The sequence below is a fragment of the Ranitomeya variabilis genome, chromosome 3, assembly GCF_051348905.1.
Source record: "Ranitomeya variabilis isolate aRanVar5 chromosome 3, aRanVar5.hap1, whole genome shotgun sequence".
In the NCBI taxonomy this organism is placed as follows: Eukaryota; Metazoa; Chordata; class Amphibia; order Anura; family Dendrobatidae; genus Ranitomeya; species Ranitomeya variabilis.
The window spans coordinates 684,990,460-685,134,638 of record NC_135234.1 but is presented as its reverse complement, the minus strand read 5'-3'; positions in this window follow the sequence as shown (position 1 = coordinate 685,134,638).

Below are 144,179 nucleotides of genomic sequence, written 5' to 3'. Positions count from 1 at the left end.
AGAAAGCCTATTTTTTTTTTTTTTTAAATATTATTGGGTTTCTAAAGTCTCCCTGAAAAAACAAAAAATACATAAAAAAACAGTGGGAGAGTAATATTGCCCTTTCAGCTTGTGTGCCAGTCTTGACTCCTGGGTGTGCCACCTCTCTCCCTTTCATTCAGTGGGCCATAGAAAGCCTATTTATTTTTTCCGTGATTTGTGTTCTAAATTCTACCTCAACACAAAAACACTACATCAATCAGTGGGAGAAAAATATTGGCCTCAGTCAGGGCTTGTGTGCCACTGCTGTGTGTGCTATCTCTCATTCAGTGGGCTATAGCAAGCCTATTTTTTTTTTTTTTTTTTTTTTTAATATTATTTGGTTTCTAAAGTCTCCCTGAAAAAAAAAAAAAAACCTAAAAAAACAGTGGGAGAGTAATATTGCCCTTTCAGCTTGTGTGCCAGTCTTGACTCCTGGGTGTGCCACCTCTCTCCCTCTCATTCAGTGGGCCATAGAAAGCCTATTTATTTTTTTTTTTTAATATTATTTGGTTTCTAATTCTCCCTGAAAAAAAAAAAAAAAACCTAAAAAAACAGTGGGAGAATAATATTGCCCTTTCAGCTTGTGTGCCAGTCTTGACTCCTGGGTGTGCCACCTCTCTCCCTCTCATTCAGTGGGCCATAGAAAGCCTATTTATTTTTTTTTTTAAATATTATTGGGTTTCTAAAGTCTCCCTGAAAAAACAAAAAATACATAAAAAAACAGTGGGAGAGTAATATTGCCCTTTCAGCTTGTGTGCCAGTCTTGACTCCTGGGTGTGCCACCTCTCTCCCTTTCATTCAGTGGGCCATAGAAAGCCTATTTATTTTTTCCGTGATTTGTGTTCTAAATTCTACCTCAACACAAAAACACTACATCAATCAGTGGGAGAAAAATATTGGCCTCAGTCAGGGCTTGTGTGCCACTGCTGTGTGTGCTATCTCTCATTCAGTGGGCTATAGCAAGCCTATTTTTTTTTTTTTTTTTTTTTTTTTTTAATATTATTTGGTTTCTAAAGTCTCCCTGAAAAAAAAAAAAACACCTAAAAAAACAGTGGGAGAGTAATATTGCCCTTTCAGCTTGTGTGCCAGTCTTGACTCCTGGGTGTGCCACCTCTCTCCCTCTCATTCAGTGGGCCATAGAAAGCCTTTTTTTTTTTTGGTTTTTTTAATATTATTTGGTTTCTAAAGTCTCCCTGAAAAAAACAAAAAAAACATAAAAAACAGTGGGAGAGTAATATTGCCCTTTCAGCTTGTGCGCCAGTCTTGACTCCTGGTTGTGCCACCTCTCTCTCTCTAATTGTGGGCCATAGAAAGCCTTTTTTTTTTTTTTTTTTAATATTATTTGGTTTCTAAAGTCTCCCTGAAAAAAAAAAAAAAACCTAAAAAAACAGTGGGAGAGTAATATTGCCCTTTCAGCTTGTGTGCCAGTCTTGACTCCTGGGTGTGCCACCTCTCTCCCTCTCATTCAGTGGGCCATAGAAAGCCTATTTATTTTTTTTTTTTAATATTATTTGGTTTCTAATTCTCCCTGAAAAAAAAAAAAAAACCTAAAAAAACAGTGGGAGAATAATATTGCCCTTTCAGCTTGTGTGCCAGTCTTGACTCCTGGGTGTGCCACCTCTCTCCCTCTCATTCAGTGGGCCATAGAAAGCCTATTTATTTTTTTTTTAAAATATTATTGGGTTTCTAAAGTCTCCCTGAAAAAACAAAAAATACATAAAAAAACAGTGGGAGAGTAATATTGCCCTTTCAGCTTGTGTGCCAGTCTTGACTCCTGGGTGTGCCACCTCTCTCCCTTTCATTCAGTGGGCCATAGAAAGCCTATTTATTTTTTCCGTGATTTGTGTTCTAAATTCTACCTCAACACAAAAACACTACATCAATCAGTGGGAGAAAAATATTGGCCTCAGTCAGGGCTTGTGTGCCACTGCTGTGTGTGCTATCTCTCATTCAGTGGGCTATAGCAAGCCTATTTTTTTTTTTTTTTTTTTTTTTAATATTATTTGGTTTCTAAAGTCTCCCTGAAAAAAAAAAAAAAACCTAAAAAAACAGTGGGAGAGTAATATTGCCCTTTCAGCTTGTGTGCCAGTCTTGACTCCTGGGTGTGCCACCTCTCTCCCTCTCATTCAGTGGGCCATAGAAAGCCTTTTTTTTTTTTGGTTTTTTTAATATTATTTGGTTTCTAAAGTCTCCCTGAAAAAAACAAAAAAAACATAAAAAACAGTGGGAGAGTAATATTGCCCTTTCAGCTTGTGCGCCAGTCTTGACTCCTGGGTGTGCCACCTCTCTCTCTCTAATTGTGGGCCATAGAAAGCCTTTTTTTTTTTTTTTTTTTAATATTATTTGGTTTCTAAAGTCTCCCTGAGAAAAAAAAATAAATAAATTAGGTGGGAGATTAATATTGACATTAGTGCTTGAGTGACAGTCCTGCGTGTGTGTCATCTCTGTGATTTTGTGCCACAGAAAACAGAGTGTGTAACATTGTGCCTGATTTTCCTTGTGGTCTCACCAACCTGTTAAGGGATATTGAAATCATACTGAAGTTATAGCTCACCGTGTAAGTTGTTTGACAGCAACAAATAAAGTTACTTTGGTTAAGATTTTAAAACAATGAGGAAGTCTGGTGCAAGAGGTCGTCGTGGGCGTTCATTGTCAGCTGGTAATGATGGTAGTGGTAGTGGAGCATCAGGTGGTCGTGGGGATAAAAATATTCCACCTAAGTCTGGAGCTGTGGAGCCAGTTTCGTCGTCAGGCTACACAAGGCCTCGAACGCTCTCTTTTCTGGGAGTAGGAAAACCGCTTTTAAAGGCGGAGCAGCAACAGCAAGTTTTGGCTTACATTGCAGACTCAGCCTCTAGCTCTTTTGCCTCCTCTTCCGAAACTGGTAAATGTAAAAGCAGCGCGTCGCTTGTGGATGTTCACGGTCAGGGACAAGTCGCTTCCTTGTCCTCCTCAGCAAAAACTACAACAAGAGAGAAGGATGCAGCAGGCGACACAACGGGTCACTCCATGGAGCTCTTTACACATACCGTCCCTGGCTTAGAAAGTGAAACATTTAACAGGCCATGCCCATTACAAGTATATTCTGACATGGAGTGCACTGATGCACAGCCACAGCCAGAGTACTATGCTGCTCCTTTGACTCAGACCACCACATTGCCCTCTCAGGGTACAGATCCACAATCAGACCCTGATGAGACTATGTTGCCCCGCCACGAACGCTATACCACCGACCGACACAGTGACACAGACGAAGTTGCACACGAGCTCGAAGAGGAGGTAATAGATGACCCAGTTATTGACCCCGATTGGCAGCCATTGGGGGAACAGGGTGCAGGCGGCAGTAGTTCAGAAGCGGAGGTGGAGGAGGGGCCGCAGCAGGCATCAACATCGCAACAGGTTCCATCTGCCGGGCCCGTATCTGGACCAAAACGCGTGTCAAAGCCAAAACCTGTTGGAGCACAGCGTTGCCATCCGGTTAAAGCTCAGTCTGCAATCCCTGAAAAGGGATCCGAGTCTAGGAAGAGTGCAGTCTGGCATTTTTTTAAACAACATCCAACTGATCAGCGCAAAGTCATCTGTCAAAAATGTTCAACTAGCTTAAGCAGAGGTCAGAATCTGAAAAGTCTAAATACTAGTTGCATGCATAGACACTTAACCACCATGCATTTTCAAGCCTGGACTAACTACCAAACGTCCCTCAAGGTTGTAGCACCCTCGGCCAATGAAGCTAGTCAGCAACGCAACATCCCTTCCGTCACTGTAAGGCCACCATTTTCCGCACCACCGGCAGTATCTGTGCAGGTTTCTTTGCCAGCCAAAAGCAGTCAGGGTCAGGGAATCACCAGTTTTGTAGGAGGAAATATTGCATCTAGGGCACCGGCGGAAACAATACCGTCTCCAACCGTCTCTCAGTCTGCCATGTACACCGGCACACCCGAAAGTTCCACGATCTCCAGCTCTCCAGTCCAGCTCACCCTACATGAGACTCTGGTTAGAAAAAGGAAGTACTTATCCTCGCATCCGCGTACACAGGGTTTTAACGCCCACATAGCTAGACTAATCTCGTTAGAGATGATGCCCTACCGGTTAGTTGAAAGCGAAGCTTTCAAAGCCCTGATGGAGTACGCTGAACCACGATACGAGCTACCCAGTCGACACTTTTTTTCCAGAAAAGCCATCCCAGCCCTGCACCAGCATGTTAAACAGCGCATCGTCCATGCACTCAGGCAATCTGTGAGTACAAAGGTGCACCTGACTACAGATGCATGGACCAGTAGGCATGGCCAGGGACGTTATGTGTCCATCACGGCACACTGGGTGAATGTGGTGGATGCAGGGTCCACAGGCGACATCAATTTAGGGACAGTTGTGCCTAGCCCACGGTCTAGGAAACAGTTGGCTGTAGGCGTTCGCACCCCCTCCTCCTCCTCCTCCTCGTCCTCCTGCAGAAGCTACAGCTCTTCCACAGAACGCAGTCTGCCAACCACTCCATCGGCAGATGACACTGTTGCACACCAGTTGTCCCATTATGGGCCAGCTACTGCCAAGCGTCAGCAGGCTGTATTGGCTATGAAGTGCTTGGGCGACAATAGACACACCGCGGAAGTTCTGTCCGAGTTCTTGCAACAAGAAACGCAGTCGTGGCTGGGCACAGTAGATCTTGAGGCAGGCAAGGTAGTGAGTGATAACGGAAGGAATTTCATGGCTGCCATCTCCCTTTCCCAACTGAAACACATTCCTTGCCTGGCTCACACCTTAAACCTGGTGGTGCAGTGCTTATTGAAAACTTATCCTGGGTTCTCCGACCTGCTCCTCAAAGTGCGTGCACTTTGCTCACATATCCGACGTTCGCCTGTACACGCCAGCCGTATGCAGACCTATCAGCGGTCTTTGAACCTTCCCCAGCATCGCCTAATCATAGACGTTGCAACAAGGTGGAACTCAACACTGCACATGCTTCAGAGACTGTGCGAACAGAGGCGTGCTGTTATTTATTTGTGGGAGGATACACGGGCAGGCAGTAGGATGGCAGACATGGAGTTGTCAGGTGTGCAGTGGTCTAAGATACAAGACATGTGTCAAATCCTTCAGTGCTTTGAGGAATGCACACGGCTGGTTAGTGCAGACAACGCCGTAATAAGCATGAGCATCCCCCTAATGCGTCTGCTGATGCAAAGTTTGACGCACATAAAGGAGCAGGCGTCTGCACCAGAGGAAGAGGAAAGCCTTGATGACAGTCAGCCATTGTCTGGTCAGGGCAGTGTACAGGACGAGGTAGCGGGCGAAGAGGAGGTGGAGGACGAGGAGGATGATGGGGATGAGTATATTTTTAATGCCGAACCTTTCCCGGGGGCACAGGAATTTGGTTGCGTGTCACGGCCGGGTTCTGGTTTTTTGAGGGACACAAGTGACGTAGATTTGCCTGCAACTGCCCCTCAACCAATCACAACCGGAGATTTGACAACTGGAACTTTGGCCCACATGGCGGATTATGCCTTACGTATCCTAAAAAGGGACACACGCATTACGAAAATGATGAACGATGACGATTACTGGTTGGCCTGCCTCCTTGATCCACGCTATAAAGGCAAATTGCAAAATATTATGCCACATGAGAACTTGGAACTAATATTAGCAACCAAACAATCAACTCTTGTTGACCGTTTGCTTCAGGCATTCCCAGCACACAGCGCACGTGATCGTTCTCACACGAGCTCCAGGGGGCAGCAGACTAGGAGTGTTAGGGGTGCACACATCAGAAGTGGCGTTGGACAGAGGGGTTTTCTGACCAGGTTGTGGAGTGATTTTGCTATGACCGCAGACAGGACAGGTACTGCTGCATCAATTGAAAGTGACAGGAGACAACATTTGTCCAGTATGGTTACTAACTATTTTTCATCCCTTATCGATGTTCTCCCTCAACCGTCATTCCCATTTGATTACTGGGCCTCCAAATTAGACACCTGGCCAGAATTGGCAGAATATGCATTGCAGGAGCTTGCTTGCCCGGCAGCAAGTGTCCTATCAGAAAGAGTATTCAGTGCTGCAGGTTCAATATTAACCGAAAAAAGGACTCGTCTGGCTACCCAAAATGTTGACGATCTAACATTCATTAAAATGAACCACAACTGGATTTCGAAATCTTTTGCCCCACCTTGCCCGGCCGACACCTAGCTTTCCTATGAAAAGCTCTTGCCTGTGAATTACTTTTCTAATGTCTAATTTGCTGCAGCTGATTGTACAGCATACGACATGTTTACACCTCCCTAAATGGCAAAACTCCCCACACGGGGCCGTGGTATCGCGACTTGGCGCAAGCACCCGTGAGACTGCTGTTTGTCTGAAGAGGTGGGTGTGCTCGCTTTTGGTTGACGGCATTGCTACTGGGTCCCTCATAGTACAATGTAGTGTCTCTGGCGGTGGTGGTGCGCACCCAACGTCAGACACACCGTTGTAACATGAGGGGCCCTGGGGCGGTCCCGCCGGCCTCAAGAGAGTTCCCCCCTACCCCAGCTCAAAATGTGCTCTACCACGTGCAAAATTATGTCGCACAGCTCCACCAATCTTTAGTCTATTCGCTGACATCATTCAATGTCTGGCACTGACAATACAAATTTGTAGACATCTATGATGCAACTTAAAGTAGTCTGTGTCTGTGTCCTATATTGGCACCATTAAATAGTTACTGCCAAATTACTATGTCAGAAACTCAGTAGATGAGCCCACCCCTGTACCTAAGTATGCCACCTTTTTTTTTTGTTTTGGTTGTTTTGCGAGACATTAACATCTATTTATATTTTGGGAGTACTGGGACAGACACTCCTTGCACTACTCCTCCACTCACCACCAAGCTGCCTGTGTATCCATGTAACCGCTGTAAAACTGCCATGAGCCTATTGTTTGTTATTTTAGGCCTTTGATAGCCTGTCTGCGGCCCCTACTTGCAATACTCCTCCACTGACCACCAAGCTGCCTGCCCGTGTATCCATGTAACCGCTGTAAAACTGCCATGAGCCTATTGTTTGTTATTTTAGGCCTTTGATAGCCTGTCTGCGGTCCCTACTTTAAATACTCCTCCACTGACCACCAAGCTGCCTGCCCGTGTATCCATGTAACCGCTGTGAAACTGCCATGAGCCTATTGTTTGTTATGTTAGGCCTTTGATAGCCTGTCTGCGGTCCCTACTTTAAATACTCCTCCACTGACCAGACCACTGCTGCCCGTGTACCCCTGGAACCAATTATAAAGTGCCTACAGCCAGCCCATTTTCTTATGTTAGGCCTTTGAAGCCTGTCTGCGGTCCCTACTTTAAATACTCCTCCACTGACCAGACCACTGCTGCCCGTGTACCCCTGGAACCAATTATAAAGTGCCTACAGCCAGCCCATTTTCTTATGTTAGGCCTTTGAAGCCTGTCTGCGGTCCCTACTTTAAATACTCCTCCACTCACCACCACCAAGCTGCCTGCCCGTGTATCCATGTAACCGCTGTGAAACTGCCATGAGCCTATTGTTTGTTATGTTAGGCCTTTGATAGCCTGTCTGCGGTCCCTACTTTAAATACTCCTCCACTGACCAGACCACTGCTGCCCGTGTACCCCTGGAACCAATTATAAAGTGCCTACAGCCAGCCCATTTTCTTATGTTAGGCCTTTGAAGCCTGTCTGCGGTCCCTACTTTAAATACTCCTCCACTGACCAGACCACTGCTGCCCGTGTACCCCTGGAACCAATTATAAAGTGCCTACAGCCAGCCCATTTTCTTATGTTAGGCCTTTGAAGCCTGTCTGCGGTCCCTACTTTAAATACTCCTCCACTCACCACCACCAAGCTGCCTGCCCGTGTATCCATGTAACCGCTGTGAAACTGCCATGAGCCTATTGTTTGTTATGTTAGGCCTTTGATAGCCTGTCTGCGGTCCCTACTTTAAATACTCCTCCACTGACCAGACCACTGCTGCCCGTGTACCCCTGGAACCAATTATAAAGTGCCTACAGCCAGCCCATTTTCTTATGTTAGGCCTTTGAAGCCTGTCTGCGGTCCCTACTTTAAATACTCCTCCACTGACCAGACCACTGCTGCCCGTGTACCCCTGGAACCAATTATAAAGTGCCTACAGCCAGCCCATTTTCTTATGTTAGGCCTTTGAAGCCTGTCTGCGGTCCCTACTTTAAATACTCCTCCACTCACCACCACCAAGCTGCCTGCCCGTGTATCCATGTAACCGCTGTGAAACTGCCATGAGCCTATTGTTTGTTATGTTAGGCCTTTGATAGCCTGTCTGCGGTCCCTACTTTAAATACTCCTCCACTGACCAGACCACTGCTGCCCGTGTACCCCTGGAACCAATTATAAAGTGCCTACAGCCAGCCCATTTTCTTATGTTAGGCCTTTGAAGCCTGTCTGCGGTCCCTACTTTAAATACTCCTCCACTCACCACCACCAAGCTGCCTGCCCGTGTATCCATGTAACCGCTGTGAAACTGCCATGAGCCTATTGTTTGTTATGTTAGGCCTTTGATAGCCTGTCTGCGGTCCCTACTTTAAATACTCCTCCACTGACCAGACCACTGCTGCCCGTGTACCCCTGGAACCAATTATAAAGTGCCTACAGCCAGCCCATTTTCTTATGTTAGGCCTTTGAAGCCTGTCTGCGGTCCCTACTTTAAATACTCCTCCACTGACCAGACCACTGCTGCCCGTGTACCCCTGGAACCAATTATAAAGTGCCTACAGCCAGCCCATTTTCTTATGTTAGGCCTTTGAAGCCTGTCTGCGGTCCCTACTTTAAATACTCCTCCACTCACCACCACCAAGCTGCCTGCCCGTGTATCCATGTAACCGCTGTGAAACTGCCATGAGCCTATTGTTTGTTATGTTAGGCCTTTGATAGCCTGTCTGCGGTCCCTACTTTAAATACTCCTCCACTGACCAGACCACTGCTGCCCGTGTACCCCTGGAACCAATTATAAAGTGCCTACAGCCAGCCCATTTTCTTATGTTAGGCCTTTGAAGCCTGTCTGCGGTCCCTACTTTAAATACTCCTCCACTCACCACCACCAAGCTGCCTGCCCGTGTATCCATGTAACCGCTGTGAAACTGCCATGAGCCTATTGTTTGTTATTTTAGGCCTTTGATAGCCTGTCTGCGGTCCCTACTTTAAATACTCCTCCACTGACCACCAAGCTGCCTGCCCGTGTATCCATGTAACCGCTGTAAAACTGCCATGAGCCTATTGTTTGTTATTTTAGGCCTTTGATAGCCTGTCTGCGGCCCCTACTTGCAATACTCCTCCACTGACCACAATGCTGCCTGGAGTGCCTGCCTGTGTATCCATGTAACCGATGTAAAACTGCCATGACTGCCTACTGTTTGTTATTTTAGGCCTTTGATAGCCTGTCTGCAGCCCCTACTTGCAATACTCCTCCACTGACCACACCAATGCTGCCCGTGTACCCCTGGAACCTATTTAAAAGTTCATAGAGCCTAGTTATATATTTTATTTACTATTAATAAGGCCATGATGGACTACGCTGTACCACGCTACAAGCTAACCAGTCGACACTTCTTTTGCGAGAAAAGCCATCCCAACCCTCCACCAGCATGTAGAAGACCGCATTGTCCATGCACTCTGGCAATCTGTGAGTACAAAGGTGCACCTGACAACAGACGCATGGACCTGTAGGCATGGCCACGGAAGATTACGTGTCCATTACGGCGCAATGGGTTAATGTGGTGGATGCATGGTCCACAGGGGACAGCCTACTAAGTCTGTCTGCAGTCCCTAATTCAAATTGTCCTCCACTGTCTAAATCGGAACTTCCACCTTCTGGCTTTCGGCCTATAGTATCAGAAATTAAACTGCATTTGGCCTTCAACTTTGGTTAGGGCCTACTAACGGCTTCTGCCCCTCCCTGGTGTTGCCCTCAACTAAATAAAGCTGAGCTTCAACCTTCTGCTCCAAATTACCATTTTGAAAAATGCAATAGGCTTTTCAGGCCTACTAAAGGTGTCTGTCTGTGTGCCCCTGCCTGGTGTTGTCCTCAACTAAATAAAGCTGAGCTTCAACCTTCCGGCTCTCATTATGTGGTTTTAAAAAAAAAAATGGTGGTTAGGGCCTACTAACGGCTTCTGCCCCTCCCTGGTGTTGCCCTCAACTAAATAAAGCTGAGCTTCAACCTTCTGCTCCAAATTACCATTTTGAAAAATGCAATAGGCTTTTCCGGCCTACTAAAGGTGTCTGTCTGTGTGCCCCTGCCTGGTGTTGTCCTCAACTAAATAAAGCTGAGCTTCAACCTTCCGGCTCTCATTATGTGGTTTTAAAAAAAAAAATGGTGGTTAGGGCCTACTAACGGCTTCTGCCCCTCCCTGGTGTTGCCCTCAACTAAATAAAGCTGAGCTTCAACCTTCTGCTCCAAATTACCATTTTGAAAAATGCAATAGGCTTTTCCGGCCTACTAAAGGTGTCTGTCTGTGTGCCCCTCCCTGGTGTTGCCCTCAACTAAATAAAGCTGAGCTTCAACCTTCTGCTCCAAATTACCTTTTTGAAAAATGCAATAGGCTTTTCCGGCCTACTAAAGGTGTCTGTCTGTGTGCCCCTCCCTGGTGTTGTCCTCAACTAAATAAAGCTGAGCTTCAACCTTCCGGCTCTCATTATGTGGTTTTAAAAAAAAAAATGGTGGTTAGGGCCTACTAACGGCTTCTGCCCCTCCCTGGTGTTGTCCTCAACTAAATAAAGCTGAGCTTCAACCTTCCGGCTCTCATTATGTGGTTTTAAAAAAAAAAATGGTGGTTAGGGCCTACTAACGGCTTCTGCCCCTCCCTGGTGTTGCCCTCAACTAAATAAAGCTGAGCTTCAACCTTCTGCTCCAAATTACCATTTTGAAAAATGCAATAGGCTTTTCAGGCCTACAAAAGGTGTCTGTCTGTGTGCCCCTCCCTGGTGTTGTCCTCAACTAAATAAAGCTGAGCTTCAACCTTCCGGCTCTCATTATGTGGTTTTAAAAAAAAAAATGGTGGTTAGGGCCTACTAACGGCTTCTGCCCCTCCCTGGTGTTGTCCTCAACTAAATAAAGCTGAGCTTCAACCTTCCGGCTCTCATTATGTGGTTTTAAAAAAAAAAATGGTGGTTAGGGCCTACTAACGGCTTCTGCCCCTCCCTGGTGTTGCCCTCAACTAAATAAAGCTGAGCTTCAACCTTCTGCTCCAAATTACCATTTTGAAAAATGCAATAGGCTTTTCAGGCCTACTAAAGGTGTCTGTCTGTGTGCCCCTGCCTGGTGTTGTCCTCAACTAAATAAAGCTGAGCTTCAACCTTCCGTATCTCATTAAGTGGTTTTAAAAAAAAAAAATGGTGGTTAGGGCCTACTAACGGCTTCTGCCCCTCCCTGGTGTTGCCCTCAACTAAATAAAGCTGAGCTTCAACCTTCTGCTCCAAATTACCATTTTGAAAAATGCAATAGGCTTTTCAGGCCTACTAAAGGTGTCTGTCTGTGTGCCCCTCCCTGGTGTTGTCCTCAACTAAATAAAGCTGAGCTTCAACCTTCCGGCTCTCATTATGTGGTTTTAAAAAAAAAAATGGTGGTTAGGGCCTACTAACGGCTTCTGCCCCTCCCTGGTGTTGCCCTCAACTAAATAAAGCTGAGCTTCAACCTTCTGCTCCAAATTACCATTTTGAAAAATGCAATAGGCTTTTCCGGCCTACTAAAGGTGTCTGTCTGTGTGCCCCTCCCTGGTGTTGCCCTCAACTAAATAAAGCTGAGCTTCAACCTTCTGCTCCAAATTACCATTTTGAAAAATGCAATAGGCTTTTCCGGCCTACTAAAGGTGTCTGTCTGTGTGCCCCTCCCTGGTGTTGTCCTCAACTAAATAAAGCTGAGCTTCAACCTTCCGGCTCTCATTATGTGGTTTTAAAAAAAAAAATGGTGGTTAGGGCCTACTAACGGCTTCTGCCCCTCCCTGGTGTTGTCCTCAACTAAATAAAGCTGAGCTTCAACCTTCCGGCTCTCATTATGTGGTTTTAAAAAAAAAAATGGTGGTTAGGGCCTACTAACGGCTTCTGCCCCTCCCTGGTGTTGCCCTCAACTAAATAAAGCTGAGCTTCAACCTTCTGCTCCAAATTACCATTTTGAAAAATGCAATAGGCTTTTCAGGCCTACAAAAGGTGTCTGTCTGTGTGCCCCTCCCTGGTGTTGTCCTCAACTAAATAAAGCTGAGCTTCAACCTTCCGGCTCTCATTATGTGGTTTTAAAAAAAAAAATGGTGGTTAGGGCCTACTAACGGCTTCTGCCCCTCCCTGGTGTTGTCCTCAACTAAATAAAGCTGAGCTTCAACCTTCCGGCTCTCATTATGTGGTTTTAAAAAAAAAAATGGTGGTTAGGGCCTACTAACGGCTTCTGCCCCTCCCTGGTGTTGCCCTCAACTAAATAAAGCTGAGCTTCAACCTTCTGCTCCAAATTACCATTTTGAAAAATGCAATAGGCTTTTCAGGCCTACTAAAGGTGTCTGTCTGTGTGCCCCTGCCTGGTGTTGTCCTCAACTAAATAAAGCTGAGCTTCAACCTTCCGGCTCTCATTAAGTGGTTTTAAAAAAAAAAAATGGTGGTTAGGGCCTACTAACGGCTTCTGCCCCTCCCTGGTGTTGCCCTCAACTAAATAAAGCTGAGCTTCAACCTTCTGCTCCAAATTACCATTTTGAAAAATGCAATAGGCTTTTCAGGCCTACTAAAGGTGTCTGTCTGTGTGCCCCTCCCTGGTGTTGTCCTCAACTAAATAAAGCTGAGCTTCAACCTTCCGGCTCTCATTATGTGGTTTTAAAAAAAAAAATGGTGGTTAGGGCCTACTAACGGCTTCTGCCCCTCCCTGGTGTTGTCCTCAACTAAATAAAGCTGAGCTTCAACCTTCCGGCTCTCATTATGTGGTTTTAAAAAAAAAAATGGTGGTTAGGGCCTACTAACGGCTTCTGCCCCTCCCTGGTGTTGTCCTCAACTAAATAAAGCTGAGCTTCAACCTTCCGGCTCTCATTATGTGGTTTTAAAAAAAAAAATGGTGGTTAGGGCCTACTAACGGCTTCTGCCCCTCCCTGGTGTTGCCCTCAACTAAATAAAGCTGAGCTTCAACCTTCTGCTCCAAATTACCATTTTGAAAAATGCAATAGGCTTTTCAGGCCTACAAAAGGTGTCTGTCTGTGTGCCCCTCCCTGGTGTTGTCCTCAACTAAATAAAGCTGAGCTTCAACCTTCCGGCTCTCATTATGTGGTTTTAAAAAAAAAAATGGTGGTTAGGGCCTACTAACGGCTTCTGCCCCTCCCTGGTGTTGTCCTCAACTAAATAAAGCTGAGCTTCAACCTTCCGGCTCTCATTATGTGGTTTTAAAAAAAAAAATGGTGGTTAGGGCCTACTAACGGCTTCTGCCCCTCCCTGGTGTTGTCCTCAACTAAATAAAGCTGAGCTTCAACCTTCCGGCTCTCATTATGTGGTTTTAAAAAAAAAAATGGTGGTTAGGGCCTACTAACGGCTTCTGCCCCTCCCTGGTGTTGTCCTCAACTAAATAAAGCTGAGCTTCAACCTTCCGGCTCTCATTAAGTGGTTTTAAAAAAAAAATGGTGGTTAGGGCCTACTAACGGCTTCTGCCCCTCCCTGGTGTTGCCCTCAACTAAATAAAGCTGAGCTTCAACCTTCTGCTCCAAATTACCATTTTGAAAAATGCAATAGGCTTTTCCGGCCTACTAAAGGTGTCTGTCTGTGTGCCCCTGCCTGGTGTTGCCCTCAACTAAATAAAGCTGAGCTTCAACCTTCTGCTCCAAATTACCATTTTAAAAAATGCAATAGGCTTTTCCGGCCTACTAAAGGTGTCTGCCCCTCCCTGGTGTTGTCCTCAACTGAACAAAGCTGAGCTTCCACATTCTGGCTTTCGCCCTATACTATCAGATATTAAACTGCATTTGGCCTACTAGTGTGGTTAGGCCCTTGAAACAGTGTCTGCTGCTCTTGGGTTTGCTACTCCACTGAACAAAGCAATGCCGCCTGTTTAGTCCTGTTACCAATTTTGAACTGCATGTAGCCTACTTTATTCTTTGGCCCTATATCTGTTTCCTCCTCATCCTGCCCATTGCCCAGCCACTGCTAAATGAGTCTGCTGGTACATTGACCTAGACCACTACATTCCCCTTGTACTCTACACAGCCAGAATCTGTCCCTGCTGAAAGTAAGGTTCCCCTTCCCGCATGTTATACCACCTTACACAGGGACAAAGAGGAAGGTGCAGATGAAAGTGCAGGTTCCTTCATCAGGTGGGGGGGCATACTCGTTGGCGACGTCACTGGCACAGGGCCCCTCAGAGTACGCAAAAGTGTCGCTGCTGGTGGGAGGCGCCCCCGCCATGCAAACACACCGCCGTACTTTGAGGGGCCCTGTGCCAGTGGCAATGCGAACGAGTGGGCCCCCCCCCTGCTTGCTCAGGATCACAGCACTTGCAACTTTTAAATACTTACCTTTCCCTGCAACACCGCCGTGACGTAGTCCGCATTTCCTGGGCCCACGAAAAACTTGAGCCAGCCCTACTCCCCCCACAACTTTCCCCCAATTCCCTATGCCCAACTATTATTATACAGTTAATTAAGATTGGCAAGCTTCAGAAACAAGAATGGATGTTTTTGGCATTAAAATGGGCACTGTAGGTGTTTTCCTGGCCTCCACTCACTGCCGACTATGCTTCCCCATTGACTTGCATTGGGTTTCGTGTTTCGGTCGATCCCCGACTTTTAGCGATAATCGGCCGACTGCACTCGACTCGACTCTGGACAAAATCGGGTTTCCCAAAACCCTACTCGATCTTAAAAAAATGAAAGTCGCTCAACCCTACCCGTGACAAAGAAGGCCACAAAAAAGGACCTACTAACCAAATCTCTGGTACCAAAAATCCCAGGATGGCCAGCCAACACAGAACAGTGAACCTCAGAAATCACATTACTAGTCCATCTGTCAGGAACAAACAGTTTCCCCGCTGGACAGCGATCAGGTTTATCAGCCTGAAACTCCTGAAGAGCCCGTCGCAAATCAGGGGAGATGGCAGAAAGAATCACCCCCTCCTTAAGAATACCAACCGGCTCAATAATCCCAGGGGAATCAGACAAGAAACTCCTAGAGAGGGGATCAGCCTTAACATTCTTAGAACCTGGAAGATACGAGACAACAAAATCAAAACGGGAGAAAAACAGGGACCATCGGGCCTGTCTAGGATTCAGCCGTTTGGCAGACTCGAGGTAAATCAGATTCTTATGATCGGTGAAGACCACAATACGGTGCTTGGCCCCCTCAAGCCAATGTCACCACTCCTCAAATGCCCACTTCATAGCCAACAACTCACGATTGCCGACGTCATCATTGCGTTCCGCAGGCGAAAACTTTCGAGAAAAGAAGGCACACGGTTTCATCAAGGAACCATCAGAATTCCTCTGAGACAAAACGGCCCCTGCCCCAATCTCAGAAGCGTCAACCTCAACCTGAAAAGGAAGAGAAACATCCGGCTGACGCAACACAGGGGCAGAAGTAAATTGGCGCTTAAGCTCCTGAAAGGCAGAAACGGCCTCAGAGGACCAATTAGCTACATCAGCGCCCTTCCTCGTCAAATCGGTCAGGGGTTTAACCACACTGGAGAAGTTGGCAATGAAACGGCGATAAAAATTAGCAAAGCCCAATAATTTCTGAAGGCTCTTCATGGATGTGGGCTGGATCCAATCATGAATGGCATGAACCTTAGCCGGATCCATTTCTATAGATGATGGAGAAAAAATGAAGCCCAAAAAAGAAACCTTCTGTACTCCAAAGAGGCACTTAGATCCCTTCACAAACAAGGCATTGTCACGAAGGACCTGAAATACCATCCTAACTTGTTTCACATGAGACTCCCAATCATCTAAAAAAATCAAAATATCATCCAAATATACAATCATGAATTTATCAAGATAATTGCGAAAAATATCATGCATGAAGGACTGAAACACAGATGGGGCATTAGAGAGTCCGAATGGCATCACAAGATACTCAAAATGGCCCTCAGGTGTATTAAACGCAGTTTTCCATTCGTCACCCTGCTTAATACGAACCAGATTATATGCCCCTCGAAGGTCAATCTTAGTAAACCAACTAGCCCCCTTAATTCTGGCAAACAAATCAGAAAGCAAAGGCAAAGGGTATTGGAATTTGATCGTGATCTTATTCAAGAGGCGATAATCAATACAGGGTCTCAAGGAGCCATCCTTCTTGGCAACAAAAAAAAAACCTGCTCCTAATGGAGAAGAAGATGGCCAAATATGCCCCTTCTCCAAAGACTCCCTTACATAGCTCCGCATGGCGCCATGTTCAGGCACAGACAGGTTGAAAAGTCGGCCCTTAGGAAACTTACAGCCTGGAATCAAATCAATAGCACAATCACAGTCCCTATGCGGTGGAAGGGAACTGGACTTGGGCTCATCGAAAACATCTTGGAAATTTGACAGAAACTCAGGAATTTCAGAAGAGGGGGAGGAGGAAATTGACATCAGAGGAACGTCATCGTGAACCCCCTGAAAACCCTAACTAGTCACAGACATAGATTTCCAATCCAACACCGGATTATGTACCTGTAACCATGGAAACCCCAGCACAACAGCATCATGCAAATTATGTAACACCAGGAAGTGACAATCTTCCTGATGGGCCGGCGCCATGCACATGGTTAACTGTGTCCAAAACTGAGGTTTATTTTTAGCCAATGGTGTAGCATCAATCCCCCTCAAAGGGATAGGACTCCGCAAAGGCTGTAAGGAAAAACCACAACGTCTGGCAAATTCTAAGTCCATTAAATTTAAAGCGGCGCCTGAATCCACAAATGCCATGACAGAGAATGACGATAATGAGCAGATCAGGGTCACAGATAACAGAAATTTAGGTTGTACAGTACTGATAGTAACGGAATTAGCGATTCTCTTGGCATGCTTAGGGCAATCAGAAATAACATGAGCAGAATCGCCGCAGTAAAAGCACAACCTATTCTGACATCTGAATCCTTGGCGTTCCGCTCTAGACACAATCCTATCACACTGCATAGGCTCAGGACTCCGCTCGGAAGACAACGCCATAGTGTGCACAACTCTGCGCTCACGCAAGCGCCGATCAATTTGAATGGCCAGAGACATAGAATCACTCAGACCTGCAGGCGTGGGGAACCCCACCATAACATCTTTAACAGATTCAGAAAGACCCTTTCTGAAAATTGCCGCCAAAGCATCCTCATTCCACTTAGTAAGCACAGACCATTTTCTGAATTTCTGGCAATATGACTCTGCCGCTTCTTGACCCTGACACAGGGCCAAAAGTGTTTTCTCAGCATGCTCTACAGAGTTAGGTTCATCATACAATAACCCAAGCGCCTGAAAAAGGTGTCTACATTAAGCAAAGCCGGATTCCCAGATTCCAGGGAAAATGCCCAATCCTGCGGGTCACCGCGCAACAGAGAAATGACAATTTTTACCTGCTGGATGGGATCACCAGAGGAACGGGGCTTAAGAGCAAAAAACAGTTTACAGTTATTTTTAAAGCTCAAAAATTTGGACCTGTCCCCAAAGAACAGATCGGGGGTAGGAATTCTAGCCTCTAAAACAGGAGTCTGCACGATATAATCAGAAATACCCTGTACTCTAGCAGCAAGTTGATCCACCCGAGAAGCAAGTCCCTGAACATCCATGTCAACGCCTAACTCCTGAGCCACCCAGAAGTGAAGAGGAAAAAAAAAACACAACAGAGTACAGAAAAAAAAATGGCTCAGCACTTTCTTTCCCTTCTTTTGAGATGCGGTTAACTCATTGTTCGCCAGTTGTACTGTTATGAACTGGTGGCCTAGGAGCAGCATGGACGAGCTCTGGAGTAGGTGACCTCTATACTGACCGCAGACCCTGAACTTAACACATCAACTAGAAGTAGCCATGGGATGTTCCTGTCACTCCCTAGACACCTCGTCACGGCCGGAGGACTAATTACACCTAAAGAAAGAAACAGGAAAACTATCTTGCCTCGGAGAAAATACCCAAAGGAAAGGCAGCCCCCCACAAATATTAACTGTGAGAGGAGAGGGAAATTACAAACGCAGACTGAAAACAGAATTTAGCAAAGGAGGCCACGCTACCTAGAAAGAAAAGACAGGAAAGAGTACTGTGCGGTCAGTATAAAAAAATACTACAAAATCCACCACAGAGAATACAAAAATCTCCACACCTAACTAAAGGCATGGAGGGTAACTCTGTGACTCCAGAGCTTCCAACTTGGCTGAGTAAATCTTAACACAGACAAAGCTGGACAAGAAAAAACATAGCAATTCACAGAACTATTAAGTCCACCGCATGTGGACTGCAAAAACAGAGCCAGGACTTATCTTTGATGATTTGGACAATCCAGAAGGAGAAACCAAGCAGAGATGTGGATCCCTAGAAAACAATGGACAACTGGCACTCACTAAAGGAAGGAGCCAGACTAAATAGCCCCGTCCAAAGTGGAAGCAGCTGATGACTGTTGTGAAGGACAAACAGCAGCACTACCACTTATAACCACCAAAGGGAGCCTAAGAGCAGAACCCACAACAGAATTCACAACATTCTCCCATGGTTGCTCAGTTTTGCTGGACCGCCAGGTCTAGGAAGACTTCTGGTGGTCCCTAATATCTTCCTTTTAAGGATTATGGAGGCCACTGTGCTCTCAGGAACCTTGAGTACTGCAGAAATTCTTTTGTAACCTTGGCCAGATCTGTGCCTTGCCACAATTCTGTCTGAGCTCCTTGGCCAGTTCCTTTCACCTCATGATTCTCATTTGGTCTGACATGCACTGTGAGCTGTGAGGTCTTATATAGACAGGTGTGCGCCTTTCCAAATGAAGTCCTATCAGTTTAATTAAACACAGCTGGACTCCAATGAAGGAGTAGAACCATCTCAAGGAGGATCACAAGGAAATGGACAACATGTGACTTAAATATGAGTGTCTGAGCAAAGGGTCTGAATACTTTCGACCATGTGATATTTCAGTTTTTTTTAATAAATATGCAAAAATTTCTACATTTCTGCTTTTTTTTCAGTCAAGATGGGGTGCAGAGTGTACATTAATGAGAAAAAAATGAACTTTTTTGAATTTACCAAGTGCTGCAATGAAACAAAGAGTGAAAACTATAAAGGGGTCTGAATACTTTCCGTACCCACTGTAATCTGTACATAGGAACCATATTATTTACCGATTACAATTAGTGCTGCTGTGGTCTGTAAAATGCCGTACAGTATGCTGTAGTGTGATCTAGAAGGTTTAAATGTCATTTGTGTATTATCTGATAAAAGTCAAAGAAAGAGTTAATAAAATAATACTAGGCTAGCTGTGATAAGAGGTTAGTGGAGAATGTTGGTTTCCGGTCGGTATTAATGGATGAACCATGACCTGCATTGATTGCACTGATCTCCTTGTCACTCTTGAACAGACAATACAATCCTGGTAGACATCTCTCAGATTTCATGCTATTTGGAGACAGGAATTGACATAAATATCATATAACACTTTTCTATTGATGACACAGACATGGCAGCAGTCTCATCGTGATCATGATGTACTTTCCATCCTGTATTGAACCCAGAAACAGACTATAACAGACATAGTGCAATGGAGATCTAGACGACATCAGGATAATATACCGTATGCTGAAGCACCACTTATAGAGTCTTCCCACAAAGCTAATTTTAATCAATAGATCTTGAAATAATAATAATTTTTACAATTGGATGTGTTAAAAAATGTTGCTGTGCTGATATAATCTTAGAAATGTGCCCCTGCTGTGTACTGTGTAGTGGCTGTGTCTGACCATGCAGGATGATGGGTTGTTACAGAGCCTGCTGTGAGTCTGCATCCCAGTGAGAACCACTAAAGTCTCTGAATGACTCTCACTGGGGGCAAAAAGAGCATTTTTCGGCAGATGAAACTCCGCCCATTCTAACAAAACCCCACCCACTCCAGCTAAATGGTTTCAGCAGAATCAGGTTGATCTTAAATGTGAGCTTACCTGAGGTGAACACATATTTAAAATAGGGATTCATTTAGGATCCCAAAATTGCCGTCAATTTTTGGTAAGTGGAGGAAGGAGAGCCCGATCACTAAAAAGAGCCGGACTGCCCATCACTAGTGCAGGAACATGGTCAGATACACCACAGCTCCTGGTCCTTGGAGGAAGCAAAACAGTATACAGACAAGACATTGTTCATGCCGATCTTGATGAAGAAACGTGCTGGAGTCAAATGTTTCTGATTCATGAAGAGGTATAAGCGCTGAATGAGTGGCGTGCACCTCTGGGTATGCCTCACCACCAATCCTACTCCAGTGCTTGCTGTAGTAAGAGTTGTGGCATAGCATATGCCGGCGCTTGCTATGAATTTGACGAGCAGTGGTTGCCACAGGCCGCCTTGCCCACTTTATCGGAGCTTGTCAAAAATAGGTGAGAACACCAAAAGTCATATACTGTAATTTTAGCACATCCTCCAGATACACCAATATTATGCGACTTCTCAAAGTTTTTTTTATGGCAGAATACTGGTGTTAAAGCTTTTATGAATCTGGCCCATAGTGTTTTCATTCATACAACTTTAGTTTGCTTTTGTTGTCAGTGGATTTTTTTTTAAATGCAGCCTGCTGGTATGGAATTTTTTTAGATATTTTTCTCCATGAGCTTTTCAATGAAACATATATGTATATACAGAGAATATATATACTGTATATATAATTTTTTTTAAATACCTTTCTGAACTTGGTATAATGCTTTATATTAATTAGTACTTGAATTGGGTTGTCCACTATTGGAAAACCCCAGCTTCATCAATTCAGGAGCCCATATAAAATAAAAACCATCCATACTTACGTCTCGCATCAGCACCATTCCAGCGACATTGATACTACTCTTTCCAGTGTTGACATGTTGTGTCATATCCTATTTTTTCAGAGTTGACATCTGCCATTATGGAATAATGACGCGCCGTAGCTGAGATGCAGCCGCTCATGGGTTGCAGCTAAAGGTGATACAACAACGTCACATCACTCCTGGGAACAATTGCAAAAATGGCACCACAGCAGGAGGTGAGTATACACTATTTTACTTCAATTTGAGTCTTAAATTGATTAGTAAGACTCTGCCAGAACAGAATGGCTGTTCAAACCAAATACAGGAGCTCAGTGCTTCACAGAGGGGCCAATCATTTATTTACATCTTAGCACCTGCTTGGTGGCCATCTATCTCTACTTTCCTCCAGCTCTATGAAGCCAGACCTGTCAGTCAAAGAAGAGGGGGGAAGCAGAGATAGAGGGAAAACAAGCAGGTGGGAAAGTGTAGTTAAAGGATTGTCTACATCACAATGGTGGCAGTACTTACTTTGAACAGTCATTGTGTGCTGACAGAGTCCCTTTAAACTGGGGTTGCCCAGTAATGAACAAAAATGTATTTCCATCTAAGCATAATGATTGCAAAAACATCACTTGGTATAAAAGTCATACATCCATGTGCACTAAAGGAGTTAAGATTAGTAACTGAAAAGTAGGCAGTGTGGACAATGATGACTTAATTGAAACTGAGTGTATCCCAAAACATTGACAAACTATATTCAAGGACACATAAACAATGGGAGATCATATGTTTATGGAGGTAAAGATCTTCCACATGGGGTAGCAATGGCAAAGGAACTTGTCCTATATAAAACTAGGTGATAAATATTATGAAAAGGAACATTAACCTTGTGTCCATTCTTTCTATCCTCTACATAACCTGATCCAAGAAGATGCTGAACACCATTACTTTTTTATTTACATTACACTTCCAAGACACAAATTTACTTTTGGATGGAGGCCATTTTTTCCACCAGAGGGCAGTAAGAAATATCAGTCATAAATAAAATGTGTTGCAAATACTTTTTTAATATGTGGTGTAATGTCAAGGACTTAAGGATTAGAGCTGGAGCCTTAGGAGGGTAAACAGTCCCAGCAATAGAATGTATCAAGATCTGCGTTATTGCACTGTATTTATTTTTTATTTTTTTCAATTTTCCTGCACAAGAAAACCAGCCAACTGTGACTTGGCATAAACAGGTTTAACAACCTGCATCACAAATAAGAAGAACCTGGAGCAAGGACACTCAATTATTTTCCAAGAGGCCAACTTTCTGCCAACCTCAATTTATAATGTCCAGACAAGAAGACATAAGCCTGATTTCCTCACTTTGCTGTGCACTGATCTGCGGACTGAAGACATGAAGCTTCACCTGGAACCTCCTCTGTGAGTCTATGAAAAGGAATGGCAAGAAGTTCTACTTAATATCTGGATAGATACATAATAAGGTTCTGAAAACCAAGGCAAGTTTAAAGGCCATTAGTTATAGTAACACAATGTAAAATAATGGACCCTGGAAAATTGAAGCAAAGTAAAATGGTTATGCTACATAACTTTCTGTAAGTAGGGTCAAAAAGATGACTTGTTGGAAAAAAAACCTTCTAAAAAGATGTTGCATGCATGCTGTCGCTCAGGGGTTGTGTTTTCTCACAATTATCAAACCATTTCAGATGCATAAATTTACTTGGGTGCAAGAATAGAAACCGCTTACAAGGGACTTGTCAGCTCTACAAACATTTTTACTTTGAGACCGCTCCTGTTCCTCTGTTATTCCTCTTGGGAAATGCATGAAACTGATGTTTCCTTTTATTAAGGGCTCGTACCCATATGTGTGAAAAAAAGTTTCGATATCAGGACCGAAAAAACGGACGAGTGTCATGCAAGTACAATGCGATTTTTCACACCTAGCATCCGATTTACATCCGAGTGCAGTGTGATTGCTATCCGATTGCAATGCGATTTTTACATGAGCTTTTACATACAGTGATTTTCTGTCATTTACACATTGGTTTCAAAGGGAATATTCATCAAAACACACACACATATACTGTATATATATATATATATGTAAATATATATATATAAATGATAGATAGATAGATAGATAGATAGATAGATAGATAGATAGATAGATGAAAAGCTGGCAATTCATGTGCCGTGTTCTGTAAAATCACTGCAGGAGCCGACAGAATAGAAGAGATGGATTGCATGTAGTAAATACAAATAGAATAGGTAGATATATAGTGTAAGGCAATGACTGGGGTCATATGCGAGGGTCACTATGTGTCCCTCAGGATGCGCACAGCAACATATTGAGGCCGCGGAAGTACATTGCAGTCACAGGTTTAGCTGTGATTGCAATGCAAAATAAAAGTAAGTGTTTGTCTTGGGCAAGCTATTTGTCCAATGCAGATTTAGGAAAACCTGCCGTGGGCTTTTATTTTTTAAACGGACTACAGAATGGTAGTGGGGCAGTTTGTTTCCTCCCACGGCCCGGGTTTTCCATATGGCCTACGGACACAGATTCTTTGTAAAAAAAAAAAACCTGCAGCAAAGGGGTTGGGTGTGCCAGTCTTATTTTGCAAACCTGCAGAGCAGAAGGCTCTGCCATAGCTTCAGCCTGTGTGAAGCAACATTTAGCCAAGCATAGCCAAAAGGCCTGACACCCCTCAATGTACACGGTGGTGCAGTCGCCCACGGTAACAATCCCGATTGCGGACTATCATGTTTACTTATTTGCTGCGATTCAGAGGATCCTATTTACTTTCTGTTTTGAGAGTAAGCTGACTATTAAAAGAGACTTTGCTTTGAACTTTCCTGGGTCACTGCCTGTCTGTAAAACTGCACCAACCCCGCTGCACTACAATAGATGTCTGTGACAAATACAATTAGTGCAGTGTATGTGCAAATTAATGGACATGTATTAAATTAACAAAAGGTTATTTTTCTGAAAAAAATGGCGTGGGTTTCTGCGCAATTTTGTAACCAGCAGTAGGAAAGCTGATGGCTGAGGGTAGATGTTTATAGCCTGGGAAGGGGGTAATACCCATTGAGCTTCCCAGGCTATTAATATCAGCTCACAGCTATATAATTAGCCTTTACTGGCTATTAAAATGAAGGACCCTAAAATAAAATGGCTTAGGGTCCCCCTATAATTAATAATCAGCAAAGGCTAGGCAAACAGCTGTGGGCTAATATTAATAGCCTAGGAACGGGCCATGGATACTGGCCCCCAGGCTAAAAATATCAGCTCTCAGCAGCTCCAGAAAGGGTGCATCTCTAAGATGCGCTAATTCTGTAACTTAGCCTCGCTCGTCCCACTTGCCCTGTAGCAGTGGTAAGTGGCATTTGTTTTGTCAGGTGACATAAAGCCCAGAGGTTAGTAATAGAGAGGCATCAATAAGACTCCCCATTACTAACCCCATAGTCACATTGCAAGAAAACACAGACACCCAGAAAAAAGTCCTTTAGTTGATAGATTGATACAGACTCCTTTAATTTTCTTAATTAAATCATACTTGCGACCGCACCCATTCCCCAATGCCCTCATCATCTTCAAAATAGGTTAAAAACAAACAACAGTATTCCTCACCTTTCCGCAGAGATGCTTTTAATCCATTTGTCCCACGATGGGTCCACCTCTTCTACATCTGGATGGCAGGCTTCATGGATGCGTGATGCGTCCATACAGCCTGTCATCCAGTCGACACTGAGCACCGTGTGCTCAGTGTCTCCCTGTGAACTGCTATTCCCTGTCTGAGGGCACAGCAAGCGTGAAAAGGTTCTCCTGCTCGCAGTGCCATCTGACAGGTCCTGTGAGTTCACGGCCATTGAACTCACTTCACCCTGGGAAATTTACATGTCCAGTAATTTGCACACACTGTACTAATTGTATTTGTCACTGACATCTATATATCTACCTATTCCATTTGTATTTACTGTCTGTAATCCATCTCTTCTATCCTGTCGGCTCCTGTGATTTTACAGAACACTGCAGATGAATTGCCGGCTTTTCTTCTATCTATGTACAGTATCTAGGTAATATAAATACATGTATCTATGTGTCTGCCGCTATCATCTATATAGCTATGTATTTTATGTGTATATACAGTGGGGCAAAAAAGTATTTAGTCAGTCAGCAACAGTGCAAGTTCCACCACTTAAAAAGATGAGAGGCGTCTGTAATTTACATCATAGGTAGACCTCAACTATGGGAGACAAACTGAGAAAAAAAAATCCAGAAAATCACTTTGTCTGTTTTTTTATCATTTTATTTGCATATTATGGTGGAAAATAAGTATTTGGTCAGAAACAAAATTTCATCTCAATACTTTGTAATACATCCTTTGTTGGCAATGACAGAGGTCAAACGTTTTCTGTAAGTCTTCACAAGGTTGCCACACACTGTTGTTGGTATGTTGGCCCATTCCTCCATGCAGATCTCCTCTAGAGCAGTGATGTTTTTGGCTTTTCGCTTGGCAACACGGACTTTCAACTCCCTCCAAAGGTTTTCTATAGGGTTGAGATCTGGAGACTGGCTAGGCCACTCCAGGACCTTGAAATGCTTCTTACGAAGCCACTCCTTCATTGCCCTGGCGGTGTGCTTTGGATCATTGTCATGTTGAAAGACCCAGCCACGTTTCATCTTCAATGCCCTTGCTGATGGAGGTTTGCACTCAAAATCTCACGATACATGGCCCCATTCATTCTTTCATGTACCCGGATCAGTCGTCCTGGCCCCTTTGCAGAGAAACAGCCCCAAAGCATGATGTTTCCACCACCATGCTTTACAGTAGGTATGGTGTTTGATGGATGCAACTCAGTATTCTTTTTCCTCCAAACACGACAAGTTGTGTTTCTACCAAACAGTTCCAGTTTGGTTTCATCAGACCATAGGACATTCTCCCAAAACTCCTCTGGATCATCCAAATGCTCTCTGGCAAACTTCAGACAGCCCGGACATGTACTGGCTTAAGCAGTGGGACACGTCTGGCACTGCAGGATCTGAGTCCATGGTGGCGTAGTGTGTTACTTATGGTAGGCCTTGTTACATTGGTCCCAGCTCTCTGCAGTTCATTCACTAGGTTCCCCCGCGTGGTTCTGGGATTTTTGCTCACCGTTCTTGTGATCATTCTGACCCCACGGGGTGGGATTTTGCGTGGAGCCCCAGATCGAGGGAGATTATCAGTGGTCTTGAATGTCTTCCATTTTCTAATTATCGCTCCCACTGTTGATTTCTTCACTCCAAGCTGGTTGGCTATTGCAGATTCAGTCTTCCAAGCCTGGTGCAGGACTACAATTTTGTTTCTGGTGTCCTTTGACCGCTCTTTGGTCTTCACCATAGTGGAGTTTGGAGTCAGACTGTTTGAGGGTGTGCACAGGTGTCTTTTTATACTGATAACAAGTTTAAACAGGTGCCATTACTACAGGTAATGAGTGGAGGAAAGAGGAGACTCTTAAAGAAGAAGTTACAGGTCTGTGAGAGCCAGAAATCTTGATTGTTTGTTTCTGACCAAATACTTATTTTCCACCATAATATGCAAATAAAATGATAAAAAAACAGACAAAGTGATTTTCTGGATTTTTTTTTCTCAGTTTGTCTCCCATAGTTGAGGTCTACCTATGATGTAAATTACAGACGCCTCTCATCTTTTTAAGTGGTGGAACTTGCACTATTGCTGACTGACTAAATACTTTTTTGCCCCACTGTATCTATTCTATCTATTTTATTCTAACCTGTCAGTGTGATTTTACTGTATGCGGCACATGAATTGCCGGCTTTTTAGGGTATGTTCCCACGGTCAGTAAGCGCTGCGGGTTGGACACTGCGTACATCCTCAGCAGCCAACTCGCAGTGGCCAGATGTTACAGCATAGTGGATGGGATTTCAAGAAATCCTATGCCCACTATGCGTGCACTGGCGCTCATGGCTTGCCTGCGGAGACGGACATGTGGCACGTCTTTCCAGACTGCAGCATGTCTATTTATCTTGTGAAGATGCTCAGTCTCTGCTAGATAAATATCACCGATACAATGTATTGGACGCTGTGATTCCGCATGGTTCAATGAACACATGCGGAATCACCTGAGATCAAAAGCTGACAGCGCTTTGGCCGCAATGGACATGTACTGTGTCCAAAGCGCAGCCTTGGTACTGAACATGCAGACATACCCTCAAAGGACACCAGTGCGTAAAAATCGGGTGCTGTGTGCTTTTTTTTTCTCACATTCATTGACTTGCATTGGCGAGTCTCGTCCTAGATACGCAGCAAATCGCAGCAAATCGCAGTATGCTGTGATTTTTTTTTCTCAGTCCAATTTCAACTGAGAACAAAATTGCAGATGAAACCCATGGAATAACATTGGTCAGAGTGCTATCGAATTTTTTATCAGATTGCACTCGTCCATTTTTCTCGCAAATGAGTATGAGCCCTAATAGGGTGTCTTCCTACACAGTCTGGCAATGCCAACACTAATTGGGCATTGACGCCCCATTGATGAGGAATAGTAGCAATTTCAAGGAACCCAGGAACATTTCAGTCTAAAATATATCTTTTTTTCCGAGAACGAACGCCTGAGGATCTAGCACTGTATACATTAAAGAGGTTGAACAACCATTTAAAAAATTTTTTTAAAAATCCTTACCACCTTACCAATCCCCTTTTTTTATGCTGATCAAGTCCTCTGTCATTATCTGCACCTGACACGCAGAGCGCAGTGAACCCACTACAACAGGTATGGGTCAGATTCTTCTTGTCGTCTCATGGCTGTGGGTGTGCGGGGGTTAATATAGGTAGTGCTGTCTCCTCACATCTATGGTGTTGAGTGGTGTGCCCCATGATGTTGGTGTGGTAGAGGGAGATGGGAGAGTCAGCAGGCACGATCTAGTGGTGCAGTGCTGAAACAGTTATAAAACTTTACTAAAACAGCAGGAGGTGATAACAGCAAATGATGGAATGTCTTCTAGTTTCCATGATTCAGGCTATTAGCAGCAGTAGATGGTGGTACATGCTCGGTGACTGGAGTATAAGACATGATGTAGGTGCTGAATAGTGACTGAAGCTCTAGATGATACTGGAGTATAAGACATGATGTAACTACAGAATAGTGATTGCAGCTCTGGATGTGTTACAGTATAAGGCTGCCGTCACCCTATCAGTATTTGAGTTTTTTACATCAGTATTTGTAAGCCAAAACCAGGAGTGGGTGATAAATACAGAAGTGGTGACGTGTTTCTATTGTACTTTTCCTCTAATTGTTCCACTCCTGGTTTTGGCTTACAAATACTGATGTAAAATACTGACCAAATACTGCCAGTGTGACGGCAGCCTAAGACTGATGTAACAGCAGGAAAGTGACAGCAGCCCCACTACCTCCTGATTGTGGACTGCCTGAGTCCTGGCTCGTCAGCGGGTTTTTACTGCACGTTAGCACTTGCGCACCACAAACTTTGGAAAAGAAAAAGATGGCAGTGCTTTTGTTCTGCCGTACACTATGGTGACCTGATTTTTGTGGGCCGACTTTGAGTTTATGGACGGTTGGCAACCCAGGTACAGAGCCAGAGGGAAATGCATTCTGGGATGTTTTTTTTACCATTCTTTTAGTGTCTGAACAACTCCCGGTAAGCTGGCCATATACATAAGTTATTAGCTAAACTGAACATGACATGTCTATTCAAGGCACAGGATGCTGACAGACATTTGTGGTAGCGGCAATCCCCTTGTATGACAATGGATCAGGCATTTTGAAGTTCAAAATTTACAACCCTTCTTTCCCCTAACATATGATAAAGAGAACAGTCAGTGCACCAGTTTTGGCCTTTCTATATGTCTCATATACCTATACCCCTGAATTAGTCAAATGTATAGTATGTCAAAAGAGCCAATTAATGTCTGTGGGAGTCTTGAAGCTCTTCATGGGTGGGCACATAAGAACTTTTTCTTGTTGATTGGCTAGCTCCGTATTTTTACTAATAATCTGCATAAACCAATATTAGGGTTTCTTTATTCAGTTCTAAAAAAAACCCCTCACAATTGTGGGCTGGAGGTCAGGTCTAATTGCCTGATAGTGGCGGCCCTGAGATCTCATAGCCAGCATTTACAGCTGGATGCTAATTAATGTCTCGGTAATGGAGAGTAATTAACATCTATTGGCACTCATTTCAAGTTACTTTTTTATAAATCAGCTGCATTTCCAGTGAATCTAAATGGTCTGTTGCACATTCTCACGTTGTGACCCTGAGACTAAGGATTTTTAGGCAATTAAGTTCTCTCAACTCAGAATGTTATAGATGGAATGTTTTACTTATTCTACTCTTTACTAATTGTCAATTATTCAACATTTAATCTAATTTTCACGTTGATGTTATCATATGGAATAATATTTTATTAGATTGATATTAATTGTGCATTGTTTTCAGATCTGAGTCGCAGGAAATATTAAGCAATGTACATTAATTAGTATTAGTTTCAATGTGTTTTCAAGTCTATGATCGTTATCCAAAAAGTACCGTTTCTCCTTGCGGAGATCGACATGCTAAGCATACCGAGATGAGGAGACTTAAAGCCGCAATGCTCCTTTGGGTAATATGCTAATTATGCAAATTGTCTCTTCAGAGAGGAAGAGAGCTAGAACTCTAGTGCCACCTATTGGAAGGTAGCAATCCTACAAGTCAATGTTGACCCTTTAACGAGCCTTGTCACATGACCAAATGTAAGCTAGCCAAATGTGTGCTGAAAGGCATATACATGACCCATAAAAGTATTCAGGGATGTTACAGGGCATATGTGGTGTGCACAGCTTTGCTTACTCCATGCATTGCATGTCATAGGGTACTGCATCTTCTTGTGGAGACCATCAAGCTTGCACAGGGACTGGGAGACTTATAGGCCAGGCTAAGCTCCTTATGAAAAAGGCATACAAATAGCTGTCCTCCCAGAGGAACAAGGATGACTATCTAGTGTCACTTGTTGGAAGTAACTAACTCCACTTTAAGTCTATATCCAAACCTTTAAATTTTGCCTGTCATTTCATGTGACTATTCTAAATAGGCTGTCATGTGTGCCTATATGATGAATAACACTATTTCTGGTCATTATATGACTTGCGTCCTACATTTTTTACCAGTTTTCCTCCTTTGCAGGCGATTTCTCTAATTTTCAGTTACCTCTGAGCTAGTTGGTGGATACTAGGAGACAAGCAGGGATGAAGTAGAAGAAGTGGAGAAAAAAGTAGATTTCACTGATAAAATCACAAAGTATCTCACAGTCACTTGTACATTTGATCAATACAAAGTTTATGGAAACTACAGTGACCAATTCTTGAGGCTATTTCGCCCATGGCTCCCAGGAAAGATCTAATTACCTACCTGCTCACTACAGCAAAACAAAAGATGGGTTTATATAGTAGGAAGCTCTGCCCATGGCTCCCAGGAAGATCTAATTACCTACCTGCTCACTACAGCAAAACACAATAGGGGTTTATATAGAAGGGAGCCCTGCCCATGGCTCCCAGGAAGATCTAATTACCTACCTGCTCACTACAGCAAAACACAATAGGGGTTTATATAGAAGGGAGCCCTGCCCATGGCTCCCAGGAAGATCTAATTACCTACCTGCTCACTACAGCAAAACAAAAGATGGGTTTATATAGTAGGAAGCTCTGCCCATGGCTCCCAGGAAGATCTAATTACCTACCTGCTCACTACAGCAAAACACAATAGGGGTTTATATAGAAGGGAGCCCTGCCCATGGCTCCCAGGAAGATCTAATTACCTACCTGCTCACTACAGCAAAACACAATAGGGGTTTATATAGAAGGGAGCCCTGCCCATGGCTCCCAGGAAGATCTAATTACCTACCTGCTCACTACAGCAAAACAAAAGATGGGTTTATATAGTAGGACGCTCTGCCCATGGCTCCCAGGAAGATCTAATTACCTACCTGCTCACTACAGCAAAACACAATAGGGGTTTATATAGAAGGGAGCCCTGCCCATGGCTCCCAGGACCCAGGAAAGATCTAATTACCTACCTGCTGACTGCAGCAAAACACAAGATGGGTTTATATAGAAGGAAGCCCTGCCTATGGATCCCAGGAAAGATCTAATTGCCTACCTGCTCACTGCAGCAAAACACAAGAGTATAGCAAAGGGAGAACTAGTCTCAGCATTCAAAAAGCTAAACGCCCACATATCACCACCATCCAACAGAAACAGTAGTGTTAGTGCCACACCATCTATCAACCAGAGAAGGGGTTACAGAAGTATGTCCAAACACGGGTGTGACAGAATGGGCAATAGCACCACTCCAGAGTTATGCACACCACATAGAGATATACATGTTCCAATAGACAATATATAACAAAAGAGGTTTTTATTAGCACACCACACAAATTTAAAACATATTTAAAAACCAAAAAAGAACCAAAAAAGAAAGCTTGTCCATATATGGTAATATACACATTGACAACTCTATAATGGCATAATGCCTGAACAACAATTTGTATACCTACTGGCTCATGGGGCTAATGGTAACGTCTCTAATATCCAGCCAAAAAAGGAAACGTGAGTGAATTCCCAGGCTGTTATTGCCGAGGATCTATGAGTCATGGCAAGAAATCAATCATATGATAATGAAAGATAGCCCCTATAGTCCCATGAGCCCTAAAGGTTAAATTACCAAAAGTTCAGCATATGCAGGGAGCGAAGTCCCCAGGCAAAGAGGTGAGTGGACCAAGGAAACGCGGCCCCACGTGTATCGCCCTCACTGATAGGGCTTCATCAGGGGAAGCACTGGCGTGCATGTCGACCTCTGTTTACATACCAATGAAGTATAATCAAACCTGATAGCACACGTGTGTGACGAAAGCAACCGAACAGGAAGCGGCGGAGCGCCGACCGCGTATGCGCGGCTTGAACCGCAAGATGAGCACCAAGTCGCAACCGCGCATGCGCCAGCCTGAAAGGCAAGAGACATGAGAACTAGTGTTGAGCGATACCGTCCGATACTTGAAAGTATCGGTATCGGAAAGTATCGGCCGATACCGGCAAAGTATCGGATCCAATCCGATACCGATACCCGATACCAATACAAGTCAATGGGACTCAAGTATCGGACGGTATTCCTGATGGTTCCCAGGGTCTGAAGGAGAGGAAACTCTCCTTCAGGCCCTGGGAACCATATTAATGTGTAAAAGAAAGAATTAAAATAAAAAATATTGCTATACTCACCTGTCCGACGCAGCCGGGACCTCAGCGAGGGAACCGGCAGCGTTGTTTGTTTAAAATTCGCGCTTTTACTTGGTTACGTGAGGTCCCGGCTTGTGATTGGTCAGGGCGGCCATGTTGCCGGGACGCGGACCAATCACAGCAAGCCGTGACGAAATTACGTCACGGCTTGCTGTGATTGGTCCGCGTCCCGGCAACATGGCCGCCATTAACCAATCACAAGCCGTGACGTCACGGGAGGCTGGACATGCGCGTATTTTGAAAAGCGCGCGTGTCCAGCCTCCAGTGACGTCCCGGCTTATGATTGGTCACGGCGCCATGTTGCCGGGACGCGGACCAATCACAGCAAGCCGTGACGAAATTACGTCACGGCTTGCTGTGATTGGTCCGCGTCCCGGCAACATGGCCGCCATTAACCAATCACAAGCCGTGACGTCACGGGAGGCTGGACACGCGCGTATTTTAAAAAGCGCGCGTGTCCAGCCTCCAGTGACGTCCCGGCTTGTGATTGGTTAATGGCGGCCATGTTGCCGGGACGTCACTGGAGGCTGGACACGCGCGCTTTTCAAAATACGCGCATGTCCAGCCTCCCGTGACGTCCCGGCTTGTGATTGGTTAATGGCGGCCATGTTGCCGGGACGTCACTGGAGGCTGGACACGCGCGCTTTTCAAAATACGCGCATGTCCAGCCTCCCGTGACGTCCCGGCTTGTGATTGGTTAATGGCGGCCATGTTGCCGGGACGTCACTGGAGGCTGGACACGCGCGCTTTTCAAAATACGCGCATGTCCAGCCTCCCGTGACGTCCCGGCTTGTGATTGGTTAATGGCGGCCATGTTGCCGGGACGTCACTGGAGGCTGGACACGCGCGCTTTTCAAAATACGCGCATGTCCAGCCTCCCGTGACATCACGGCTTGTGATTGGTTAATGGCGGCCATGTTGCCGGGACGCGGACCAATCACAGCAAGCCGTGACGTAATTTCGTCACGGCTTGCTGTGATTGGTCCGCGTCCCGGCAACATGGCCGCCCTGACCAATCACAAGCCGGGACTTCACGTAACCAAGTAAAAGCGCGAAATTTAAACAAACAACGCTGCTGGTTCCCTCGCTGAGGTCCCGGCTGCGTCGGACAGGTGAGTATAGCGATATTTTTTATTTTAATTCTCTTTTTTACACATTATTACATTAATGTTGTTGCGATACCCGATACCCGATACCACAAAAGTATCGGATCTCGGTATCGGAAATTCCGATACAGCAAGTATCGGCCGATACCCGATACTTGCAGTATCGGAATGCTCAACACTAATGAGAACCCGTGATCGCACATGCGCTGGCTAAGAAAAGCACACGGCGGTTGCATTCTGGGTTAAAGCAAATAATTAGGCTGAATATAGTGGCAACCCCGAAAGGGCGGGCGTAATAAGATGAAAAAAAAAACCAAGGGAGGGGCCGGATTGAGCAACTATATGACAGATGAATAGCACAAGGGGACACCATAATTAGGGACCGGAGGGAGAGCCCGGAAAACAACCACAGTTGATACATAAATCCACATATATTTGTTGGCCAGGGAGAGCAATAGACCCCTAATTAGGTGCATTTGAGATGCCGAGACCCATTATCGCTGTGTGAAGCCCCAGCTTGCCACAAGGATTCACAAGTCACAGTTAACACATTATGACCGATGTAAATAGCGATGACAATAATGGAACATCCACACTCATGCACCCATCACTCAACCCCCGGAGGCAGACAACTCAACAGGGCAGACAAAGTACGCCTGCGTCGGAGCTGCGGCGTGAAGACAAGAATAGGACGTGATCGTAAGAAGATGGGAGGTGCCGGACCGGACCACGACGCCTATCGGACCGGACCGCAGCGGGACCGCCCCTGGGTGAGTATAATCTAACCTCTTTTTCTCATCTTTCAGGTTACATCGGGGGCTTATCTACAGCATTACAGAATGCTGTAGATAAGCCCCTGATGCTGGTGGGCTTAGCTCACCTTCCATTTTGGGGGTGACAGGTTCCCTTTAAAAGGTTAATTAGGGAGAGCTCCAGAATTTTGGGCTCATGTCAGTATGACAGGCATATGGACAACTAGAGAACATTGAATCTCCTCAGCAAATGATTTTACAGAACCAGATGATGGCTTCATGAAAGGCTTAGATGATTTGTTAGAACATATTCCAGGAAAATTTTATGTAAATGCATAGAATTCTAGTTTGATTCTAGTTTGATTATTGCTGCAGTCCGATTGTTACTTGGGATGCGGTAGAAATTGTTTTCCTGTAGAGTAGATCAGGCCTCATTTTTGGGGGGTCTTCCTCTAAATTAAAAGTAAGAAAGAAAGTTATTCCCCTACTCCTTTATTTATCCACATCCTCCAATTAAATTTAATGGTATTTTCTTTTTCAACAATACTAGCTCTGTGAAAAGGCGCTATCCAGAAAATGCTTGTTAAAGTGAAGCTGTGGCCAGGTTTCTGCTACGCTATCTGAGAAGAGCATGATGCAGGGGCAGATACCCCGATTCCAGCAATGTATCACTTAGGCCCCTTTCACACATCAGTTTTTTGCCGTCAGTCACAATCCGTTGGTTCGACGGATCGAGGGATCCATTGTAGATTGTGAAAAACTGATGCGAAGGATTCGTTTTTTCCATGGATCCAACTAGCGGATCTGGCTAATTAGATCCTAAATAAATTGGAGCATGCTCAGTTAAAAAAACGGAATCCATTGCCTGATTCCATCATTTGACCGATCCGGCGCCCATAGGATTGGAGGCAACGAAAGTCACATATGAGCAAAAAAATGCATACACCTAAATGCTTGTCACAGAATATGTAGGTAGCGAATAATGAATTGTTCCAAAGGTATAAGTGTCATATATACAACAAGGTGCAAACAAATAAAAAAATAAATAAAAATAATTGATTTTAAATATAAAAAAGCATATAAGCAAGTTATAGGGGTATAGATTAAAGTGCCAACAATATTGAAGTCCCATACAAGGAATAACACAAGGTGCAAATAGTACATACGGTTTGTTCAGGTTGACCTACCAAACACCCAACGCGCGTTTCACCAATGCTTCATCAGGGATCCCCAGTACATGTTCTCATTACAATATGTACTATTTGTTATTCATTGTATGGGGCTTTAATACTATTGGCTCCTTAATCTATACTCCTATACCTTTGTTATATTTAGATCAATGACATGTTGATCATTGATTGCACCCATACATATACACTCACCGGCCACTTTATTAGGTACACCATGCTAGTAACGGGTTGGACCCCCTTTTGCCTTCAGAACTGCCTCAATTCTTCGTGGCATAGATTCAACAAGGTGCTGGAAGCATTCCTCAGAGATTTTGGTCCATATTGACATGATGGCATCACACAGTTGCCGCAGATTTGTCGCCTGCACATCCCAAAGATGCTCCATACAAGGCAGGATGGATCCATGCTTTCATGTTGTTTACGCCAAATTCTGACCCTACCATCCGAATGTCGCAGCAGAAATCGAGACTCATCAGACCAAGCAACGTTTTTCCAATCTTCTACTGTCCAATTTCGATGAGCTTGTACAAATTGTAGCCTCAGTTTCCTGTTCTTAGCTGAAAGGAGTGGTACCCGGTGTGGTCTTCTGCTGCTGTAGCCCATCTGCCTCAAAGTTCAACGCACTGTGCGTTCAGAGATGCTCTTAGGCCTACCTTGGTTGTAACGGGTGGCGATTTGAGTCACTGTTGCCTTTCTATCAGCTCGAACCAGTCTGCCCATTCTCCTCTGACCTCTGGCATCAACAAGGCATTTCTGCCCACAGAACTGCCGCTCACTGGATTTTTTTTCTTTTTCGGACCATTCTCTGTAAACCCTAGAGATGGTTGTGCGTGAAAATCCCAGTAGATCAGCAGTTTCTGAAATACTCAGACCAGCCCTTCTGGCACCAACAACCATGCCACGTTCAAAGACACTCAAATCACCTTTCTTCCCCATACTGATGCTCGGTTTGAACTGCAGGAGATTGTCTTGACCATGTCTACATGCCTAAATGCACTGAGTTGCCGCCATGTGATTGGCTGATTAGAAATTAAGTGTTAACAAGAAGTTGGACAGGTGTACCTAATAAAGTGGCCAGTGAGTGTATGTCACATACTTTTGGAACAAATCATTCATTACCTGTTACCTCCTTATTCTTGTATCCATTTTGCCTGAACCTTCTCAAGTACTTTAATGCGTACTCTATAGATACACCAAAGAAAATTACCAAAACATTATCAATGTCTATAAACTCTGGCTTGAACCTTAATGGGTTATTGTCATCATTGAATATTAAATTATCATCTATCCTATGCTATGGATAGGTGATAACTTGCTGATTATGGAGGTCTCACACACTAGGACCCTCACTAAGCATGCCTGCAGTGATTTAACTCTTGCTTAGAGATTGCCAGTCTTTGATCTCAGTTGCAAATAAGGAAGGAAACTGGATTACAAAATATTTATCTCTGAGAACAACTAATGAAATGACTTGCATCATAAATTCGGAAAATACTGTAGTAATCCAGCCAGCCTCTTCCCAATTCACAAATCCCATTGCCCTGGAGCGTTCCCTCAAAAAGGGGTTCTTCCATAGTGTGGCAAACATACTTGATTTCAATACCAGTACATTTTTATATTGACATACAATTTTAAAGATTTGAATTGATTTATTTGTGCTTCCATAACTTACCTTACCCACCAGTGACAAAAACTCAGGTTTCATGCCCGCTGTGTGAATGGAGCATTGTGTGCATGCACAACCACAGCTCCATTCACTGTTCGTGTAAGCAGTGGTCATACACACTCATTGTTGCTCCCATAGAAATGAATAGAACTGTAATCAAGTATGCGCACTACATGACTCTTGACATTTTTGGGTTCAGTGGGGCTCTCAGGGGTTGAATCCCCATCAATAATAAATTTACCACCTTTCTGAGTCTAATCTTTTTACTCTTTTCGCTTTAAGTTTTGGAAAATGCTTGTAATTTATAGCTTGTTGTTACCATATATTTCATTCTACCATTACATAAGTGATTGCAATGGGCTCCAATATGATGGTTTTACCAATGTATGATTATTGAGACCCCCAAAGGCCATAAACAGCAATATCACAAACTCTCATTTAGTTTACATCACAATGTGGACATTATTAATTACTTGTTCGGCTGGCATGGATACAAGTTATTCCTCACACTATCCCTTATGCAGTCTCTGCCTACTCACCAGAGGGTTTATTTTTAGTAAAAAAAAGTAAATTTCTTTTTTTTTTCTCCAATTTTCAGTTTTCATAGCAACTAAATTGGATACTGTAATGTAGAATCCTGCACGCAAAACCTCTTGAAAACAATCAATACTCATAAAAGTAAATGAATATGTGGGATGTGCCTGAAACTCTATGGGGGAGAAAAATAGTTTAATGTCACTGCTGAGTTGGAGGCCATTAAATGTCTGTGAAAACCCATTTATTGCATAAATTCCTATTTTTCACATAAAGAATCACAAGGATAACAGGCACAATGATAATTTACTGATTCATTGACTTTCGTGCTTAATTTTAACAGTATATAAAATAATGTAATTTGATGTTGGCTGTGTTTTTTGTTTGCATATGTTAAATCACTTAGAATATACAGTAGCTGCAAAGTCTGTCTAAGTCATACCAGCGGTGTGTGCACATTTAGTCACTGAGTGAGTTTTCACACAAATTATTTCTATATCACTTTCACAGGATTGATAACATGGGATGAAAGTGTGTATACACCTTAGATAAACGTTGCCCGAATGCTCACTTGTCCAGCAGCTGTCACACTACAATACACACTAGTCTTGACTGAGCGTGCATGTGTTTTTTATGGGAAGAGGAGAAAAAGCTGCTGCTGGACAGCTCTGGCAGAGGCTTATGTCCCTTAAGAACAAACAAACAAGATGGTTAACTTTAAGCTATTTACAGATCCTTGTCTGCTGTGACATCTTTCCAGGGGGAGTCAGACATGTTACATGGTCGTCCGTCCCACTGAAATTAGCAAGTTTGGCCTCCTCTAGAATACCGTATATGAGAGCCTTAAATATTGAAGGTCCAACCACCGAGGCCCATCATATTAATAACTGGAGTGAGTGCCCGATCTTCTATTCCTCCACTTTGGCAGTTTAGCTGTATACTGCTTGCTTCATACAAGTCTCCTGGGCATATGGAAAGACTCACGTAAGCTCACTTGGCCATTTATACGATTTACATAGACTTGCACAGAGTTGCATTTTTTTTTTTTTATCCATTTCTCCATGTAAGTTTTTCCCACTGCAGACATCCATGGGAGAAGGAATGGAAACTCAATTCCACTGGAACAACAATCAGTAAGGCCCATGCCTATCCATGTTTCTCACAGATAGAACACATACACATAATTGTCTATGGGGCTGTTCACATGTCCATGTTTTTTTGCAGACCATGTGACGGCAAAAAAAATGGACACATGTCCGATTTTGATTCATGTCATGAATGAAAATCATCCATACATGTATATGGGTCTATAAACGTCACAGCCCGTACATGGAGGTCATGTGTGTACAATCTGTGGGCTGTTCATTTTTCAAGTGGATTTCCATGAATAAAAAAAGACAAATAACTAAAGGAAGTGTCATTATAAATACATTCTTAACTGCTTCAACACCTATGACGTATACGTACGTCATAGGTTGCCTCCCCCACTTTGATGAGGGCATCTTTTCAGCCACATTACAGCTGCAGTTGGAATTGCCATCACTGTAAACATGTTAAATGCAACTTTCAATCTCTGACAGCTGCATTTAACATGCGCAAACCGGAATCGTGTCACTAACCATATCCATCGGCACCCCAGTCACATGATCGCGGGGCGCCGATGGGTTGGCATGAAAACCGGGGATCTGCATGAGACCCCCCTGCCTGTCATTGCAGACCTGTTATGAGCGCCGCCCCGTGGCTGGTGTACATAGCAGATGATCATTTCTGCTACACATAGCAGGGCTAAAGCTGTATTCAAGTCTCCTAAGGAGACAATTGATGCAAGTGAAAAGTAGAGAAAAAATGTTTTTAACCTCTTACTATCCCATCCGAGGTCAAATGCCCTGCTTTGATGCAGGGCTCTGGCGGTGAGTCCGCATCAAAGCCGGGACATGTCAGCTGTTTTGAACAGCTGACATGTGCCCACAATAGCGGTGGGTGAAATCGCGATTCACCCGCTGCTATTAACTAGTTAAATGCCGCTGTCAAATGCTGACAGCAGCACTCAACCGGCGCTTCCGGCCGGGCGGTCGGAAATGAGCGCATCGCTGACCCCCGTCACATGATCGGGGGTCAGCGATGTGTCAGAACGGTAACCATAGAGGTCCTTGAGACCTCTATGGTTACTGATCTCCGGCAGCTGTGAGCACCACCCTGTGGTCGGCGCTCACAGCACACCGGTATTTCTGCTGCATAGCAGCGATCTGATGATCGCTGCTATGTAGCAGAGCTGATCGCGTTGTGCCAGCTTCTAGCCTCCCATGGAGGCTATTGAAGCATGGCAAAAGTCAAGAAAAAAAGGGAAAAAAAAAGGAAAAAAAAAAAAAAAAAGTTTAAATCACCCCCCTTTCGCCCCATTCAAAATAAATCAATAAAAAATCAAACCTACACATATTTGGTATCGCCGCATTCAGAATCGCCCGATCTATCAATAAAAAAATGGATTAACCTGATCGCTTAATGGCGTAGCGAGAAAAAATGTGAAACGCCAGAATTACGTTTTTTTGGTCACCGCAACATTGCATTAAAATGCAATAACGGGCGATCAAAAGAAAGTATCTGCACCAAAATGCCATCATTAAAAACGCCAGCTCGGCACGCAAAAAATAAGCCCTCACCTGACCCCAGATCATGAAAAATGGAGACGCTACGGGTATCGGAAAATGGCACAATTTATTTTTTTTTAGCAAAGTTTGGAATTTTTTTTTCACCACTTAGATAAAAGAGAACCTAGACATGTTTGGTGTCTATGAACTCGTACTGACCTGGTGAATCATAATGGCAGGTCAGTTTTAGCATTAAGGAACCTAGTAAAAAAGCTAATCAAAAAACAAGTGTGGGACTGCACTTTTTTTGCAATTTCACCACACTTGGAATTTTTTTCCCGTTTTCTAGTACACGACATGCTGAAACCAATTATGTCGTTCAGAAGTACAACTTGTTTTGCAAAAAATAAGCCTTCACATGGCCATATTGACGGAAAAATAAAAAAGTTATGGCTCTGGGAAGAAGGGGAGCAAAAACGAACACGGAAAAACGGAAAATCCCAAGGTCATGAAGGGGTTAAAAATATAAAGAGAATTCATTTGATTGGTAAACGGCGTAACAAACATTTAAATGCCAGGATTATGTTTTCTGGGTCACTGCAACATAGCAATAAAATGCTATAACAGGTGATCAAAAGATCATATCTACCCCAAAATGCTATCGCTAAAAACAGCTCGACGAGCAAAAAATAAGCCCTCGCCCAGCCTCAGATCCCGAAAAATGGTGATGCTACAAGTCTCAGAAAATAGCATCATTCAGTTTTAGCATTTAGTGAACGTGGTGAAAAAAAAATTGTGGAATTTCACTTTTTTTGCAATTTCAACGCACTTGGAATTTGTTTCCCATTTTCTGGTGCGCTACATGGTAAAACCGATGGTGTCGTTCAAAAGTACAATTTGTCCAGTAAAACACAAGCCCTCACATGGCCATTTTGACAGAAAAATAAAAAAGTTATGGGTAAAACGCAAAAATGGAAAATCCCAAGGTAGTGAAGGGGTCTAATACTTAAAATTAGCACATCCCAATTATTTCATGTAGTATGGTAATCACTATAAGGCCGGCGTCACACTGGCATATTGCATCCGATGCGAGAGCTCTGCTGCGAGCAGGAGCTGAGTGTCATGCGTCTGTGCTCTGATTCTCTCGCACAGGGAGGATCGGAGCACAGCTGCGGAGGAGGCAGAGAAATGAATTTCTCCATCTCCTCCATTGCCGGGGTCCGCTTATAACGTACATCACTCGGATGATATCCAAGTGATGTGCGTTGTCTCACTCGCACCCATAGGCTTATATGGGTGTGAGTGAGCCGAGAGTTTTCCTCAGTCCGAGACAATCGCAGCATGCTGCGATTGTCTCGGACCGAGGAAAACGGCCGACAAAAAGTCGGCTGGTGGGAGCTGCCCCATAGCTTAACATTGGTCCGAGTGCAATGCGATTTTTTATCGCATTGCACTCGGCCGTTTAAAACGCCAGTGTGATGCCGGCCTAAAATAAAATAGCCGCTGTCTTCTCACACTGACAGAAATCAGTTGTAGATTGTTAAAACAGCTGCCTGTGAGCACATGAATAGGAAGTTGCACTGATGTGACCTTAGGATACCTATAAAATGTTTTTTCATTCAGTAAGGTAGAATGCACAGTGTGAGCAGCCTCTACTTACTTCCAAACCCCTGCTATGTTCAGTATTAGATCATTCTGAGGTAAGAAGAGGCTGCTCACACTGCTGTCCACCCTGTCTGTCTGTTATCTCTAGTATTAGATCAAAAAGACAGGCTCGACAGCTATGTGAGCGGCCTCTTACTACCTCAGCTCTCCAGTATTAGATTAGAAAAACAGATGGCAGTGTGAGCAGCATCTTCTTAACTCAGTACAATTATATATTATTATATATTCAAAAAGGGCTCTAAAAGTGAACCTGAAAATTATAGGCCAGTACGTCTAACCTCTACTGTTGGTAAAATATTTGAAGGGTTTCTGAGGGATGTAATTCTGGAATATCTCAATGAGAATAACTGTTTAACTCCATATCAGCAAGGGTTTATGAGGAATCGCTCCTGTCAAACCAATCTAATCAGCTTTTATGAAGAGGTAAGCTATAGACTGGACCAAGGTGAGTCATTGAATGTGACATATCTTGATTTTTCCAAAGCATTTGATACCGTGCCGCACAAGAGGTTAGTACACAAAATGAGAATGTTGGGTCTGGGGGAAAATGTGCGTTAATGGGTAAGTAACTGGCTTAGTGATCGAAAGCAGAGGGTGGTTATAAATGGTATATCCTCTAACTGGGTCGCCAATGGGGTACTGCAGGGGTCGGTGTTGGGACCTATTCTCTTCAACATATTTATTAACGATCTGGTAGAAGATTTACACAGTAAAATATCAATATTTGCAGATGATACAAAACTATATAAAGAAAGTCAATATAAAAGAAGATAGTATTCTGCTACAGATGGATCTGGATATGTTGGAAACTTGGGCCGAAAGGTGGCAGATGCGGTTTAACAATGATAAATGTAAGGTTATACACATGGGAAGAAGGAATCAATGCCACCATTACACACTGAACGGGAAACCACTGGGTAAATCTGACATGGAGAAAGACTTGGGGATCCTAGTTAATGATAAACTTACTTGGAGCAGCCAGTGCCAGGCAGCAGCTGACAAGGCAAACAGGATCATGGGGTGCATTAAAAGAGGTCTGCTGAGAGCATTATACTGCCTCTGTACAAATCCCTGGTTAGACCACACATGGAGTACTGTGTATAGTTTTGGGTACCGGTGCTCAGGAAGGATATAATGGAATTAGAGCAAGTAAAAAAGAGGGTAACAAAATTAAAAAAGGGGATGGGGGAACTACAATACCCAGAGAGATTAGCAGAATTAGTATTAATTAGTCTAGAAAAAAGACAACCGATGGGCGATCTAATAACCATGTATAAGTATATAAGGGGACAATACAAATATTTCTCAGAGGTTCTGTTTATACCAAGGAAGGTGACGGTCACAAGGGGTCATTCTCTGCATCTGGAGGAGAGAAGGATTTTCCACCCACATAGAAGAGGATTCTTTACTTTTAGGGCAGTGAAAATCTGGAATTCCTTGCCTGAGGAGGTGGTGATGGCGAACTCAGTTGAGGGGTTCAAAAGAGGCCTGGATGTCTTCTTGGAGCTTAACAATATTGTATCTTACAGTGATTAGGTTCTGTAGAAGGACGTAGATCTGGGGAGTTATTCTGATGGAATATAGGCTGAACTGGATGGACAAATGTCTTTTTTCGGCCTTGCTAATTATGTTACTATATTAAAGAAAGACAGAGTGGAAAGCAGTGTGAGCAGTCTCTTAACTCAGCACCCTTGACATCTCCAGTATTAGATGAAAAAGACAGGGTTTGACAGCAGTGTGAGCAGCCTCTACTTACCTCAGCACCCCTGATATTTCCACTGTTAGATCAGATAAGGTAGATGGTGGATAGCAGTGTGCACAGCCTCTTATTACCTCAGCATTCTTGAGTATCTCTAGTATTAGATTAGAAAGACAGGGTGGACAGCAGTGTGAGTGACCTCTTCTTACCTCAATACCCTTGGTATCTTTATTATTATATCAGAAAGACAGGGTGGACAGTAGTATTAGCAGCCTTTTCTTACCTGAGCGCTCTTGTAATCTCCAGTAATATAACAGAACCACAAGATATACAGCAGTATGAGCAGCCTCCTACCACCTCAGCACCCATGTTAACTCCAGTATTAGATCAGAAATACAAGGTTTGACAGCAGTGTGGGCAGCCTCTTTTTTCTCCAGCACTTCTGATATTTTTTCACAATTGGAAAGACATTATGGGCAGCAATGTGATCAATCTTTTCTTACCTCAGTTATCGTGGCATCTGCAGAATAAGGCCAAATAGACAGGGTGGATAGCAGTGTGAGGAGCCTTTATTACCTCAGCATCCCTGACATATTCAGAAATAGTACATAGTAAATATAAGAAAACTGACTGAACAGCAATCTAGTCTGAACTGGTGCATAACCAAAAAAGCCTTACATAGCAAATAGATAATGGCTGCACTCAATTTTACTGTACTAAAGCAAGGAAATGTGCAATACATGAAATGTGAATAGCATAATGGCTTGTGAAATCTATGAAAAAACACACGAGATCCTTAGCACAAGATTTGGCCAAAAATTGTGAGCCCATCCACCAAACGTCAAGGTAGTGGTGGATGGGCTCACAATACAGTACAGTAAAATTGAGTGCAGCCATTGATCTATTTGCTATGTAAGTCTTTTTTGGTTATGCACCAGAAGATCCCTTCCTGGAAGCTGGGACCTAGGTTTATTGGCCCCTATAAAATAACTTGTCATAAACGCTGCAGCTTTTCATCTTGAGTTATCTGGGCTCTTAGGGTACCGTCACACCATGCAATTTTCGTCGCTACGACGGCACGATCCGTGACGTCGTAGCGTCGTATGAGTATCGCTCCAGCGTCGTAGACTGTGGTCACACTTTGCAATCACGGCGCTGGAGCGATGCCGAGGTTCGCTGGTAACCAGGGTAAACATCGGGTTACTAAGCGCGGCCCTGCGCTTAGTAACCCGATGTTTACCCTGGTTACCAGCGAACGCATCGCTGGATCGCTGTCACACACAACGATCCAGCGATGACAGCGGGAGATCCAGCGACGAAAGAAAGTTTCAAACGATGTGCTACGACGTACGATTCTCAGCAGGGTCCCTGATCGCTGCTGCGTGTCAGACAATGCGATATCGTAACGATATCGCTAGAACGTCACGAATCGTACCGTCGTAGCGATAAAAATGCCACTGTGTGACGGTACCCTTAAGCTCCACAATGTGTTCCACAGATATTTGCTCAAGAAATATGTTGAACCTCTTGAATCCTCTCCCCTGCCACCCCCAAACATTGTTGATTGTAATTTGGAGTTTCAGATTTCAAGGATTGTTGATTTTCATCTTCAGCATCGTTGCCTGCAGTATTTAGTGCACTGGAGGGGTTATGGTCTAGAACAGAGGTCCCCAACCTTTTTTGCACCAGGGACCGGCTTTAAGCAAGACCAGTTTTCCATGGCCCGGTGGGGGTGGGGCAGGGGCGGGGCTTTGGTCATATGGGGGTGGGGTTATGGAGGGATGGAGCTTAGTGCATACTTATACACTAAAAAGGAGAGAAGACATCATCACCTGCTGTACCAGCCTCCGCCAGAGAGTGGCGCTGTGCGACACATACTACCAGTAATCAATGTTTTTGACTTTCTATTTAGGCATGCTGGTTGTTATAGTCCCACAAGCGATAGGTCAGAGACCACTATCCTGCACTGATACATTATGACGAACCCTCTGCTGTGTGATGGTTCACTAATAATATTGTAACTCAGATGTAGCAGGGCTGGATTTGTTCTTTTTCTTTCGCTCCTTGACAGTTTCCTGATCATTCCATAACATTTCCTCCGGCACGGAGGAATGTGTCACTTGTAGATTTCATACACAGAGTGATTCATTTGTTGGGTTTATGAAACACTGAACACAGATGTAGCAGAGCTGATGGTGTCACAGCAGAGTACATTCATTAATCATTAATGAATGTACTCTGCTGTTACACCATCAGCTCTGCTACATCTGTGTTCAGTGTTTCATAAACCCGACAAATGAATCACTCTGTGTATGAAATCTACAAGTGACACATTCCTCTCTGCTACATCTGGCCTCGTGCTAAAGCTTTGTGGTACTTTTATCAGTGCAGTGTGGACCGATAACTTCTCTTGAGAGCACATGAGTAACAAACAGTAAATAACAAACTCAGCTCTGCTACATCAGTAAAAAACCAATTGATTAATGATTAATCAATTGGTTTTTTACTGATGTAGCAGAGCTGAGTTTGTTATTTATTAAGTTTCATGGCCACTTCATGAAATCCTATCAACAAAATTACCGCCGGTAATACCTTCATTCAGAGGGGCCCAGCCCGCTGTTCCCGCACACACGCACAGACCGGATATGACTCACCCATGGTGACTCCGGAAATACATGGCAGGCTGTGGAAGCCGCCCGCCCTGCTCGTACAGCGGGAGATGGGAGGAGGGAGTGGCGGATGACGGGGAAAATACTTCCGCCCGAACTCCACGGCCGCCCACCAAAGGGGGAATGACAAACGCTGCGGCGCTGGAGTGTGACAAAATGGAGGCCGCACAACTGGCGTGTTTAGCCGCTAAAGTAGCTGTCAGCGGCGCCGCGGACCGGCTGAAAAACCCCAACGGCCCGGTCCCGGTCCGTGGACCGGCGGTTGGGGACCTCTGGTCTAGAAGAGAGTATGTGGGTTTCTGCATCAGAGGTGATTCCCCTAGGCTGGTTCTTTCGCTGCATGCCTCTCACCCTGAGAAACCGGGCCCTCAGTGTCCAGAGGCCACTCGTAGAAGGGGGGTACTGTCACGAGTGTGTCAGTTGCGTCAGTTGTGACAGACAGTCATTCTGGATCCAGCTGCAGAAGCTCACTGCACCTGGCTCTGCAGGAACATTCTGTATCTTGCATCTCTGCTGTGGACTGATATCCTTCTTCCTCTAGGACCTATCGGTGATCTTCACCATCTGCTCCTGATTAACATACCCTTGCTGGAGGCTTAAATACCTTTAGTCACTTCATCAAGGTGCCGGTGATAGCTCTATTTACCTCTGTCTGTTGGAAGTGCTATAAGTTGTCTAGTTTCTTCTTGGAGCCTCTTGGAGGATTGATGGCATGAGCTTGTGTCGTCTTAAGCTAAATGTATTCCCTCATTTGTCTTCCTGCTTTGTCTTTAGTCGTAGTGGGGTAATGACTTGTTGACACCCCATCCCCTCACTATCCAGGGCTTATTGCTAGCAGCAGCCAGGGATTGATTACTTTCCTGCTCGGTGATAGGCGCAGAACCTATTTAGAGACATAAGGGCAGACAGGGTGTTGTCAGATCTGCCTAGGAGTCTCTACTCCCCCTTTCCTAGCTTCTCCCTCACCCAGCATGACAACAAAAGACTCAAGCTACTTGCCTTGGATCCACAGGGCGCCTTCCTGTAGAAAGTTGCATAGCAGCTAGCTAGGTGTGGGTATGAATCCTTTGTTTGAAGTTGGCCAAGTGTCATGTTATCACAGCATTTGCTGAAGGATTTTTCAAAATTCCATGCCCAATAGTATACAGATGATTGACATGGAATTATGTCTCCAATATTCTTCACGCCTGGTGTCACCAGTATTAGATCAGAATATCCACAAGTATCTCCAGTATTAGGTCAGGATATCTTCCTACACATGAGAGGAGGGGGCAGAACTTCCTTCTGTACACGTTCACAAGAACCTGTACTATTAGCATTCTAGGACAGGTTTCTGTCAGTGTAAGGCTACGTTCACATTAGCGTTAAGCTAATGTGCGTCGGGTTTGCGTCGGCGACGCAGCGGCGACGCATGCGTCATGCGCCCCTATACTTAACATGGGGGATGCATGCGGTTTTTTTTGTTGCGTTGTGCGACACATGCGTCTTTTTTGCCGCAAGCGTCGGACCAAGAAAACGCAACAAGTTGCATTTTTCTTGCGTCCGATTTTCGGCAAAAACCGACGCATGCGTCGCAAAACGCAGCGTTTTTGCGTGCGTTTTGACGCGTTTTTGCGTGCGTTGCGTCGCCGACGCAGCGGCGCACAACGCTAGTGTGAACGTAGCCTTAACAAGACAACAGTAATTTAATTCTATAGTGATTACATCCCTAGACAAACTTTGGAGAATTCTTGGAGCACCTCTTTAGCATTACAATGGTAGAAGAAGCTTTACGTCTTTTTAATTTTTTTTGTTTCTATATGAGATAGTCACTGATGAAACACTAATGGCACTGATGGTAAAAACTGACACACTGAAAAAACACTGATGGAAATAGGAATGTTTTTGGCATGAGAAAAAACCTTGAAATATTCGTATCAATAACAAAATAAACATTTCTTTATCAAGGATGATGGAAAATTCTAGGGTGAGAAAGGAAATGCCTAGATTTTTCCCGTACTGAGGTTTCAGTAAAAATCAATATAGCTGCAGCCTGAGATTTTCACATGCAGCAATTTCAACCTGAATGGATTTTGAACCAATTTTTTCAATTATGTATTTTTTATTAAAGCTTGGCTGGAATAACCCACCATCTTTTAACCCCTTAAAGGGAACCTGTCACCACGTTTTTGGAAGATGGGATAAAAATAGCGTTAAATAGGGGCAGAGGTGGGCGTTACATTAGTGTGTTTGTTATGCGTTTATTACCCACCTAAGTTGCCGAAATAACTTTGCAAAGTCTCCGTTTTCGCCTGTCAATCAGGCTGGTCAGGTCGCATGGGCGTGGTGTCTTCACCCAGATTTGGCGTAGTTTTCCGTTGGTGGCGTAGTGGTGTGCGCATGCCCAAGGTCCCGAATCCTCTTCCAGGGGATTTAAAATAGCGCGGTGTTCGTTATTGCATTGGTGATCGGTGGGCGCGGCCATCTTCCTTTGGCCGCGCGTGCGCAGAAGCGGCGCTCTGCTGGCCGCGGCTTCAGGAAAATGGCCGCCGCGATGCCGCGCGTGCGCAGATGGATATCGCGGCGGCCATTTTCCTGAAGCCGCGGCCAGCAGAGCGCCGCTTCTGCGCACGCGCGGCCAAAGGAAGATGGCCGCGCCCACCGATCACCAATGCAATAACGAACACCGCGCTATTTTAAATCCCCTGGAAGAGGATTCGGGACCTTGGGCATGCGCACACCACTACGCCACCAACGGAAAACTACGCCAAATCTGGGTGAAGACAACGCCCATCTGACCAGACTAGCCTGATTGACAGGCGAAAACGGAGACTTTGCAAAGGTATTTCGGCAACTTAGGTGGGTAATAAACGCATAACACACACACTAATGTAACGCCCACCTCTGCCCCTATTTAACGCTATTTTTATCCCATCTTCCAAAAACGTGGTGACAGGTTCCCTTTAACCCCCATAGCTTTTTTTGTTTTTCGCGCCCCTTCTTTCCAGAGCCATAACTTTTTTAATTTTCCGTCAATATGGCCATGTGAAGGCTTATTTTTTGCAGGAAAAGTTGTACTTTTTAATGATGTCATTGGTTTTACCATGTCGTGTAACAGAAAATGGGAAAAAAATTCCAAGTGGGATGAAATTGCAAAAAAAGTGCAATCCCATGCTAGTTTTTTGTTTGGCTTTTTTGCTAGGTTCACTAAATGCTAAAACTGACCTGCCATTATGATTCTCCAGGTCATTACGAGTTCACAGACACCAAACATGTCTAGGTTCTTTTTTCATCTAAGTGGTGAAAAAAAAATCCAAACTTTGCTAAAAAAAAATAAAAATTGTGCCATTTTCCAATACCCGTAGCGTCTCCATTTTTCGTGATCTGGGGTTGGGTGAGGGCTTATTTTTTGCGTGCCGAGCTGAAGTTTTGAATGATATTCTGTTTGTGCAGATACATATTTTTGATCCCTCGTTATTGCATTTTAATGCAATGTTGCGGCTACCAAAAAAACATAATTTTGGCGTTTTGATTTTTTTCTCGCTACGCTGTTTAGCGATCAGGATAATTCTTTTTTTATTGATAGAACTGACGATTCTGAATGCGGCGATACCAAATATGTGTAGGTTTGAATTTTTTTATTGTTTTATTTTGATTGGGACGAAAGGGGAATGACTTGAACTTTTATATATACTGTATATTTTTTAATATATTTTTAAACACATTTTTTTCTTTTGGCATTCTTCAATAGCCACCATAGGAGGCTAGTAGCTGCCACTATACGACCGCCTCTGCTACATAGAAGTGAAGCACAGATCACCTCTATGTAGCAGAAATGCAGCATTGCTTTGAGCACCGACCACAGGGTGGTGCTCAAAGCAATCTGCCATCAGCAACCATAGAGGTCTCAAGGAGTCCTCAGGTTGTTATGGCAATGCACCGCTGACCCCCGATCATGTGACGGGGTCAGCGCTGCGAGCGCTTACGGCAACGCGGACAGCGGCGATTGTTAAATGCCGCTGTCAGAATTTGACAGTGGCATTTAACTAGTTAATGGACGCGGGTGGATCGCAATTCCGCTCTCGACCATTGCGGCCACATGTCAGCTGTTGATAACAGCTGACATTTCGTGGCTTTGAGGTGGGCTCACCGCCGGAGCCCACCTCAAAGCGGGGGAGTCTACCAGCTGATGTACTATCCCGTCAGCTGGCAGAAAGGGGTTAAATAAGGTTAACACATAGATTTTTTTGAAATAAGACATCAAATCACAGATGTCAAAGTATCACTTTATTTTGCTTTCAATAACCTGCATGCACATATAGATGGGTTAGGAAAAGAGATGAGTAGACCCGTGCAAGTTTGGGTTTGTTGAGTTCAGGCGAACTTTAATCCAAAATTTAGATTGGGTACCAGAACTTGACCTGAACTTGACCCCAATCTCCAGATAAGTCAATGGGGACCCGAACTTTGATGCTGTAAAATGGACATAGTAAGGGCTAGATGGCTGATAAAAAAAAACAAAATGGGGGAAAGAGCAGGACAATTATCCTGACAAGAAATTCTAATTGTAATTATATATAAAATAATAATCTTGAACCAGGAGGCAGAGGTCCAAGTGGAGGAGTGCAGCAGTGCTTTGCGTGTGTAGTTTACTGTACAATACTTGTTAAAAAATAAATTAATCAATTTAAAAAAAAACAACTTGGGGTCCCCCTATTTTTAATAACCAGCTAAGGCTAAGCAGACAGCTTGGGGTTGATATTAATAGGCTGGAAGGTCCATGGATATTGGCCCCTTCCCTGCCTATTTATACCAGCCATAAGTTGCCCCATAAAGAGATGAATGCCACCTTCAGCACCACACGCTGGGGACAGCGCTTACTGTAGCACTGGCTCTCCTGCACGGTCCGTGTGGTCCTCAGGCGCCACACGGGCGGCACATGGCTGCCGCACGTGTGCCACACTGATGTGCCATGTGAGCACACGGACACACGGACACGGATAACTCCAGTACCGCTTTCTCTGGTACCGGAATTATTTGGACGTGTGAGACTGGCCTAATATTAAAAACCCTACCATGTGTCAGAGTTGACCCCAATGTGTGAATAAGGGCAGACAAAAGGACAAGGTCCTGACCTGTGGACACCAGTCTAGGGAAGCCTTTAAATGTTATTTCCAGCTCAGAAGAGAAGGAGGCCACACCCTGGCTTGCACAGAATGCAAAAATACAAAGAAAAAAACACAAAAAGCTTGATTTAAGTTGGTATACATGCAGCTCATAAACACATGCTCACTTTGACCTTAAAGCATACAAAACATACAAGAAGCAAAATAAGCATAAACCCTACTGTAAAAACTTGTTTTGTTTTAAATTATTTATTTTATACTGTCCCTACTCTAATTAAAGCACAATGGCAGCACCACCCATGATCCGGCCTTTATACAGGCCAGAACACGTGTTGTGCCAGCCAATCACAGCCATGCCAATACTTGGCATGGCTGTGATGGCTTTGGAAGTGCTCACAGCCTAAAAAAAACGCTTCTGCAGGCAAGTGCTAGATGCTGCAGCATAATCACATGTGTAATAGGCATATAATTATTATGGTTCAGATTATCCTGATATTTAAAAAAAAATAAAAAAAATAAAAATCCATTTGAAAATGGCACCTGCACAGTAGCAGCTATCGGTGTATATAGAGGTGATCTGATAGCTGCTATAGCGCAAGTCCCGGCATCACCATCTTGCTAGAGAAGAATAAAAAAATTCCTCCTCCAAGATGGCACCGCCAGCGCATGCCCAGGCTCAGCGGCACCATCTTGGAGGAGGATTTTTTTTTCTTCTCTAGCAAGATGGCGCATGCATAGTAGCAGCTATCGAATTACCTCTATGTACACCGATAGCTGCTACTGCGCAGGCACAGCAGCAGCAGGCGCCATTTTCAAATAGATTTTTTTTTAAATAACAGGATAGCCTCAACCATAATAATTATATGCACATTATAGATGTGAATATGTTGCAGCGCAGGTGCCACGGCTGGTGCCTGCCTGCAGAAGGTTTTTTTTTTCAGTATGCAAATATAATACTAGATGGTGGCCTGATTCTAACGCATCGTGTATTCTAGAATATGTATGTAGTTTATTTATGAAGCTTTCCACGTAGTATATTGCACAGCCACGTAGTATATAGCACAGCCACGTAGTATATTGCAGCCACCTAGTATATTGCACAGCCACGTAGTATACTGCACAGCCAGGTAGTATATAGCACAGCCCACACAGTATATAACACAGCTCACGTAGTATATAGCACAGCCTATGTAGTATATTGCACAGCCACGTAGTATATTGCACAGCCACATAGTATATTGTACAACCAGGCATTATATAGCACAGCCCACGCAGTATATAACACAGCCCACATAGTATATAACACAGCCCACATAGTATATAGCACAGCCCACGCAGTATATAACACAGCCCACATAGTATATAGCACAGCCCACGCAGTATATAACACAGCCCACGTAGTATATAACACAGCCCAAGTAGTTTATAGCACGGCCCATGTAGTATATAGCACTGCCCATGCAGTATATAACACAGCCAACGTAGTATATAACACAGCCACGTAGTATATAGCACAGCCATGTAGTATATTGCACAGTCACATAGTATATAGCACAGCCCACATAGTATATAGCACAGCAATGTAGTATATAACACAGCACATGTAGTATATAGCACAGTCACGTAATATATTGCACAGCCACGTAGTATATAGCACAGCCCACGTAGTATATTGCACAGCCACGTAGTATACTGCACAGCCACATAGTATAGTGCACAGCCACTTAGTATATTGCACAGCCCACGCAGTATATAGCACAGCCCATACAGTATATAACACAGCCCAAGCATTATATAACACAGCCCACGCAGTATATAACACAGCCCACATAGTATATAGCAATGTGAGCACCATATCCCTGTTAAAAAAAGAATTAAAATAAAAAATAGTTATATACTCACCTTCTGTCGGCCCCAGGATCCAGCCCAGGCTTTTAGCAATGCTCCTCACGACGCTCCATTCCAAGTAATGCTTTGCGGCAATAACACGTGATGATGTAGTGGTCTCGCGAGACCGCTACGTCATCTCCGGTCATTGCCGCAATGCATTCTTGGGACCGGAGCGTCGCGAGGAGCGGGACAGGCTGCCGCGGATGCCGGAAGGTGAGAATATAATGATTTTTTTTTTTAAATTATTTTTAACATTATATGTTTTTACTATTGATGCTGCATAGGCAGCATCAATAGTAAAAAGTTGGTCACAAAGGGTTAATGGCAGCGTTAACGGACTGCGTTACACAGCGTTATGCCGCAGTGTAACGCAGTCCATTTAACGGACTGTTAAAACCCTATGTGTGCGCTGACTGGAGGTTAGTAGGGAGGGGCCAATACGCAGCCGAACTGTGCCTGTCGCTGATTGGTCATGCCAAGCCGGCCGCAACCAATCTGCGACAAGGGATTTCCGTGACAGACAGACAGATGGAAGTGGACCTTAGACAATTATATAGTAGGATTCATTATGTAAACTAGGGGGCAGGGCACTGAGGGATCATTGACCTGCCAGCAGCCTTCATTATGAATAGCTAATCAGAGCAGCACATGAAGACCCCCACAGGCTGCCCCGAAGCACAAGCATAACATTAACTCAAAAGTGAAAATACAGATTAAACAACAACCACAAGACGGATTTCATCAACCAAGGTATCATTTTTATCAGTATAACGGCACCAACCTGACACTGTCTGTAGGTTACTGTGCACAATCCTGCTGACAGGTTCCCTTTAGGCATCTGAACTCCGAACAGTAAAAACAGACTACTCACTGGGAGAAGACCGTGTTTGGAGTTCAGCACTCCGTTCGGGTTTACTCATCCCTACTTAGTAGGCTTGATCCTACTGGCAGATTCCCTTTAAGGTATTGTATAGAATCTCTAGATGACAGGGGGCCTACCTGCAACATAAATCAATTGAAAATTACCTTTGCCTTTATTTTACCAGGGTTAGTGGTAGGATCATTTCACACATCTGTTTCTCTCATCTTTGTGCGATCTGTTTTAAAGATGGACAGTGCACTGACCATAGAGTTTAATTGAACCATTCACAGATCCATTTTTATTCAAAGATTCATCTATCTGTTCCATCAAATCCAGTACCTGTCCTATTCTCATCTATTTTTGCAAATAAGATTGGTTAACCCAAATATAAAGAAACTGCTAAAAACATGAAAAACAAAAGCCATCCTTTCTCCATTTATATTCCATCCATTTTTATTTTGTTTTTTTAAAAGGGTTGTCCAGTCTTAGGCTTCAAGCCTGCAGTCACTGTGTGAAAGTATGCAAATCGCATATTTGTGGTCACTTGACTGCTCGGTCTCGCCTCCAGAGAATCCACACAGCATGCACTGCGCGTGATGTGGGATTCATAAGTCAGTAGTCACACAGAGTGACTGCAGACTTGCACCCTAAGGTCAGACAACCCTTTTAAGTGAACCGTTGCTAAGTGTTTTATTGGAAAAAAATCAGTTTAAAAAGATTTTTTTTTTAGCTATGGATGAGAAAAAAACAAATATAAAAAGGAGGCAAAATGGATGTGAAATAAGAAAAAAATGATCTGTTTTTGATGAATGTGTGACTGTAGCCTTAGCAGGATTAGGAAATGTGTACAGATTATGGTCAGGAGGAGTAATAAATGGGGATAAGTTTAGAAAATGTGTGTAAATTAATGAATCTTATACATCGCCTTTAAGTTTTATACATTCTATAGAGTAGACAGCCTATACAATGCCTACATTTCACACAATGCTTGTAACATATTCCTTGTCAAGGATCATGAAATGCTGAATGACATTTCAGGTAGGATTATCATTGAGTGACCCACATGCTATTACAGATCATGGCTCTGAACTGTCATTCAGTGATACAAGTAACACGGCTGAGGATATGAAAACCTCTCCATTTATTACAAGGCTGCCATGTTCTTCCTAAAAATCAACTTTTTAAAATGTATTGCAATGCCAGTAAGTTAGAGCTGAGAGACAAGTATAGTATAGCTGATGTCACCCATAACTAATATATGATGGTCACATTATAATTGCAGGGGGTCATACCTGGATTCAACATTTACCTTTCCAATGGCTTAAAGTGAACATTCACCTTTTTTTTTAATCTAAATGAGTTTCGAATTTTGTGCTTATATTATTATATCAATTTAAAATTCCTCTGATTTTCTTATGTGCAGCTCCAAATCCACTGCAAGACATAGATTAAAAAATATGTCAGCTGTCTGCGGCCACCACTGCATGCTCTAATGCATGGATTCAATAATAACTTAGGAGTAAAGAGACAAGTGAATGAATTTGTAAAAAATCAAACTATTTTACAAATCCACTAGAATCCAAATTTTTCACAATTCCATTGATGGATTTTGAGAACTGAGAATAAAATCTTATACTCACCTCTTGTCAACCCTTTCCTTGCTTCTCTATGCCACCAACTCTATGATCGGCTTTTTTGTCTTTTCTTGTCTTCTCTATTCTGTCTCTACCTCTCTGTCGCTCTGGACTAGGCTTCACGCTATCATTTAGGGATGATGCACGTTAATCACTTGTGTTGCGCTGCACTCAGTCACGTGGAGCGCAACGCAAATCATTGATCTCATTGGACCTGGTGAAGAACCGCAATGCTGGAGGCCTGTAAAAGAAGATCGCAGACAGAAAAGAGAAGACAAAGGAGAAAGAGCCTACCAGAGGTCATCAGTGGCAGGAGTGGTATGAGGAGGGCCAAAAAGAGTATGTGAATTTCTTTAAACCCTTCCCAAAAGACTCAACTTACATTATTCAATCTAATAATTTCATTTTCCAGCTAAATTTGAGTGAATATGATGAATTTGAATTTCAGCAAATTCACTCACGTACTCAGGAGGTAGGAAATTTTAAAGGCTAGGCAATGCTCCTTGAGAAAAATATTCAAATTATTTCTCCTGCAGAAAGAAGAATACTGTCTTCCTAGTTCTAAATTGGATATAGCTACATCCTAAGGAGCTGTTCACATGTCCATGTTTTTGCGGACTGGGCGGTCAACAAACAATTACGGAAACATGAACGTTTTTGATCCGAGTCATGGATCGAAGTTATCCATATACAGTGGGGAAAAAATGTATTTAGTCAGCCACTAAGTGTGCAAGTTCTCCCACTTAAAAAGATGAGAGAGGCCTGTAATTGACATCATAGGTAGACCACAACTATGAGAGTTAAAATTGAAAAAACAAATACAGAAAATCACCTTGCCTCATTTGGCAACATTTATTTTGCAAATTATGATAGAAAATAACTATCTGGTCACCTAAAAAACATGCAAGATTTCTGTCTCTCACCGACCTGTAATTTCTTCTTTAAGAGTCTCCTCTGTCCTCCACTCATTACTTGTAGTAATGGCACCTGTTTGAGCTTGTTATCAGTATAAATGGCATCTGTCCACAACCTCAATCAGTCGCACTCCAAACTCCACTATGGTGAAGACCAAAGAGCTGTCAAAGGACACCAGAAACAAAATTGTAGCCCTGCACCAGGCTGGGCAGACTGAATCTGCAATAGGCAAGCAGCTTGGTATGATGAAATCAACTGTGGGAGCAATAATAAGAAAATGGAACACATATAAGACCACTGATAATCTCCCTCAATCTGGGTCTCAACTCAAGATCTCACCCCATGGAGTTAAGATGATCACAAGAACGGTGAGCAAAAATCCCAGAACCACACAGGGGGACCTAATGAATGACCTGCATAGAGCTGGGACCACCGTAACAAAGGTTACCATCAGTAACACACTACGCCGCCAGGGACTCAGATCCTGCAGTGCCAGACGTGTCCCCCTGCTTAAGCCAATACATGTTTGGGTCTGTCTGAAGTTTGCTAGAGAGCATTTGGATTATCCAGAATAGCATTTGGAGAATGTCATATGGTCTGATGAAACCAAAGTAGAACTGTTTGGTAGAAACAAAACTCGTGTTTGTAGGAGACAGAATGCTGAGTTGTATCCAAAGAACACCATTCCTACTGTGAAGCATGGGGGTGGCAACATCATGCTTTGGGCTGTTTCTCTGCAAAGGTACCAGGACGACTGATCCGTGTACATGAAAGAAAGAATAGGGCCATTTATCCTGAGATTTTGAGAGCAAACCTCCTTCCATCAGCAAGGGCATTGAAGATGAAACATGGATGGGTCTTTCAGCATGATAATGATCCCAAGCACACCACCAGGGCAACGAAGGATAGAGTTTGTAAGAAGCATATGAACGTCCTGGAGGGGCCTAGCCAGTTTCCAGATCTCAATCCCATAGAAAACCTTTGGAGGAAGTTGAAAATCCGCGTTGCCCACTGACAGGACCAAAACATCTCTGCTCTAAAGGAGATCTGCATGGAGGAATGGACCAACATACCACCAACAGTGTGTGCCAACCTTGTGAAGACTTACAGAAAACGTTTGACCTCTGTGATTGCCAACAAAGGAAATATAACAAAATACTGAGATGAACTTGTGTTAATGACCAAATACTTATTTTCCACCAGAATTTGAAAAATAAATCTTGCCAAATCAGACAAGGAGATTTTCTGGATTTGTTTTCTCAATTTTGACTCTCATAGTTGTGGTCTACCTATGATGTCAATTACAGATCTCTTATCTTTTTAAGTGGGAGAACTTGCATAATTGGTGGCTGACTAAATACTTTTTCCCCACTGTAAAGGATGAGTCACACATAACGATATCGTTAACGATATCGTTGCAACGTCACATTTTTGGTGACGTAGCAACGATCCCGCTAACGATCTCGTTATGTGTGACAGCGACCAACGATCAGGCCCCTGCTGGGAGATCGTTGGTCGATGGGAATGATCAGGACCTTTTTTTGGTCGCTGATCACCCGCTGTCGTCACTGGATCGGCGTGTGTGACGCCGATCCAGCGATGTGTTCACTTGTAACCAGGGTAAATATCGGGTTACTAAGCGCAGGGCCCTGGTTACCCGGGTGCTGCAGGGGGACTTCGGCATCGTTGAAGACAGTTTCAATGATGCCGAAGTCGTTCCCCTGATCGTTGGTCGCTGGAGAGAGCTGTCTGTGTGACAGCTCCCCAGCGACCACACAACGACTTACCAACAATCATGGCCAGGTCGTATCGCTGGTCTTGATCGTTGGTAAGTCGTTTAGTGTAACGGTACCTTTAGTCTATGAGTCCGTTAAAATCAGTGAGACCACATGGATGGCATCAGGGTGTAATTCCTGTGCTGTCTGTGATTAACATTTTATCAATTATTTTTTTCCATCTGTGAATATCGTTGATGAAACATTGTAGGGGAGGTCTAGAGCTAAAATTCTATTCCTAAATGCCTATCTATTTAATGTTATAATCTAATCTATTTACTAATATACTTCGATTAAAAGTGTCTATCATTCCCTCTCTATTCTATCTAACTGCTTTAATTTTTTTACTACTTCCTTGTTGATGGTGCTTGATTTGAGAATCCAAGTGTATGCTGGGATAGTCAAATAAGTCGTCATATAGGGGCTGGAGCTATGGTCACTGCCGCAGCTTCTGTCCCCTCCCTGATAGGAAGCATCATCAGTGATGCCCATTTCTGGGGCAAGGCTAGTCCTTGCTCTACTAAGCATGGTTGTCAATTCCAACGTAAACTGTCAGTATGGGTTGTAAGAAGAATACCCGGCGTGTAGGAAAAGTAGAGTTTAGTACCTCCGTGCAAGGGACGTCATACAATTTTATTCTATAATTTTATTCTATAATTCTGGCAAAAATTGCTTGATAAATTGGGGCTACAGGGCTTGATACTTTAAGACTGGAATTGTTGAGGAGATGGATTGTTGAGGAGATGGACCAGAGTCAGTTGCTTCTGAATCATAAAGACCTCTGTGTTAGAACAGCACCCCCTTCATCCTCTAAGCAGGGATGCCTGCATGTTCACTTACCCTCCTCACACTGCTGGGAGTGTGCTTAGGGCGTGCATGCTCCTTGCCGCTTAAAGGGGCAGCAAACACTTCTGAAAATGTTCCCACCCAATAGCTGGGAGACTTCAGATATTTAAGGCACCCTTGCCTATTGGGAGGTGCCTTAGCAACATTAGTATCAATGTGCTATACTGTTACCTAGTTGTTAGGTCCCTGTACCTGTGCTCCCTGAATCTGATCCTGTCCGTCCTCTCTTCCTGAGCCAGTTCATCCTGTCTGAACTTCATTCTACCCATCCCGTTGTTTCTGAGCCCATCCTGCTTCTCCCTGATCCTGAACCTGATCCATCTCATTGGCACCTGTATCGCTACTCTCACCTGTCCAGTCTGAACCAGCACCTGTGTTACTGCACTAAAGTCCACCCTGTGTTACTGAACCTATCCTGACTGTGCCTGAACCTAAACCTGTTCTTTCTACCAGCCATGAAGTCCTATATGGAACCAGTTCTGTCTATCAGCCGTGCAGCCCTATATGGCTGCTGTGTCTCCAGGGTTTGTCCTGGAGTATCACCTGGATTCAAGTCAAATGACACCATCAGGGGCTCTAGTGAAGAACCCTGTGGTCGCTTAGTTATGCCCCTCCAGGCTGTCCCTGGACCATGGTACAGTGGTTCCACAAGAATGAGCATAACACAGTGTGTGCTTCATCACAAATCCTACTCTGGCAGGAGCTGCAGTAAGATTGGTGGTATTGCGAACATTGCCAGTCAAAATTTGATGAATGGCCATGCCCCCTTCTGCCAGAGCTCTGCCAACTTTGTCAGAGCTGGGCGAAAATGGTATGAGAACTCCAAAAGTCCCATAAATTTATTTCCGCCACCAGTTACGACAAAATTATGTGACTTTGCCAAGCTTTTTAATCCAAAATACTGACGTAAAAGCTCTGATGAATTGGGCGCATAGTTTTCTTTCTTCTAGAGGAGAGCTAATGCACAGTATCAAAAATAAAAAGGCTATAAGCTCGAGTCAGCTCATGCAGGTAGCCAGCATGTCATCTTTAAATCTATACCTCCTGGGGCTATTTGGAGGTCTGTATCAGTAAAATGATGCACTAAACGCTATGAAGATATATTTAGAAATTAATCGATATAGAAGGATGGATCTGAAATCAACATGCTGATAATAGGTGGAGATTTAATTTAGGTTGTGGTACTTCCTCTTTAAATGTGATACTTTCTATGTTATGATTTAGCCACCAGCAAAACCTATTATGATCGATTCCCTAAAAGGTAAAACGAATGCACATTGCACGCAACTATGAAAACTTTGATGTATATCCCTCCAGCAGACACCTTTTCATCTTCAAAACCAGCATATGGTAATCACTTTCCATAAATACTGATATTTTATGTGTATGTTATTGGCTTTCATCTGCTTCGCTGCTATTCTGCAGAGTATTCACATGCATACTAAGTGATGAATGGTGATAGTAAAGGAAGGTGCCAGTGGGTGACACAGAAAATTGAGCAAGATTTGGGAGGCAAGGTGCATAATGGGATGAAGTTTGAAGGCTTTTTGATAGAGTGGGAAGTTCTATGTTCCTAAGCAATTATCTTTGATTTACTGAGCTTTTTTTATTTAAAACACCAGATCTAATTTCAGATAGGAGATAGACAAGATTGTCGTGTGTTACATGCTTATCATCATGCAGGGGAACGAAAGCGACTGAGACAGACAGGGAGAAAGGGCCGCGATAAAGGCATGGAGAGAGCATCAAAGATTACCAGGGAAAATTAGGAAGATAACTGTGCTGGATGGATGAGAGAGAAATCTAAGACCGAAACAAGAAAATATAGGTCCAGGCAACTGGATTAGACAGAATGTGTCATTCTAAGTATTTTCAGCGGGTTGTTGAATAACTTTTCTTTCTTAGGGTAAGTTCACACTACGCATTTTTTTCAGCATTTTTTTTCGGCAGCAAAGCCTGATTTCTTGGCTGGAAAGAAGCTGCAGAAAAAAGCATGTTTTCCTTGTTTTTTCTTGTGTTTTTCACTGCGTTTTTTTGCTGAGGTTTTGACATGGTAGATTTGTCTCGTGCATGCTGATACAGTTTAGTGTTAAAAAAAAAAGTCCTATTCCATAGAATCAGGTTTTGACACAAAAAAATGCAGCAAAACATGATATCTGCGTTTTTGGTGCATTTTTTTTTTCGCTGAAAGAAGTGACACACTATACAGGTCTGGCAAAAATTAAGAGACCACTGCAAAATATTCAGCTTGTCTGATTTTTCTCATTATAGGTATATTTTTGAGTAAAATGTAAATTGATCTTTTATTCTACAGTATAACCTTCTGACAACATGTCTCCAAATTTCCAAGCAATAATTTTTGTTTGTTTTTTTTCTGACAAAGAAAAATGGTCAAAATAAAAAAAAACCCTGTGCTTTCAGACCTGAAATAATGCAAAGAAAACAAGTCCATAATCATTTAGAAACAACAATACTAATATTTTAACTCAGGAAGAGTTCAGAAATCAATATTTTGTGGAATAACCATGATTATTAATCACAGCTTTCATTCGTCTTGGCATGCTTTCCATCAGTCTTTCACACTGCTTCTGGTGCAGTTCTTCTTTGTTTGATGGCTTGTGACTATCCATCTTCCTCTTGATTACATTCCAGAGGTTTTCAGTGGGGTTCAGGTCTGGAGATTGGGCTGCCCATGACAGGGCTTTGATGTGGTGGTCTCAAAATTTTTGCCAGAGCTGTATATGAAGACCTATGGGGTGTGCACTATACTATATGGAGGCCTATGGGAAGTACATTATACGTTCCCATGATGACCTTTTGGTGCATTTTTGACGCTGAGTATTTTTGCTGACTCGCAACGTCTTATAATTCCAGCACAGTGGATGGCATTTATAGAAATCTCATGCTCCCTGTGCTTCTTTTTAACACTGCATAAACTCACCGGTAATGCGAGTTTTAAAACCGCAGAATGTCAATTTCTCTTGCCAATATGCTGAGCTTTCTGTGAGGATTTTCCCCACAGACTTACATTAGATACAGAAAATCTGCAGGTGAAAAACGCATGTTTTTAGTGCATTGCCACAGCAGAAACACATAAAAAACGCATGTAATCCGCACCTAAGTACGTATGTCAATAATATTTTGTCAAAGCCGAATACCACAAAGTATCAAAAACAAAGCAGGCTAACCCATTACCGACTGCCGATATGCCTTTTAACTGTGGCAGTTAAGGGGCCTTATTCCTCAGCACGGCTTTTTAACGACGCTGAGAAATAAATGTATAGCGCCCCAACATTGGAAAATCTCTAACGTCTTGGCTCCCAGGGGTAGCCGAGACCCTGAAGAACATGATTCGGGTTGGGTTCTATCATCCCCTGTCTCGTGACCACCGTTATTCACAGAATAACGACGATCACAAAAAAAATCCAGTTTTCCATTCATTTCTCTCTCCTCTGCTAGGATCTAGCATACCAGAGGAGAGAGAATTGAGGTCCTCCGGTACCTCCGCCATCCCCAGAGCCTCCTGCGCTCTCACCTGGCCCTTCACGTCATCTTCCGGTACCCGGCAACAAAAGATTTTTGTTTTGATTGGTTCATTTTGATCACTCTGACCGATCAGAGTAATCAAAATAAAAAAAAATGTAAATCAACCCCCCCTTTGTCACCTCTTAGGTCAATATATATATATTTTTTCTATTCTTTGCAGTTAGGGTTAGGGTTGGGGTTAGAGCAGGGTTTGATCTGAAACTTGAGCTGGGGTTTGAGCTGGGGTTACAACTGGGGTTAGAGCTGGGGTTAGGGTTGTGTTGGGGTTAGGGTTGGGTTAAGGGCTGTGTTAGGGTTGGAGTTAGGCACATCGGGGGGTCTCCAAATGCGACATGGTGCCCACCATCGATTCAAGCCAATTTTATGTTCAAAAAGTAAAACAGTGCTCCCTTCCAAGCCATGCGCCCAAACAGTGGATTTCCTACATATATGGGGTATTGTTGTACTCAGGAGAAATTGCCGAACAAATTTTTAAGGTCCATTTTCCTGTTTCCCTTGTGAAAATAAAAAAGTTTGGGTCTAAAGTATTTTTTGTGAAAAAAATGTGTTAAATGTTATTTTTTTTCCTTCCACAATGCTTTAGTCCTTGCAAAGCACTAGAAGGGTTAATAAACTTCTTGACTGTGGTTTTGAGTACCTTGAGGAGTGTGGTTTTCAGAATGGTGTCACTTTGGGTTATTTTCTGTCATGTTGATCCCTCAAAGTCACTTCAAATGTGAGGTGGTACTTAAAATAAATGGTTTTGTAAATTTTGTTGGAAAAATGAGAAATCGCTGGTCAACTTTTAACCCTTATAACTTCCTAACAGAAAAATATGTTTCCGAAATTGTACTGAGGTGAAGTAGACATGTGGGAAATGTCATTTATTATCTATTTTGTGTGACATGACTCTCTGATTTAAGGGCACAAAAATTAAAAGTTTGAAAATTGCTACATTTTCAAAATTTTTGCCAAATTTCCATTTTTTTCATAAATAAATGCAAATCATATCAAATAAATTTTACCACTAACATGAAGTACAATATGTCACAAAAAAATATTCTCAGAATCAGTGGGATATGTTAAAGCGTTCCAGAGCTATAACCTCATAAAGTGACAGTGGTCAGAATTGTAAAAATTGGCTTGGTCATTAAGGTCAAAATTGGCTTGTTCACTAAGAGGTTAAAGGCCATATAAAGTCATGTAAAAAAACACACACAAAAATGCAATGTAAAAGTGCAAGTAACATAGTTTAAATAATAGGTGCAGAAATTTTGGCGCATCAAAAACTCACCAAAAGCTCATGGTGGGAATGCAGCCATTGGTTACTTTGTTTTTGAGTGTGTTTCTATCGTGTTTTTGATGCTGCGTTTTTTGTCTCTTGTTGGTACGTCATGTTTTCTATGAAGCTGCTTTGTTTTTGATATTTCCTGATGTTTGGCATTACAAGTTTATTGATACAGTCATAAGCAGATCCCATGCGTTTTTGATGTGGTTCCTTAGTGGAAACGTACTAAAAACGCATTTTTAACCTGTGGATTTTCTACATCCAATACCAGTCTATGGCTAAAATCTGCACATAGAACTCAGCGTACCGGCAAGAGAAATTGACATGGTGCGAAGTTGAAACACGCATCGCAGGTCAGGTTATGCTGAGTTAAAAAAAGTACAGAGGGAAGGAGGTTTCTATAAATCCCATCCACTTTGCTGGAACTGTAAGACGCTGCATTTTTGATGCAGAGAAAATACGCAGCATAGCAAACTATCAAAAAGTTCATTGTGGTAACACTGCATGTGCAGCTGGTGCGGCTGCATCAGGGTCTGGAGGTGCAGGGGGCCCTGCAGGTGGCTAACAGTGAGGGCAGTCTGGCCTGAGGGGCCCCTGGCCAGATTACCCTCATGTGCGGTGGGCAGGGAATGATCCCTGCAGCTCCACTGCCTACAAGAGAAAATGACAGCGGAGCGGAGCTGCAGGGATCCATACTGCTTCCTGCCTGCGCTTCCCGTCTGATACAGCAGGGAGGCTGGATGACGTCAGCATTTAGCACGCGGCTGTGCCAGAGAGAAAACTGCCAGCCACGAAGATGCTGCGGTTGCCGGGGGACATGCAGAGAGGTGAATGTGTGTGTGGCCGTGGGGAACATGCAGAGAGGTGAGTGGTGTATGTGTGTGTGGAGAGGGCAGGGAACATGCGGAGAGGTGTGTGGTGCTGTGTGTCTGTGTGTGTGTATGTGCGTGTGGAGAGGGCAATGATGGGGGTGATGGAGAGGGCAATGATGGGGTGGTGGGGGAGGAGGCAATGATGTGGTGGTGGAAAGGACAGTGATGTGGTGATGGAAAGGGCAATGATGGGGTAGTGGGTGAGAAGGCAATGATGGAGGTGGTACAAAGGGCAATGATGGGGTGGTGGGGAGGAAGCAATAATGGAGGTGGTGGAAAGGACGATGGTGGTGGTGGCGGGAGAAAGAAATGATGGGGTGGTGGAAAGGGCAATGATGGGGGTGGTAGGGGAGAAGGCCATGATGGAGGTGGTCGAAAGAGCAATGATGGGAGTGGTGGGGGAAGCAATGATAGAGGTGGTTGAAAGGGCAATGATGGGGTGATGGGAGAGAAGGCAATGATGGGGTGGTGGAGGAAAAGGCAATGATGGAGGTGGTCAAAAGGGCAATGATGGGGGTGGGGAGGGAGGGCAATGATTGGGGTGGTGGAGAGGGCAATGATGGAGGTGGTGGAGAGGGCAATGATAGAAAGGGGATGATGGGGTGGTGGAGAAGGCAATGATGGAGGTGATGGAGAGGGCATTTCATTGTGATGCTATCAGGGACTTAACATTTATTGGGGAGTGGGAGAGAAGGCAATGCATAGGACACTTAACAATGAACTGAAGGGTGGGAGAAGACGCTGTCAGGGACTTGTAATGAATTGGGAGGTGGCGGAAGATGTTCAGTACCTGATGGTGTCTTCTCCCATCCCCAAATTCATTATGATGCTATCAAGGACTTATAATGAATGATGGGGACATAGGACAGGAACTAAGGCTATGTGCACATGTTCAGGAATTGCAGGAGAAAATTCTGCTGCATAGCCTAATGTGTTGGCAGGAAGAAAGTTGTGTGTTGTTACGTATTTTCCCCCATTAGTACGGGTGAAATACGCTGCAAGAATTGACAATATGCAGATTTTAATCTGCTGCAAATCTGCAAGTAAAAAATAAACAGTTTGTGCATGAGACTTTTCCTGTGGAGGACAGAGGAGCCTCTTAAAGTTAGAGGTCTGTGAGAGCCAGAAATGGTGGAAATGCAGCCATTGGTTACTTTGTTTTTGAGTGTGTTTCTTTCGTGTTTTTGATGGCACTTTTTTGCAATTTCACCGCACTTGGAATTTGTTTTCCGTTTTCTATTATACAACATGGTAAAACCAATGGTGTTGTTCTCCACCTCTTTCTCCTCCTTTCTCTTTTCTTCCTCATTCTCTTCCTCAGCCCATCCATGGAGGAGAGTTGGGATGAAGCTTGTGTGGATACTAGCCTCTGTTGTGCTAACAACCAGCTCCTGTTCCTCTTCCTTCCCAGCTTCCACCTCATCATTGTTACCCAATCCACACTGAGTAGATGAGATGAGGCTGGGCTGGGTATTATCTCCCTGTCTCATGTCTTCCTCCATCTCCACCTAGTCTGCATTGTAAGTTTCAGCAGCAACTATTTAAATAGGCACAAAAGTGGCATAGTTGCTGTGATGGTACAAAAATGATACCCACATAGCATATCACACCATCACAGTTGCACTGATTATGGCATCATTGCCACTCACAATCTTTGTGGAGTCCTCAAAGTCTTGTAGAACCACACAAATGCCAGACATCCATGCCCACTCTTCAGTTGTTGTGTGCGGAAGCTGACCAAAATAATGATGGATGTGTTGGACCTGGTACTCAACCACTGGCCTCTCCTGCTCACAAAGCCTCGCCAGCATGTGCAGTGTGGAGTTCCAGCACGTAATGACGTCGCACACCAGTCAGTGAGCTGGCACTTGCATGAACTGCTGCATCACTGCCAAAGCTGCGGCAACTGGCCTCTTCTGCCCACAAAGCCTTGCCAGCATATTCAGTGTATAGCATTATTTTACATGACAGGTTCCAGTTAAAGGGATTGTCGGGATGAGAAAAAAAACAGTTTGCTGGTGCTGTTTCTGAAAAAAAAAGACAGACCTTTAAAGAAACTTGGTGACCGACAAGAAGTCAGAACTACATACCAGGAAACAAAACCCTACATTATTATATTAGCATTAAATATATAAATTACTGATTAAAGTGTTTCATTTCTGTTTAGTCGGGGAGAAACTGATAGGATAAACAAAAAGCATTAATAATCCATAACATATTCCTATGTGGCAGATAGGTATATAATTACATTACCCTCTATGATGAGATGCACTGGGACTCTGCATTAAGTGGTATAGCGTATAAAGTAGACAAACACAATCATAGCAATGTATACACTCATACACATACTCCCGCCTCTCCTCCCTTCCCCTCCGCCATGCAAATCTTCACAAATTAATCTTCGAGACTCCTCTGATATTTGGTCTGAATTACAAGCTGTGAAGGGAGATAAAGAGAGAGAGTGAGACAGCAGAGCTCACAGCTCCCCGAGCGCTGAGCACTGTCAGACACCCATCGCAGCGCCATGAATAATGCATCAGCTTCTCTTTATCCTCACAAAATGTTGTCTTTTTCTGTGCTGGGAGAGGAGTCTGTCCTGATTCACTCCTCTCTCCCCTGTGATTTCTGGTCCTTGTATTCCTCCTTGACTCCATGTTCCTCTTCTCTCTCTAGTCCTATGGCTCAGCCCACAACTGTGTAATAGTCTAGGTACCGTATATTATTCTATCTTCATACATATGTACATTTGTGACTCACTTTTGCTCAAATGTATCATAATTTCCTTCTACGTGTTTATTATTTATTTTTATTGTTGCAATAACTGATGTTTTCCTACCAGATTTGCCAAAAATTGATAGCAGAGCATACGACTTCATTCACAGCGGTTTAGCTCTCGGAGCCTGGCTGCTGTTTGACCCTAAAGTTTCTCATTGTTTTATGCTCGGAATGACTTTGGTCTCCGTTGCAGATGGATGTTTGGCTTGTAGACAAGAAATGTTATTGGAAGTATACAGAATGACTATTGCCAGCATGTGCTCTGATTTTGGCAAGCTGTGCTGCCTCAGGACATTAGAGACCGGACAACCCAAGCAATGGCAGCAGGGTTTGCTTACTAATAACTATTTTTTTCTTTCATGTCATTTCTCAATTTGAGCAAATGCACCTGGCTACTAGATGTCTAGGTTTATGGGGTACTATTATGGATGAGTGGCCAGGGGAGTTTCTTTGCATACTAAACTCAGCAGTAAAGATTGAATTTTCTCAAGAGCCAAATACAATTTTCAGGTAGAAATTATTGGTATTTTATAAAGACTCTAGTTTTATTCTGGAAATCATTTAGAATTTTTCATCATTATTGACATCTTCTTTGTATAGTAAAGAGAATGAATCATCAAAAACTGATATTTTATTTCAATCAGTGTTTTGTTATAAACATATTTGTAGATCTTGCTGGGTCTTTTAATATTTACGTACAGTGGGGGAAAAAGTATTTAGTCAGCCACCAATTGTGCAAGTTCTCCCACTTAAAAAGATGAGAGAGGCCTGTAATTAACATAAGCAGACACAACTATGAGACTCAGGGCTCATACTCACTTGCGAGCAACTCGGATGAGTCTCGCACGGCAATACCCGGCACTGCACCCTGCACTCAGGAGCGGAGCGTGCGGCTGCATGTATTCCTATGCGGCCGCACGCTCCATCTGAGTGCCGGGTTTTAACATGCGAGACTCATCCGAGTTGCTCGCATGTGAGTATGAGCCCTAAAAATGAGAAAACAAATCCACAAAATCACCTTGTCTCATTTGGCATGATTTATTTTACAAATTATGGTGGAAAATAAGTATTTGGTCACCTAAAAACATGCGAGATTTCTAGGTTCACTAAATGCTAAAAATGACCTGCCATTATGATTCTCCTGGTCATTACAAGTTCGTAGACACCAAAAATGTTGGGGTTATTTTTTATGTAAGTGGTGAAAAAAATTCAAAATTTTGTAAAAAAAAAAAAAAAAAAGATGCCTTTTTCTGAGACCCGTAGGGTCTCCACTTTTTGGGATTTGAGGCTGGGTGAGGGCTTATTTTTTGCATGCCGATCGACACTTTTATTGATGCCATTTTAGTGCAGATATGTTCTTTTGATCGCCCGTTATTGCATTTTATTGCGATGTTGCAGTGACCAAAACAACGTAATTCTCGCGTTTCGATTTTTTTCTCACTATGTCGTTTACTAATTGGATTAATTCTTTTTATATATTGATAGATCGGGTGATTGTTAAGGTGGCAATACCAAATATGTGTATATTTGATTTTTTTATTGTTTTATTTTGAACGGGGCGAAAGGGGATGATTTGAACTTTTATATATTTTTTATTTTTTTATATTTTTTAAAACTTTTCTTTTACTTTTTACTTGCTCCAATAGTCTCCATGGGAGACTTGAAGCTACACTTGTCCGATCGGCTCTGCTGCATAGAGCAGGGCTGCAACCTTGCTCTATGTAGCAACTATGCTCACTTGCAATGACCCCAGGTTGTCATGCCAACCCATTCTTCAACCCACAGTCATGTGACACGGGCGCCGATGGGAGGAGGTAAAGACATGCTTCCTGTGCGTCCATGTTAAATGCCGGTCAGCGTTTGATAGCGGCATTTAACATGTTAACAGACGTGGGTGAATCCCGATTCCACCCGCGGCTGTTAAGGGCACATGACAGCTGATCAGACCAAACAGGGGGAGGCATCCAGTGACGGACTGTGTCAGTCATTGGACATTAAGGGGTTAAAACTTTTTTCTGGCTTTGCAATGTGTGCACAGCCTTTATGTATGTAGAAGTACCACAACTACACTTTCTTATTCTTTGAATGAGGCACTACAGTTGTTGCCTTCAAGAGTGTATGGATGACCCTGCTTGTAATTTGCAGGCTTTACATTTAAGCATAGCCTTTATGAATCTAGGAGTACCACTACATGACAATTTGAACAGAATGTGTATGAAACCCTCCTTTATGTCTAATGCAGGGTGTGTCAGAGTCCCTATTCCATCAAATTTTGTCTTGCTTCCTTCATTAATTACACTGACATTTCCCATTTTTTAATAACATTCAATTTGGTTTATTTATTTTATATATATATTACATAGGACACATAACAATTGCTCATTTTGCCTTTCTACCTAACTAGTTCTTCTCTTTTCCATTAGGTCTATAAGATCATGTGATCAAAAACAGACTACCTAAATCCTAAGCTCTATGTAGAAAAAGGAAATCTTTTTTTTGCTGCATGAGTCCAATTACAATTCGACTCCATGCACTGGAAAGTATCCAGGCAGGTTGGAGGAGCAGAGTAACTGGGTTGGGAGTTGAAGAGGGGTATTACTCAAGAAGGGAAAAGAGACTTCCTGTTTATTCATAGCTCTTAGAAGGATTCAGATAGTCTGTTTTTAATTATGTGATGTCACAAACTTAATGGAAAAGAGAAGAATTAGCTGGGTAGAAAGGCAAAATGAGCAATTTTAACTACATAGCGCTATATAATATGATGACTGCTATATATTAAGGGGATAAACACATAGATGGGAGGAGGAGTGCTTCTTTAAAGTTGTCTAGAATTAAGAAAATGAACTGCCTTTTTCCTCATTAAGGCTGGCATCACACTGAGCGTAGGGAAATACGGTCTGTTTTTTACAGGCGTAATACGCAGAAATGAACCCAAAACAGTGATCCGTATGTCATCCGTAGGCAGGGTGTGGCAAAATATTTTACGCATGTGAGAAAATATTCATAAAAATTCCCACGCTAGAGTTCATATGAGTTTATGTCAGCAGGGGGCGCAGCACCGCAAGTCTACGATGCTACGTTCCCCTGCATTCCATTCATTCCCCAGATTGTACAGCCAGGAGCACAGCTGCATTAGCAGGCTCCTGGATGAAAAATATTTAACCCCTTCAGATGGCTTTACAGCGTGGGACGTAACTGAGCGCCGGAAAGGTATGGGATATTGTTGCTTTTTTCTTTTTTTTTCTTTTACAGAACGAGGGTCTTCAGGTGGATTAAGTGCATAATAAAGATTTTACAACCCCATGTGTGTATTTATTTAAATAAAATACTTTATTCTTAATGTGTGTGTGTAATATTAACCCTTTAATATTATTGGATTAATAATGGATAGGTGTCTCATTGACACCTCTTCATTATTAACCTGGCTTAATGTCACCTTACATTAGCAAGGTGACATAAACCCTTTATTACCCCATACCCATTGCTACTCTGGAGTGGGAAGAGAGAGGCTAAGTGCCAGAATAGGCGCATCTTACAGATGTGCCTTTTTTGGGGTGGCTGGGGGCAGATGTTTTTAGCCAGGGGGTCCAATAACCATGGTACCTCCCTAGGCTATTAATATCTGCCCTCAGTCACTGGCTTTCCCACTCTGGAGGAGAAAATTGCACGGGAGCCCACGCCAGTTTTTTCCGCGATTTAACCCCTTATTTTAAGAGCTAGAGCCTCCAAATTTTGCACACACACTCTACTAACATTATTAGTGAGGAATATGCAAAAAAAGGGATCTGAAATGGTTTACTGTATGTAAACCATGCCTCATATCCTGTCGGGTTTGATAAGGAGATAGCAAAAGCCGGCAATTGAATTACTGGCTTTTAGGCTATCTAGCTCTGTATTAAATATAAATATATATATTTATGTGTGTCTCAATGATATATGCTTTATATATATATATATATATATATATATATATATTGTATATACCTATACTATGTGTAGACATTTATTTGATCTATTCTATTCTAACCTGTCAGTGTGATTTTACTGTACACCGCGCTGAATTACTGGCTTTTCTATAGAACACCGCTGCGTATTTCTCGCAAGTCACACGCATGGTCCGTGTGTAATCCATATTTTTCTCGCCCCCATAGACTTTCATTGGTGGATTTTTTGCGCAATACGCTGACAAACGCAGCATGCTGCGATTTTCTACGCACGTAAAATACAGCTGCAAAATATACGGCAGATAGGAGCTGCTCCATAGAGAAACATTGCACCTCTCATACATCCGTAAAACTCTCTAGTGTGACGCCGGCCTCACAGCACCACTCTTGCCTGTGTTAAATGTCCAGCATTGCATTTTAGCATTTTAAACCTATTCAAATGAACACGGCTTAGGAGTAATCTTAGATGCTGATTCTATGGGAAAAAAACATGCACCTTCTTTTTCTATAGTTATAGGTTTAATCATTTTGTGGGGAAAAAAGAAAACTTTAAAATGCAATGGGTTGAATAACAAACTTCAAAAAGAACTGGTTATAAAACAATCTGCACATAACAAGCAGCTACATTTAGAATTCCCCTTTAAGTAACTGGTGAATTGGGAGCTAGTGAACTACTTTTCTTTAGGGAGAATAAATAAAGAATGAGATACATTTATTTTCTCACAAAGGTCACAAAAGTCATAGCAATGTGTCATATATTCTTCAGAACCAAGCTATTATTCAACATAAATATATCCTTTAAATTGTGCCTGGCTAATGAACTGATTCATATTTATACACTAGAAGCGAGAGATCACGTCTACAGCATTTATGTTAGAACCTTGTGTATCCAGTGTAGATTGGTGCCAACAGGTCACCCACTAGAGATAAGACATTATATTCTGCTAGTTTAGCCTTGTGCAAGTGCTTGCAGCTATAATTTGTGTGTGAAATAACATCGGAAAAGTGAGAGTTTGTAGGCGGCTGCGCAAATAGGTCACCAGTGGTCACTGAAGCACAGGTGGGAGCATAGATTACAAGCGGATTAATAAAGCGCACTGATGCTGGAGGAGGAATAGGCTCAAAATGCCATTCTCTGGCATCGGTGACAATTCATGTCTGCACTTTCACTGGAGAAGTAATATGTCTTCTGTGTGTAAAAGGTTAACGCTGATCTCCCATGAAATTAAATTATAAATACTACATACATGTGCCGTACTGGATTTACATCTAAGAAGACACAGATTTACTAGAGCTTTAGACCTAGTGATGTGAGACTTTTATTTCTTTGATCCTACAACATAAAACATGTAGTGCCCTCTAGACCTTACCCTTCTCCAGTGTCCTCTTCTCCATCATATATCGCTATTCTGACAAAGTCACTGGCAGAGTACTGGAAAGGAGATATGTTTCACTGAGGCTATTAGCTTCAGTGATTTGAAACCTAAAAGTTTTGCTCCAGCACACTAAGTGCTGAGGGGGTAATCAGCCATATTAGAGGGCTGGGTTTTTTTTGTGGACAGCTAAGGTGTGGGTCGGAGCAGGTATGGACTGGGGCTGAAATACAGCACTGGCATTTGAAATCACACAGGCCCATGCTGTCCCCGTCTCCAAGCACCAGATGGGATATCATACTAATAATACCATGGATGGAGGAAAGCAAGATTTACTACAAGACCAATATTTTAATGATACCCGTGGTCTGCTGGGGTAAGTGACGGAGTCAGCGACTTTGTGCTCTGTCACAACTCTTAACAGTATGGGTATCTTGAGATCACCAGTTCTGTTAACAACGTAACAGACAAGGCAGCCCACGACCAGACAGGCCCTTCTAGCATTTGCCAGAATTGCCAGATGTCCAGTCCGGCCCTGGGTGGGGGGGCTGTCCACCATAACTCCGCAACAGGGTGTGGTTTAGGATATATATAGTCAGTTTTATGATGCAGTGTTCAGTAAGCCTGGAGAGTGGAACTCCAGTGCTGTGTATCCTGATAAGTAAAGCTGAACCATTGTATGTGGATTTTTTCCCTCAGCGAGTAGATCCCCACAACAACATGCACTGTACTGTTTGTTATGTTTGTTTTTTTTCCTTAGGCCAGAAAGGCCTTGTTTATTTTTACTAACTCTGCACTGGCATATGCAGCACCCAAACTAGTGAGAGATTTAAAGAGACAGCGTTTTTTGTGCCTACCTCCGTGTGCAGCCGAGTGAGCCGATCTACCACACTATAAACTCATTAAATTATTATTTATAGACTTATACACAGTGTGCTGTATGTGCATACCTGAATATTGTATTTAGCAAGTGGCCTTTCACTGTGGTTACCTATAGGCTGGGATATATAAATGTCTATTCCACAGGGAAATTGACATTTTTGTAGGTGAAACCAATAGCAATTGTGCAGATAAACAATACACAAGTATACATTGGGGCATATTTAACAAGACAGTGCAAACTTAACCTAAACAGTCTTAGGCTATGTTCACACGCTGCGGATGCGCAGCGTTTCCGCAGCTGCGGGTCCGCAGCAGTTTGTATATGCGTTTATAGTACAATGTAAACCTATGGGAAATGCAATCCGCAGTGCACATGCTGCGGAAAAAAACGTGCGGAAACGCAGCGGTTTACATTCCGCAGCAGGTCAATTCTTTGTGCGGAATCCGCAGCGGTTTTACACCTGCTCCATAATAGAAAACCGCAGGGGAATCCGCACAAAAACCGCTGTAAATCCGTGGTAAATCCGCGATAAATCTGCAGGAAAAACGCAGTGTTTTTGCCCTGCGGATTTATCAAATCCGCTGTGGAAAAATCCGCAGTGGACCATTCTACATGTGCACGTACCCTTAGACCAGATGCAGATGACCATGTATTTTTTCATCCAAGAGAATTGGGCCGATTATGCAAATCACACTCTGATCAAAATCTGAATGGAGTTTGACCAGAGTGTGAGCATATTGTGCTCCGATTCTCTTGGATTAGTAGAAATCGGTCCAAGGCAAAAATTTGACATGTGCGGCTCATGTTTCAACATGTTTTGTTGAATTGCACTCAGACTGAAAATACGGTCATCTTCATAAGCCCTTAAAATCTGAAAAATGTTTGCATTTGATGAATCTGTGTAACTGTAAATTTGTCTAGTCTATTGGCCCAAGTCATCAGAGCTTTCACACAAGAATTCTGATGTAGAAACTTTGAAAAGTCGCAAAATCTAAGCACAACTTGGAGCTGCACCTACATTTTGTGACTTCTGGTGTCTTCATGTCATTTTCTCCCAGCTCCGCTAAAATGGGTGGAGCTGGGGCAGTGCCACGTGGCGTCTGCTGCTTGTCAAAATTATGATTTATTCGCTACACCAGAAACCTTTCTCCAGCAGGGGCTTGAGCAGGATTTGTGGCAAGGCGCACAGTGAGGTGTATGCCGCTTTCTGATGCTCCTGATTCATAAAGAGTAGAAGATTCATCTCCTACTTTACAAAACTAAACACGAAAGCAACGGGTACCTGTAGTAGTGACCTGCAATCCAAATCTGGAGGTGCTAAGGGGAGCTATATTGAAACTACAACCTTTATTACAAAAGGATGCCCAATTACAATCTATATTTCCAGATCCTCCTCTTCTGTGTTTTAGGCAGCCCCCAAATCAAAGAAGTTTAATAGTCAGGATATGACAGCATGGCAAACACTGGATGTTTGGACCCCTCATTCAAGTGAATGGGGTCCAGGTACTGTTCTGGAACCCGAACCCAAACTTTTTGTAACTGTTTGGTCGAACCTGCTGGACCCGAATATCCAGGGGTCCACCCATCACTAATCTCAAGATTATATTATATGGGGTAGGTTATGAGTGGTTGTCTCATCAGTATTTTGCACCTGTGTTGCCGCCATTTTTACTACATGGGTTTGCTGCATCCTGACAGTGCATTAGTTCTGAGACCTGGGCAGGCAAACACTGCTGCTCCTTTTTTGCTGTAATAATTATATTATATGGTCTTACAATGTACATCTTAAGCACATCGGGAAGGAATCTAGTACTCGAATAAAGCGTCAATAAAAATAAATCTTCATTAGAAATATTGGAAAACTCCATTCCATCAATTATATACGCAAAAAGTGTTTAAGAACAAGATCCTTAAACGTTGCATATGATGCTATGTTACTGTGTAGGGTACCAAGGCGGCATTGTGGTACTTCAACAAATGAAGAAGTGGGGAAAAAAGTGTCGGAGCGTGCACTAGAAGTAATCAAACATAAATGTCTGTGTATTTCATTCTGAAAAGGCGATTCCTGGCTGAAAGGGATCAGAGCAGTCCCTGCCCGTTGAAGATGAAATTAATTAGTGAAATTCATGATGTCACCTCACCAGTTGGTCACTGGAATTACCTGTAAAGTTGTACTGTATTCACTTATATACATTATATAACTTAGAAAATGATCTTATTGCAGGTTTTACTGTGAGATTTATATATTTTATCTGCATTTTATTTATTAAGGGTCAACACATATGTCTTTATAATCACTAGCAAAAACACTGGGGTTTGTGCATCTGTTCAGCATGCTGGTGAAGGGGGTGACCAGTCTCAAATTTGCTCTAGGGCCCAGTTACACAGCTGGCCTGAAGTGGAAACTAGGGTTGAGCGACCTTAGCTTTTTTAGGATCGAGGTGGGTTTTGTGAAACCCGACCTTCTCGGATGTCGGATCGTATGGAATCGGCCGATTCTACTGTAAAGTCGGGTTCCGGACCCGGAACACGAAACCCAATGTATGTCAATGAAATTATTTTTTTTATTCTCTCTCTCTCTCTCTCTCTCTCTCTCTCTCTCTCTCTCTCTCCTCCGTGCAAGGCATATGTTATTTTTTGACTCCGGAAATTACTACGTCCGAAAACGTAACATAGCACTATGATGCCGCAGGAGCCGGAACCTATGTCATCACGCTGCCCACAATTAATTGGCTCAAAAAAATGGCGGGGAAGGCGTCATTCGAAACGCGACTTTGGCGCCAAGTTCGCGTTCCACGTGGCCGACCCACACTGGGATCGGATCGGGTTTCATGAGACGCCGACTTTGCCAAAAGTCGGCGACTTATGAAAATGAACGACCCGTTTCGCTCAACCCTAGTGGAAACCATACCAGTTTGTTCAGGACAACAACTGATTCGCCATAAGAATCCCATCCCAAGGGTTGTTTGGGTTGTAAGTGATCCCTTTCAGATCAGTCGAGGTCCAAACACTTGGACCCCAACTGATTGTCAGATCAGACCACTTGTATCCACTTTAGAATGGAGTGGCAGTGCACAAACAACTGCCACTCCATTTGTTTTCTGTTTGAACTGCCAGAAAAAGCCATGTACAACAATCCAGCAGTCCCATACTGAATGAATGGAGTGAAGTTCTGCAGCTACATTCTAAAAAGGATAAAAGTGTTCTGTTTTGGCGATTGGTGGAGGTCTCACCAGTCGGACCCCCACCAGCCTAAAGTTATCACATATTCCTGTTCCAACCAGACAATCCCTTTAATGCAGTCCATGAGAAATCTAAAACAAGTTCAGATGAATGTGCTACTATGAAATATAAGGACAGCTCAGTCCACTGGATTGCTTTAAGGGTTTTCCAACAAAATTTTTTTTTAGGACTTATTGATAGGAGAGGTTATAAAAGCTTCCCACCAATTTCCAGAATGGGTTGATATTAGACCTTACAACTCTGCATGCCCAGAATGACCACAATAAAATGAATAAGCGTTACAGGAAATACTCTATGATTTTAATTTAATTCCTCTGTTGAAGGGGCCTGAAACTGACCTTTTCTTGGAATAGATGAGGTTTAAGAGGATAAAGCATCACTGATCAATGTATGATCTGACTTATCAATAAAAACATTTTGGTGGGTGCGAAAAGCCCTTCAAAGATGGAATGAAACTCGGAGATAGTAATGTTCAGAACTGCACCAGAAACACACAAAATTTGTAAGGGAACTCGATATTTGTACATAAACTTTTTTTGTAATGAACTCTTTTTTTTTTACTATGTATACCCTTCTCACATGTAAAGCGCTATGGAATAAATGGCGTTATAATAATAATAATAAATAATAATAATGATATGTATTTTTCATTTCATTTGAATCCACTTCTGTCTTAGGCTCCAAAACTGTATTTAAATTGAACTTGACTGTCTAAGAGAAAACTGACTTTGATGTCCACAGCGTCCAATCAGAGCTCAATTTTCTCTTAAAGTGCTCTTGTAGTGCTGTTGTAACAAGGTGGCATGGGGTGGTAGACATGGACGAGTTTACTAAGACAACGTCAGTGAGCACCCCGGCCCCTTGCACTCAGACAGACAAGTGAGGTCCTAGTCCTGTGGTATAGTCAGTTACCTCCATTTTATGTGTACTCCAGCCTCTGGGGATGTGCTCGCAGGAAAACACCACAGTCCACAGTTCTGTTCCAACAGGAAAACTTTACTATAACAATGCAATGGTTCCTGCTCTGTCCCTGCAGCTTTGTGAGACGGCACAGTCTCCACAGTTCCCATCCAGGCCAGGAACCATAAGAGTCCTTCTGGCATCAGTCCTCAACACCAGGACCCATCCACATTGTCCGACAGTCCGTGTTAGCTAGTGTCCCCCTCCACAAGGGTACACTCTGCTTCTGGCAGTGGAGCATGTCCTGCCTCAGACAAGCCTGCCCATGCTCTGCTCCAAGAACTGGAAATTCCTTCCCTGTCAGCCTGTTGGACAGGCCCCCTTTTTAACTCCTTCTATCCCTGAACTAATTATGTACAAATACAATCACATAACATATACAGCACATTACACATTAATACATGGCATAACAATATAAAACACGAGGGAACCATTGAGGTGCCGCATGGGTTCAGTGTGTAGGAGAGATGAGGTAACAGAGGTTCCCCGCCACCTCCTTACACTGTGATTGGTTGCTATGGACAACAAGACTAGTTCTTTCAGACAGTTTTAATAAATCTTCTCCTATTTGTGAAACCACCCAACATCTTATTTTGTAAAATCATGTTGATATGTAGTTTGTGCTTGCTACTCACCTGTACCGGATCCATGCTTTCCTTCCCTCATCCCAGTCCGCTGTTGGGTTTTGTAGATGGCCCGGTGTGATCCCATGTGTGTACCTGCCGGGCTTATGTAAGACTATAAGACTATATAATATAATATAATGTATTAAGAATTCAGTGCTTCTAAGTGCCTACACCTGCTCTGCTCCCTGTCTGCAGTATCCTTAACGTCTTCTGCCCACCTGGTTTTCCAGGTTCCCAAATGCCCGCCTGCAGTCTCCTGGAGGTCTTCTGCCTGCAGTTTACAGCATCCCAGCTGCTTGCCTGCAGTCTCCTGGACATCTCCCATATACCTGCGTTTTTCAGCTGCCTGTCTGCAGCCTCCTGGATGTCTCCTGCCTGTGTTTTCCAGAATCCCATCTGCCTGTCCATGGTCTCATGGACGTTTTCCAACTGCGGTTTCCATCATCTCCGTTGCCTGTTAATTGTCTCTTGGACATCTCCCACCTGCCTGTGGTTTACAGTATCCCAGCTATCCATGTCTGTGTGCCTCACCCATTTGCTATACCGACGCATGTGACACATGTGCCCACCCGGACCTTGAGCTTGGAGGATCCACTTCACCTGGTGAGTTTAAGAGTGCTATTGTGTGGATTGAATAAAGCAATAAAAATGACTAGGCTTTTCCTGTATATTGGATTTATTGAGCAATGTCAATGTCTTTGAAGAAAAATTGTGCTGTCTGAATGTATCCTAATTCTATTTTTATTCATGATCCTCAAGGTCATGAGTTTTGTTCAGCTCCTCAAGTCACGAACCTTTAATGTCTACAAGAAGAATCTCATGTAACTTCAAGCAGCGCCAGTCCAATATAGAGCTCAGAAAATCTCTCAACGTGTGCTATCTGAAGGAAAGGATGAGGATACGTGCAGTGCCCCAGGGTTCTGGTCATCGCAGTGGTATTGCTTTCCTCTTGGGGAGAGTGATGCTACCTTTGGAGCCAACGAAGGATAACTGCATCCAGGTATCACAAACATGCAACACATTTCATACTCCAGGCCACCAGGGAGAGCTCTTGCTCCTATTTATTAGGTTACTCCCCACATAGGTAAAACTGGTCACCTGTAGGGAAAGTTAGTTAGTTGCTGGCTGAGCTCAGCTCAGTTAGTTGGTCCCTGACAGGCATGGGATCCTGTTAGTGAACGAAGGAGAAAGGACACGGAGCTGTTTATGCCCTCAGAGCTGCAGCTCCTAGGAAGTGATATTCAGAAGGCAGAACTGTATTGCAGTGAGCGTGAAGGAAGTCATAGCAAAGGAGAGGATACCAGAAGGGGACCAGCCCTACACAGGCTGCCTCCTTCTGAGGTGCAGAAGCCCGGTAGCCGGAACACCGAGGGAGTAAGGACCTTTATGCTTTGCTCCAGAGACCAGCAGGACAGCTAATTGCAAGTTACCTTTCTGCCCCTACACCCAGGAGGCACGGTGGCAACCTTTGGAAGCCGGGGCATGCTAGAGTCCCTATAAACAGCCTCAAAGCCACCAGTCATATGGGTTTGTCCTATCCTATATGGGGGACAGAGAGAAAGACATTACCTCTGTGAGGACCTTATGTGAAGCCTTAAGCAGTAAGGAACTACAACACTGCAGCGCAAGGGAAGGCTACTGATTTCCACCTGGACAAGGGGACTCTGGACTTGCCTCCAATCCAGCCGGACTCTGCCTGCCCTGTGATCTGGTGCCCTGGACTGTGGATGCTGAAGTCTTCAGTAAACGTAAAGAGACTGCAACCCTGTGTCCTCGTTCTTCTCTGCGCCTCTCACCATCCACCCTCTACACACCGGGAAGCCCTGGGGACACACTTCACCTGTGGGAAGTTATACCATCTAGCTACCATAACATCACCCCAGCGGACCCCTTAAAGCAGCGTCGGTCACCCTGACCGAATACCACAGGTGGCGTCACGAACACAAACTTTATCCCTTTAAAGACCTTTCCCTTTTACACAGACATCCCAGGTCCATGGACCTGGTCAGCCACCGTGACATCCCCCTGTGAACCGAAGGACCCGGTACCGAGTACCCCACGGCCCCGTGGGGGTGCTCCAATACGCTTCAAACAAATTCAGTGCGACTGGAATCTGCCACTCATCTCTCCTCAACCCTTTTTTTCTTCTTGCCAACACCTAATAGATCGGCCCCTGTTTGCCTTCCTCCCCCTCCAGTTGTATTAGCTTCTTCTTTCTTTACCACAGGGGTACATGGAGCTCAACAAAGTCATTGACATTATCGACATAAAGTGGTCAGGTGAGATGTAATGAGCATAACTGACGTCAATTATTTTCATCGCCCCCCCCCAAATGACCATGTGAACTCTAGTCAATGGCACCCACAGGAGGGCCCAGAATGAGAATTAGGATAAGGAGGAACAATCGGAGGACTAGGAAAGGAGTGGTCACAGAGGTATGTGAATGGATTCATTAATACAAATTTGGGGTGGAAATTCGTAGTGAAATCAGTTGGTTTACAATTAGTTTGCTCATCTCTAATCCAATGGTTTTTTGCCTTTTTTATAATATATCTAATTATGAAGTATACAGAATCATTTTAAACTAGTTAAATGAAACTAAATAATATTCACATATTTATAGTTTCAGAATTGGAATTACAGTATAGTTGACCCCAATGATCACATCGCATATTGGAACAGATTTTATGTAGGAAGATATGGACTTGGTTTGTTGCAACAAAGGTCAATCCTGTCATGTTTGGGGAATGCAGATAAATGAAAAAAAAAGGCAGACAAATTCATGCCTATAGCAACACAATGAGAAACTGACCTCATAAAAAATCTGTATTCGTGTCGTCAAGTGGTCTACCGAGCCCTGTTTCATAAACCGTAGTGAAGTTTAGTCGTTTACACACTATGAAGACAGAATAGAGACACATGGCGATACTCGATGAAAGGATTACAAGAATCCCTTATAGTTCAAAGACGAATGAGCAACACTAATTAGTCAAAAAATCAGAGTAATGAGACCAGTCTTGCAGAGAATATGACATTGATTTTTTTTTCTTCTGGACATAATCATGCATTCAATTCTTCTTAACATATCAAATAAATACCCTTAAAATGTTTAACCAGTGATACATCAATTATTTTACAATAAAATAAACAATGAAAACAATGAACTGGGAAGTCTATTATTATAACTAACTAGTCAAGCAGTCCAAAAACCGGTTTATGACCATTTTAATTAGGCTAAGTATTGCCCTGTGGGCGCCATAGAGAAGAAAATGTAATAGCAAAAATAGAAGAAAATATGTTATTGGAAGGAAAGCTGGTGTCCTGTTATTCATAGATGTAAGTCGCTGGGTAGCTTCATAGCTTGCAGTTATGGTGTGTGATCCCTGACCAATGTGTTATCAATTCATTGTACACTATTCCTATAACAAAACACACCCAATATGGTGGTAGATATTTTCACTAAGGCCGGGGTCACACTAGCGTAGAATACGAACGAGTGCTATGTGAGAAAACATCGCATAGCACTCGGACCAGTGTTAATTTATGGGGCAGATCACATCTGCAATTGTTTTCTCATGCCGAATCGGCATGCGAGAACAATTGCACAATGCTGCGATTGGCATCGAGTCTCGGCTCATTTGCACCCATATAAGTCTATGGGTGCAAGTGACACAACGCACATCAGTCAGATATCATCCGAGTGCGGTGCGATATACACCGACGCTGGCAGTGGAGGAGTTGGAGAAATTACTTTCTCCGCCTGCTCCAGAGCTGTGCTCCGATTCTCTCTGGGCAAGAGGCTCGGAGCACAGAAGCATGACACTCGGCTCCCGCTCGCAGCAGAGGGTCATTAGCATATTGCATCTGATGCTCTCACATCGGATGCCATACGCTAGTGTGACCCTGGCCTAATTTTGAAAAATGAACTTGCAGGTGAAGCAAACCAAAGGTTGTTGCCCACAGGGTTCATGAATTCAGACATATTATGGCACCATACAATTTCACTTGTAAGGAACAGTAAAGAAATGTATATAATATCATACAAGACATATCCTTGAACTCTGTTCTTGGCTTGGACCTTTGAAGTAACATGTTATTTAACACCCTGTTATGTTTTGCACATGCTATCTCAGCTGTTATGTTGCAAATATCTTCTTCAGAGAGGAAGAGGACTAGATCTTGAGGGTAGCAATCCTAGAAGTCAGTATCAAACCTTTAGTGTAGAGACAGACTGCCGTATTTCTTGTGCGAGAATCGCATTGTAAACCTGTTACTAGCTGTCAGCTTTCCTGACCTGAGCTTGACAGCTGCAAAGTAATCAATCATGCTGTCTTGCACAGGTCAGGAGAGGCGCCAGGTCATTCCATGCAGTGCGATGCAATTCTAGCACGAGAAATACGGCAGTCTGACTTTGCCCTTAAAGCACCACTCCAGCGTTATTTTTTATTGTAGCACTGAACTGATGCTTCTAATCTAAGTGTTGTGGTAGAGTAGCAACTCACTAGGGAAACAAATAGGGATGAGTGATTGTGCTTGGTGAAACTCGGTCATCACTCAAGCATCACGGATATGTTCATTACTTGGCGAGCAATGGGAAGTGCTCAAGTGAAAACTCAAATTCCCGACTGTTGCTCAGCCAATCAGCATTCGGGTATTGCCTGTGAGTCACTGTGAAGCCGTAGCCATTTTGGTTGTGGCATTACTGTGATTGGCTGGCTGTGTGACATGATCTGAGGTTATAAAAGTACAGGTGCCGCACGGCTCGGCACACTGACAGCATTTCACAGCTCTGTGACACTTCGCATTGGAGGGAGAGAGTGCTAGTCACGGCATGTGTGTGCACAGTGAAACGAATCAGAGGCCTGTAGTGTTGCTACTAGTGCTGAAGGTCAACCATCATACTAACAGTCCTTCTAAAGGCTAATTGTTTGCAGCACATACAATCTGCATTTAAAGTAGAGAGGGAGAGAGAGTCGTAGGAGCAGGGACAATGACAGATTCCAGTCTGAGCAGTCCGTTGGCAAATATATAGCTGCACTTATTTTTGTGGGGGCTCAAAAAAAGGAATATATTTTGATCCCTAAATTATTACGTGCTTTGAGGTCCTTTTTGTGTTACATAACCATATCTCCCAAAAATCTTTGAAACATTTTCCTCTGCTACATTTCTCAGCCATACACTATTCCGTTGTGTGCAGTAAATTTCTGTAATCTCTAAAACTGCTAAAAAGCTTTTAAAATTTTTGTAGGCCTCCATTTGTCAGACATAAATTGTTACGTCTGTGAACATTTCTGTGATGTCAAACTGCTACAAAGCTTTGGAAAAATTTGTAGGCCTTCATTTCTCAGACATACAGTGTTACTTTGTGAATATTTCTGTGAGATCTGAAAGTGAACAAAAGCTTTTAAAAATTTTGTAGGCTTTCAGTGCAGCGCCCCAGAGTCCTGGTCATTGCAGTACTGATGCTCCGCCGCTAAGGGGGGCTATGGTACGTCCGTTGGCACTGAAGGAGTTCACCTGACCAGGTATCACAGACACCAATACACTTCACAGTCTGGCCTCCAGGGGGAGCTAAGGGTGCTATGTATTAGGCCACTCCTCACAATCTGGTAAAACTGGGGGTTGGATAGGAAGTTAGTCAGAAGCTGACTGGGTTGGAACCAGGCAACATCCTGTGGCAGAGGGTGTTGCAGGGGAAGATTCAGGGGGGTCCCTGTCAGGGGTGGGATCCTGACAGAGGCCTAGCGAACAGAGAGAACGTTACGGGACCGCGCCTGCACTCCGTTGCAGCGGTACCCCAAGAAAGGACAAGAAGCGAGGTTTATTGTGCTGAGTGAGAAACGAGATCAACACAACAAGGAGAAACACCAGTAGGAGTCGTGCTGTAAGTCGAGGCAACATCTTACTGAGGCACGCAGCCGGTGGCCGGAACGCCGAGGAAGTATTGAGCTCCAGGCCTTACTTCAAACCTACGGCAGGACAGTCAGTGATAGGCGGGCTGTCTCACTCAAATCACCTAAGAAGACATAGGGGCAACATTTGGAGAGGGGCGACACTAGGGTCCCGGAAGACCTCCGAGCCTACCCATCATACGGGTGCGTCCTAGCCATATCATCTGGGGGACGAAGCAGAACATCATAATCGAGTTGTGAGGGAACTTCAGAAACAGACACAACAGTTGTGGGGACTATCCCATAAGCACAGCAGGGGAGGACCACAACACACAAGCGCTAGAAGGTAGGCACAGATTTCCACCTGCAAAGGGAACCTTGGAGGTGCCATCGGACCGGCCGGACTTACGCAGCCTGGTTAACCGTATTCCAGATTGAGGATCCTGAAGCCTTCAGTAAAGAGGTAAAGAGACTGCAACCTGGTGTCCTTGTTATTTACTGCGACCTGCACCGCACCATAACATCATCACCATCCACACCTTTCATTGGACGCCCCTCAGCAGGGTCACGGACCGGGTCTAGCCACCGTGACAACCCCAGAACAGAGACTCAGAGGCCCGGTACCGGGTACCCCTCGGCCCTGCGGCAGTGGGGGCGCTCCACTTTTCTCAGACATACATTGTTACATGGTCTATGAACATTTCAGTGATCTCTAAAACTGAGAAAAAGCATTGAAGCATTTTTCTGAATTGAACTGGATTGTCATCCATACACTTTTGTGTTATTTCTATTACATTACGATGGAGTAAACTCACAAAAAACTGCTTTGATTGCTGCAGGTGACCAATATTTTTCTTTTAATAAAAATATACTTTGTGTCAAGAGACCTAGCAATTACAAAATGCGTAAGGTGGGGTAGTGGAAGTGCTGATGATGGTGCATGAAGAGGCCGAGGACGTGGGGCAGGTGCGACTACGCCAGTTGCTGGAGCACAAGAAACATGCCCATCCACGACACATAGGTTTTTGCCCAACTTTGCAAGGCGGCACGGCGCACCACTACTGAAGCCAAAGCAGTGTGAACAGGTGATCGGTTGCATAGCAAATATCACTTCCAGCAGACTTCGCAGCACCACACAGTTTTCCAAATGGTCCAGTCTTATCAGCCTAAAGTCTAAAGCTTGGATCACTTAATCCTCACTCAGATCCTCTTTCCTCCCACCATGTTGAGTCCCAGGAGACTAGTGATCCCACACTAGTACACTCCAAGGAGCTCTTTACCACTACATTTCTTGATTTCATGCTCCAAGATAAACAGGACAACATGCTATATAGTGATGCCCAAAACTTAGAGCAGCCTTGGCCACAAGAACATGATGGTGGAGAATGGAAAATTTGGGTAAGGAGGAGGATGATAATGAGACACAGTTGCTGCTATGTCTTGTTGTTATTGAGTCATGAAGTCAGGAGGACCAGGGTGTGTTGGTGGAAGATGAGGTGGTGGATGATAAAGTCACCGACCCAACCTGGGAAGTTGGCATGCAGAGCAAGGCCAGCAGCGTTGAAGAGGAAAGATCGGCAGAGATCGGCAGCACTGAAATAGACAGGAAGAGGCAGTGGGGTGACCAGAGGGAGAAGACGGGCAACTGTTGCACAGAGTACTGACAGTCCTGAATTTCTCCATCAAAGAGTTAGGTGTTTCCAGACTGGGACTTTTTTAAAGACAGTTCTGAGACAAAATAGCCACTTGCAACCTGTGCCATGTAAAGATCAGCAGGGGCCTGACTACTAAGAACCTAACCACCACCAGAATGATCAGGCACATTTCATCTAAGCACCCGACTTGGTGGGCCAAATGCCTAGGTCCACAATTGGTGCCATCGGGTGACACCATTGCCTCTTCCCCTGTTCTAGGTGCTTCCCAATCCCCTGTCCAAAACACTGGCACAGATGCCTCCTGCCCTGCACCTATCCTTACATATGTTGACTTACCATCATCAGGTACTTACAAATCCTTGTCCCAAACAAGCATTCAGCTGTCCCCACCCCAGGCCTTTGAACGAAAAAGAAAGTTTCCACACATAGGCCTAAATGTTAAACAGGCATATTTACTGGCTTCTTGCATTAGAAATGTTGCCATTTAGGCTAGTAAACAGGATTTCCGCTGACTCATGGCGGCAGCTGTCTCTTAGTTCTTGGTGCCCAGTCTCCACTTTTCTCCCTGTGTGGCTTCCCTGCGTTGTACCAGCTCCAACATGCCCATCGATATTTTGGTCAGCCTCTGCACATAACTAAAAAGTGTGCATGGATGTTTGACATTTGTTTGGTTCTCCAAGACTTTGAGGACTCCACAAAGTTGGAGAGAGGCGATAATGCCATAGTCAGTGCAACTATTCCCCTTCTGTGCCTACTTAAACAGTCGCTGCTCAAAATTAAACATGACATTTTGCATGCGGGCCAGATCAGGATGGAGGAAGACATAGCACAGACAAATTGTAGCCAGCTCAGCCTCATCTTCTCTGCTCAGTGCAAATTGGGTAACAATGAGGATGTGGATGCTGAGGATAAGGAAGAGGAGGAACAATAGCTGGGGGCTAGTGCACCAGAGGCTAAGAGCCACACAACTTTCGTCCCATCTCTCCTACATGGATGGACTGAGGTTGGGTATGAGGAGGAAGAGAGGGAGGAAGAGGAGATGGAGAGGGAAGTGTTGGTTGTATGGAGCATGGCACATATGACCAACTTTGTGTACCGATGCCTTTACCGTGACCCTCGCGTTACATTAATCTTGGTGAAAAAAGAGTATTGGTTGTTCACCCTACCAGATCCACACTACAAGGAGAACTTTGCATCACTTCTTCCTGAGGTGAAGTCTTCTAAAATTGTGCTTTACCTGAAGGCCTTTGCGGAAAATATGTTTAAAGAATTCCCATCAGACAATGCTAGTTGCAGGGGGCAAGCTTCATTGTCCAACTGAGGAGGAGAGGCCAGGGAGATACACAGCTAAAGCAGGGGTACACTGTCGAAGGTCTGGGCCAATTTCATGACATGAGCCCAGCACCCAGGGCCTGATGATCGAGTTGTTTTTACAAGGAGGGAAAAGTTTTTAAAGATGGTCAAACAATATCAAACCAGCATACTCCATAATTCCGCTACAACTTTAAACTATTGGGTCTCAAAGCTGGACACTTAGCATGAGCTGTCACTCTATGCCTTGGGTGTTCTGCTGTCCTGATGCTAGCATCTTGTCTGAGTGGGTTTTTAGAACCGCTGGGTGTGTCTTAACAGACAGGCGCTTTTGCCTGTCTACAGAAAATGCAGACAGGCTCACTCTCATTAAAATTAACAAAGCCTGGATTAGCCCACACTTTTCCACACCACCAGATGACAGCAGCACACAAAATGATTGTAATATTCAATAATTTACTAAGGCCCGCTAGTTGTTTGCACGAGACTTTTCCCTCTTCAGATACTCCGGCTCCACCTTCTCAGCAAACCTTCCTAGCTCGCAGTGGTGCTCGTGCTACAAGCTGTTTTGCCTGTGTTACTCTGCATTCTTCTACTGACTGCTAGGACATGTAAGCTCGGCCTGCTACAGCTAATTTTGTTTGGTATCTGGTGCAGGTTTATTTGACTGTTTCTGGACTCATAGCTCTGCACTGCATCCGGACTCTTTTCTAGTGACTGCTAGCCCTCGTATGAACTGTGTCTTACGAACTGCATTTCCCAGTGAGTGCTATGCCCATAAGACTTTGCCCGCAAATGAACTTCTCAGAAGCCATTCACTTGAACTGTTGTGCACGTGCTGCACTCACGTTTATGCATACAAGTACTGACTCTGCCTGCAGCAGAGCTGCAAAGGAACTTCTCCTGATATCACCTTATTTGCTGTGATTGTGAACTTGCTCACGCGTTGCACCTGTGTTTGTTTTTAAATAATAAAGACTTTACATTGCACTCTAGTTCAGCTACCTTATTTGTCTCAAGCCAAGAGATTCTTAAGTGTACCACTAAAATTGTTACATTGTTTCTTCTTCTCCTTTCTTGGGAGGCTGAGGGGATGGCATCCACCTGCTTCCTGCTTCCCGATTCCCAGGTTACTGGGCTGTAGTGACCCAGCTTCCAGTAGTGCCGGAGCTCCCGAGAAATAGAAATGGGCAACAGCACCCTATGTCACCAGCACCATTGTTTGCTCTTGCATAGGCGGTGGGGAACTCCAAGTAGAGTGCGCTCTGTCAGGGGTGGTATTAGCCCTGTCTCGAGCCACCTGAAGGAGCCTCTCCCATGTATGTTCATTCCTCAAAAAGGGTTCATCCTGCTCCCTTCCTTCTGTGATCACACCCACTTCATACCAGTGATGTTGCCCCTCAATTTTGAGGAATGTGACCCTGGTTCCAGCCATCAGGTCTAGCAGCCTTCGAGACAAGTGTTCCATCATAAATGTACACCATAAGATGGAATACTGTATGGCTGAGATATAGAATAATGTATGAGGAGAAAAAAGATAGGCCTGAAAAAAGGGAGTCACCACTGCAATAATATATAATATAAATGAACAGCTTTATTACACACTAATACAAAAGACAGAACATATAAAACCATTTAAAAACAAGGGGATGACACATATCCCTGAAACAACAAAGCCTGTAATAAGGCCTATGCACCGCACCCTAGCATACAAGTGTATAAACACATGCCCAGAATGATAAATCAAGTGCCCTGAAGACGATACAATAGCTAAGAATGAGCAGTAAAACTCCCAAAAATAAACACAAAATTCCCTGGTCAGTGTAACGGCCCCTAGGCAGAAAGACCAAGAGGGGGTGTGCACCTAATGCAGGATGTATGAAGCCCAGTGGTAATCTTGGTTCTGCAGAAGAATAATAGTGCACTATTATTCTTCTGCAGAACCAAGATTACCACTGGGCTTCATACATCCTGCATTAGGTGCACACCCCCTCTTGGTCTTTCTGCCTAGGGGCCATTACACTGACCAGGGAGTTTTGTGTTTATTTTTGGGAGTTTTACTGCTCATTCTTAGCTATTGTATCGTCTTCAGGGCACTTGATTTATCATTCTGGGCATGTGTTTATACACTTGTATGCTAGGGTGCGGTGCATAGGCCTTATTACAGGCTTTGTTGTTTCAGGGATATGTGTCATCCCCTTGTTTTTAAATGGTTTTATATGTTCTGTCTTTTGTATTAGTGTGTAATAAAGCTGTTCATTTATATTATATATTATTGCAGTGGTGACTCCCTTTTTTCAGGCCTATCTTTTTTCTCCTCATACATTATTCTTAGTCTCTATAGGCTTGGGTTGAGTCCCACTGAGCGTGGTGCCCCCATTTTTTCTTTCTTCGTATGGCTGAGATATGTAACCCATCAAATTTTTTAAACAATTTTTTTAGTGATAAATATCACGGTAATGTACCCCAGACCACAGAATACTGTATGGCTGAGAAATTTAACCCAGCAAAAGGTTTGAACATTTTTTTGGAGTGTTATATATCACAAAAATGTACCCCAGACAATGGAAAATCGTATGGCTGAGAAATTTAACCCAGCAAATTTTTTCACTGCTAGTTTGTTGGAGTGTATATATCATAAAAATTTACTCTGAACCACGGAATAGATACTATACAGTAATGTACCCCAGACCACAGAATACTGTATGGTCGAGAAATGTAAGCCAGCAACATTTTTAATGCTTTTTTAGAGTGATAAATATCACAAAAATGTACCCTAGGCCACGGAATACTGTATGGGTAAGTAATTAAATCCAGAAATAAATTTCAACACTTTTTTGGAGTGTTATACAGCACAAAATTGTACCACAAAATTGTTCACACAAAAAAAGTTGCAGCTATATATTTTGCAAGGTACTGCACAGCCGTAATCGTGATCTACAGACTGTACTGTGCCACTGTCCCTGCTCCTGCAACTCTCTATCTCCCTCCCTGGACTAAATGCAAAATGTATGTGATACAAACAGCAAAGCAAATGTTAGTATGATGGTTCAGCGCCATTATCAACACTACAGGACTCCGATTCGTTATACTGTGCACACACAGGCCTAGAAAAACACTCTCTCCCTCCAATACAAAGTGTTGTCTAATGGCATCAGTGTGCCGAGCCGGGTGGCACCTGTTCTTTTTTAACGGCCAATGATGTGACACGGGCAGGAAATCACAGTAATGCTACAACCAAGTTGGCTATGTCATTACAGTGGCGTGCAGGCAATCCCTCCATACTTATTGGCTATATAAAAAGGGTCCCACATGCGGGACGGGAATTACAGTTTTACATCAAGCACCGGCCAATGCTCGCTGAGTAATGAGTACAATCGAGCATTCAGATACTCGAATGATATCAGAGTATCACCAAACACGTTTGCTTAAGCCTAGTTGAAGTTAAACCCCGGAAGTGCCACTTGTTTATACGGGAAATAAAGTATCTGGGGCACACTGTGTCTAGCACGGTAGTATACCCCACCATACAGATGGCAGTTGGTCCACTCCTTTCAACCTGCACCATCAAATGAGTTGTTTTGAGGAATGACATGGGGAGCCAAGCACTAGCCAATCCAGTGGGGTCCCAGGCAAGAAGAAGCGTTCCAGGCATTGAAAATGGACTGATGAACACTTCCATCATGACTTACACTGACTTCTCACAGCTCTTAGTGCTGAACAGTGATAGAAGCCTATTCGTTTGGGAGCTATACTGACCCAGGTGCAAGAATGAAGAGATAGAGTAATCGCATATGCCAGCCAGTTGCTGAAAGAGACTCAAAAGAATTCTGCAACTATAGTTCATTTAAATTGGAGTTGTTGACACTGGTGTGGGCAGGGCCGGTTTTAGACAAAGTGGGGCCCTGGGCAAAAGTTTAAAGTGGGGCCCAAAATGCTCAAATATTGCACCATCACACATTTCTGTTGCATATACAAGCGATAAGTTCAGGCTGCTAAATGAGCGCGATCGACAATATTGAAGTCGTTTGATGCTTGTTTCCTGTCCTCTTTAGGGTATGTGTACACGTTCAGTAATTGGCAGCGCTTTGGACGCAGAATATGTCTGCTGCGACAAAAGTACTGCTGGCTACTGAACGCAGGTGAATCCACATATGTTCATTGAACTGTGTGGATTCTGTGGTGACACCCCAGGTTCCTGGTCGTCACAGTGGCATTGCTTTCCTCATGGGGAGAGTGATGTCACATTTGGAAGTGAGGAAGGATCCCTTTTATCAGGTAACCACAAACATGCAACATGTTCACCCTCCAGGCCAGAAGGGGGAGCTCTGATCCAGTTTGTGGGTGGATCCCCTATATATATTCTGGTCTGGAGGGAAAAGTCAGTCAGTAGTTCCTGTCAGAGAGACAGAAGAGAAGGGAGCAAAGGGGCCGTGTAGCCACGAGAAGTGCTGCAGCTCCTGGAAAGAAAGAGAGATAGAATAGAATGCAGAACAAAGCTGTAGAGAGCGTGGAGGGGAATAGAAGTGCAGGAGAATGAAGAATAGGGGAGAATAGCTGCAGCTGGGCTACCTCCCTACAGAGCGCAGACACCGGTAGCTGAAAGAAAGGGGTTGTGTGGTTGTGTCAAACTCCAAGTGGCACAGCAGAAACCGGCAGGACAGCTGGATTATATGTCACCTGTCTGCCCTTACACCTGAGGACACAGTACGAGCCTGGGTCGTGATAGAGACCCTGTAAAAAGGCTCAAGCCACCTGTCATACGGGTAGTGTCCTACCAACCTGGAGGACAGAGAAAACACGTGAGGACCTTGTGAGACGCTTAAGGCAGCAAGGGACCACACCACAGTGCTAGAAGGAAGGCTTCTAACCCCACCTGGTAAGGGGGACTCCCAACTCGCTTCCAAGCTGGCCGGACCCTTCCTGTACCTGTAATCCGGGACCCTGGACTATGGCTGCCTGAATTCTTCAGTAAACCAGGTAAATAGACTGGAAACCTGTGTCCTCCGTTTCTTGCTACACTACCCACCATCTTCATCTACACACCGGGAGCCCTGGGGACCCAGCTTCACCTGTGGGAGGCCATACCATCTTAGCAGCCATAACATCACCCCAGCGGACCCCTTTAAGCAGCGTCGGTCATCACTGACCGAGAACCACAGGTGGCATCACAAACACAAACTTTACTCATAACACTGTTATGATATGGTGGCCTAAGAGCAGCATGAGACGTACTCTGGAGAAGGTGGTACCTGTACTGACCGCAGACCCTGAACTTAACACTGCAACTAGAAGTAGCTGTGGAATGTACCTAGCGCTCCCTAGACATCTCGACACAGCCGGAGGACTAATTACCCCTAGAGATAGAAAAGGGAAAACTATCTTGCCTCAGAGAAAATCCCCAAAGGATAGGCTGCCCCCCACAAATATTGACTGTGAGAGGAGAGGGAAAAAACATACACAGACTGAAATGAGAATTTAGCAAAGGAGGCCACTTCTAGCTAAATAGAAAGGATAGGACAGAGTACTATGCGGTCAGTATTAAAGCACTTGAAAACATCCACCACAGAAAATACAAAATCTCCACAGCTACTAAAGATATGGAGGGTATATCTGCATCTCCAGAGATACCAGCTTGGCTAAACAAATCTTTATACAGACCAAGCTGGACAAAACAAAACATAGAAAAGAACTGAACAATAAGGACACAGAATGTGGACAGCAAAATCAAGACCAGAACTTATCTTTGTTGAAATGAACTGCAAAGCAGAAGAGACCAGGCAGGGATGTGAATCCTCCAGGAACAATGGACAACTGGCACTGACCAAAGGGAGAAGCAAGACTAAATAGCCCAGTCAAAATTGCAAAAAGTGAAAACACCTGATAAATGCTGCGATTCAGAGACAGCAGCACTACCACTTACAACCACCGGAGGGAGCCCAAGAGCAGAATTCACAACATAACTCCTTTAAAGAGTTTTCCCTTAACATGGGCGCCCAGACCAGGTCGCCGCCACCGTGACACATCCCTTTAAGTACCGGGCCCAGTACCAAGTACCCCACAGCCCTGGCGGGCGTTCCAATTCACCATGTTCAATACATTGTACGGGTGAAATTTATCTTGTGGAGTCTCTTGTCTCAGCAAGATAAATAGACATGCTGCAGTCTGGAGAGACGAGCCGCATGTCAATCTCTGCTGGTGAGCTGTGGGCTTCTATGGACACATAGTGGGCATGGGATTTCTTGAAATCCCATCCACTATGCTGTAACGCCTGGATGCACAAGTACACAGCATCCAACCTGCATCATTTACTGACTACTACCCTTACTCCGGCTGAGGAAGAATGATTGGTACAGATAGTCCTTGATACAGCATAATGCAGGTCCCATATAGTAAATATTGTAAAATGCACTCCCCATAGTCCTTGATAGAGTATAATGCAGCTCCCCTTAGAGTATACTGCAGGCCCCCCCAGAGTATAAAGCAGCCACTTCAGAGAAAAATACAGCCCCCAGAGAATAAAGCAGCCCCCTCAGAGTATAATGCAGCCCCACACACAATATGATTCAGACCCCTCACAAACACCCACAGTATAGTGTAGCCCCCACATGCATAGTAGAGCGCAGCCTCCACACAAAGTATAATGCAGCCCCCACACACACAGTATAGTGCAGTCCCCCACACAGTCTAATGCAGCACACCTCAGAGTATAATGCAGCCCCCCACACACAGTATAATGCAGCCCCCCAGAGTATAAAGCAGCCCCCTCAGAGTATAATACAGCTCCCCAGAGTTTAATGCAGCCCCACCCACAGTATAATTAAGCTCCCCCACAAACATAGAGTATAGTGCAACCCCCTACATACACAGTATAATGCAGACCCCACACACAGTATAATGCAGCCCTCACGCACAGTATGATGCAGCCAACACACATAGTATAGTGCAGTCCCCCACACACAGTATACTGCAGCCCCCCACACACACAGTATAATACAGCGCCCCCACAAACACAGTATACTGCAGTCTCCCCACACACAGTATAATGCAGCCCACACACACAGTATAGCGCAGTCCTCCCACACACAGTATAGTGCTATCCCCACACACACAGTATAGTGCATCCCCCACACACAGTATAGTGCAGTCCTCCCACTCAGTATTGCGCAGCAGACACATACACACAATACTTGCTTCCCCACTGCCCTGACTTCTGCAGAGCGTCTCATCAGCTCCACTGCTGGCACATGCTGAGTCAGAGGCAGAGGAGTGTCATGGGAGAGGGAACGTCACATGGTGCTCTCTCCTCTATCACTGCTTTCAACTGTATAGGCATCTACACTCACCGGCCACTTTATTAGGTACACCATGCTAGTAACGGGTTGGACCCCTTTTGCCTTCAGAACTGCCTCAATTCTTCGTGGCATAGATTCAACAAGGTGCTGGAAGCATTCCTCAGAGATTTTGGTCCATATTGACATGATGGCATCACACAGTTGCCGCAGATTTGTCGGCTGCACATCCCAAAGATGCTCCATACAAGGCAGGATGGATCCATGCTTTCATGTTGTTTACGCCAAATTCTGACCCTACCATCTGAATGTCGCAGCAGAAATCGAGACTCATCAGACCAAGCAACGTTTTTCCAATCTTCTACTGTCCAATTTCGATGAGCTTGTGCAAATTGTAGCCTCAGTTTCCTGTTCTTAGCTGAAAGGAGTGGTACCCGGTGTGGTCTTCTGCTGCTGTAGCCCATCTGCCTCAAAGTTCGACACACTGTGCGTTCAGAGATGCTCTTAGGCCTACCTTGGTTGTAACGGGTGGCGATTTGAGTCACTGTTGCCTTTCTATCAGCTCGAACCAGTCTGCCCATTCTCCTCTGACCTCTGGCATCAACAAGGCATTTCCGCCCACAGAACTGCCGCTCACTGGATTTTTTTTCTTTTTCGGGCCATTCTCTGTAAACCCTAGAGATGGTTGTGCGTGAAAATCCCAGTAGATCAGCAGTTTCTGAAATACTCAGACCAGCCCTTCTGGCACCAACAACCATGCCACGTTCAAAGGCACTCAAATCACCTTTCTTCCCCATACTGATGCTCGGTTTGAACTGCAGGAGATTGTCTTGACCATGTCTACATGCCTAAATGCACTGAGTTGCCGCCATGTGATTGGCTGATTAGAAATTAAGTGTTAACAAGAAGTTGGACAGGTGTACCTAATAAAGTGGCCAGTGAGTGTATGATGCCGATAAGTTGAATGTACGATGTGAGATTGGGGGTCGTGGGCGGCGCCAGGCCCCTCTTACTCGTGGGCCCCATAGCGGCCACATGGCGTGCTGCTATTAGAGGCTGGGGGCCCCTGGAGGAGAATCCCCTAGAATCCCCTAGCCCACCTGAAGAGTGCAGTGCTGGGTGCACTGGAACAGAGGTGGGTCTTAAGAATGTCCAAATATTGGTAAAAGATCCACCATTCTAAGTCAGAGAACATGCATACAGGAGCTCTGTTTAGAATCACTAGGATGGCCCAAACAGAGATGTGGATGAAGAGCCTAAAGGTGACAAAATTCCAGACTTCAGACAGTTTGCTGAGGCTGTAATAACCGCCCAGGAGTCGAGAGAAGAGTCCAGGCCCACCCAGATTCTGGTCATTTTACAAATGAGTAGATACATCTGCAGCAGTTCGATCGCGAGCTGTGGAAATGAGTTGCTCTGGGATAGAGATGCAGCCAGGAAGGTAAGACTGCTTTACCAGCAAGCACCGTGCAAATCTTGGGCCAGTGGGAAAGGCTCTTTATGAAAAGCCGGATTACTCACCGGTAATGCTCTTTTAATGAGTCCACGACAGCACCCCACTGGAGAGGGATCCGCCCCGCAGGAAAAGGAAACCTACCGAGAAATAAAAGGGGGCGCTCCGCCTCTCCTCCTCAGTTTTGGTTTCAGAGTACCCGGAGGACCGCCAGTATTAGGCAAATATTATTTATTTCATCTTCAACTTATTTGCTTATGTATGATTAAAAGAATTTTACTCAATAGTATATACTATATTAATCTTAGGGAGGGATGTAAGAGGGTGCTGTCGTGGAATCATTAAAAGAGCATTACCGGTGAGTAATCCGGCTTTTTACTCCTCGCCACGACAGCACCCCACTGGAGATCTTTCAGAGACCATCACCTAGGGGGGGACCACCATGCTGAGGACAGTTTTGCCAAAGTCTAGGTCAGAAGCTGACGATAAGTCAAGCCTATAGTGTTTATAGAAAGTAGGAGGATTTGACCAAGTTGCCGCCTTACATATAGTTTCAATTGGGACCTCTCCTCTTTCTGCCAAGGAGGATGCCATAGCTCTGGTAGAGTGCGCTGTTATGCCTTTCGGAGGATTTTCTTTCCTCGTGGAATAAGCCAGACTGATAGACTCTCTGATCCACCGGGATAAGGTGCTTTTCGTTACTCCATGACCCTTCTTGTGACCCTGGAAGGATATAAACAGAGCCCTACACTGTCGCCAGCTGCTGGTCCTTTCAATGTACTTTAACACTACTCTTTTAACATCTAGAGTGTGGTACTTTTGTTCCTCAGGAGTCGAGGGATTACTGAAGAAAGTGGGCAAGATTATTTCTTACGACCTATGGAACTTCTTTGCTACTTTGGGAAGGTAGGAAGGGTCTGGTTTAAGAATCAACTTATCCTGGAAGGTTAGCAGGAAAGGTGGATCTATGGAGAGCGCTTGGATGTCACTGATTCTCCTAGCCGAAGTCAGTGCTACCAAGAGGGCTGTTTTTAGTGATAGGCATTTAATGGGTATTGAGTCTATTGGTTCGAATGGAGTGTCTGTTAGGGCTTGTAAAACTAAATTTAGATCCCAGGGTGGAATTCTAGGTATGTTAACTGGATTTATTCTTTCACAGGCTGTGATAAATCGGGATACCCATCTATTTCCCGCTATGTTATGGCCATAGAGGGCTCCTAGTGCTGAAACATGAACCTTTAAGGTGTTTACAGTTAAACCTAGTTCTCTCCCTTTTTGAAGAAATTCCAGGATAGATTGTATCGGGATTTCTGATGTGTTGGGAGATGTATGGAATTGTAGGAATTTCTTCCATACCCTTGTATACATTTTTGTGGTGGAATGTTTCCTACTCTGGAGGAGTGTGTTAATCAGTCCCTCTGAGAACCCCCTTAATTTTAGCATCTGCCTCTCAAATTCCAGGCCGTCAGATGGAGAGTGTCCACCTGAGGGTGGAAAAACGGTCCCTGGAAGAGAAGGTTGGGTGTCGAGGGGAGGACCCAAGGGTCTGAGACCGACATGGTTTGCAGCCACGAGAACCATGGTCTCTTGGGCCAGAATGGAGCTATCAGTATAATCCTCGCTCCATCTTGTCTGATTTTGCGTATGACCTGTGGTAGTAATATCATTGGAGGAAAGGCATATGCCAGAGTGAAGTGCCAAGGGGCTTGGAGAGCGTCCAGAATGTCCGGATGATCCGCTGGAGATAAGGAGGCGAATCTCCAGACTTTTTTGTTTTTCCTCGTGGCAAAGAGATCTATTTGAGGCCGACCCCATAGGGATACTATGTCTTGAAAGATGTGATGATTTAGGCACCACTCCCCCTGTTTCAAGGTGTGTCGACTTAAGAAGTCTGCCTGCTGGTTGCTTTCCCCTCTTATGTGAAGCGCAGTAAGGGATGTTAGGTGACTCTCTGCTAGATTCAAGATCTCTCCAGCAGAAGACATCAGAGTCTCTGATCGAGTGCCTCCTTGCCTGTTTAGATACGCCACTGTGGTGGTGTTGTCGGAAAGGATTCTGACATCTTTTCCCCGAAGCTGTAGGAGAAAATGGTATAAGGCGTATTTTACTGCATTTAGTTCTTTGAGGTTAGATGAGTTGTAGCGTTCTTCCATGTCCCATAATCCCTGGCAAAAATCATTCCCCATATGAGCACCCCATCCGTGAGGACTGGCGTCAGTGGTTATAGTATGAGATGGTGTTATTACCCATGGAACACCACTCATCAGATGGTCTGAATCTAGCCACCACGCTAAGGAAGTTAAAACCTCCTGGGACAAGGTAATTTTTGCATTTAGGCGACCAAGTAACCACCTTTCTTCTTGCAGGATCTGATGTTGCAGTGTTCGGGTATGATGTTGGGCCCATCTTACTGCAGGTATACAAGAAATAAGGGATCCCAGCAATGACATAGCTTGTCTTAGGGATACACGTGGAGTATTTATTGCAGCTGTGACCTTGTGTTTGATGAGTAATATTTTTACCTGAGGGAGAAGGCACTTTTGGGTTATGGAGTCTAGGTGGAATCCCAAGAACGCTTGACGGGAAAGTGGAGTAAGTCTGGATTTGTTGGTATTGATTACCCAGCCTAAGTCCTGTAGAGAGGAAATTGCGTGAGCCAAGCGGTCAGCACATTGAGTAATTGAATTTCCTATGACCAAAAAGTCATCCAAGTAGGGTACAATTAATGTTTCTTTTTGGCGAAGATAGGCCATCACCTCTAGCATTATTTTGGTGAAGATCCTTGGCGCTGTAGAAAGGCCGAAGGGCATGGCTGCATACTGGAAGTGACGGATCCTGCCGTTGATTGTTACTGCTACCCTGAAGAATTTCTGGTATCTGTCATGGATAGGGAGATGGTAATAAGCATCTTTTAGATCAATGCCCCCCATCATACAGTTTGGAAAAAGCAGTTTTATAGTGGATCTAATAGATTCCATTTTGAATGTATGGTTTTTAATAAATGAATTTAGTTTTTTAAGGTTTATGATTGTCCTGAAAGAACCATCGGGTTTGGAAATGAGAAACAAGGGAGAGTAGAATCCCCTTTTTTCTTGTCCTTCAGGAACCTGGATTAATACTCGTTTTGATAACAAGGTTTGAATTTGAAGCTCCAGAGCCTGTTGTTGTGCAGGCGAGCTGAGGGATGTTATAATATATAATTCGTGGAGAAAGCGAGAGAATTGTAGCTTAATTCCATCTCGGATGATATTTAAAACCCACGAACTAGTTGTTATCTTTTCCCACTGGGTGGCGAAAAATTTCAATCTACCCCCTACTGGTATATCATCAGTATTTGCTTTCTCTTGGGGGGTTAGGTCTTCTAAACATGGTACCTCTCTGTTTGTCCTCTTTAGCGGTCATGTTGATGACCTATCCGTTTGTCTTCTTTTGCCAAACGGTCTCCTCTTAAAGGCTCTCCTGTAAAAGGGAATAGAGGAGTCAGGAAAAGCTTTTTTCCTGTCCTTAGCCTTTTTGAGTATTTCGTCTAAGGTCTTACCAAAGAGGTACTCACCCTCACATGGGATTGCGCATATTTTAGATTTTGACTGCGCGTCCCCTTTCCAGCTTTTCATCCATAGCGCTCGCCTTGCATTATTCACGAGGCCTGCAGTTCTTGCTGCCAAATGGAGGGAGTCGGCGGATGCGTCCGCCATAAAGGCTGCCGCTCCTCGTATCAAGGGGATGGCCGCCCGCAGTTTTTCTCTTGAAACCTTATTTTCAATTTGCTGGTCTAACTGGTCAATCCAAATGAGCATTGACCGGGCAGCGCAAGTGCTGGCAACTGCAGGTTTGAATATTCCTGCAGTCGCTTCCCAAGAACGCTTAAGGGATGATTCAGCCTTACGATCCAAAGGATTGACAAGTAGTCCCACATCCTCTACAGGTAGAGTGGACTGCTTAGAGGTAGAGGCTACAGCTGCATCGACCTTAGGGACCTTGGTCCATGTAAGAAGTTCCTCGTCACTAAACGGATATTTTCGTTTTGACGCAGAGGGTAAAAAACTTCTTTGATCCTGTTTCTCCCACTCTCTTTTAATTAATGCTTTCACTGCTGGTATAACTGGAAAACATCTCCTCTTTCTCTCTCCTAAACCCGCGAACATTATGTCCTGCGTGGTTTGCGCACCCTTTGTCTCCTCACACCCCATGGTATTCCTAATTGATTTAACCAAATTGTCCACACTGTCTAAGGGAAAACATGAGCGTCCCTCGATCTCTGATGAAGACGATGATGGTGAAGATGACAGGGAGGCTTCTGAAAGTACAGCTTGGTCACTTTCAGAGTCTGACACAGGTGTTGGTGTTTTGGATCTAATTCTATGCGGTTTTTGCTGGGCCATAGTTTTTAGTTCCTCCCTAATAATGGCACGTAAGTCCGTCATGGACACTGCTGCTCCCTGTGTCGTTTCCTTGAAACAGTCCTTACTAGAGTTGAGCGAAATGGATCGGTCATTTTCATAAATCGCCGACTTTTAGGCAAAGTCGGGTTTCATGAAACCCGAACCGATCCTAGTGTGGGATCGGCCATGCGGTCGGCGATCAGAGCGCCAAAGTCGCGTTTCGCATGACGCTGTTACCGCCGTTTTTCATCCAATGAAGGAGGACGCAGAGTGTGGGCAGCGTGATGACATAGGTCTCTGTCCCCACCATCTTAGACAAGGGCATGGCAGTGATTGGCTTGCTGTCTGCGGCGTCACAGGGGCCATCTTACTTCTGCCGATCTGAGCATAGGGAGAGGTTGCTGCAGTCAGTCAGAAGCAGGGACAGAGTTAGGGAGGAAATATAAACCCCCAAACCGCTTGTGCTGGAGCGATTTTCACTGTCCCACACCACCTTTTTGTGCAGGGACAGTGGAGGTCGTATTTTAGTGCAGCAGCTGCATAGCTGTGTGCACGGTGCTGTGCAAACCAACTGCTTTTTTCAAAGCAAAAATCCTGTTGCTCCTTTCTGCACAGTTACCTGTCTTGTTTATTTGTCTGCCAATTTTTTTGTTCAGCAGTCCTTTTTATTGCTGCCATACTTGTCCTGAGATCATTGTAGGAAGCTTGTTATTGCAGTAATTTTTTTTTTTTTTATAATAATAATTACAGCCACTTTCTACCACGTTCATAGTGTTGTGTTATACCACTGGGACAGAGTTGTGGTTCAGTGTCTCCCCCCAAAAGTGAGATAGTAATTCTCACACAGTTTATATTCTGCAGTACTGCTAGTGTGTCATATATCAGGCAGCCACTTTCTGCCACGTTCATAGTGTTGTGTTATACCACTGGGCCAGAGTTGTGGTTCAGTGTCTCCCCCCAAAAGTGAGATAGTAATTCTCACAGTTTATATTCTGCAGTACTGCTAGTGTGTCATATATCAGGCAGCCACTTTCTGCCACGTTCATAGTGTTGTGTTATACCACTGGGCCAGAGTTGTGGTTCAGTGTCTCCCCCCAAAAGTGAGATAGTATTTCTCACACAGTTTATATTCTGCAGTACTGCTAGTGTGTCATATATCAGGCAGCCACTTTGTGCCACGTTCATAGTGTTGTGTTATACCACTGGGCCAGAGTTGTGGTTCAGTGTCTCCCCCCAAAAGTGAGATAGTAATTCTCACACAGTTTATATTCTGATGTACTGCTAGTGTGTCGTATATCAGGCAGCCACTTTCTGCCATGTTCATAGTGTTGTGTTATACCACTGGGACAGAGTTGTGGTTCAGTGTCTCCCCCCAAAAAATGAGGAAGTCTGGTGGAAGAGGCCATGGGCGGGGGTTGCCAGCTAGTACTGATGGTGGTGGTGGTGCTGCATCTGGTGGTAGTTGCAAAAGCACAGTAGCACCTAAGGCTGGAGGTGATGAGTCTGCGTCATCATCTGGCTACACAAGGCCTCGAAGGCTCCCTTACCTGGGAGTAGGAAAACAGCTTTTAAAGCCGGAGCAGCAGGAAAAAGTTTTGTCTTTCCTTGCTGACTCAGCCTCTAGCTCTTTCGCCTCCTCTTCCCAAAGTTCAAAATCTAAGAGCAGCCAGTCGTCAGTGGATGCTTCCGGTCCGGAAAAAGACGTTTCCTTGTGTCCTTCTCCCAAACCAAAAGTGAAGGATGCGTCAGGCGACACTACAGGTTACTCCATGGAGCTCTTTACCCATACCGTGCCAGGGTTAAAAAGGGAAATTGTACACTGCCCATTACAAGAAGAATCGGACATGGAGTGCACTGATGCACAGCCACAGCTAGATTATGATGCTGTTCCATTGACTCAGATCACTATATTGACCTCGCAGTTTCCTGAGCCAGAATCTGACCCAGATGAGACTATGGTGCCCTGTCCCGAACGCTATAGCACCGGCTTACACGGTGACACTGAGGAAGGTGCACATGACATTGTGGAGTAGGAGGTGATAGATGACCCAGTTCTTGACCCAGATTGGCAGCTATTGGGGGAAGAGGGTGCCGCTGGCACTAGCTCACAAGCGGAGGAGGGTTATCCGCAGCAACACCAATCTACATCGCAACAGCTGTCATCAGCCACGCCCGTATCAGGTCCAAAACGTGTGACAAAAACAGTTTTAGGACAGCGTGGCCAACCGCTGAAAGTTGCACAGCGTGCAATGCCTGAAAAGGAATTTCATAGTAGGAAGAGTGCAGTGTGGCAATTTTTTGACCAAGATCCCAATGATCAGCCTAAAGTGATCTGTAAGAAATGCTCAAAGACCTTTAGCAGAGGGAAGAAGCTTCTAAATTTAAATACAACGTGCATGCGTAGACATTTAACCAGCATGCACTTGCAAGCCTGGACTAATTACAAAACGTCCTGTACCGTTGGTACACCTGGTCAGAATGAAGGTAGTCAGCAACGCTACATTGCTTCCCTCACTGTAAGCCCACCGGTTCGGACACCACCAGCAGCAAATGTGGAGGGATCGTCGCAAGGCCAAAGCAGGCAGGGAATCAGAAGGTTATTGGTAGGAAGCACTGTATGTAGGCCAACATCACCAACTGTCTCTCAATCCGCCATGTGCACCACCACCACCACCGCTAGTTCCACCATCTGCAGGTCTCCTGTCCAGCTCACCCTAGAAGAGACTCTCGTGAGGAAAAGAAAGTACTCATCCTCTCATCCGCGTACACAGGGTTTGACCGCCCACATTGCCAGATTAATCTCGTTAGAGATGATGCCCTACCTGTTGGTCGAAAGCAAAGCTTTCAAAGACCTGATGGCCTACGCAGTACCATGCTATGACCTACCCAGTCGCCACTTCTTTGCGAGAAAAGCCATCCCAGCCCTCCACCAGCATGTCAAAGACCGCATTGTCCATGCACTCAGGCAGTCTGTCAGTGGAAAGGTGCACCTCACCACAGATGCATGGACCAGTAGGCATGGCCAGGGACGTTACGTGTCCATCACGGCGCACTGGGTTAATGTGGTGGATGCAGGGTCCACAGGGGACAGCCATAGTGGGACAGTTCTGCCTAGCCCACGGTCTAGGAAACAGTTGGCAGTAGGCGTTCGACACCCCTCCTCCTCCTCCTCCTCCTCCAGAAGCGACAGCTCGTCCACAGAGCGCAGTCCCCTGGCAACTCCATCCACAGCTGCCAGTGTTGCACATGAGGTGTCTCATTATGGAACAGCTAGTGGTAAGCGTCAGCAGGCTGTGTTGGAAATGAAGTGTTTGGGCGACAACAGACACACCATGGAAGTACTGGCCGAGTTCTTGCAGCAAGAAAGTGAGTCATGGCTGGGCAGTGTACATCTTGAGGCAGGCAAGGTAGTCAGTGATAACGGAAGGAATTTTATAGCCCTTTCACAACTTAAACACATACCTTGCTTGGCTCACACTTTGAACCTGGTGGTGCAGTGCTTCCTGAAAAATTATGCGAAGTTACCAGCCCTGCTCCTGAAGGTGCGAAAACTTTGTTCGCACATCCGCCGGTCGCCCGTTCACTCCAGCCGTATGCTGAACCATCAGCGATCGCTAAATCTTCCACAGCAACGCCTAATTATAGATGTTGCAACAAGGTGGAACTCCACACTGCACATGGTTCAGAGGCTGTGTGAACAGAGGCGTGCTGTCATTTATTTGTGGGAGGATACGCATACACGGGCAGGCAGTTGGATGGCAGACATGGAGTTGTCTGGTGTGCAGTGATCGAAGCTACAAGACCTCTGTCAAGTCCTTCAGTGTTTTGAGGAATGCACACGACTGGTAAGTGCAGACGACGCCATCATAAGCATGAGCATCCCACTTATGCGTCTGCTGATGCAAAGTTTGACGCACATTAAGGAGCAGGCATCTGCAGCCGAGGAGGAGGGAAGCCTTGATGACAGTCAGCCATTGTCTGGTCAGGGAACTGTCCAGGACGAGGTGGCGGACGAAGAGGATGAGGAGGAGGATGATGGGGATGAATATGTATGGGAGGAGGGAGCTTCTCAGGGGGCAATAGAAACTGGTGCCGTTGAAAGGTCTGATACAGGTTTCTTGCGGGACACTTGTGATGTAGATTTGCAAGAAAGTGCTCCTCAACCCAGCAGAAGCAGTGAATTGACACCTGGAACATTGGCCCACATGGCTGAGTATGCCTTGCGTATCCTAAAAAGGGACCCCCGCATTGTCAGAATGATGACCGATGACGATTACTGGTTGGCCTGCCTACTGGATCCACGCTAGAAAGGGAAATTGCAAAATATCATGCCACATGAGAACCTAGAGCAAATATTGGCTACCCAACAAGCAACTCTTGTAGACCGTTTGGTTCTGGCATTCCCAGCACACAGCGGCGGTGATGGTTCTCACACGAGCCGTAGGGGGCAACATGGCAGAGGTGCCTGCGGTGCATAAATCCGAAGTGGCGTCGGACAGAGGGGTTTTATGACAAGGTTGTGGAGTGATTTTTCAATGACCACTGACACGACAGGGACAGCTGCATCGATTCAAAGTGACAGGAGACAGCATTTGTCCAGTATGGTTACAAACTACTTTTCCTCCCTTATCGATGTTCTCCCTCACAGGTCATTCCCCTTTGATTACTGGGCATCTAAACTAGACACCTGGCCTGAATTGGCAGAACATGCATTACAGGAGCTCGCTTGCCCTGCTGCCAGTGTGCTATCAGAAAGAGTCTTCAGTGCTGCTGGTTCAATACTGACTGAAAAAAGGACACGGCTGGCTACCCAAAATGTTGATGATCTAACCTTCATTAAAATGAACCAATCATGGATTTCAAATTCTTTTGCCCCACCTTCCCCTGCTGACACGTAGCTTTCCTTTAAAAAGGTCTTGCTTTTGGACTCCTCTTACTGACTGCTCCAATTCCTCCATTTGCTGCTGCTGAATGTCCACCATAGGCCATTTTTAACACCTCCCTAAATGGGCTGACTCCCCCCACGGGCCTGTGGTCACCACTTGGTGCAAGCACCCGTGCGAGTGCCGTTTGCCTGGACAGGTGGGTGTGCCCACTTTTGGCCGACGGCACTGGCACAGGGTCCCTCATAGTACAATTACCGTAAGTGTCTCTGGTGGTGGGGGTGCACACCCAAAGTCAGACACACCGTCGTAATATGAGGGGCCCTGGGCCAGTTCCGCCGCCCACGAGAGAGTGTCCCCCCCCCCAGCTCAAACAGTGCTCCACCGCTGTTTAGTCGGTGCTGTTAAATCCTTCAATGGCACTGCCAATACAAATTGAGAGATGATAGTAAATATATACAGGGACCATGCCCTCCATTTTGATCTGTGAATACTGTGCGCGAACTACCACTATCTGGTACTCAGCAGAGGAACCCACCCCTGTACGTTGCTTTGCCACCTGTTTATTTACGAACATTTTTTTTGCAGACATTTAGCCTGCTTTACTATTTAGGCCAACGTACTGTGTCAGCCACTTATTCCAGTTGTCCTGCACCGAACAAAGCAGTGCCACCAGTTTACTCTGTCCTGTTACCAGTTTAGAACTGCATTGAGCCAACTTTTTTATTTTAGGCCTAGTACATCTGTCTGCGCCACTCCTACTAATCGTCCTCTGCTGACCAAAACAATGCTGCCTGTGTACCGGTTACCCATTTTGAACTGCATTGAGCCTACTTTTTTATTTTAGGCCTAGTAAGTCTGTCTGCGCCACTCCTAGCAATCGTCCTCCACTGACCAAACCAGTGCTGCCTGTGTACCCCTGTTACCCATTTTAAAGTGCATTGAGACAACTTTTTTATTTTAGGCCTAGTAAGTTTGTCTGCCCCACTCCTACTAATTGTCCTCCGCTGACCAAAACAATGCTGCCTGTGTACCCGTTACCCATTTTGAACTGCATTGAGCCTACTTTTTTATTTTAGGCCTAGTAAGTCTGTCTGCACCACTCCTAGCAATCGTCCTCCGCTGACCAAAACAATGCTGCCTGTGTACCCGTTACCCATTTTGAACTGCATTGAGCCTACTTTTTTATTTTAGGCCTAGTAAGTCTGTCTGCGCCACTCCTAGCAATCGTCCTCCGCTGACCAAACCAGTGCTGCCTGTGTACCCGTTACCCATTTTAAACTGCATTGAGCCAACTTTTTTATTTTAGGCCTAGTAAGTCTGTCTGCGCCACTCTTACTAATCATCCTCCGCTGACCAAAACAATGCTGCCTGTGTACCCGTTACCCATTTTGAACTGCATTGAGACTACTTTTTTATTTTAGGCCTAGTAAGTCTGTCTGCGCCACTCCTAGCAATCGTCCTCCGCCTAACAAAACAATGCTGCCTGTGTACCCCTGTTACCCATTTTTAACTGCATTGCGCATTACTTTTTTATTTTAGGCCTACTAAGTCTGTCTGGGCCACTCCAGTCCTGACAATCATCCTCCGCTTAACAACGCTCTGCCGCCTGTGTACCCCTGTAACAAATTTTAAACTGCATTGAGCCAACTTTTTTAATTTAGGCCTACTACCTGTGTCTGTGTTATGGTTCTCAATGGCAAGAGAACATAGCCCAGCATACATAGGAACTAGCTCTTGGAAGGATGGAAACTTAAACTGACCATGAACTAAACCTGCCGCACAACTAACAGTAGCCGGGTAGCGTAGCCTGCGTTTTATCCCTAGACGCCCAGCGCCGGCCGGAGGACTAACTAATCCTGGCAGAGGAAAATATAGTCCTGGCTCACCTCTAGAGAAATTTCCCCGAAAGGCAGACAGAGGCCCCCACATATATTGGCGGTGATTTAAGATGAAAATGACAAACGTAGTATGAAAATAGGTTTAGCAAAATCGAGGTCCGCTTACTAGATAGCAGGAAGACAGAAAGGGTACTTTCATGGTCAGCTGAAAACCCTATCAATACACCATCCTGAAATTACTTTAAGACTCTAGTATTAACTCATAACATCAGAGTGGCAATTTCAGATCACAAGAGCTTTCCAGACACAGAAACGAAACTGCAGCTGTGAACTGGAACAAAATGCAAAAAACAAACAAGGACAAAAGTCCGACTTAGCTGGAAGTTGTCTGGTAGCAGGAACATGCACAGAAAGGCTTCTGATTACAATGTTGACCGGCATGGAAGTGACAGAGGAGCAAGGTTAAATAGCGACTCCCACATCCTGATGGGAACAGGTGAACAGAGAGGATGATGCACACAAGTTCAATTCCACCAGTGGCCACCGGGGGAGCCCAAAATCCAATTTCACAACAGTACCCCCCCCTCAAGGAGGGGGCACCGAACCCTCACCAGAACCACCAGGGCGATCAGGATGAGCCCTATGAAAGGCACGGACCAGATCGGAGGCATGAACATCAGAGGCAGTCACCCAAGAATTATCCTCCTGACCGTATCCCTTCCATTTGACCAGATACTGGAGTTTCCGTCTGGAAACACGGGAGTCCAAGATTTTTTCCACAACGTACTCCAACTCGCCCTCAACCAACACCGGAGCAGGAGGCTCAACGGAAGGCACAACCGGTACCTCATACCTGCGCAACAATGACCGATGAAAAACATTATGAATAGAAAAAGATGCAGGGAGGTCCAAACGGAAGGACACAGGGTTAAGAATCTCCAATATCTTGTACGGGCCGATGAACCGAGGCTTAAACTTAGGAGAAGAAACCCTCATAGGGACAAAACGAGAAGACAACCACACCAAGTCCCCGACACAAAGCCGAGGACCAACCCGACGCCGGCGGTTGGCAAAAAGCTGAGTCTTCTCCTGGGACAACTTCAAATTGTCCACCACCTGCCCCCAAATCTGATGCAACCTCTCCACCACAGCATCCACTCCAGGACAATCCGAAGATTCCATCTGACCGGAGGAAAATCGAGGATGAAACCCCGAATTACAGAAAAAAAGAGACACCAAGGTGGCAGAGCTGGCCCGATTATTGAGGGCAAACTCCGCTAAAGGCAAAAAAGCAACCCAATCATCCTGATCTGCAGACACAAAACACCTCAAATATGTCTCCAAAGTCTGATTCGTCCGCTCGGTCTGGCCATTAGTCTGAGGATGGAAAGCAGACGAGAAAGACAAATCTATGCTCATCCTAGCACAGAATGCCCGCCAAAATCTAGACACGAATTGGGTTCCTCTGTCAGAAACGATATTCTCCGGAATACCATGCAAACGAACCACATTTTGAAAAAACAGAGGAACCAACTCGGAAGAAGAAGGCAACTTAGGCAGGGGAACCAAATGGACCATCTTAGAGAAACGGTCACACACCACCCAGATGACAGACATCTTCTGAGAAACAGGAAGATCCGAAATAAAATCCATCGAGATGTGCGTCCAAGGCCTCTTCGGGATAGGCAAGGGCAACAACAATCCACTAGCCCGAGAACAACAAGGCTTGGCCCGAGCACAAACGTCACAAGACTGCACAAAGCCTCGTACATCTCGTGACAGGGAAGGCCACCAGAAGGACCTTGCCACCAAATCCCTGGTACCAAAGATTCCAGGGTGACCTGCCAACGCAGAAGAATGAACCTCAGAAATGACTTTACTGGTCCAATCATCAGGAACAAACAGTCTACCAGGTGGGCAACAATCAGGTCTATCCGCCTGAAAATCCTTCAAGGCCCGCCGCAGGTCTGGAGAAACGGCAGACAATATCACTCCATCCTTAAGGATACCTGTAGGTTCAGAATTACCAGGGGAGTCAGGCTCAAAACTCCTAGAAAGGGCATCCGCCTTAACATTCTTAGAACCCGGTAGGTATGACACCACAAAATTAAACCGAGAGAAAAACAACGACCAGCGCGCCTGTCTAGGATTCAGGCGTCTGGCGGACTCAAGATAAATTAAATTTTTGTGGTCGGTCAATACCACCACCTGATGTCTAGCCCCCTCAAGCCAATGACGCCACTCCTCAAAAGCCCACTTCATGGCCAAAAGCTCTCGATTCCCAATATCATAATTCCGCTCGGCGGGCGAAAATTTACGAGAAAAAAAAGCACAAGGTTTCATCACGGAGCAGTCAGAACTTCTTTGCGACAAAACCGCCCCAGCTCCGATTTCAGAAGCGTCGCTTAAGCTCCCGAAAGGCCTCCACAGCAGCAGGGGACCAATCAGCAACATCAGCACCCTTCTTAGTCAAATCAGTCAATGGTTTAACAACATCAGAAAAACCAGCAATAAATCGACGATAAAAGTTAGCAAAGCCCAAAAATTTCTGAAGACTCTTAAGAGAAGAGGGTTGCGTCCAATCACAAATAGCCCGAACCTTGACAGGATCCATCTCGATGGAAGAGGGGGAAAAAATGTATCCCAAGAAGGAAATCTTTTGAACCCCAAAAACGCACTTAGAACCCTTCACACACAAGGAATTAGACCGCAAAACCTGAAAAACCCTCCTGACCTGCTGGACATGAGAGTCCCAGTCATCCGAAAAAATCAGAATATCATCCAGATACACGATCATAAATTTATCCAAATAATCACGGAAAATGTCATGCATAAAGGACTGAAAGACTGAAGGGGCATTTGAAAGGCCAAAAGGCATCACCAAATACTCAAAGTGGCCCTCGGGCGTATTAAATGCGGTTTTCCACTCATCCCCCTGCTTAATTCGCACCAAATTATACGCCCCACGGAGATCTATCTTAGAGAACCACTTGGCCCCCTTTATGCGAGCAAACAAATCAGTCAGCAGTGGCAACGGATATTGATATTTAACCGTGATTTTATTCAAAAGCCGATAATCAATACACGGCCTCAAAGAGCCATCTTTCTTAGACACAAAGAAAAAACCGGCTCCTAAGGGAGATGACGAAGGACGAATATGTCCCTTTTCCAAGGACTCCTTTATATATTCTCGCATAGCAGCATGTTCAGGCACAGACAGATTAAATAAACGACCCTTAGGGTATTTACTACCCGGAATCAAATCTATGGCACAATCGCACTCCCGGTGCGGAGGTAATGAACCAAGCTTAGGTTCTTCAAAAACGTCACGATAGTCAGACAAGAATTCAGGAATCTCAGAGGGAATAGATGACGAAATGGAAACCAAAGGTACGTCCCCATGCATCCCCTTACATCCCCAGCTTAACACAGACATAGCGTTCCAGTCGAGGACTGGGTTATGAGATTGCAGCCATGGCAATCCAAGCACCAACACATCATGTAGATTATACAGCACAAGAAAGCGAATAATCTCCTGATGATCCGGATTAATTCGCATAGTTACTTGTGTCCAGTATTGTGGTTTATTACTAGCCAATGGGGTGGAGTCAATCCCCTTCAGAGGTATAGGAGTTTCAAGAGGCTCTAAATCATACCCACAGCGTTTGGCAAAGGACCAATCCATAAGACTCAAAGCGGCGCCAGAGTCGACATAGGCATCCGCGGTAATAGATGATAAAGAACAAATCAGGGTCACAGATAGAATAAACTTAGACTGAAAAGTGCCAATTGAAACTGACTTATCAAGCTTCTTAGTACGCTTAGAGCATGCTGATATAACATGAGTTGAATCACCACAATAAAAGCACAACCCATTTTTTCGTCTAAAATTCTGCCGTTCGCTTCTGGACAGAATTCTATCACATTGCATATTCTCTGGCGTCTTCTCAGTAGACACCGCCAAATGGTGCACAGGTTTGCGCTCCCGCAGACGTCTATCGATCTGGATAGCCATTGTCATGGACTCATTCAGACCCGCAGGCACAGGGAACCCCACCATAACATCCTTAACGGCATCAGAGAGACCCTCTCTGAAATTCGCCGCCAGGGCGCACTCATTCCACTGAGTAAGCACAGACCATTTACGGAATTTTTGGCAGTATATTTCAACTTCATCTTGCCCCTGAGATAGGGACATCAAGGCTTTTTCCGCCTGAAGCTCTAAATGAGGTTCCTCATAAAGCAACCCCAAGGCCAGAAAAAACGCATCCACATTGAGCAACGCAGGATCCCCTGGAGCCAATGCAAAAGCCCAATCTTGAGGGTCGCCCCGGAGCAAGGAAATCACAATCCTGACCTGCTGAGCAGGATCTCCAGCAGAGCGAGATTTCAGGGACAAAAACAACTTGCAATTATTTTTGAAATTTTGAAAGCAAGATCTATTCCCCGAGAAAAATTCAGGCAAAGGAATTCTAGGTTCAGATATAGGAACATGAACAACAAAATCTTGTAAATTTTGAACTTTCGTGGTGAGATTATTCAAACCTGCAGCTAAACTCTGAATATCCATTTTAAACAGGTGAACACAGAGCCATTCCAGGATTAGAAGGAGAGAGAGAGAGGAAGGCTGCAATATAGGCAGACTTGCAAGTGATTCAATTGAAAGCACACTCAGAACTGAAGGAAAAAAAAAAAAAAAAAAAAAAAAATTTTTCAGCAGACTTCTTTTTTCTCTCCTTTCTCTGCCAATTAATTTAACCCTTTGTGGGCCGGTCAAACTGTTATGGTTCTCAATGGCAAGAGAACATAGCCCAGCATACATAGGAACTAGCTCTTGGAAGGATGGAAACTTAAACTGACCATGAACTAAACCTGCCGCACAACTAACAGTAGCCGGGTAGCGTAGCCTGCGTTTTATCCCTAGACGCCCAGCGCCGGCCGGAGGACTAACTAATCCTGGCAGAGGAAAATATAGTCCTGGCTCACCTCTAGAGAAATTTCCCCGAAAGGCAGACAGAGGCCCCCACATATATTGGCGGTGATTTAAGATGAAAATGACAAACGTAGTATGAAAATAGGTTTAGCAAAATCGAGGTCCGCTTACTAGATAGCAGGAAGACAGAAAGGGTACTTTCATGGTCAGCTGAAAACCCTATCAATACACCATCCTGAAATTACTTTAAGACTCTAGTATTAACTCATAACATCAGAGTGGCAATTTCAGATCACAAGAGCTTTCCAGACACAGAAACGAAACTGCAGCTGTGAACTGGAACAAAATGCAAAAAACAAACAAGGACAAAAGTCCGACTTAGCTGGAAGTTGTCTGGTAGCAGGAACATGCACAGAAAGGCTTCTGATTACAATGTTGACCGGCATGGAAGTGACAGAGGAGCAAGGTTAAATAGCGACTCCCACATCCTGATGGGAACAGGTGAACAGAGAGGATGATGCACACAAGTTCAATTCCACCAGTGGCCACCGGGGGAGCCCAAAATCCAATTTCACAACAGTCTGTCTGTGCCACTCAATACAGCTGTCCTTCACTGCACAAAGCAGAGCCTCAATTTGCAGCCGATATCACATATTAAAGTGCATTTGGCCTACTAGTTTAGTTGGGCCTACTAACGGTTTCTGCCGCTCCTTGGTATTCTCCTGTGTTTTTCTCCTGAGCTTCAATCTTCAGGCTTTCGGCCTATAGGAATTTTAAAATTGCATTTGGCCTACTGGTTTGGTTGGGCCTACTAACGGTGTCTGCCGCTCCTTGCTGTTCTCCTCCACTGAACAAAGCAGTGCTGCCTGTTTACTCCTGTTACCAATTTTGAACTGCATTTAGCCTACTTTATTCTTTGGGCCTATATCTGTGTTTCCTCCTCATCCTGCCCATTGCCCAGCCACTGCTAGATGAGTCTGCCGGTACATTCACCCAGACCACTACATTCCCCATGCACTCTACATAGCCAGTATCTGACCCTGCAGAAAGTCTGGTTCCCCTTCCCGCATACTATACCACCTTACACGGGGACAAAGAGGAAGGTGCAGATGAAAGTGCAGGTTCCCTCAACAGGTGGGGGGGCATACTCGTTGGCGACGTCACTGGCACAGGGCACCTCAGTACGCAAAAGTGTCTCTGCCGGTGGGAGGCACCCCCACCGTCAATCACAACGCCGTACTTTGAGGGGCCCTGTGCCAGTGGCAATGCGAACGAGTGTGCCCCCCTTGCTTGCTCAGGATCACAGCACTTGCAAAGTTGAAATCCTTACCTCTCCCTGCTCCACCGCCATGACGTAGTCCGCATTTCCTGGGCCCACGAAAAACTTGAGCCAGCCCTACTCCCCCCACAACTGTTGCCAAATGACCCCCAAATTTTCAATGGCTATTATTATAAGGTAAATTAAGATTGACAAGCTTAAGTAACAAGAATTGATGTTTTTGGCATTAAAAAGGGCTCTGTTGGTGTTTTCCTGTCCTCCACTCACTGCCGACTTTGATTCTCCATTGACTTGCATTGGGTTTCGTGTTTCGGTCGGATCCCCGACTTTTCGAAATAATCGGCCGAGTTCACCTTACCCGACTTTTGACAAAGTCGGGTTTCGCGAAACCCGACTCGATCCTGAAAAAGTAAAAGTCGCTCAACCCTAGTCTTTACAAAGTTTTTTTGGGGTATGAGTCGGGAGGGGGCTGGCTACACAAGGCACATTCCTTATGTTTCGTTTTTTGTCGTTTTTTAGCCTGGTCGTCATAAAATGTAGTGAGAGAAGAGACAACATCAGCTTAATAGGCAGAGTTAGAAACTCACCCAGTGAAGCCCTCAGTACCGGATCAGAAGGCCGAGATCCTGTCCTGGATCCGTCGCTTTTGCGTGCGGTCTCAGAGGATCCTCTGGTGTGATCTTTGGCGGGGGGTACTGGATCTCCAGCTGTGGGGTCCATGGCACCTGGGAATGACATCTCTGCATCGCCGTATTACTTTGTTTGCTGGTTTAAATAGTGTGCCCTTTTTTTTTTTTTCCTTTGCGCAGTGCTCATGCGTGAATCAGATCCGGCCTAGACGCCCCGGAAGTCAATCATCCACTTCCGGGGTAGTCTGTATCACAGCGGTCAGCGCGTGCACAGTCCAAGATTCAGCACCGGACCGCAAATGAGAACAGTGCCGCTTCTCCTTACCCGACTCCAGCCGACCCCGCACTGCCGTACCGCCTACTGCAGATGATGCCGGGCGGCCCTCCCCGGACCCGGCCGTCTGCACGATCCATCAGACGAGGAGGGAGCCGTCTAGCGGAACTCCCCCGACGCTGCTTCCAGGCTGCAGCCCCTGCTGTTCTCGCGGACACCGCGCAGGCAGCATGCTAGCCCAGGTATGTGTTAGTAGAAATCCTGTTGTTCCCGCAGGAACAGGAAACCTAAACTGAGGAGGAGAGGCGGACCGCCCCCTTTTATTTCTCGGTAGGTTTCCTGTTCCTGCGGGGCGGATCCCTCTCCAGTGGGGTGCTGTCGTGGCGAGGAGTAAAAAATGGCTTGTTGAGCAGAAGAATTCATCTCCCTCGAGAGTTTGATTTCACATGGCAAGTAATGGCTTCAAAAGCATTAGTGATGCAGTTGGCTAAAGAAGCGCACGAGAAAAGTGTCCACTTCAATGTAGAGAAGACTTTTGGAAGGTAGCAATGACTAGTGTATTGGCCCCAACTGTGACAGGAGGTTGAGGGGGTTTGCCAAAGATGTCACCGGTGCGAGCTGAACGAACCCCCGGAACAGAGGGCCTCTATTCAGGCTAACCGGACCTCCACGCCTTTGGAGGTTTTGATGATTGACTTTCATGATCGAACATCCCACAACAGCTATTAATATTACTTGGTGATAATCAACCACTCACCAAATTTGCTGTGGTGACCCCCACCAGATGGATGAAACTGCAGCCAGGGCCATCTGTCAGTACTTCATTTACATATATGGGTGCCCAAAGAGAATTCATTCCAATCAAGGGGCCTGCTTCTCTACGGAATGGACAAGTCACGAACGATGCCATATCACCCACAGGGGAATGGAGCCTGCAAGTGCTTCAACCAGACCTTGATGCAAATTTTGTGGATGAGGATAAGAAGATGAAGTGGCCTGAATTAATCTCTGAGATGGTGGGGGCCTATAACAATCGAGTCCACACGACTACTGGTTACACCCCCTATATGCTGTTGTTTTGGAGGAACAGATTGGAGATTACTGAAATGGAGATGGACTTGATAGACCCCTGCCCTGGATTTAGCCCAAGTACCTGGATCAGAGAACACAGACACCGACTCCAGACAGTTAGTAGATTGGTCAAGCAGAGGTTTCAGGAGGTGAAACACTCATGTCAAACCTTGATGTAGGGAGAACAACTCCAGCCAGGAGACACTGTGCTGGTGTGGGCCAAGCGACCCAGGAATAAGTTGAATCACCACAAGGATGCCGCACCATAACTTAGCGCGACGAGGTATCATTACCCCAAGTGTTCCACCAAAATGTGCTGCAACCCTGTTCCTCTGAAGCAGAAGAGTTCAAGGAAGCTAGGTCTCCAACAGGAATGGCCAAGGTCCCTCAAAGGGAAATCCTAGAAGATGAGGAAGGATGGTTTACAGTGCCTTTTAGTTCATCAGAACAGCCGATGCCGCTCTCGAATGGGACAGGAAACAAACCAGGAAACGACTTACAACCTCTGGCACCTGTGCCTCCAAGTACTCCAGAAGTGCCCTGCAGGAAGAGCCCTGGAGGACTAAGCGTGCAAATGCTGGTATTCCCTCCAACCGGTAAGCCCAAGACGAATTTGTGTGAACACAAATACAACACAAAACCCAAGAGTGCGCTCAACTGTTGGCTGAACCTGGATTACCAGTGGTAATGAATCATACCTGCAAGGATTCCATTAGCCTGAGGACTAGTGAGCTAAAAGATGGGAGGAATGTAAAAGGAAGCAATGTCACCCCTGAAGGGCCCCTGCATCACATGACATTAGAGGGGAAAAAATTGACGTCTGCTGGAGGGACAAAATCAAACAGACCAATTAGCACCATAAGAATTGTAAGGGGGACCGTTCTCATTCTGGACTTGGTCAGGTACTTCACATGACAAAGTTCCTGGGTATAACAATGAGGCGCGCCAAACGGCCACAGGATTTGCACCAAGGAGAAGAACAGAGTGGACGCAGACCAAGGATGGCGCAGAGGCAAGCATACCAGGCTGCATGGAGAGCTCCCGCCACAAGAGTGCTGGTCATCTCCAGACAACGTCCAGATGACGGCCAGTAAGATACAGAGGCTGGACCATGCTTGTCAAGATCCGTAGTTCCAAAGTACGTCGGTCAAGACCCCGATTCCAGACTGTGCCAGTCAAGACCAGAACCTTCGCCAAAGTCGGTCAAGTCCCATAGGTCAGGCGACACCTGTTGAGAGTTAAGACCCAGTACTTTCTGCCCCAGACCTAGGAGACAACCGCCAAAGGCCAAGCACCAAAGATCCGCAAAGTGACGACAACCAGAGGAGCACAATTCAACAAGGTCACTTCAAGCTATGACATACGATACCTGGGTTGGCCTAGGTTAAGACAAAAGGTTGAGAGAGGACCGGTTGGTGCGTGGGAGGCTCAAGGTGCCTTGGTAAACTTTGTCAAAAGAACTTGCAGCCTAGCAGGAAAACCCAATGTACCCCTCTAAGGCCAGTATTCTAGGAATAACTAAAGTGGTAGTTCCCATGAACGAGTGTACCACCGTTGTAAGGAGAACATTAGCATAACATTTCAAGAAACTTTCCCTGTTATTGTATTTGTATAATTGTACACTTCATCATTGATTTGTGTAACGCCGGTGTCTCTGCATCCCCTTCCATTGTTGAGACAACAATGCTCTCACCTCCGCAGCCCTGCACATCCCTCTCCTCCTCCTGCCGTCAATGCCTTGTCTTCTGTTCCTCTGCTCTCCGCCTCCCAGAGGTCCAGAGGCACCGACATACGGCCACGGTCCCGCGCCCTCAGTGGCTGATTGGGGTCTGTGCACTGCCTGCAGATCCCCGGGCGCAGTGTTTAGGGTGCTCACGTGGTCCCGCCTTCTTAAAGGGACAGCACATGCCGTCCTAAAGTGTCCCCAGCCAATGGTTCACGAGCACTTATAATTTAAGAAGGCAAAAAATAATGGTATGCACTCTGGTCAAGGATATGGAGGTGCTGGTATGTCAGACCATGTGGTCAAGTCAGTAATAGAGAGAAAGATACCGCACACTCGAGACTGTTATGATGCAAAAAGGTAAATGCCAAATTTATTCAAGAAGATAAGTCAACAATTGCCACTTGTGATAATCCGTAGATAGAAACCCGACGTTTCGACCCTCCCGGGTCTTACTCATGGGGTTACTAGGAATGCAAATGGACAGTATAAGTAGCTATTTGTGACATAATAATAAAGAAAAACAAATAAATACAGAAGAGTATACAAGAAAATAACTAATAAACACACACCAAGGTATAAAATATATAATGTACAATATATACAATGCAACCCAAGATAATGAGGGAAATAATATGTAGAGCGAAAAAAGGTCAATTTAAACAATAATAACAGTACAATAGTAGATTGTTTAGGGAAAAGTACAATGTTTACCTTAACTCTTTTGATACACAGACATGTGAGTGGCAGTGATAGGAGGCAAGACAATGGTCCCTTTAAGGCATAACCTGTCATTATAGCGAAATATCAATGTTACACAGTGTATGTGTAGTGAGACAGCATATATTCAGTCTGAGTATGCGAGAAAAAAGTGTGGGGGGAAAGGGGTTGTAGTTCGTGTTTCCAGACACGTTAGGTGGTGGAGATTTATGTGATATTCTCAAAATTACCATGGGGTATAGAGTCTAATAGGGTAGATCTAGGGCAGTCTACGTAGGGTAAGTATGGCTAAGGAAAAAATAGGAGACACCCAGTAGTAAAAAAGAGTATATTGTGGATACCTTATAATGAATCCCATAAATGTTCCAGTGATATAAGTAGAGGGGTCAGCTATAGCATATGAAGATGTCCTGCAGAAAATATGATCGGGATGGATTAAAGCTGCAATTGGAAGGTACAGCCATGGAGAGTGTCACGAATGGCTAATAGGTGCGTTTGGAATACCTTAAGAGGGGTCCAGTGAATGCTCCTGTAGTACAGGTGGAAGGATCCTGTTTGCGGTGGCCCACAGCACATAGAGCTGTCCTATAGATAACATAGTAAGTTATCCTGTAAGAATCGGCAGATAAAGCAGGGAGTGGGGGCGGAGGGTCTATGTACCTGTTTAGTCCTTTAGTCCCGGTATCAGCGGCGCATCCCGCGCCCAGCTATCCTGGATGGGAGGTGAGGACATGACTGCACGTCCACCTCAAATACCGCCGGACCGGAAGTGCCGGACCGGAAGTGACGCGGTCATAAGGTCCGCGCGTGCGCACTGAGCGCTAGATGCAAGTGAGGGCAAGGAGATACCCACTTGTGGGAGTGTTAGTGCCGGGGCCGCATAGTGATTTAGTATAGGAGGAGTGCTGGTGACTTTGCCTTGTGTATGCCGTGGACTGGGTAAATAAGCAGAGGAAGGGCTGTACATTAGGGTATGGATGTGTATAGGAAACAAAAGGTGGCCCATATTGGATATATAGATAATATGATGTAAAACCTTGTTGGGGAATACCTGAATGAATGGTGAATGGAAAATAAATGTAAAATAAAAATAGCCGATGATAAGTAATGAAAAGAAACGGGAATAAAATGGAGGGATGAATAAATGAAAAAATGAAAAAAATGAAAAAAATGAAAAAAATGAAAAAAATGAAAAAAATGAAGGGGGGAAAAATGAAAAAAATTAATTAAAGAAAATTAAAAAAAAAAATAAAAAAATAAAAAAAAAATAAAATAAATAAAAAAAATAAAAAATAAATAAATAAATAAAAAAATGAAAAAAATGAACGAAACGGAAAATGAAAACATCGTAGGATTGACCCGAAAATTGTAGAAAACTCACCTAATGGATAGAAGGTTCAACGTGTCTGGAAGGTAAAAATATAGAGATTAGTATATAATCATTACAGTATCCAGTCTATTTCCCTATTGAGACCTTTGGGAGATAGGGTCTCCAGCTTGTGGATCCAGTACGTCTCCCTTAGTTTTAATTGTTTGATGTGATTACCACCCCTTCTGGGCCTGGGGACATGTTCGATAATCTGATATTTGAGTTGTGCCACAGTGTGCTTATGCTTAGCAAAGTGTTCGGGGAGCGGTAGCCAAATTTTATTGCAACGGATGGTGGATTTGTGGCTAGCTATACGGTCTTTAATGTGCTGTGTGGTTTCACCCACGTATAGGAGGCCACAAGGGCACTTGATGATGTAGATAACAAAATTGGAATTGCACGTATAGTAGCCGCGGATGGGATAGGACTTGCCCGTTCTGGGGTGTGTCACGCTGTCAGACTTAATGACATTTGAGCAGGAGGCGCAGTTAAGGCAAGGAAATGTCCCATGATGTTGTGGAGTCAGTACACTTTGATTAGTGGTGGAGCGCAGGCTACCGATGTCCGCCCGAACGAGTTTGTCCCTAATGTTTGGGGCCCTCCTATTGCACATGAGGGGTGGCGTTGAGAAACTAGCTATGTTGGGGTAGGCTTTTGCTAGAAGGGACCAATGTTTCTTAATGACCATCTCCACTTTAGGCATAAAGGGGTGGAAGGTGTGGACAAAAGGTACCCGATTTTCATTGGAGCGTCTCAAAGAAGGTGAGGGTGGCTGGAGAACATGTGTCTTCTCCTGGTTGAGCAAGTGTTGTGGATAATCCCTCTCCCTGAACTTGCTGGACATATCATCCAGGCGTGTATGGAGTAAGTCCGGGTCAGACACTATCCTCGCTACCCTTGTGAATTGAGACCGAGGGAGACTATCGCGTATGGCTTTTGGGTGGCAACTGGAATAGTGGAGAAGACTGTTACAGTCTGTAGGTTTAGAGTAAAGGTCTTTTGAGAGACGGCCCTGACCATCCTTATGTACAAGAGTATCTAGGAAAGGGATCTGGTAAGAGTCATGATGAATGGTAAATTGTAGTTCTGGATAGATGGAATTCAGGGTTTGGTGAAATTCCTGAAGTGTGTCAGTTGATCCAGTCCAGATAAAGAAGATGTCATCTATGTAGCGAAGATAACACTCTATGTGTTGGTTGTACCGGTCGTCAGTGTATATGAAGTTCTCTTCAAAAGCATTCATGTACGCATTAGCGTAAGCCGGTGCGACGTTCGAACCCATTGCGGTACCCTGGCACTGTACATAGTAGGTATCTTCGTATAGGAAATAGTTCTCGTATAAGACCAGTCTCAATAGGTCCAGGCAGAGGTGTACAAAAGTGGGAGGTTTGCCTGAATTTTCTAACAACCGTTTGGTTGCTGCGATACCTTTTTCATGAGTAATGGACGTGTATAGACTATTAACGTCCATAGTGACTAAAAGACTATTTGGAGGCACATTTACCTGTTGTCGTATTATGTTGAGAAAATGTCCCGTATCTAATACGAAGGATTTGGTAGTTTTGACCAATGGTGTCAAAAATTTTTCTAAGTAAATCGATAGGGGTGAGAGTATGGACTCGGTGGAAGCCACTATGGGGCGACCGGGGGGATTGGTTAAAGATTTATGTATCTTTGGGAGTATGTAAAATACTGGAGTGATGGGGTGTGGGTTGGTGAGGAATTTTGCTGTCTGTTGATCAATTGTGCCATTGTTAACATGAATGTTGATAACAGACTGGATTTTTTTGCGGATCTCAAAGATGGGGTCTCTCGGGATGATACTATATGTACAGGTATCTGATAGTTGACGTAATATCTCGGTAGAGTATAATGTGCGATCCATGATAACTAAGGCCCCACCTTTGTCTGCCGGTTTGACTACTATATTTTTGTTATTTTGCAGAGACGAGAGTGCCTGTCTTTCAGAGGGTGTCAGATTTGAGCGTGTAGGGAAAAGACCAAGGCGGTGTTGGTGAGATAAGTCCTTAACATCCCTATCTACGAAAGAGACAAATGTTTCTACGGCATGAAATGTCTGGGGTGGGCTGAAGGAACTAGGGTTCCTCAGTCCCAGAGTTGAAAGGGGGATCTCCGCAACAGAGACGTCCCCGTTAGGAGACACTCTGTTCTCGGAGCCTCCCGCCAGAGTCCCAAAGTGAGTCTTCAGTCTCACTAGACGATAAAGTCTTTGCAGGTCCCTCTCCAGCTGGAAGCTATCCCAGATGGGGGTAGGGCAAAACGATAGTCCTTTTTGTAGTAGGTCAAGTTCCGCAGGGGAGAGCGTATAACCTGAAATATTGATAACTAGGTTAGATGTCTTACCTGTGACCGAGTTGTCATTTTTTCTCGATCTTCTTGTCGGTCTGTACGCTGGTATCCTCCCCTGCGGCCTTTTGGTAAAAAACGGGGTCTGTTGGAGCCCGTAGATGAGTCGCTTTCCGTGCTGAAAGAGCCTGTCTTGCGCTGATAGGGACGGCGCCATGGATTGTTGCCTGCAGTATCGCTCCATTTATATACCCTATTGTGTGTGTAGTCGTCGTTGTCGCGTTGGAATTTTTGACGTTTCTTTTCCTCCAGGAATTTCTGATGGTCAGCTAGGATCTTATCCGTCTTTTCCTTAAGGCTGGTCCAGTCTGTAGATGTCAATGAGGAAGAAAGCTGTGTTTCGATGGCTCTGATACTGTCCTTTGTTTCTGTGATAGCCTTTTGTAGGAATTCAATGGTCAAGATGATAATGTCCAGAGAACACTTATTTAGTATTCTTTTGTATTTATCACAGTAGTCAGGGTTTTCAGAAAAAAGTGTTGGGCGCAGGTTGCACCTAAGACCTCTCGGGATCTTGCCCTGTTTATGATATTCTGCCAGAGTTATGGAATGTAGATCATAAGAGATAAGTTTTCGTCGCTCCTTTTCATAGTCCCTCGTCTTTAGCTCATGTGGCGGGGTTTTGAGGAATTCACTTGAATTCGAGACTTGTGATAAGATGCTGGAGCTGGTTGCGGCGTCGTATGCGAAGATGTCAGACGTCATCTGGTAGACCGGTGCTATACCAAGCAAAAGGTCACGAAGGCAAAAAATAATGGTATGCACTCTGGTCAAGGATATGGAGGTGCTGGTATGTCAGACCATGTGGTCAAGTCAGTAATAGAGAGAAAGATACCGCACACTCGAGACTGTTATGATGCAAAAAGGTAAATGCCAAATTTATTCAAGAAGATAAGTCAACAATTGCCACTTGTGATAATCCGTAGATAGAAACCCGACGTTTCGACCCTCCCGGGTCTTACTCATGGGGTTACTAGGAATGCAAATGGACAGTATAAGTAGCTATTTGTGACATAATAATAAAGAAAAACAAATAAATACAGAAGAGTATACAAGAAAATAACTAATAAACACACACCAAGGTATAAAATATATAATGTACAATATATACAATGCAACCCAAGGAGAGGGATTATCCACAACACTTGCTCAACCAGGAGAAGACACATGTTCTCCAGCCACCCTCACCTTCTTTGAGACGCTCCAACGAAAATCGGGTACCTTTTGTCCACACCTTCCACCCCTTTATGCCTAAAGTGGAGATGGTCATTAAGAAACATTGGTCCCTTCTAGCAAAAGCCTACCCCAACATAGCTAGTTTCTCAACGCCACCCCTCATGTGCAATAGGAGGGCCCCAAACATTAGGGACAAACTCGTTCGGGCGGACATCGGTAGCCTGCGCTCCACCACTAATCAAAGTGTACTGACTCCACAACGTCATGGGACATTTCCTTGCCTTAACTGCGCCTCCTGCTCAAATGTCATTAAGTCTGACAGCGTGACACACCCCAGAACGGGCAAGTCCTATCCCATCCGCGGCTACTATACGTGCAATTCCAATTTTGTTATCTACATCATCAAGTGCCCTTGTGGCCTCCTATACGTGGGTGAAACCACACAGCACATTAAAGACCGTATAGCTAGCCACAAATCCACCATCCGTTGCAATAAAATTTGGCTACCGCTCCCCGAACACTTTGCTAAGCATAAGCACACTGTGGCACAACTCAAATATCAGATTATCGAACATGTCCCCAGGCCCAGAAGGGGTGGTAATCACATCAAACAATTAAAACTAAGGGAGACGTACTGGATCCACAAGCTGGAGACCCTATCTCCCAAAGGTCTCAATAGGGAAATAGACTGGATACTGTAATGATTATATACTAATCTCTATATTTTTACCTTCCAGACACGTTGAACCTTCTATCCATTAGGTGAGTTTTCTACAATTTTCGGGTCAATCCTACGATGTTTTCATTTTCCGTTTCGTTCATTTTTTTCATTTTTTTATTTATTTTATTTTTTTTTTATTTTTTTATTTATTTATTTTTTTTATTTTTTTTATTTTTTTTTTTATTTATTTTTTTAATTTTCTTTAATTAATTTTTTTCATTTTTCCCCCCTTCATTTTTTTCATTTTTTTCATTTTTTTCATTTTTTTAAATTTTTTTCATTTTTTCATTTATTCATCCCTCCATTTTATTCCCGTTTCTTTTCATTACTTATCATCGGCTATTTTTATTTTACATTTATTTTCCATTCACCATTCATTCAGGTATTCCCCAACAAGGTTTTACATCATATTATCTATATATCCAATATGGGCCACCTTTTGTTTCCTATACACATCCATACCCAAATGTACAGCCCTTCCTCTGCTTATTTACCCAGTCCACGGCATACACAAGGCAAAGTCACCAGCACTCCTCCTATACTAAATCACTATGCGGCCCCGGCACTAACACTCCCACAAGTGGGTATCTCCTTGCCCTCACTTGCATCTAGCGCTCAGTGCGCACGCGCGGACCTTATGACCGCGTCACTTCCGGTCCGGCACTTCCGGTCCGGCGGTATTTGAGGTGGACGTGCAGTTATGTCCTCACCTCCCATCCAGGATAGCTGGGCGCGGGATGCGCCGCTGATACCGGGACTAAAGGACTAAACAGGTACATAGACCCTCCGCCCCCACTCCCTGCTTTATCTGCCGATTCTTACAGGATAACTTACTATGTTATCTATAGGACAGCTCTATGTGCTGTGGGCCACCGCAAACAGGATCCTTCCACCTGTACTACAGGAGCATTCACTAGACCCCTCTTAAGGTATTCCAAACGCACCTATTAGCCATTCGTGACACTCTCCATGGCTGTACCTTCCAATTGCAGCTTTAATCCATCCCGATCATATTTTCTGCAGGACATCTTCATATGCTATAGCTGACCCCTCTACTTATATCACTGGAACATTTATGGGATTCATTATAAGGTATCCACAATATACTCTTTTTTACTACTGGGTGTCTCCTATTTTTTCCTTAGCCATACTTACCCTACGTAGACTGCCCTAGATCTACCCTATTAGACTCTATACCCCATGGTAATTTTGAGAATATCACATAAATCTCCACCACCTAACGTGTCTGGAAACACGAACTACAACCCCTTTCCCCCCCCACTTTTTTCTCGCATACTCAGACTGAATATATGCTGTCTCACTACACATACACTGTGTAACATTGATATTTCGCTATAATGACAGGTTATGCCTTAAAGGGACCATTGTCTTGCCTCCTATCACTGCCACTCACATGTCTGTGTATCAAAAGAGTTAAGGTAAACATTGTACTTTTCCCTAAACAATCTACTATTGTACTGTTATTATCATTTAAATTGACCTTTTTTCGCTCTACATAGTATTTCCCTCATTATCTTGGGTTGCATTGTATATATTGTACATTATATATTTTATACCTTGGTGTGTGTTTATTAGTTATTTTCTTGTATACTCTTCTGTATTTATTTGTTTTTCTTTATTATTATGTCACAAATAGCTACTTATACTGTCCATTTGCATTCCTAGTAACCCCATGAGTAAGACCCGGGAGGGTCGAAACGTCGGCTTTCTATCTACGGATTATCACAAGTGGCAATTGTTGACTTATCTTCTTGAATAAATTTGGCATTTACCTTTTTGCATCATAACAGTCTCGAGTGTGCAGTATCTTTCTCTCTATCACTTATAATTTAAGACACCTCCACAATGTTGTACATTTGTTTCTTAACACTCTTGTTACTTCTCATGTTCCAGTGCTCGTATTCCCGCATACTTGCCTGTCTATCAGCCAAACCCACCAGTCTGTCTTTCAGCTGTGTCCGAAAGCCTATCACCCTTGCCTGCCTGTTTATCAGCCATGCCCGCCTGCCTATTAGCCGATCCCATACATAATGTGATGACCACATAGCCCCTACACATTATGATGGCCTTTAAAGCTTCTCACATGGTATTATGGCCCTAGTAGCCTCCCTTACATGGTATGACGACTTCACACCTAGTATGATGGCGACCACAGCCCCCACAGCTCTCCACACATAATATCATGCCCTCACATCCCCCACGCTATCTGATAACCTCACAGAACCCCCACACACAATATGATTACCCACACAGCCACAACCCCCACACAGTATAATGCTTCCCATTTCCTAGAAATACAGTATTATGGCTGCCACTGCCCACAACAGTTATGTCTTTAACCCCCCCGACAGTCACTGTGTCACGATCCCCATGTGTACCTGCTGCAAGACGGGTGGCTTGCCACAGTAAGGGAGACACAAGCAGAGCGGCAAAGAACTCACCGGGCAGCGAGCAGGACCTGAACCACGTGACTGAGGGGGAGTGGCCGAGGGCAGACACAGGCAGGCGCCAGAGAGCCAGGGAGCCAGAGGGTGCCTGAGAGAAGTCAAACGTCCCGAGATAAAAACCGGGAGAACAATGAGTTAAAGGGGGTGAGACGAAAGGATAGGTGAAAGCCGGAGGTTATGGAGCCGAACCAAGCAATGAAGTATCGAAAGGGATGCGAGGCGACAAAGCCAGAACAGACAGGCCAGGAGGTCAGAATCAAGGAAAGCAGTCAAACAAACACAGTATGCACACGGACACCAGGGGGTCAGACACACAGACAGAACGAAAGTATAACTGACAGGGAATCCAGGTTCAAAGCGGATATAAATATCCCTCCCAGATCCAAAAGGAGGCCACATACAATTAACCCTGAGAGGGTAGGGCATGAATCCTGTCCAAATCATGACACACTGTCTATAGTGTAATGTCCCCACAACCTCCCACACAGCATGATGAATTAAACAGTCATCATTCTATGCACATTATGATGGCCTCTACAGGCCACCCCCATGCAATCTTCCTACCCTGCATGATGGCCCCACAGCTCCTCACACACAGTATACCCTCACAGCTCCCATACACAATATGATAGCCCCACAGCCCCAAAAAATAGTATGATGGGCCTCATGGCTGCTATTTACACAGTGTGATGGCTCCCAGAGTCCCCAAATACATAGCATATTAGCATCCCACAGTCCTGTACACAGTTTGATAACCCCCATAGTCAACCATACACAGTATGATGGACCACTCAGTTCCCCACACACAGAATGATAACTCCCTCAGCACCCCCAAATACAATATGATGACCCTGCAACTTCCCAAACAATATGATTGCCCCCACAACCCCACCACAATATGATGGAACCCAGATCCCAACACAGAATATGACTCCTCCACCTCCCCCATACAATATGATGGTACAGATAAGGCCGGTTTCAAATTAGCGTTTGTAGGAGCTGCGGAGGGCTGTGGACTTCCTCCGTGAAGCTCTGCCCTCGGCCACACCTCCGCCGCTAGCTCCGCCTACTTCTGCATGCGGCTGGCATGCGGCCTGCGTACCTATCTTTAACATTAGGTACGCAGGTCGTTCCGCTGTATGCAGATGCTTCCGCATGCGTCGTTTTAACTATGCGGCGACCAGCGTAGGACGCAGCTTGTAGCAATTTCTTTTTTTTTCCCACATCGTCAAAACGACGCATGCGGAAGCATCCGCATACAGCCGCATGACCTGCGTACCTAATGTTAAAGATAGGTACGCAGGCCGCATCGCGGCTGCATCCAGAAGTAGGCGGAGCTAGCGGCGGATGTGCGGCCTAGGGCGGGGCTTCACGGAGGAAGTCCGCAGCCCTCCGCAGCTCCTACAAATGCTAGTGTGAAACTAGCCTAAGCTCCCAAACACTGTATCATAGCATGAATCCCTTACAGCCACTACATAGTGTGATGGCCCCCACAGATTCCCACACATTATTTTGATCCTCTGTTGTGAATTCTGCTTTTGGGCTCCCTCCAGTTGTTGTAGGTGGTAATGCAGTTGCCCCTGAGTTGCAGTCCTGGTCAGGTGTATCTGCTGATTGCAGATCTGACTGGGGTATTTAGGCATGCAGGATTCATTAGTCCTTGCCAGTTGTCAATTGTTTTTGGGAGGTGTAGGACCTCTGCCTGGTTCCTCCTGCCTTTCTGCCAAATCAGCAAAGATAAGTGTCTGGTTCTTTTTCCCTGTGGCACACATGTTGTGTGCTTCACAATTCAGTGCTATCCTTTGTCTTTTCTTGTCCAGCTTAGATTGTGTCAGTATTTTCTCAGTCTTGCTGGATTCTCTGGAGTGGCAGATATACATTCCATGTCTTTAGTTAGATTGTGGAACTTTTTGTATTATCTGCTGTGGATATTTTTGGAAGGGTTTTAATACTGACCACCTAGTTATCTGTCCTATCCTTTCCTATTTAGCTAGAGTGGCCTCTTTTGCTAAATCCTGTTTTCTACCTGCATGTGTCTATTCTTCTCCTACTCACAGTCATTATTCGTGGGGGGCTGCATATCCTTTGGGGGTCTGCTCTGAGGCAAGATAGCATTCCATTTCCATCTATAGGGGTATTTAGTCCTCCGGCTGTGTCGGGGTGTCTAGGAAGTTTTAGGCACACCCCACGGCTACTTCTAGTTGCGGTGTTAGTTCAGGATTGCGGTCAGTACAGGTTCCACCAACTCCAGAGAAAGTTTCATGCGGCTCAAAGGTCACCAGATGATAACAGTACAACTGGCCAATAATGAGTTAAATGCATCTCAGAAGAAGGGAAGAAAAGTGTTGAGCCATTTTTTTTTCTGCAGTCTGTTTTGTCTTTTTTTCCCTCTTTATTTATGGGTCGCTGAGGAGTCTTGTGCCAGCATGGATGTTCAGGAATTAGCTTCTCATGTAGACCAGCTTGCTGCTAGGGTACAGGGTATTTCTGATTATATTGTTCAGACTCCAGCTTTAGAACCGTAGATTCCTACTCCTGATTTGTTTTTTGGTGATAGGTCCAAATTTTGGGGGTTTAAAAATAATTGTAAATTGTTTTTTGCTCTGCGATCGCGATCCTCCGGTGATTCCATTCAGCAGATTAAAATTGTCATCTCCCTGCTGCGTGGCGATCCACAGGATTGGGCATTTTCCCTGGAATCTGGGAATCCGGCCTTGTTTAATGTAGATTCCTTTTTTCAGGCTTTAGGATTATTATATGATGAACCTAATTCTGTGGATCAAGAGGAGAAAACCTTGTTGGCCCTGTCTCAGGGTCAAGAGGCGGCAGAATTGTTTTGTCAGAAATTTAGAAAATGGTCTGTGTTGACTAAATGGAATGATGATGCTTTGGCGGCAATAATCAGAAAGGGTCTTTCTGAATCCGTTAAAGATGTTATGGTGGGGTTTCCCACGCCTTCCGGTCTGAGTGATTCTATGTCTCTGGCCATTCAGATTGATCGGCGCTTGCGGGAGCGTAGAACTGTGCGCACTGTGGCGTCGTCTTCAGAGCCAATTCCTGAGCCAATGCAGTGTGATAGGATTTTGTCTAGAACGGAACGACAAGGATTCAGACATCAGAATGGGTTGTGTTATTATTGTGGCGACTGTTGTGAATTTGCTTTTTGCTCCCTCTAGTGGTTACTAGTTTTTTGACTCTGGTTTTTCTGTCTTTCCTTTTATCCGCACCTGGGTCGTTAGTTAGGGGTGTTGCTATATAAGCTCCCTGGACCTTCAGTTCAATGCCTGGCAACGTAGTTATCAGAGCTAGTCTGCTGTGCTCTTGTCTACTGATCCTGGTTCCAGTTATATCAGCTAAGTCTGCCTTTTGCTTTTTGCTATTTGTTTTGGTTTTGTATTTTTGTCCAGCTTGTTCCAAATCTATATCCTGACCTTTGCTGGAAGCTCTAGGGGGCTGGTGTTCTCCCCCCGGACCGTTAGACGGTTCGGGGGTTCTTGAATTTCCAGTGTGGATTTTGATAGGGTTTTTGTTGACCATATAAGTTACCTTTCTTTATTCTGCTATCAGTAAGCGGGCCTCTCTGTGCTAAACCTGGTTCATTTCTGTGTTTGTCATTTCCTCTTACCTCACCGTCATTATTTGTGGGGGGCTTCTATCCAGCTTTGGGGTCCCCTTCTCTGGAGGCAAGAAAGGTCTTTGTTTTCCTCTACTAGGGGTAGCTAGATTCTCCGGCTGGCGCGTGTCATCTAGAATCAACGTAGGAATGATCCCCGGCTACTTCTAGTGTTGGCGTTAGGAGTAGATATATGGTCAACCCAGTTACCACTGCCCTATGAGCTGGATTTTTGTATTCTGCAGACTTCCACGTTCCTCTGAGACCCTCGCCATTGGGGTCATAACAGTTTGCCAGGCCAGTATTAAATGTTTAATGCATTGCAGAAGAGGGATTATAAGAAAGAAGATTCTGAGTTTTTTTTTTCTCCTTCCCCTTTACCTCAGAGTGGCTATGCTTGCTGCAGACATGAATGTCCAGACCTTGATTACAAGTGTGGACCAGCTGGCTACTCGTGTGCAGGGCATACAAGACTATGTTATCAGAAATCCTAGGTCAGAACCTAAAATACCGATTCCTGAACTGTTTTCCGGAGACAGGTTTAAGTTTAGGAATTTCGTGAATAATTGTAAATTGTTTTTGTCCCTGAGACCCTGTTCATCAGGAGATTCTGCTCAGCAAGTAAAGATTGTTATTTCGTTCTTACGGGGCGACCCTCAGGATTGGGCTTTTTCGCTGGCGCCAGGAGATCCGGCATTGGCTGATCTTGATGCGTTTTTTCTGGCGCTCGGTTTACTTTATGAGGAACCCAATCTTGAGATTCAGGCAGAAAAGGCCTTGCTGTCTATGTCTCAGGGGCAGGACGAGGCTGAAGTGTATTGCCAAAAATTTCGGAAATGGTCCGTGCTGACACATTGGAACGAGTGTGCACTGGCCGCTAATTTTAGAAATGGCCTTTCTGAAGCCATTAAGAATGTTATGGTGGGTTTTCCCATTCCCACAGGTCTGAATGATACTATGGCACTGGCTATTCAAATTGACCGGCGGTTGCGGGAGCGCAAAACCGCAAATTCCCTCATGGTGTTGTCTGAACAGACACCTAATTCGGTGCAATGTGATAGAAAAACCGCAAATTCCCTCATGGTGTTGTCTGAACAGACACCTGATTTAATGCAATGTGATAGAATCCTGACTAGAAATGAGCGGAAAATTCATAGACGCCGGAATGGCTTGTGCTACTACTGTGGTGATTCTACACATGTTATCTCAGCATGCTCTAAACGTATAGCTAATGTTGTTAGTCCTGTCACCGTTGGTAATTTGCAACCTAAATTTATTCTGTCTGTAACTTTGATTTGCTCACTGTCATCTTATCCTGTCATGGCGTTTGTAGATTCAGGTGCTGCCCTGAGTCTCATGGATCTCTCATTTGCTAAGCGCTGTGGATTTACTCTTGAACCATTAGAAAATCCTATTCCTCTTAGGGGTATTGATGCTACACCATTGGCAGCAAATAAACCGCAGTATTGGACTCAGGTTACCATGTGCATGACTCCTGAACACCGCGAGGTGATACGTTTCCTGGTTTTACATAAAATGCATGATTTGGTCGTTTTAGGGCTGCCATGGTTACAGACCCATAATCCAGTCCTGGACTGGAAGGCTATGTCAGTCTCAAGTTGGGGCTGTCGTGGTATTCATGAGGATTCCCTGCCTGTGTCTATTGCTTCTTCTACGCCTTCGGAAGTTCCGGAGTATTTGTCTGATTATCAGGATGTCTTCAGTGAGTCTGAGTCCAGTGCACTGCCTCCTCATAGGGACTGTGACTGTGCTATAGATTTGATCCCAGGCAGTAAATTTCCTAAGGGAAGACTGTTTAATCTGTCGGTACCTGAACATACCGCTATGCGTTCATATATCAAGGAGTCTCTGGAAAAAGGACATATTCGTCCGTCTTCTTCCCCTCTTGGTGCGGGATTCTTTTTTGTGGCAAAAAAGGACGGATCTTTGAGACCTTGTATTGATTATCGGCTTTTAAATAAGATCACTGTCAAATTTCAGTATCCTTTACCGCTGTTGTCTGACTTGTTTGCCCGGATTAAGGGTGCCAAGTGGTTCACCAAGATAGACCTTCGTGGTGCGTACAACCTTGTGCGCATTAAGCAAGGTGATGAATGGAAAACCGCATTCAATACGCCCGAAGGTCATTTTGAGTACTTGGTGATGCCTTTTGGGCTCTCCAATGCGCCTTCAGTTTTTCAGTCCTTTATGCATGACATTTTCCGGAAGTATCTGGATAAATTTTTGATTGTTTATCTGGATGATATTTTGGTTTTTTCTGATAATTGGGATTCGCATGTGGAGCAGGTCAGGTTGGTCTTTAAAATTTTGCGTGAAAATTCTTTGTTTGTCAAGGGCTCAAAGTGTCTCTTTGGTGTACAGAAGGTTCCCGTTTTGGGGTTCATTTTTTCCCCTTCTGCTGTGGAGATGGACCCAGTCAAGGTCCGAGCTATTCTTGATTGGACTCAGCCCTCGTCAGTTAAGAGTCTTCAGAAGTTCTTGGGCTTCGCTAACTTCTACCGTCGTTTTATCGCTAATTTTTCTAGCATTGTGAAACCTTTGACGGATATGACCAAGAAGGGCTCCGATGTAGCTAACTGGGCTCCTGCTGCCGTGGAGGCTTTCCAGGAGTTGAAACGCCGGTTTACTTCGGCGCCTGTTTTGTGCCAGCCTGACGTCTCACTTCCCTTTCAGGTTGAGGTGGATGCTTCGGAGATTGGGGCAGGGGCCGTTTTGTCGCAGAGAGGCCCTGGTTGCTCTGTTATGAAACCTTGTGCCTTTTTCTCTAGGAAGTTTTCGCCTGCCGAGCGAAATTATGATGTGGGCAATCGGGAGTTGTTGGCCATGAAATGGGCATTTGAGGAGTGGCGTCATTGGCTCGAGGGTGCTAAGCATCGTGTGGTGGTCTTGACTGATCACAAAAATCTGATGTATCTCGAGTCTGCTAAACGCCTTAATCCGAGACAGGCCCGCTGGTCATTGTTTTTCTCCCGCTTTGATTTTGTTGTCTCGTATTTACCAGGTTCAAAGAATGTGAAGGCCGATGCTCTTTCTAGGAGCTTTGTGCCTGATGCTCCTGGAGTCGCTGATCCTGTTGGTATTCTTAAAGATGGAGTTATCTTGTCAGCTATTTCTCCGGATCTGCGACGTGTGTTGCAGAGATTTCAGGCTGATAGGCCTGAGTCTTGTCCACCTGACAGACTGTTTGTTCCGGATAAGTGGACCAGCAGAGTCATTTCCGAGGTTCATTCCTCGGTGTTGGCAGGTCACCCGGGAATTTTTGGCACCAGAGATCTGGTGGCCAGGTCCTTTTGGTGGCCTTCCTTGTCAAGAGATGTGCGGTCATTTGTGCAGTCCTGTGGGACTTGTGCTCGAGCTAAGCCTTGCTGTTCTCGTGCCAGCGGTTTGCTCTTGCCCTTGCCTGTCCCGAAGAGACCTTGGACACATATCTCCATGGATTTCATTTCTGATCTTCCGCTATCTCATGGCATGTCCGTTATCTGGGTGATATGTGATCGCTTCTCCAAGATGGTCCATTTGGTTCCTTTGCCTAAGCTGCCTTCCTCTTCCGATCTGGTTCCTGTGTTTTTCCAGAACGTGGTTCGTTTGCACGGCATCCCTGAGAATATTGTGTCAGACAGAGGATCCCAGTTCGTTTCCAGGTTCTGGCGATCCTTTTGTAGTAGGATGGGCATTGATTTGTCGTTTTCGTCTGCTTTCCATCCTCAGACTAATGGACAGACGGAGCGAACCAATCAGACTTTGGAGGCTTATTTGAGGTGTTTTGTCTCTGCTGATCAGGACGATTGGGTGACATTCTTGCCGTTGGCTGAGTTTGCCCTTAATAATCGGGCTAGTTCCGCCACCTTGGTTTCGCCTTTTTTCTGCAACTCTGGTTTCCATCCTCGCTTTTCTTCGGGTCATGTGGAGCCTTCTGACTGTCCTGGGGTGGATTCTGTGGTGGATAGGTTGCAGCAGATCTGGAATCATGTGGTGGACAACTTGAAGTTGTCACAGGAGAAGGCTCAGCGCTTTGCCAACCGCCGCCGCGGTGTGGGTCCCCGACTACGCGTTGGGGATTTGGTGTGGCTTTCTTCCCGCTTTGTTCCTATGAAGGTCTCCTCTCCCAAATTGAAACCTCGTTTTATTGGGCCTTACAAGATATTGGAAATCCTTAATCCTGTATCTTTTCGTCTGGATCTTCCTGTGTCGTTTGCTATTCACAATGTATTTCATAGGTCCTTGTTGCGGCGGTACATTGTGCCTGTAGTTCCTTCTGCTGAGCCTCCTGCTCCGGTGTTGGTTGAGGGCGAGTTGGAGTACGTGGTGGAGAAGATCTTGGATTCTCGCCTCTCCAGGCGGAGGCTTCAGTACCTGGTCAAGTGGAAGGGCTATGGTCAGGAGGATAATTCCTGGGTGGTCGCCTCTGATGTTCATGCGGCCGATTTAGTTCGTGCCTTTCATGCCGCTCATCCTGATCGCCCTGGTGGTCGTGGTGAGGGTTCGGTGACCCCTCACTAAGGGGGGGGGTACTGTTGTGAATTTGCTTTTTGCTCCCTCTAGTGGTTACTAGTTTTTTGACTCTGGTTTTTCTGTCTTTCCTTTTATCCGCACCTGGGTCGTTAGTTAGGGGTGTTGCTATATAAGCTCCCTGGACCTTCAGTTCAATGCCTGGCAACGTAGTTATCAGAGCTAGTCTGCTGTGCTCTTGTCTACTGATCCTGGTTCCAGTTATATCAGCTAAGTCTGCCTTTTGCTTTTTGCTATTTGTTTTGGTTTTGTATTTTTGTCCAGCTTGTTCCAAATCTATATCCTGACCTTTGCTGGAAGCTCTAGGGGGCTGGTGTTCTCCCCCCGGACCGTTAGACGGTTCGGGGGTTCTTGAATTTCCAGTGTGGATTTTGATAGGGTTTTTGTTGACCATATAAGTTACCTTTCTTTATTCTGCTATCAGTAAGCGGGCCTCTCTGTGCTAAACCTGGTTCATTTCTGTGTTTGTCATTTCCTCTTACCTCACCGTCATTATTTGTGGGGGGCTTCTATCCAGCTTTGGGGTCCCCTTCTCTGGAGGCAAGAAAGGTCTTTGTTTTCCTCTACTAGGGGTAGCTAGATTCTCCGGCTGGCGCGTGTCATCTAGAATCAACGTAGGAATGATCCCCGGCTACTTCTAGTGTTGGCGTTAGGAGTAGATATATGGTCAACCCAGTTACCACTGCCCTATGAGCTGGATTTTTGTATTCTGCAGACTTCCACGTTCCTCTGAGACCCTCGCCATTGGGGTCATAACAGGCGACGCTTCTCATGTCATTTCAGTCTGCCCTAAGCGGACAAAGAGGATCGCTACCATCAGTACTGTACAACCTAAATTTCTGTTATCGGTGTCCTTGATTTGCTCATTGTCATCATTCTCTGTCATGGCGTTTGTGGATTCAGGCGCCGCCTTGAACTTAATGGATTTGGAGTTTGCCAGGCATTGTGGTTTTCCCTTGCAGCCTTTGCAGAACCCTATTCCTTTAAGGGGGATTGATGCTACACCTTTGGCTAAAAATAAGCCTCAGTTTTGGACACAGGTGACCATGCACATGGCGCCAGCCCATCAGGAAGATTGTCGATTTCTGGTGTTGCCTAATTTGCATGATGTTATCGTGCTGGGTTTCCCGTGGTTGCAGGTACATAATCCTGTATTGGATTGGAAATCTATGTCTGTGACTAGTTGGGGTTGTCTGGGGGTTCATAATGATGTTCCTTTGATGTCAATCTCCTCTTCTTCCTCTTCTGAAATTCCAGAGTTTTTGTCTGATTTTCAGGATGTATTCGATGAGCCCAAGTCCAGTTCCCTTCCACCACACAGGGACTGTGATTGTGCTATTGACTTGATTCCAGGCTGTAAGTTTCCTAAGGGTCGACTTTTCAACCTGTCTGTGCCTGAACATACCGCCATGCGGAGTTATGTTAAGGAGTCTTTGGAGAAAGGGCATATTCGGCCATCTTCTTCACCGTTGGGAGCAGGTTTTTTTTTTTGTTGCCAAGAAGGATGGCTCCTTGAGACCCTGTATTGATTATCGCCTCTTGAATAAGATCACGGTCAAATTCCAATACCCTTTGCCTTTGCTTTCTGATTTGTTTGCTAGGATTAAGGGGGCTAGTTGGTTTACTAAGATTGACCTTCGAGGGGCATATAATCTTGTTCGTATTAAGCAGGGTGACGAATGGAAAACTGCGTTTAATACGCCCGAAGGCCATTTTGAATACCTTGTGATGCCATTCGGACTCTCTAATGCTCCATCTGTGTTTCAGTCCTTCATGCATGATATATTTCGGAATTATCTTGATAAATTCATGATTGTATATTTGGATGATATTTTGATTTTTTCAGATGATTGGGAGTCTCATGTGGAACAAGTCAGGATGGTATTTCAGATCCTTCGTGATAATGCCTTGTTTGTGAAGGGGTCTAAGTGCCTCTTTGGAGTACAGAAGATTTCTTTTTTGTGCTTCATTTTTTCTCCCTCATCTATAGAAATGTATCCGGTTAAGGTTCAGGCCATTCATGATTGGATCCAGCCCACATCCGTGAAGAGCCTTCAGAAATTTTTGGGCTTTGCTAATTTTTATCGCCGTTTCATTGCCAACTTCTCCAGTGTGGTTAAACCCCTGACCGATTTGACGAAGAAAGGCGCTGATGTGACAAATTGGTCCTCTGCGGCTGTTTCTGCCTTTCAGGAGCTTAAACGCCGATTTACTTCTGCCCCTGTGTTGCGTCAGCCGGATGTTTCTCTTCTTTTTCAGGTGGAGGTTGACGCTTCTGAGATTGGGGCAGGGACCGTTTTGTCTCAGAGGAATTCTGATGGTTCCTTGTTGAAACCATGTGCCTTCTTTTCTCGAAAGTTTTCGCCTGCGGAACGCAATTATGATGTCGGCAATCGTGAGTTGTTGGCTATGAAGTGGGCATTTGAGGAGTGGCGACATTGGCTTGAGGGGGCCAAGCACCGTATTGTGGTCTTGACCGATCATAAGAATCTGATTTACCTCGAGTCTGCCAAACGGCTGAATCCTAGACAGGCCCGATGGTCCCTGTTTTTCTCCCGTTTTGATTTTGTGGTCTCGTATCTTCCGGGTTCTAAGAATGTTAAGGCTGATGCCCTCTCTAGGAGCTTTTTGCCTGATTCCCCTGGGGTCCTTGAGCCGGTCGGCATTCTGAAGGAAGGGGTGATTCTTTCTGCCATCTCCCCTGTTTTACGACGGGTTCTTCAGGAATTTCAGGCTGATAAACCTGACCGCTGTCCAGTGGGGAAACTGTTTGTTCCTGACAGATGGACTAGTAAAGTGATTTCTGAGGATCATTGTTCTGTGTTGGCTGGCCATCCTGGGATATTTGGTACCAGAGATTTGGTTGGTAGGTCCTTTTGGTGGCCTTCTTTGTCACGGGATGTGCGTTCTTTTGTGCAGTCCTGTGGGACTTGTGCGCGGGCCAAGCCTTGCTGTTCCCGCGCTAGTGGGTTGCTTTTGCTTTTGCCAGTCCCTGAGAGGCCTTGGACGCATATTTCTATGGATTTTATTTCAGATCTTCCAGTTTCCCAGAGGATGTCGGTTATCTGGGTGGTTTGTGACCGGTTCTCTAAGATGGTTCATTTGGTACCTTTGCCTAAATTGCCTTCCTCTTCTGATTTGGTTCTGTTGTTTTTCCAGCATGTGGTTCGTTTGCATGGCATTCCAGAGAATATTGTGTCCGATAGAGGTTCCCAGTTTGTTTCTAGGTTTTGGCGGGCCTTTTGTGCTAGGCTGGGCATTGATTTGTCTTTTTCTTCCGCATTTCATCCTCAGACAAATGGCCAAACCGAGCGAACTAACCAGACTTTGGAAACTTATTTGAGATGCTTTGTGTCTGCTGATCAGGATGATTGGGTGGCTTTCTTGCCATTGGCCGAGTTTGCCCTTAATAATCGGGCTAGTTCTGCTACCTTGGTTTCACCCTTCTTTTGTAATTCTGGTTTTCATCCTCGTTTTTCTTCAGGGCAGGTTGAGCCTTCTGATTGTCCTGGGGTGGACTCTGTGGTTGACAGGTTGCAGCAAATTTGGGCTCATGTTGTGGACAATTTGGTGTTGTCTCAGGAGGAGGCTCAGCGTTTTGCTAACCGTCGTCGGTGTGTTGGTTCCCGGCTTCGGGTTGGAGATTTGGTTTGGTTGTCTTCCCGTCATGTTCCTATGAAGGTCTCTTCCCCTAAGTTTAAGCCTCGGTTTATTGGTCCTTATAGGATTTCTGAGATTATTAATCCGGTGTCTTTTGGATTGGCGCTTCCGGCCTCTTTTGCTATCCATAATGTCTTCCATAGATCTTTATTGCGGAAATATGTGGTGCCCGTTGTTCCCTCTGTTGATCCTCCGGCCCCTGTTTTGGTTGATGGGGAGTTGGAGTATGTGGTTGAGAAGATTTTGGATTCTCGTTTTTCGAGGCGGAGGCTTCAGCACCTTGTCAAATGGAAGGGTTATGGCCAGGAGGATAATTCTTGGGTTTTTGCTTCTGATGTCCATGCTGCTGATTTGGTTCATGCTTTTCATCTGGCTCGTCCTGATCGGCCTGGGGGCTCTGGTGAGGGTTCGGTGACCCCTCCTCAAGGGGGTGGTACTGTTGTGAATTCTGCTTTTGGGCTCCCTCCGGTGGTTGGAGGTGGTAATGAGGTTGCCCCTGAGTTGCAGTCCTGGTCAGGTGTATCTGCTGATTGCAGATCTGACTGGGGTATTTAGGCATGCAGGATTCATTAGTCCTTGCCAGTTGTCAATTGTTTTTGGGAGGTGTAGGACCTCTGCCTGGTTCCTCCTGCCTTTCTGCCAAATCAGCAAAGATAAGTGTCTGGTTCTTTTTCCCTGTGGCACACATGTTGTGTGCTTCACAATTCAGTGCTATTCTTTGTCTTTTCTTGTCCAGCTTAGATTGTGTCAGTATTTTCTCAGTCTTGCTGGATTCTCTGGAGTGGCAGATATACATTCCATGTCTTTAGTTAGATTGTGGAACTTTTTGTATTATCTGCTGTGGATATTTTTGGAAGGGTTTTAATACTGACCGCCTAGTTATCTGTCCTATCCTTTCCTATTTAGCGAGAGTGGCCTCTTTTGCTAAATCCTGTTTTCTACCTGCATGTGTCTATTCTTCTCCTACTCACAGTCATTATTCGTGGGGGGCTGCCTATCCTTTGGGGGTCTGCTCTGAGGCAAGATAGCATTCCCATTTCCATCTATAGGGGTATTTAGTCCTCCGGCTGTGTCGAGGTGTCTAGGAAGTTTTAGGCACACCCCACGGCTACTTCTAGTTGCGGTGTTAGTTCAGGATTGCGGTCAGTACAGGTTTCACCAACTCCAGAGAAAGTTCCATGCGGCTCCAAGGTCACCAGATCATAACAATCCTCATAGCTATCTCTCACACTGTATCATGTGTTGTGAATTCTGCTCTTGGGCTCCCTCCGGTGGTTATAAGTGGTAGCGCTGCTGTCTTTGGATCGCTGCATTTATCAGGTGTGTTCACTTATTGCAATTCTGACTGGGCTATTTAGTCTTGCTTGACCCTTTAGTCAGTGCCAGTTGTCCATTGTTCCTGGAGGATTCACATCCCTGCCTGGTCTCTCCTGCTTTGCTGTTCTTTTCAACAAAGATAAGTTCTGGCTTTGTTTTTTGCAGTCCACATGCTGTGGGCTTTATTGTTCAGTTCTTTTCCATGTTTTTGTCTTGTCCAGCTTGGTCTGCATAAGGATTTGTTAAGCCAAGCTGGTATCTTTGGAGAAGCAGATATACCCTCCATATCTTTAGTTAGATGTGGAGATTTTGTATTTTCTGTGGTGGATATTTTCTAGTGTGTTAATACTGACCGCATAGTACTCTGTCCTATCCTTTCTATTTAGCTAGAGTGGCCTCCTTTGCTGAATCCTGATTTCAGTCTGCGTATGTTATTTCCCTCTCCTCTCACAGTCAATATTTGTGGGGGGCTGTCTATCCTTTGGGGATTTTCTCTGAGGCAAGATAGTTTTCCCTTTTCTATCTCTAGGGGTATTTAGTCCTCCGGCTGTGTCGAGATGTCTAGGGAGTGTTAGGTACATTCCACGGCTACTTCTAGTTGCGGTGTTAAGTTCAGGGTCTGCGGTCAGTACAGGTACCACCTTCTCCAGAGTACGTCTCATGCTGCTCCTAGGCCACCAGATCATAACAGTACAACTGGCCTACAATGAGTTAATCGCATCTCAGAAGAAGGGAAGGAAAGTGCTGAGCCATTTTTTTTTCTGTAGTCTGTTGTGTCTTTTCTTCCCTCTTTACCTCTGGGTGGCTCAGGAGTTTGGCGCTGGCATGGATGTTCAGGGATTGGCTTCTCGTGTGGATCAACTTGCTGCTAGAGTACAGGATATTTCCGATTATATCATTCAGATTCCGGTTTTAGAGCCTAGAATTCCAACTCCTGATTTGTTTTTTGGGGACAGGTCCAAATTTTTGAGCTTTAAAAATAACTATAAACTGTTTTTTGCTCTGAAACCCTGTTCCTCTGGTGATCCCACCCAGCAGGTTAAAATAGTCATCCCTCTGCTGCGTGGCGATCCTCAGGATTGGGCATTTTCCCTGGAATCTGGGAATCCTGCTTTGCTTAATGTAGACACCTTTTTTCAAGTGCTAGGGTTATTGTATGATGAACCTAATTCAGTGGATCATGCTGAGAAGACCTTGTTGGCCCTGTGTCAGGGTCAAGAAGCGGCAGAATCGTATTGCCAGAATTTTAGAAAATGGTCTGTGCTGACTAAATGGAATGAGGATGCCTTGGCGGCAATTTTCAGAAAGGGTCTTTCTGAATCCGTTAAAGATGTTATGGTGGGGTTTCCCACGCCTGCTGGTCTGAGTGATTCTATGTCTCTGGCCATTCAGATTGATTGGCGCTTGCACGAGCGCAGAGTTGTGCACACTATGGCGTTGTCTTCCGAGCGGAGTCCTGAGCCTATGCAGTGTGATAGGATTGTGTCTAGAGCTGAACGACAAGGATTCAGACGTCAGAATAGGTTGTGTTTTTACTGCGGCGATTCTGCTCATGTTATTTCTGATTGTCCTAAGCGTACCAAGAGAATCGCAAGTTCCGTTACCATCAGTACTGTACAACCCAAATTTCTGTTATCTGTGACCCTGATCTGCTCATTATCGTCATTTTTTGTCATGGCATTTGTGGATTCAGGTGCCGCTTTAAACTTAATGGACTTAGAATTTGCCAGACATTGTGGTTTCCCCTTGCAGCCTTTGCAGAGTCCTATTCCTTTGAGGGGCATTGATGCTACACCGTTGGCTAAAAATAAACCTCAGTTTTGGACACAGCTGACCATGTGCATGGTGCCAGCCCATCAGGAAGATTGTCGTTTTCTGGTGTTGCATAATTTGCATGATGCTATTGTGCTGGGTTTCCCATGGTTACAGGTGCATAATCCGGTATTAGATTGGAAGTCTATGTCTGTGACTAGTTGGGGTTGTCAGGGGGTTCATGGTGACGTTCCTTTGATGTCAATTGCCTCCTCCCCCTCTTCTGAAATTCCTGAGTTTTTGTCAGATTTCCAGGATGTATTCGATGAGCCCAAGTCCAGTTCCCTTCCACCGCATAGGGACTGTGATTGTGCTATTGACTTGATTCCAGGCTGTAAGTTTCCTAAGGGCCGACTTTTCAACCTGTCTGTGCCAGAACATGCCGCCATGCGGAGTTATGTTAAGGAGTCTTTGGAGAAGGGGCATATTCGGCCATCTTCTTCACCATTGGGAGCAGGTTTTTTTTTTTGTTGCCAAGAAGGATGGCTCCTTGAGACCCTGTATTGATTATCGCCTCTTGAATAAGATCACGGTCAAATTCCAATACCCTTTGCCTTTGCTTTCTGATTTGTTTGCTAGGATTAAGGGGGCTAGTTGGTTTACTAAGATTGACCTTCGAGGGGCATATAATCTTGTTCGTATTAAGCAGGGTGACGAATGGAAAACTGCGTTTAATACGCCCGAAGGCCATTTTGAATACCTTGTGATGCCATTCGGACTCTCTAATGCTCCATCTGTGTTTCAGTCCTTCATGCATGATATATTTCGGAATTATCTTGATAAATTCATGATTGTATATTTGGATGATATTTTGATTTTTTCAGATGATTGGGAGTCTCATGTGAAACAAGTCAGGATGGTATTTCAGATCCTTCGTGATAATGCCTTGTTTGTGAAGGGGTCTGTTGTGAATTTGCCTTTTGCTCCCTCTAGTGGTTACTAGTTTTTTGACTCTGGTTTTTCTGTTATTCCTTTTATCCGCACCTGGGTCGTTAGTTAGGGGTGTTGCTATATAAGCTCCCTAGACCTTCAGTTCAATGCCTGGCAACGTAGTTATCAGAGCTAGTCTGCTGTGCTCTTGTCTACTGATCCTGGTTCCAGTTATATTAGCTAAGTCTGCCTTTTGCTTTTTGCTATTTGTTTTGGTTTTGTATTTTTGTCCAGCTTGTTCCAAATCTATATCCTGACCTTTGCTGGAAGCTCTAGGGGGCTGGTGTTCTCCCCCCGGACCGTTAGACGGTTCGGGGGTTCTTGAATTTCCAGTGTGGATTTTGATAGGGTTTTTGTTGACCATATAAGTTACCTTTCTTTATTCTGCTATCAGTAAGCGGGCCTCTCTGTGCTAAACCTGGTTCATTTCTGTGTTTGTCATTTCCTCTTACCTCACCGTTATTATTTGTGGGGGGCTTCTATCCAGCTTTGGGGTCCCCTTCTCTGGAGGCAAGAAAGGTCTTTTGTTTTCCTCTACTAGGGGTAGCTAGATTCTCCGGCTGGAGCGTGTCATCTAGAATCAACGTAGGAATGATCCCCGGCTACTTCTAGTGTTGGCGTTAGGAGTAGATATATGGTCAACCCAGTTACCACTGCCCTATGAGCTGGATTTTTGTATTCTGCAGACTTCCACGTACCTCTGAGACCCTCGCCATTGGGGTCATAACAGTTTGCCAGGCCAGTATTAAATGTTTAATGCGTTGCAGAAGAGGGATTATAAGAAAGAAGATTCTGAGTTTTTTTTTTTTTTTTTCTTTCTTCTTCCCCTTTACCTCAGAGTGGCTATGCTTGCTGCAGACATGAATGTCCAGACCTTGATTACAAGTGTGGACCAGCTGGCTACTCGTGTGCAGGGCATACAAGACTATGTTATCAGAAATCCTAGGTCAGAACCTAAAATACCGATTCCTGAACTGTTTTCCGGAGACAGGTTTAAGTTTAGGAATTTTGTGAATAATTGTAAATTGTTTTTGTCCCTGAGACCCTGTTCATCTGGAGACTCTGCTCAGCAAGTAAAAATAGTTATTTCGTTCTTACGGGGCGACCCTCAGGATTGGGCTTTTTCGCTGGCGCCAGGAGATCCGGCATTGGCTGATATTGATGCGTTTTTTCTGGCGCTCGGTTTACTTTATGAGGAACCCAATCTTGAGATTCAGGCAGAAAAGGCCTTGCTGGCTATGTCTCAGGGGCAGGACGAGGCTGAAGTGTATTGCCAAAAATTTCGGAAATGGTCCGTGCTGACACATTGGAACGAGTGTGCACTGGCCGCTAATTTTAGAAATGGCCTATCTGAAGCCATTAAGAATGTTATGGTGGGTTTTCCCATTCCCACAGGTATCAATGATACTATGGCACTGGCTATTCAAATTGACCGGCGGTTGCGGGAGCGCAAAACCGCAAATTCCCTCATGGTGTTGTCTGAACAGACACCTAATTCGGTGCAATGTGATAGAAAAACCGCAAATTCCCTCATGGTGTTGTCTGAACAGACACCTGATTTAATGCAATGTGATAGAATCCTGACTAGAAATGAGCGGAAAATTCATAGACGCCGGAATGGCTTGTGCTACTACTGTGGTGATTCTACACATGTTATCTCAGCATGCTCTAAACGTATAGCGAAGGTTGTTAGTCCTGTCACCGTTGGTAATTTGCAACCTAAATTTATTCTGTCTGTAACTTTGATTTGCTCAATGTCGTCTTATCCTGTCATGGCGTTTGTAGATTCAGGTGCTGCCCTGAGTCTTATGGATCTGTCATTTGCTAAGCACTGTGGTTTTACTCTTGAACCATTAGAAAATCCTATTCCTCTTAGGGGTATTGATGCTACGCCATTGGCAGCAAATAAACCGCAGTATTGGACACAGGTTATCATGTGCATGACTCCTGAACACCGCGAGGTGATACGTTTCCTGGTTTTACATAAAATGCATGATTTGGTTGTTTTAGGGCTGCCATGGTTACAGACCCATAATCCAGTCCTGGACTGGAAGGCTATGTCAGTCTCAAGTTGGGGCTGTCGTGGTATTCATGGGGATTCCCTGCCTGTGTCTATTGCTTCTTCTACGCCTTCGGAAGTTCCGGAGTATTTGTCTGATTATCAGGATGTCTTCAGTGAGTCTGAGTCCAGTGCACTGCCTCCTCATAGGGACTGTGACTGTGCTATAGATTTGATCCCAGGCAGTAAGTTTCCTAAGGGAAGACTGTTTAATCTGTCGGTACCTGAACATAC